Below are 117,691 nucleotides of genomic sequence, written 5' to 3'. Positions count from 1 at the left end.
ACCTCCACTCAGGAGGCGGAGAAGCCCCTTTCCTCACGGGCACTAGAGACAAAGCTCCTGAGTCGCACTTGGCAATGAGCAGGTCCTTCCAAGCTCCCAGATGTTTCTCCCGGGACTGAAGGCCTCGGACCTGAAGGCGGGTGCGCCCTGCAGTCAGACAGGCCTGGTTGGCCGTCTTGGCAGCACCGTTTGCCAGCTGTGGGGCCTGGGGCAAGGCAGTGAGCCCCGCTAGACTCCGTTCCTCACCTGAAATAGGAAGAGTTACCGTGAAGACGAAAGGAGGTGCGTCGGTAAGGCACTGGGCATGGTGCTCAGTAGGTGCGGCTCTTACTGTTTTGAGCCACTTCCTCTCCTCGGTCTTCCTACTTTCACCAAACCTGGACACAGGCTTCCGTTAGTGCAGAGGCTGTCCGCAGGGAGCCTTGCAGAGGCATTTTGTCTCGTCAGACCCGTTTTAAACTATGTTGTTGCCAGCATTTAATAGATGGGAGGTTTCCAGCCGCTCCTGTGACGCCTGCTCTGCGCCAGTGTGTCAGAGCCTGGGCAGAATACCGAACTCTGAGTTATTTCCATCAGGAAAAGCGAATCACCTCACAGACTGGGCAGTAAATACTGACAGCAGCCAACCAGCTGGCCAGGCCTGTAAAGGCCCGGATCCCACCCGTCAGTCTGCTCAGGCTGCTGGAGCCAAGGGCCACACTGAGCAGCTGGAACCACGGAGACTGATGGTCTCGGCTCTGGAAGCTGGAAGGCCACAGTGCAGGGCTTCCCCGAGCAGGTGCTGGGGAGGGTGTGTCGCCCGGGCCTTTCTCCAGCTTCGGGTAGCTCCTTGGCTTGTGGCAGCATCACTCCAGTCTTCACAGGGAGTTCTCCCCGTGTGTCTGGGTCAAATTTCACCCTTTTATGTGGACACCACTCATAATGGGCCAGGGGCCCCCCTACTGCAGTCCGGATCCCACCCCGTGTCAGTGTGCTCCAGTGCGCCTCACCTCACCAGTAATCACATCTGCAACAGCCCTGTTTCCAAATCAGGGCTGTGGTACTGGGCATCAGGACTTCAACACGTGAATGTGGGGGACACAGTTCAACCCTAACACATGTCTGCCTCACACCCCAGCCCCCTCAGGCCCTGCACTTCCTGAGGGGACGAGCCCTCTTGCTCATTATCATTTCATCTTCAGTGACTTGGCCAGAAACGGTGCTTCTCCAAAAACAAAAATGGACTCAGTTGGGCTCTTTATCAATACTCACTGTTCAGTGACACACAAGGGTTTCCTGATGGGTATCCTCATCAGTGAATGCCCCAAGGCGCATGGAGTCTCGTCCAGTGCCTACAGAAATTACTAACAAATTCAGTAATAATTACACTATGTAATAGGTATGCACTGGGCGCCTACCCTGTGCCAAAGGTCCAAAGAGAACAGGTTGTCTGCCCTCGGGGATTACAGAGTGGGGATCAGACACAAGCAACAGCAAAAGGATGAAAGTATTGCTTTGTGAAGGAGCACAGTGGAAGCAAAGGGGTCACCTGGGGAGGCAGGAGGGGTCGCAGGAAGCCTCTCTGAGCCAGGGCTGAGGAAGGACCAGGAGCGGGTGGGGCGCGCTGGGAGTCCCCAGGAGTGGCAAGCGTTCATGCAGAGACAGTGAGCATGTAGGGCAGACAAAAGGCACCGGATAGGGAGACTGTTGGAGAGTATCTTCTAGCTGCACAACCCCCCAGCCCCGTGGTCGGCAAACTGCAGCTCGCCAGCCACATGCGGCTTTTTGGCCCCTTGAGTGTGGCTCTTCCAAACACTACCACGTGCAGGCGCACACGTACAGTGTGATTGAAACTTCATGGTCCATGCGCAGAAGTCGGTTTTCGGCCTGGGCGAGTCTATTTTGAAGAAGTACTGTTGATATTTGGCTCTGTTGACTAATGAGTTTGCTGACCACTGTCCTAGCCCCTTCCTTTATGGGGAAAACACTCTTCTGAGTATTTATTTGTGGGCAGCCATGCCCTGCTTGCCAGGAAGAAACTAAAAAGGTCGTATCAGTCAGGGGCCAGTGAGGACCCAGTAATTCCAGCAGGGAAAATGTAACAAAGGCTAGCACGCTAATACTAAAAGGGACCTGAAAGAGAACTCTAGAAGCCCAAGAACAGCAAATGAAAGGCACAGTGTTCTCCCTCCCTCCCTCTCTCCCCATCTCCTCTCTTTAGAACGCACCCAAGAAGGGAACTAAGAACTTACAGGGAGGATGTGACTGCAGCCCTGGCTGGTGGGGAGGTTCGGGGCCAGGGAGCTGGAGCTGGTGTATAGGGTGCGGCCCCCAGGTTGCGGAAGCTGCTTCACAAAAAGCTTTCTGCCGGGTGCCAGAAAAGCTGGCGGGAGAGTGGGTGTGCCAGGCCTCCCATGCAGTGCTGACAGCCCAAACAGAAGGGAACAAACAGAGCCCCGCCCAGGCCTCGTGTGCACCTCCAGCACCAGCAAAGCCTAATATTGCACCAGCTGGCAGTGGAGGCATGTTCTCAGGGCCCGGCTCAGAATCTCAAAGCCGGCAAAAAGGGTGGATTTGGAGCTGACAGGAATAAACCAGTAACTAGCACAGAGGTCGTCTTCTCTATGCTCCAACACTGTATTGAAGTATGGACTAACACACACACACACACACGCACACGCACACGCACACGCACACGCACACACACACGGGTGCCTCACGGGGAGTGAGTGATCTTGGCCAAGATGAAAGCAGTTGAGTGATGCCCACCCAATCCAGGACTCACACGGAAGTGGAGACCTGACCAACTCTTTCTGCTTTGAAAAAAAATGCATCTGTGATGCTCCCTGTTCTTATCCCTTTGCTCCTCCAGCACCAGTCTGTCCCCAAGCCCCAGCTTCCTTCCAGTAAAGCCATTCCTGCTCATTAGACTAAGATGTCCTCTGTTGCTTGCACTCAAGAACCCTGACAGACACAGAGGACGAATAGTGAGGGCATGAGGCTGGGTAGATGGGCAGGGGCTGATTGAGACAGCCGCGTGTGCCGTAGGAGATAAAGTTTTACATTCTGGAGCAAGGGGAGGGAAGATGTTAATAAGACTGGGCTCTTGTAGTAAAGATATTTCAATATTCCCAACAAGGATATTGAAAACGAGGGCCTTGACGTGGGCAACAGCATTAGAAATACAGAGAAGGGGAAGAGATAAAGAGCTACATAAGATAGGAAATAGGCAGGATTAGGTAGCAATGGGAAGGGGAGGGGAGGCTACGTGATTTTGGCAACAGAGTGGATTCTTTCATTCATTCACCTACTGCAGGCACTGTCCTAGGGGCCAGGTATACAGCAATAAACAAAACCACGCTCCCTTCCATGCAGTTTACAATCTGGGTTGGGGAAGACAGAAAAAAACACACACAAATAAGCAAAATATCTCATGTGCCATATTAAGACAAGTAAGCCAGGTGAGGGAAATAAAGTCTAGGGATTGGGGGTCCCTACAGTAAGTGTACAGCAGGGTTTGTACTGGCAAAGTCTTTGTTGTGAGAGACTGTCCTGTGCATCGTAGGATATTTAGCAGTTCCAGTTGACTTCTACCAACTAGGAAACAGTAATATCCCCGGACACACACCAGTCATGACAACCAAAAACGTCTTCAATCATTGCCAAGTGTCCCAGGGCAGGGGCGAGGGAAGGTGGTCACCCCTTGTTGAGAAGCACTGCTGTAGATCAGCTTGGGGTTTGTTTTATGGTGCAGCATATGTCTCTCTTGGCAAATGTTTCACGTACTTGAAAAGAATGTGTTCTGCTATGTTAGGTATTCTGAATTTCATGAGGAAACACAGGCACATCATTCTATAACTAGGCTACACTTTTTTAAAAATGCCATGAAAACAAGCAAAACCTACAGAGGCGTTGTATAAATTAAAAAGGACTAAAGAGACACAACCACCAAATAAAATCTAAGAGCATGGATAAAAAGCTATGACACATTTGGGGGGACAATTGAAACTAAAATATGGACTCTTACATATTACTGAATACTTTTTGGGAAAGTGATGGTATTAAAGTTATGTAGGAGAATGTCCTTAGTGTTTGGAGATGCTGATGTATTTTAGGATAAAATGTCTTGTCTTCAACCTACTTTCAGATCATTTCCACGTGCATGTGTATACACTGATAACTAAAACCCACTTGGTTAAAATGTGTCAAAGAATTCAATCTTGTAAGAAAATTTTTTTAGAATATACACAGACAAACCCAGATGCTATATGTCAAACATTTCATAGCAATTTGCCTCTCAGGGTTCATTTATTAAAGACTTTCACAGTTTATGTTAAAATTCAAACACTATAGAAGTGTCTAATACTGAACATTTTTAAAATCAGAAATACTTTTAAAAACTATTTCAAAAAAGAAAAAAATATTCATCGGGTCACTATTTAACGGGAGCCACTGTTTCAAGTTCCCAGCAGCTGCCAGGGCTGGCTGCTGAGGGCGAGCAGACAGATGAGCTGGTTAGTGGAAGGAGCGCCGAGAAGAGCTCCCAGGAAGGAGGCAATGAAGCTAGTGCCTGAGTAACGTCTCTCACCAGCATCCCAGCTGCCTTTAATGAACAGACTCTGTGACAAACTAAGGTGACACTATTCTTTCTCACTTATAAGGTAGTAAAAGAGGAGAACTTAAAGATATGGAGTTGTTAAACCAGGGGAAAATACAAATTTGTTTTTATTGCTATTTCAATAATGCTAAATTTCAACACAACCATTTGTGCTGACAGTATTCAGGAAATTGGCAGCTTTGTAAACAAACAAAAATTTAAAATCCTTCAACTAATGAAGCATTAAGATGCTTCAGAAATGTCTTTCCACAATATTCATCTTGCCAAAAGAATCCACACAATGCAAGTAAAACTGGGGAAGTCGGAGTAAGATTGGCGGAGCGCACTAATGTCAATATCCTACTTGTGATATAATGTGTTATAGTTTTGCAAGATGTTACCATTGGGGTCTGTCTGTATTATTTCTTACAATTGCACATGAATCCACAAATTAGTGCAATAAAAACTTCAATTTAAAAAAATTTTAAAGAATCCACACACAACAGAAATGTTAGGAAGCAAAAATCTTTATTTTTTTAAAAATTTACATTTCTTAAAAACAGCAATTTCTAGCCAAATAATATAAAGCCTTTTAAATTAATTATTTGAAAGTATGTACACCCTTTGTATAAGTAAATACTTGAAACTGTACAGATTTAAACAAATATTCATTTAGCAAACAAGTTGGACCACTATCACCTACTCAGCACTTTATAAGGTGTTTGTCTCAGAATAAAAGATTCAACGCAAGAACAAGTGCTGTGAAATATTTTGATCCTTAAGAACACACACTGCTCTGTACATCAAATTACATCAATCATAGTATAGTACATTAATTATGCCCTTATTTCTTTGGAAAGGCTTTTTAAAAATCAAATATACAACATAATACACAAAACTGGGTTTTTACAGTTTATTTCATTAAACATGTATTTTAAATAGTAAATGGAAGTAAATTCAACCTTCCTATTTCATTCATGTCAAAGAATGAATATGGATCTTCTTTACCTTCCCAAAATACAGCCCTATCAAGCAACATCCATCACTAACTTAAACTGAGTTGAAAAACAAGTGGCCTGTTTAAAATGACAGGCATGTAGCCTACCTACACACTGTGGGCGCCTGCTTTAAGGGGATGAGAAAGTCTGCTAGTCACACAGAATGAGGTCTGCAGGCCACATTCCAGAACACCCATCAGTGCTCCATCTCTAGGCTAGTGTGTGAATGCTCAAAATTCCTTCCAATCCAAAAAGCAGGCTGCATTGACTGTCAGAGGCAAAACCAACCCACTCAGGAAATAGGTATTCGTAGGAAAATTCATAGACGTGCATAATGTATTTGATGATCCCTGATATAGTGTGGTAGATGCTAAGGGTGGGCCATCTTCATCCTCCTTGTCTTTGTTAGTAAAGTGTATTTGCTACAGGTACAACCACTGAATATAAAGAACTACTAAACCTGAAGGCAGTGTACAGAAGGCTAGTAACCCTGACCTGCATGTATGAGATACACTATTCATCAGGTTTCCTTCTCTCCTGTGTGTACAGAGTTCACACACCTATGGTACTTCCCAGGCACAAACACTGGCTGTTGTGCCATGAAAATTCTCACTAGATACTGCACATGAGCAGGCTGCAACCCCTGCAGTTCAAGAATACAGACACTGGGACCTTCCCTGAGGTCCCTGACTCTTGAAACTAACACATCAAAAACACAGGAAAAAGGGTGGGAGGAGGTAGAAGAGGGCAAAGGGAGGGCAAAGGGTGGCAGAAAGAGACGTGATTTGGGGTGGTGAGCACGCGATGCAGTGTGCAGATGTAATAGAGGTGTACACTTGAAACCTGTATGATTTTGTTAATCAATGTCAACCCAATAAATTCAATAATAATAATAATAATAATAATGATATTTTACCTTCCCAAAATATAGCCCTACTGGTGTGGCTCAGTAGCAGAGCATCGGCTGCACACCAAAGGGTCATGCATTCAATTCCTGGTCAAAGGCATGTACCTGGGTTGCAGATTTGTTTCCCAGCCCCATTTCAGGAGCATGCAGGAGGCAAACCAATAATGTATCTTTCTCATACCAATGTCTGTCTGTCTGTCTGTCTTTCTCTCTCTCTCTCTTTCTCTCTTCCCCCCCTCCCTTCCACCCTCTCTAAAAAAAAAAAAAAAAAAAATCAATGGAAAAAATATCCTCTGGTGAGGATTAACAAAACAACAATATATTTTTTTAGACACAGGAGATAACACCCTGAATTCCCAGAAAAGCAGCATGTGTTCTCAGGAGCATCCAACTGACTCCAAACTAAATTTCAAAGTGACCGGAGAAACATTATATTGAATGTAGAAACAACTTTTCTAGAAGTAAAAAAATAATAATCACTGTGGAATGCTCAATGGTTAAAAGTGTTGCAGTGTTTCATGCTTTAAAAATCTTACTCTTAGAAGCTTCCTAATTAGCAGTATTTCCATAAAGTTCTTCTCTGCACTATCTATTGCAACCTATTTTCATTGCACATCTTTTGCTAAGAACCATTTCACTGCGTGCCCACCATGGTTACCTCTTAAAAACTTACATTTCTTGAGACCATTTAAATGAGGCAGGTACTGCTGCTCATAGATTAGTCTTTGGCATTTGATGTTTTTACAAGGGAACACCAATTTTTTAACCCTCTGCTTGTATTTCATCCTGCAGTCAGCGACAAGTAGCACGCTGTGTGGTTCTCAGAGACATTCCCACGTACGGTTCCTCAAGTGTCCTGCAGCCACATGACTCTCAGCCGCTCCTGGACAGACCATTTACAAGCACATCCGGACTCATCTGGTTATTTAGAAACTGATAGTAAGAGGTTCAGCTGAAAAGCAAAGTGAAAGGCAGCATTAGCTCTGCTGTGGAATACCACAGAAAAGTTGCTTAGAGCCTCAAAAACAGAACGAGAGGAAAAGTCTAAGATTTTTAAGAGACCAGGAGACATGGCTGTAAAGTATGAACTGGACTTGCGATGCTGGTCTGACTGCTGAAGCTGCCACTGGGCACTGAGTTTGTTGGAAGCCTGTGGGGAGTTACACAACGTCACCTAATCCAGACCCTCAACTCATTCAGAATCCAACGAGGACGACAGAAAAAACTACAGACCAACACTGACAAGGGACAGAAATACATCTAAATAACCAACTCCACCTTTTTCTATGCAGAGTGTGCTTTCAGAGGAGTTGTATATCAGATAAAGTCTTTAAATGACTCTCAAAAGCATAAGAACAGGCATGACAAGTGAATTTCAGCTCAAACTCTCATTCTTACTGAACCCAGGAGCGCCCTGACCACTCTGTACGGGAGGTTGTGACACAGAGCCTGCCAGAAAGCCAAAGAAATCTACGTGGCGACCAAGGGGAAATGACAACCTGCACACTGCAAGTTGTCACCCAGGCCCTAGGCAAGATTTGCAGTTAAATGAACAGAGCAATGAACCCTTCTATAAAGTATAAACTATTTTGATAATCAAAATAATCATGCATACCTGGCCAGTATGGCTCAATTGGTTGGAGTGTTGTCCGGTGCACTGAAGGTCACAGGTTGGATTCCTGGTCAGAACACATACCTAGGTTGCCGGTTTAATCCCCAGTCGGGTGCGTACAGGAGGCAACCAATCCATGTTTCTCTCACATTGATGTTTCTCTCTCTCCCTCTTCCTTCCTTTCTCTAAAATCAATATTTTTTTTAAAAAAAATAACCCCATAACCTCTTTATCAATTTGTACTTCCAGTGCAAGGAACACAACATCACCTCTGTGTTTTTCCTGACCAACATATAAAACCTGGATCTAATCATAAGAAAAAAGACAACTTCAAATGGAGGAACATTCTACAAAACAACTGGCCTATCAAGGCAAAGAAAGCCAAAAAGGCTGCAGAACTGCTCTAGGTTAAGAGAAACTAAAGAGCTGTGACAAGCAGCAGCACCTGGGCTGGATCCCTGACTATGGACTTTGGATTAGATAATAGCATCGATGTTACATTTCCTGTTTTGAGCATTGTGGGAGGGCAGAGTAAGAGAATTCCTCATTCTTAGGAAATACACTGAAATATTTCCAAATAAAGGAGCACAGTGTCTCCCAACTTCCTCTCAAGTGTCTTAAAAAGAGGGGCAAGGAGGGAGAGGGAAGGAGAAAGCAACAATGATAAAGCAAACGGGGCAAACTAAACAGCTGAGTAAAGTTCCTTATTACCATTCTTGCATTTTTCTGTAGGTTTGAAATTATAAAATAAAGTTGCAAAAAATATTTGTACAGATGCTCCTCGACTTACAATGGGGTATGTCCTGATAAACCCACTGTAAGTTGAAAATGCATTTGATTGGCCTAATCTACCAAACATCATAGCTTAGCCTCGCCTAAATTCAACGTGCTCAGAACACTTACATTAGCCCACGGCTGGGCAAACGCATTTAATACAATGCCCACAGTAGAATATCTGTTATTTACACTCGTGATTGGGAGCTGTGGCTCTCTGCCCCTGACCAGCAGCATGAGAAAGTATTGTGGCACATATCACTAGCCCAGGAAAAGATGAAATTCAAAATTCCAAGTACAGTTTTTACTGAATGGATATCACTTTCACACCATCGTAAAGTCAAAAAATATTAAGTTGAACTATCATAAGTCAATGCACTGCCATACATTGGGTCTTAAGAAATGGGTCATAAATGAAATACTCCAAAAAAAAAAAAAAAGAAAAAAAGAAATAGGTCATCTGAAGGAGACTTGTCTTGGGGTGGTGAACACACAGTACAATATACAGTTGATGTATTATAGAATTGCATCCCTGAAACCTATAGAATTTTATTAACCAATGTCATCCCAATAAATTCAATTATTTTTAAAAAGGAAATGGGCCCTAACTGGTTTGGCTCAGTGGATAGAGCATCGGCCTGTGGACTGAAAGGTCCCAGGTTCGATTCCAGCCAAGGGCATATACCTTGGTTGCGGGCACATCCCCAATAGGAGGTGTTGCAGGAGGCAGCTGATCGATGTTTCTCTCTAATTGATGCTTCTAACTCTCTATCCCTCTCCCTTCCTCTCTGTAAAAAATCAATAAAATATATTTTAAAAAAATAAAATAAAATAAAAAGGAAATGGGTCACAAAAATTCAATTTCCAGGGAAATTTAAAATGAGCGAGAAAGTGAGAGTAAACCAGATGGTTCCCTCCAGGAACAATGCAGAGCATGGAAATACATGGTTCCAGTTTCCACCAGGCAGCTCTTGGCCAAGTGACTTAACCTCTCAAGGCCACAGCTTCTTCATAAGTAAAATGGGGTAAATATAGGATGGTCAAGTGAAGATTAAATAAGATGATACATGTCAAATGCTTAGAACAGCACTTGGCAGCAGGCAATAATACTAGCTATTATCTAGAAAATGTTAACAGTTCTGAAAGAGAATCAAGGCACAGAAAAAATGAGGGTCTCTATTAATGTTTTTCAAACTGTGGGTTTCAACCCACTGGGAAATCATGAAAATAATTTAGTGACTCAAAAGAATAAGGAACAGAAAGACGCAAAGCAAAGCAACTGAGTTGCAGATACTGTAAACCTTTTTAATTTACAGATATACACACATACACTAAAGCATGCATCTCGCTGGCAGGAGTCACGTGGAAGCTCAGGAACTTTGTTCTAATAAGTCCTGCCCTGCTACTCCCCATTCACAATCACGCAACTGGCTATGACTGGAGGAAAAAAATTAGACAACTATGTTGAACGGTTTCTCTTGGATTTGCAACCACTGAACTCAACTGAGCCTTCCTCCTCACAGCTTTAGCACCTCCTCACTCTCAGTGGTGACCTTCCTTCCTGTTTCACTCATACACGTGAAGCAGAGGACAGCTTCCGTGAGCTCCCAACACCTCCACTACTCCCGCACATGTGCCCCACTCAGCCTTCTCTCCTTTTCCACAGACGGAACTCCAATGCACCTAACAAAGGCTCCACCTTCCAACAGCTCCTGAGATTCCATCCCCCTTCTCTACTCAAGGACATTTTCCAGCATAACTTTTTCCCTCTCTTTGGACCTTCCTCATGAACATATAAACATGCATTTCCCCCATTTTTTCAAAATAAAAAAGGTTAATAACAATAACAAATAAAAAGTTACCTATAGTTCAATAACAAAAATAGTTATCTACAGGGGGGAAAGGAAAAGGCTGTAGGGTTCTGGAATGGGAAACAAGACATCTCCAGATTTACCTTGTCTATAATTCTGACTTGGAAACCATGTAAATATTTTATCTAATTAAAAAACAAAATTAAATCAAAATGGGGGGAAATATATCTAAATATTAAAAACAAGTCTAACTAAATTATAGTTAACTAGAGGCCCAGTGCACAAAAATTTGTCCCTCAGCCCGGCCTGTGCCCTCTCGCAGTCTGGAACCCCTCAGTGGATAGCCACCTGCTGGCTTAGGCCTGTCCCCAGGGGTTTGGGCCTAAGCTGGCAGTCAGACATCCCTCTGGCAGCCCAGGAGCCCTCAGGGGATGCCCACTTGCCAGCAGGGAGCAGGCCTAAGCTGCAGTCGGACATCATTAGCACTGCTGAGGAGGCAAGAGAGGCTCCCACCACCAAAGCTTTACTGGCAGCCATCAGCCTGGCCTGTGACTGAGCAGAGCTCCCCCTGTGGGAGTGCACTGACCACCAGGGGCAGCTTCTGCATTGAGCGTTGCCCCCTGGTGGTCAGTGTGTGTCATAGTGACCAGTCATTCTGCTGTTAGGGTCAATTTGCATATTACCCTTTTATTATATAGGATAGAGGCCTGGTGCAAGGGTGGGGACCAGTTGGTTTGCCCTGAAGGGTGTCCCAGATCAGGGTGGGGGTCCCGCTGGGGTACCTGGCCAGCCTGGGTGAGTGGCTGATGGCTGTTTGCAGGCTGGCCACAGCCCCTTCAGGGTGGAGGTCCCCGCTGGGGCGCCTAGCCATCCCAGTGGAGGCTGGCTGGAATCAGGTATATGGGATTTAAATATTTATCTTCTATAACTGAAACTTTGTTGCCTTCAGCGGATGCCAGAGCCAGCCAGCACAGGTGGGAAACTTGGCTTCCTCCATCGCTGGGGCAACCAAGTCTCCTGCTTGCTCCAGCTCCGTGGCTGCTGGCCGCCATCTTGGTTGGGTTAATTTGCATATAGTCGCTCTGATTGGCTGGAGGCCGTGGCTTGGGGCGTAGCAAAGGTATGGTCAATTTGCACGTTTCTCTTTTATTAGATTAGATAGTATAATCACAGAATATAATTACTTCAAATAACTTATAAAAAGTCTATTAATGTACAACCCTAGAATTACAGAGATAGCATATACAGCCATGAAAAAGAATGAAGTTCTGATGTATGCTACAACATGGATAAGCTTTGGAAACATGCTAAGAGAAAAAGACCAGTCATAAAAGGCCAGAGTAGACAAGTCCACAGAGACAAAAAGATTAGTAGAAGAGTAGAGAATGGGGACTCTGCTAATGGGTATGGGATTTCTTGGGGGGGGTTGGAGGGGTTGGGGAGGGCATGAAAATGTTCTGCAATTAGCCCTAGCTGGTTTTGCTCAGTAGATAGAGTGTAGACCTCCAGACGGAAGGGTCCTGGGTTTGATTCCAGTCAAGGGCACATACCCAGATTGTGGGCTCGATCTCCAGTTAGGGGGCATATAGGAGGCAGCCAATCAAAGATTCTCATATTGATGTTTCTCTCTCACTTTCTCCCCCTCTCTTCCTCTCTGAAATCAATAAAAATACATTTTAAAAAAAAGGAAAGGAAGGGGGGATTGAGGGAGGGAGGGAGGGAGGGAGGGAGGGAGGGAGGGAATGTTCTGAAATTAGATAGTAGTAAAGGTTGTATAATTTAATGACTACATGAAAAACCAATAAACTGTCCATATTAACAGATGAATTTTATGGTATATGATTTATATCTCAATAAAAAATGACCCATTTCTCCTCCAACTACCACCCCATCTTTTCTCTCTCCATATAAAAAAATCCCTCAAAAGATTTACCCACACTCTCTACCTCGAGTCTCCCTCCTCTCAGTCTCCATCCACTCCAATTAGGTTCTCACCAACCTTACCGCTTTCTCCCAAATTCTCTAGTTCTTACTATACTAAAATATTAAACTATACTAAACTTAAAATACCTATAGAATCAGCCTACTCCTAATACATAATAGGTTAAAAAGTTGCTGACTGGCCCTAACCGGTTTGGCTCAGTGGATAGAGTGTCAGCCTGTGGACTGAAGGGTCCCAGGTTTGATTCTGGTTAAGGGCATGTACCTTGGTTGCAGGTACATCCCCAGTAGGGGGTGTGCAGGAGGTAGCTGATCGATGTTTCTCTCTCATCGATGTTTCTAACTCTCTTTCCCTCTCCCTTCCTCTCTGTAAAAAATCCATAAAATATTTAAAAAAAAAAAAAGTTGCTGACTGAACCAAATGAATCACAAATTAAGTTCTATATTCAGTTTTCTAAAAAGAAATGCTTCTAACATCTTATCTCTCAAATAATTTTCTTTTTCATTTGAAATGTGGGCCTCTTTTCATGACATTGCAAACAAAATTATTCAGCAACCTAAATACCATTTGAATCTTTCACAAACAGTTCATCTTAAACACAGCAACTTTCAATATTAGAAAGAATTAAAAAGCCATTGAAAATTCTAAAGCTAAAAGGGGGCAGAAATAGAATGTTGGGGAACCAGGTAGTATTGTAATAAATATTAATCATGCTCTGTTAACTGTGGCTGTTTTGTTCTGATTAAAGACAGCACATTCTAACTTCGCTGGCAGCTGCACACAGGACCTGGGAGCTCACCTGGAAATGCAGCCCCCCCCCCCCCCTTTGAAGCTGCCCATTATCATGGAAAGATTAACAACTTTGTTGCAGAAACCAGAATCACCAGCCCTTTGAAGATCCCCAGATCTTTTTGCATACCTGCAGGCCTTTGGAAATCTCCAGCCTAACTGCCCATTTGGCCCACCCTTTGGCTATTTCCCCATGTAACCCCAGCCCTTGCATATCACTAAGCCCTTTGAAGAGGCCCAGTCCTTTTGCATATCTGTAAACTGCCCATATACCCTTTTGCCTACTTTCCTTTATACTTCTACCAATATAAGCAGCTGGCTTATGGTGGGCTGAAGAGCTGATTTTTGTGGATGGCCTGTTACTCTCCCATGCTGCCGGCAATACTGGAATAAACGCTATATATGACTCAACCCTGTCTCTGCTTAATTGGCTCGAGTAGTGAACAGGCAGCACGGACCCATTGTTTGTCCAGTTACAAGACCATCATCAAAAATTTGACAAAGTTTGAACCTCTTGCTCATCAGAATAAAATATTGTACAGTATTTACTCAAACAATTAAATAACAAGAATCTTCGGACTATGGATTACCTGTTCCATAGTAGGACAAGCAATGATGTGGATATCTTCAGGACTGAACTCTTCCTTTAACAAAACATGGAGCTTCTGGAAGACTTGTTGAACATTATTCTTAGAAAGAGAAAAGGCAATCATATTAAGTGAGTCTCTAAAAACATCTACAGCCATTTAAACATGAAGCACTAAGAATATTAAATTGTAATTAATTGCCAAAATGAGTGGAGAAAATGTATCTTTCATGGGATTACCAAAGACATAGTCTGCACTTAATATTTCACATGCTAGCACAACCCAAGTAAGACTTATCATAGAATGCTTCCTGGAAAAACCAAACCATAGCAAGTCCTGTCCCCCAGAGAACCTTCAGCAGCAATTTCTTAACAAAAGGCAATCAGGTTCCCAGACACAAACTGTACTTTAAAAACCAACCAACGCCTTGGGTAAGGATGTGAGCCCAAAGCAGAGCTGGAGTTATGAGTTCTAAATTTGCTGACATTTAATCCCTTAGTGGCTGCTACAGCCATTTATTTCCATTACTCACCAGTAACACAGGCATAATCCCTTAAAGGCTGCTCTTTCCAGTGTTGGGCCACACATCCAATGCGAAGTTCTAATTATTTATTTATGTATTTATTTACTAATTTCTACTTTCAGGGAGAAAGTACTTCAGTGACAAAGTGAGGATGGGGGAACGGGGAGACGTATAATCAGAAAAATGCTGCTTGTAAACCTTTCAAGAATCACAGTGATTATTAGTTAACTTTACCAGAATAGTATGCTAACAGGAAGAGTTATACTATTTTTAAGTATCTACAGGAATAGGAAAATGGTAGACAGGGCCAGAACACTTGAAGAGACTGGCCAACATTCAAATAAATTATGATACTCACCCTAACAGGTTTAAACAAGATGAACTCGGTATCTTTATTGGATAGGTACAATGACATACTTCTCAAGGTCAGAGGCAGCTTTGCTTTTATGGTCTTGTAGACGCTTGCCACAAGGTCACTAACCTTTGCTGGAAAGAAATTAACCTCATTTGTGTCACAAAGAAAAAGAGAAGAAACATTTCCATTTTAATTCAAAGGGGAATAAAGGGAGAGAAAAATAACAAAACAAAAAAAGACTATTTCTCCAAAGAATTCTTTCCCTTTTCTTGTTTATTTATCAAATTTAATCACAAACTCCATAAACATTAATAATCTTCTAAATACAAAATCCTAATCCCCAGAGCTAAGGTAGCAAAAAGAATTCCTTGGCATGCTTCAGTACATTTACTGGGGCTGTAATGTGGTTGGTGCCTTTGGAAGATTAAGTGCTTAGGAAAATGAGTTTATTCATTTGCAGAACTGACTCGCAGTAAGATATGCTCTCTGCCTTACAAGATCATTCAGAAAATATCTACATACATTGAATGGGAACTAAAAATTCATTTGTTACATTCTTATACTGTATTATCAAAAAGGGAATAGAATTCCAGAAAATTCTAACTGAAATAATTATGTAGCCAAAGTGTAGTGTCTGAAAAAAAGTTAAAATGGAAGAGTAGCAATCTGTACAAAAGTATTTAAAAGAGGAAATTAACCTAGAAAGCTACAAAGGAAAAGACTGATTAATAATTTCAAAGATGCTCAACTTCACTCATAACTAAAGAAATGCATATTAAGATATTTTCAGATTAGAAAAAATTAAGATTGTGAATATCCACATTTGACAGGGGTATGGGGAAACAGACACCCTCATCCACTGATGATGGGGAGTACAAATTGGTTCGACCTCTTTGGAGGGATATTGAGCAATGTCTAGCAAAATAAACAATACACATACTCTCTCACTTAACCTTTCTACTGCTAGAAATTTACCTTGGAGGTACTCACAAAATAAAATATGTGTGTACAGGGACATTTCTTAAAGACTGTATGGAAAAACAAAAATACTAAAGATAACTTAAGTACCATTAATAAAAGTATTAAAAATAATTGTGCTACAGGGATATATTCTGTGCATCCATTAATCTGAATGGATGGAGCTGGATAGGTTGGTACAGAAAGGCCCCAAGCTACAGAGTAAGTTAAATATGCAAAGAATAAATATAATCTTATTTATGCAACATGTTTTAAGTCCATATAAGTTAGTATATACATAAATAATATGGGGAGGTCCAGCTGGCATGGCTCAGTGGTTGAGCGTCAACCTATGAACCAGGAGGTCATGGTTCGATACCCGATCAGGGCACATGCCCAGGTTGCAGGCTCAATCCCCAGTATGAGGCCTGCAGGAGGCAGCCAATCAATGATTCTCTTATCATTGACTAGAGGCCCAGTGCACAAAATTTGTATACAGATAGGGTCCTTAGGCCTGGCAGCAATCAGGGCTGATCTGTGGGCAACCAGCAGGGCGATTGGGGCAACCTTGGCCGGCCTGGCTCTGCCTGCTTGTCAGCCCCACTCCCCACTGGCACCTATCTTGGCTGGCCTGGGCCTGCGGGCTGGGGGCAGATCCTGCGTTGAGTGCCTGCCCCCTGGTGGTCAGTGCGTGTCAGAGCAACCGGTTGGTTGTTCCACTGGTTGTTCTGCCATTCAGTCAATTTGCATATTAGGCTTTTATTATATAGGATGTTTCTATCTCTCCCTCTCCCTTCCTCTCTGAAATCAATAAATATATTTAAATAATAATAAAAATAATAATAATTGGAGGAAATCATTACTCTTGGTTACCTGTGAAAGGATTAGTTTGGAGGTGGAGAACAGAATTATTTTTCATTTTATACTTTCTCACAATTCAAATTTTATATCATGCTAAAAAAACTTTTTTTTAAATTGAGGACACGGTTGTGGTAGAGCAGGATAGGAAAGTGCCAATCCTCTCAAGGAGAACAAATAATCCAGAAAGTGGTTATTTTTCATAAAATACATGAAAGCTCCTTTAAGACCATTAATTCCACAGGCTCTGGTTCTGTCATTACTAACACACTTCAAGGTTCATTAAGATAGTTTCAGAGCCCTTGATCACCAAAAGGTGTGTTTGGAGCCTAGTAAATAAAGTACAGTAATCCTCCCTTATCTGAGGTTTTACTTTCCACATTTCAGTTACTCTCAGTCCACCATGGTCCAAAAATATTAAATGAAAAATTCCAGAAATAAATAATTCATAAGTCTTAAATTGCACATCGTTTTGAGTAGGGTGATGAACTCTCGCCATCCTAGCCAGGACATGAATCATCCCTTTGTCCAATGTAAAGGGTGTCCCAAAATTCACACAAGAAGTAATTTTGATAGAAAACACAGGTTTATAATTAAAAATTGTAAATTTTTTACTGATTCATAAAGTATACAGTATAGGGTTATGTATGAAATAGCATACATAAAAACTGGATTATCATGTCGCGATAGTGAGCACCATTAACTGTTATTGCCTGAGCAACCACATTTTCGAAGAAGAATGGTCCGATGATGCCTCCAGCCCAAAATCTGCACCAAACAGTGACACGTTGTGGATGCATTTGTTTCTCAACAATCACTCGTGGATTTTCTGAATCCCAAATGCGACAATTTTGTCGATTAACCAAGCCATCAAGATGAAAATGAGCTTCATCAAAATTCAGCCACATTTATGCAAAACGGTCATGGAAAATTTCAACAAAAGAGTGCATATGTGCCAGCAAAGCCGTGGAGGCCATTTACCCGATATGCTATTCCATACATAACCCTATACTGTATACTTTATGAACCAATAAAAAATTTACAATTTTTAATTATAAACCTGTGTTTTCTATCAAAATTACTTCTTGCGTGATTTTGAGACACCCTTTATCTATGCTGTATTTGCTTGTTAGTCACTCAGTAGCTGTCTCCGTTATCAGACTGCCTTTTGCAGTATGGCAATGCTTGTGTTCAAGTAACCCTTATTCTACCTGCAGTGATGCTGCCAATTTGGACATGCCAAAAAGAAGCCATAAAGTGCATGTATGTGTAGGAAAAAGCATAGAATTTACAGGATTCTCTACTATCCTTGGTTTCAGGTATCTACTGGGGGGTCTTGGACTGTATCATCAGTGGATAAAGGAGACTACTGTATCCTCCAATTACAAAAAGATATATTTCCCAGAGTAAATTAACAAAATGACATCCTAACTTATAACTGGATCTCCTGTGAGTTTATCATGAAATGAACCCTGTAACCTGATCAAATCTGCATGAACCAGTAATGCTAGGTTTCTAGAGGCCTAAGACAACTCCCTCAATTGTTTTTGATGCTCCCATCTCAAAAGCTACAAAACCTGTCTTTGACATTTAAGTCTGGGCTTCTTGTATTACAGAGCAAGAAAAAGCAACTCCACAGCCAGCCCCAGTGGCTAGACCAGTGGTGGCGAACCTTTTGAGCTCAGCGTGTCAGCATTTTGAAAAACGCTAACTTAACTCTGGTGCCGTGTCACATATAGAAATTTTTTGATACTTGCAACCACAGTAAAACAAAGATTTATATTTTTGATATTTATTTTATATATTTAAATGCCATTTAACAAAGAAAAATCAACCAAAAAAATGAGTTCACGTTTCAGAGGTTCGCCATCACTGGGCTAGACAGAAGATACAAGTAGGTAAACTCAAGTCCTATCATTTTATTTGCCAAGATCTCCTCACTTAGAAAAAAACAAAATGGGTTAAATAACAAAGCAGCAAGCCCTATTTTAATGTTTTTCTGTCAGCTCCCTTTCATCTTTACTAGTGACAACTCTAGTGATGCTTAAGAGCACAACACACCAACACTGGGGGTTCTATACAGATTCCACTTGAGGAAAGGACCTTTCCAAAGGACACTATGCATCAAGCCCCTGGGCGTGGCTGCACTAAATATAAATATGCCTGGGCCTATTTGTTGGTTTCTATCTGTCTGAAGAAAGATTACACCCAAGAGTTTCATTTACTTAAACACTCAAAATAAAATCAGCTCCTATTTCGAGATAAGCTCTGTAAGTGACTGAACCTTGAGACCAAGGCCCAATTAATCCAAAGATGATTAGAATTCGTTCTAGAATCATGCTGAATAATGCACTAATGAGTCTGCTCCCGACTGTGAGGGGTCAAACAGGTGGTCGCCACCAGGTCAACCATGGTTAGAATTTCCAGTACTGTCAGTAAGACAATCTGGCTTTGTGTCTTCTGACAGAATGTACTGTAGCCTTGAGTACACTCTCTGTCCTTCAGTAAGGTGGCAAAGACCCCAAGCTCATACAATGAATGGAAGGCCTAACGCATGTCACAAAGTTCACTTGCAATAAAGCAAATCAATGCAAACTTATGTTGACAACAACAAAGTTCACATGGCAAATTTTTTAAATAATACCCTGTCTTCCTTTCAGTGCAATTGATAATTCTCTGCATTTACAAATCTTCCTAAGAGATACAGAGCTACTCTTTCAACTTCTTAGTTCTAATTCAACTTTAAATTAACATGAGGCAGCGCAACTGGCATAGCTCAGTGGTTGAGCATAGACCTATGAACCAGAAGGTCATGGTTCGATTCCCAAACGGGACACATGCCCCACGGTTATGGGCTAGATCCCCAGTGTGGGGGCATGCAGGAGGCAACTGATCAATGACTCTCGCTCTTCATTGATGTTTCTATCTCTCTCTCCCTCTTCCTTCCTGAAATTAATAAAAATATATTTTAACTACTGGCCGAGTGCATGAAATTTGTGCGGGGGGGGGGGCGGGGGGGCAGTGTCCCTCAACCCAGCCTGCACCCTCTCCAATCAGGGACCCCTTGGGGGATGTCTGGCTGCCGGCAGTCAGACATCCCTCTCACAATCTGGGACCACTGGCTCCTAACCACTCGCCTGCCTGCTTGATCGTCCCTAACTGCCTCTGCCTCGGCCCCCACCACCATGGCTTTGTCCGGAAGGAAGTCAGACATCCGGAATATGGCCAGTCAACTGGTCTAATTAGCATATTTCCCTTTTATTAGTATAGATAGATTATATAGGATAGGATTGCTTAAATGGGGGGGGGGTCTTTTTCAGCAGGAGGAGATGCTCTTGGCAGACAAAAATACATAATCCCTATATCTGGACTGATAGCCAGCCATATGCACTACACTGCCAAACTGGTCATTAAAAAATTGAACCACTTTCTTACACCTTACACTAAACAGCTGTTGCCCTTAAAACTCCTCCTCAGTCCCCACCTTAGGTTCTGCCTTCGCAGTTCACTCAGGTTAGGTTCTGACTGGTCGATTTCTATGCCAGTCAGTCAATAGCTCCGCCTCCTAGGCAGCCATTGGCTCCTCGCAGTTCACCCAGATTTGGTTCTGATTGGTCGGTTTCTATGCCAGTCAGCATCTCCAGACCTATCTCTGGGCCTGATCAGCAGCTGCCCCAGGCTGCTGACAAGCGGGCTGAACTGCTGACCTCTCAGAGAGAGAGAGGGAGGGAGGGAGGGAGGCATGGCTACTGGTGAGGCCCAGAGAGAGAGAGGCAAGGGCTGATCAACAGCTGCCACAGAGGCTGGGGATCAGACCCTGCTCTCTCCGGGCCTTGCCAGCAGCTGCGACAGCTGCTGATTAGCCCCACCTCTCTCTCTCTCTCCCCGAGAGGTCAGCAGTTCAGCCCACTCACCAGTGCCCGCCCACCTGAGCCTGCTGCGCATGCAGCCTGGCATTCAGTTGTCCCTTCAGTCATTTTGGACGTTACAGACCCTGGCTCTCTATATATAAATTAGTTAATTAACATGAGGCATCCATATATATAAAAGTCTAAGCAACCAAAAGACCAAACGACTGGTCAACCAGTCGCTATGACACACACTGACCACCAGGGAGCAGACGCTTAATGCAGGAGCTGCTCCCTGGTGGTCAGTGCACTCCCACAGTGGGAGCGCCGCTCAGCTGACCAATGCACGCCAGATGCCGGGCTCAGGACTGGCAAGCACAGCTGTGGCGGCGCAAGCCTCTCCCGCCTTCGCAGCAGCACTACCGAGTGGCACTGGTGGCAGGTGCAGTGGGGCCAGGATGAGCAGGAGCGGTGTGGGGCCTGGCCCGGACTCAGGCTCCTCCCTGGATGCCTGCAGCTTCACGCATTACTACATCTCTCGAAGGGTGTCGGACTGCCGGTTTCAGCCCGATTCCCACAGGCCAGGCCCTAGATCGGGCCAAAACCACCAGTCCCACATCCCCCAAGGGGTCCTGTATTGCGAGAGGGCACAGGCCAGGCTGAGGGACCACACTGGTGACAAATCCATGCACCAGGCCTCTAGTTAAATAACAATAACTGAAAATTTTAAAATGGCCTCAATTCTTTTTCCCAAAAGAAAGACCTGACAGGCATAACATTCATTTATGTGGAAAACCAATAATACTAAAAACCTAATTCTAGATTATATGCTTATCAACAGTCAATTCTTTGTAGATGCTAAACCAGAATCATTCTTTGGATCTCCCTCACAATGAGCAAAAAGCTTCCCTACCAACTTGGACACAGATTATCCCAAATTAAAACACTGCTTTTTTCACCATTTTGCCCTTTTTAGTTTCAGAGAATCACTATCACGGTAAGGGCCAGGAGAAGGACGGCCAAATATACCATCTAACAAAATTATTTATTCTGGTTTAATGGCAACTTAAAATATCACAAAATGTACCTAAAATAATGCACAAAGTTAGTCATGATTTTAAATGAGTAATGTCTAATGCTAAAGATAAAAAACAACAACAAAAATAATCTTCTAAAAAATGTACATTTAAGAAAGAGTAAGATTAGGAACATTTCAAGCATATCTGCCCACTCCCAACTGACACTACAATTTTTATTATTTTTCTCAAACACTCTAAAACTCTGAACAGAGGGTGTAGCTTGTATAAAATGATGAACAAAATAATGTACCACATTCCTTTATAATACTTGAAAATAGTAGCATTCATGCTATAATTTCATACTATCACCTATAGTATTTTCATCAAAGCTGTATAACACAATGAAAAATGGTTGTACAGAAACCAGCAGCCTCAGTGTCTCCATGTAAGCCACATTTTATTTTTAGCTGTGTGTGTGTGTGTGTGTGTGTGTGTGTGTGTATGTGTGTAACATTCTTCCTTCCTTGAAATGCAGGTAGTAGTGACCAATAAAAAAAGACCTGTCAGCTCAAAACTGCATCTTGTATTAAGCTAAACCACAGTAAGAGTAGGAAACCTACTCCAAGCTGTCAGAGCAAGGACTATCTAAATGGAAATTAATCAATATCCTAAAAAAAAAGAAATCCCAGATAGCAAAATGTGAATACCTGGTTGTGCCCATGGCTGCTGTGAGAGAGTGTACTTGGGTCCTCCCTGACTGGCCATTGTTTTTAATGCTGAAACCTAGTAAAAGAGACAAAAAAAAGTTTCATTTCATTGATGACAAATTAAACTAGTACTTCTCTCAAAAGATATTTACCACTATTTAAACCTACCTATATATAGTCTATATATATAAAAGCCTAAGAGACCATTATGACAGAACGACCGGAATGACCAGACAACCAGCCGGTAGCTATGACGCACACTGACCCAGACCTTGCTGCTGGGGCCCTGACAGCCTCAAATCTGGTTCACCTACTCCCTGGATGCAGACAGGAGGAAGGAGGAAGCCCGATTCCTCATGGAATCAGCCGTTGGCTAGCTTGCTGCTGGGGGCCTGATAGCCCCAAATCCGGTTTACCCACAACCTGGACTCAGACAGGAGGGAGCGAGGAGCCCAATTCCTCACAGAATCAGCCGTTGGACAGCATGCTGCTGGGCCCCTGACAGCCCTGAATCTGGTTCACCCGCACCCCAGACCCAGACAGGGCGAGATGGCCCCGTTCAGCCCTGATCACTGGTCAGGCCTAGGAACTCCACCCATGCATGAATTCGTGCACCGGGCCTCTAGTTAAAACATAATGAGTCTGGCCGATGTTACTCATGGTTGAGTGTTGACCTATGAACCAGGAGGCCATAGTTTGATTCCAGGTCAGGGCACATGCTTAGGTGGCAGGCTTCATCCCCAGTGGAGGCAAGTGCAGGAGGCAGTCAATCAATGATTCTCTCTCATCATTGATGTTTGTATCCCTCTCTCCCTCTCCCTTCCTCTCTGAAATCAATAAAAATATTTAACAAATAAAAATTAAAAAATAAGTCTTCTAACAACCTAAGAATGTTCTCTACACACTCACACATTTTATTTTACTATGCAAGCCCATATCCTATGTAATAAAAGCCTAATATGCTAAGTGTCCGGTCGTCCAGTCATCAGTTCAACCAATCAAAGCGTAATATGCTAATGATATGCTAAGGCCACTCAACCACTAACTATGATGTACACTGACCACCAGGGGGCAGACAGTCACCATGACATACACTGACCACCAGGGGGCAGACACTCCAACCGGTAGGTTAGCTTGCTGCTGGGGTCCAGCTAATCAGGACAGAGCAAGATAGGCCAGACACACCTTGGAGCCCTCCCGCAATCCCTCTTCAGCTGGCCAACCTCTCACATCTCTCCCCAGCCCTGATCATGCACCGGTGAGGTCCCTTGGCCTGGCCTGCGCCCTCTCGCAATCCGGGACACCTTGGGGGATATCGAAGAGCCAGTTTCAACCTGATCCTGCAGGCCAGGCCGAGGGACCCCACTAGTGCATGAATTCATGCACCAGGCCTCTAGTATATTTATAAAATCAGTCCAAGCTTAAAACAAGCTGAGGACATTTTGTTGATGAGACTTACATCCAAATGGTAAGTACTGACACCTAAAAGCATACATCCAAATGAAAGATCAAATACTGTTTCCTTTCTGTACCTATGGATGCTGTTTTTCTTACAATCATTTATCAAGGTGCAAGCAGTGGTTGCCTTATAAAATGCCAACTATAATAAAAGAGGCACAAAAAACTTCACTTACAGATTTGCTTTTAAAAAATCATTTTAGCCCAGCCAGCGTGGCTGGAGTGGTTGAGCATCGACCTACAAACCAGGAGGGCACGGTTCAATTCCCAGTCAGTGCACATGCCTGGGTTGTGGGCTCAATCCCCAATGTGGGTGTACAGGAAGAAGCCAATCAATGATTCTTTAACCACTGATATTTCTATCTCTCTCTCCCTCTCCCTTCCTCTCTGAAATCAATAAAAATATATTTATTATAAAAAATTAAAAATCATTTTAAAGTTTTTCAATACAATACTCACTAGGGAAAAGGGAAAATTTGCTCCACAAATTCTAGGAAGCCATGTCTTAAATGATCACATATATCTGTGAACTCTAGTGCTTACATTTCATGCTTGTGTGTGTGTATGCATGTTTGGGATATATACCATATGCACATATGTATATGGTATATATCTTTACCTCTGACTCACTCTATGCCAACAGGGCAGGGGAAGGCCTAAATTTGGAATAAGATAACATAAAAGGGATGCTCGGTCCTCTACTAAATATGCTGACTGGAAACTCAATGAGCAGTGAAGGGCCAGAGTTGGAAAAGGAAAAATGAGGCACCATAGAATGAGAAGAGGGGATGGAATTGTCTTCTCAATGACGATTAGAGGGTCTTTTCTTCACAAATCCCACAGTGAGGAGAGTATGAAAGAGATGCATGAAAAAAAAAGAGAGAGAGAGAGAGAGAGATGCATGAGCCCTTACTGGTCTGGCTCAGTTGGTTGTGTGTCTGGTCAGGGCACATGCCAGGGTTTAGGACTTGATCCCCAATAGGGGGCGTGCAGGAGGCAGTTGGTCAATGTTTCGCTCTCATATCAATGTTTCTCTCTCCCCCTCTTCCTTCCTCTCTCTCTTAAAATCAATAAAAAAAAATTTTTAAAAAGATGCATGACTGCCCTACCCGGTTTGGCTCAGTGGATAGAGAGTCGGCCTGCGAACTGAAAGGTCCCAGGTTCGATTCCGGTCAAGGGCACATGCCTGGGTTGTGGGCTTGATCCCTAGTGGGGGACTTGCAGGAGGCAGCCTATCCATGATTCTCTCTCATCGTGGATGTTTCTATCTCTTTCTCTCCCTCTTCCTTCCTCTCTGAAATCAATAAAAATATATATTTTTTTAAAAAGATGCATGACCAGCTTAGCTATATTTAGGTCCCCACTATAGACACGCAGTATGTTTATGGAGAACCATTATATAATTCAGACTTGGAATACATATTTCTACATAAGCCTCTAATTTTTAAAAAATGTTCATCATGTCCAGAGTCTTTTAAAATACACAACTGTATAGTACTACCAGATTTATCAAACTTATACTAATGTCAGCTTGGAGAATCACATCAGTCAATTTTCATTCTCTTGATTTCAAGGAAACTGTACTTTTCTAGAAAAACCCTTTAATCCTAGATTTCATCATAATCAACTTGTTTCTATGGGAAGTTTCACTCTGCTGATGTTATTACAAAATATTCATCTACAATATTTCCCACCAGTATTAATGCAGAATCTTCTCCCAAAAATACAGGGTAGGGCGAAAGTAGGTTTATAGCTCTGAGTACACAAAACAGGTTATTTTTGTATTATTATTTGTTAATTATTGTATTATTTTCCATACAAACAACTATAAACCTACTTTCGCCCCACCTTGTACAAACTATAATCTACAAGCTGGTTTTACATTAATAAAAACTATGATGACTTATGAATAAATTACAAAGTATCAATATCTGTACCATTTTTTAAAAGTTGAAACCTAGGAGGAAAACATTTCCACCATCTCTTTGTAAATTTACATGGTAGAGAACGATCTCTCTCTCTCTCTCTCTCTCTCTCTCTCTCTCTCTCCCCAAATACTTGATATGAGTAGACTAAAAGCCACTAAACAGTAACATGCCCCAACAATAAATAAATAAAGAGTAGTTTGACTGGTTTAACATTTCTATATTTGCTTTTTTGGTAATTATTGTTTTTTAAAACTAATCTATTCTGTTTTCATCTCAGGCTCAGGTATTAGTGTTGATGCCTGCAACAAGTCACTAATGAACAATTTGCTTAGCTATCTCCTGGTCATTTCATAGATACATCTTGTCTCCCAGTTAAGACTTAGTTAAGTAAATTTGAGAGAAAAGTCTGTGATACTTCTATTCTTTTTATGATGTTTTCTAATACAAGTCTGGACAAGCAGTAAAGGCTCAATAAAGTAAAGTTAATTTCAAGACTTTTTAAACATCTTTATGAGGAAAGTCCTCAGTAAAAACACTTAAATTTTTTTTAATGATTAGATTGTAACAGGAAAGTCAAAATAGTCATGATCTGAATTTTTCAGTGGCTGGCATTAGATAGTTAATGGATTTTAGCTAGGAGACAGAGAAAAACAGATGATTATAAACTCATATATCTGGTGATTAACAATTCAATGAGCCCTGACCAATGTTGCTAAATGGTTAGAGCATCTGCCTGCACACTGTAGGGTCTTTGGTTCGATTTCTGATCAAGGGCACGTCCCTGGGTTGCAGATATGATCCCCAACCCTCAACCCGTCAGGACTCACGAGGGAGGCAACCAATCAATGTGTCTCCTTCACACTGATCTTTCTCTCTTCCTCTCTCTCTCTCTCCCTCCCACTTTCCTTCCACTCTCTAAAAATCAATGGGAAAAATATCCTCCAGTGAGGATTAACAAAAAAACACAATGCAATGATACAAAATCAATTTTCAATTATCCGTGCAAAGGGAAGGGAGAAATAGCCTGTAAAACAAAGAGGAAAATAGTTAACCCACTTAACAGGAAGCCCTGATAAGCAGGACTGCCATGCAGGTGCTAATCTAGGAAAAGTGAGAGTCCCAGACCACATGCAGATACTCTCAATGTAACACAGGTAACCAGAGGTCTGCTATAAGCAGTTTTTATCTAAAAATTCAAAACAAAAAGCTTCTACAAAAAGAAACAAGGTGATGTCCTAGACGAAACCATTAAGACTTAGGCTCACTATCTCTTTCTGCCAGAGTTTCACAAGAGAGTAATTAGTTGAAAAAGAAATCTAGGGAAGAATTCAAAATTGCTTTACCAAATATGCACCAAGGTCTATACCTTTGTCATGAACTCCTCCAGCTGCTCTACAAACTGCTTGGTCTGCTGTTGAATGAACTGTTCACAGGCCGATTTCAGATGACGGTCTACATCTTTTTTAGAGTCAAGATAATGTTCTCTTATCTCAGGAGTGCCCTAAAAAAGACAATTTCCTCCTGCTTTTGCGTGCTTAAAAATTACCAGATATGTAAAGAATGCCACTTATCTCCCACCACAAATGAAACAGATTCCTTCTTACCTCCAACAAGAACTCTATTAAGGCGTTGTTGCTATTCAGCCTAAAAAATCTTGGAACAGTCATAGGGTTCAAGATTTTAAATGCTGCATCTGTGAAACAAAATTACTCATCCAGTGAATATGTACAATTTCAAAAGAAAAACTGAGTTACTGTTTCAGAGTATTAATAACATACACTAGTTCTCTATTACCACAGAGCAAGAACAGTTCGGTTTCACCAACTCATCTCCACAATGACATTGAGATTAGTGCCAAGATGGCCACGGTACCCACATATCGTTATTTTCTAGAAGTCAGAAATGCAAAATGACTATTAAACTTAACTATTCACTTATAGAAAAAAGGAAAAATGATAAATGGTAACCGATACCTGAAAATTTCACTGCTTTACTCTTATAATGCTTAATAGTTTGTTTTTTGAAATATTCATATACTTACCCAGCTTCTTTTGCTAAGATCCTGGCTGGCACAGAAATTTATTCATTTGAAGTAGAGTGAATAAACTAATGTGTCAGCCAGAAAGAAAACACCAAAAGGACATATTTACCCCTTAACCTCCAGACCAACTAGATCTATATGAAGTATTAATCGAGGTCTCATTGATGTTCAAATGCAATAAGATATAACATTAGTCATGAAAGGTTAGAGGCTTAAAAGTAAAGATAGCAAGTATTATTAAGGGATAATCAGAAAAGGCCTTTTTTTTTTTGCTTTGCTTTGCCAGAGAGACTGGAGAAAGCAAAGCATGCAATGCTTCCAACTGTAGTTTTACCACAATTGCACTTACTGCCCTGAACCTGATCTTACTGAAAAAGAACTTGCTATCAGATCCAGTGTTCAGAGTAAGGCTTTAGTAAATGCCTCTTTGTGTCTGCTCTCTTTCCTACAAGATAACTGACAATGTGTCTGCAATAAACAGAATCAAATCAGCATATGGTAGAATTACATATACTTTCGAGAAAACATACTTTAAACCAATATTTGCCAAAATTTTAGGATATTTCATTTTCTCACACCTCAGTGGATCTATACTAGAACCCGGCAGCAACAAATTATGAACTTTAAAAAGTGAAAGAAAGTAGATCAGCCCACCACTACAATAAAGTAAGGACTCTCAGTGCCTGGCATTCTTCAAGGTTAAGAGCACTATTCCCACATCTCACATTGAAAAGAAAGAAGAAAATCCACTAGAATGGTTGAGAGACAGAAGCTTCTGATGAGAATAAGCTCTAGAAAAACTATGCATTCTCTGAGGATAAAAGCCAGAAAATTGGGCTGCTGTTTAAAAAAAAAAAAAATCACCAAGTATATGAATAACACACAAGTTTACTATCCAAATTCCAACAGAACCAAAGAGCATTCTTTGTGGTGGAAAGACAAGAGCATTAAGAAAAAAAAAAGAACAAACTGTTTTAATATGACTCATGATGAGACCACGTTGGTTCTCAGGTGAGTTAAATAAAGTCTACTAATTTATAGACACAGTCATTAGGGAACGACCTACTACTACCCTTAGAAATCCTATATTTGGAGTTCCACTGAACCACAGAATACAGAAAATAATTTGAGTGACTGAATTTTCTCAATTCCCCCAAGACATAAGAGAGAAGTTCATTCATCACATAAATGAATGGCTTAAGTTATTAGAGCTGAATTCTCTTGAAAATGAATAAGAAAAGATAACGTTTAGATAATTTTGTAAGTAATTAAGAAAAATGAAGGATATGTGTGGTATACTCTTCACTGCTTAAAGTCAACATCTTAAAAAATAACTACTTTGATCTTTTAGAAATCATCACTTATTAATTCAGAGACAAATGATTAGGATAGATGAGGCATCTTTCCCAAAATGATCCTATATTACCAACTCAAGATCCTATCTACATTACTTAACAACCAACTGATTTAACAATAACACCACTTACATTAAACACCTTAAGTTTACATATATTTTCATTCTTAATGATCTTAATTGATTTGATAACCTGGTAAAGGTATCATGATATGTTGATTATGCTCATTTTACCTGGCATAGGAAAGCTAAGACACCTATTCAAGATCACGCAAGAGCCAGGAAATATTGAGCCAGAAACAGAACCCGACTTTTTCAGACCCAGATAAATATTCTTCCCTTTACCCAGGGAATGTTAATGGACTGACAAACTCAATGTTTAAAGCCATCCCAATTAGCTGACACTGTAGGTAGCTGTTATACTGATCTTTCATTTTTTAACTGGTTATGGTAGTACGTGGCAGAGTCTAAGAGAGGTAATGATATATTACAAACTGAAATGCTCAGATATAGTTCCCTTCATAAAGGAAATACAGCAAGTTAGATGTAATTAGGATGCTCAGTTTAGTATAAACAAGTGACATGCTTAGCAAGCACAGCATGCAAAAAAATTGCAGATGAACATAAAATAAACCTATACCCTGTGCTGATACATTTGGACAGGTCGAACACACCCAACTGTGCCAGCCAGGACAATAAAGTACCTCTAGTTTTCTTGAGGTCCAGGGAAATTTCCTTAATGGTGAATTCAGTGTGAAATGGAGCAATTTGTTCACGAAGAATCAACAGATGCTTTATTAAAAAAAGTTGTCCATCAATCTGAGTCTAAATAAGACAGAAAATGTATGTTATCAGATTAAATAAAAATATGAACATATAAAAAACATATGTTATTAATCAATATTAACCTAAGTTTATGAGCCCTAACCTAACTTTTTTACCCTTAGCATAACTTTATGGCACCAACACTCCTTTGTTGTGCAACGAATTCTCCCCATATTATACAGATTAGAATTATCTGGAAAAATCTTGCTGCAAACTGTTACTAACACTGTTACCAGCTCTACTTAGCATATTCTAGAAAGTAAATCTGACAGAAGGTTGTAAAGCAACACAGAAAGAGAAGTCAAACGTATTTTAACTTGGTGCAAAAGCAGAAGAGAACACCAGCACAGAGCAGGAAGTAAAATAAAAGTTCAAAGTGTGAGCACAATTCTGTCCTCCCATGCCTTTCTAGCTTCTCTTCAGTAATGCAGCGTTCACTATTTGATCAAAGTGGTTTCAAAATCCAGAACATCAGAAATACTTATATTTATACAAAAGTACAAAAGGAGCCTCCAAATGTACAATGATTTGGGCTTGCCATTGTGGATTATCCTGCCACCAACAGAGCACTGGCTACCTATACCCTGAAAGTCTCTGCATCTCCTTTTGTCCTCTCAGGACCCATCCACAAGAGTCTGTGATTCAGCCTTAGTTCTCAAAGCCCTGACCCAAAGAGTGAATAATCATAGCTCTCACTTCAGAAAAGAGCCTCTACAAAACAAGAGCAAGGCTGGTTGCTCCTCCTCAAAATAGAATCCTACCTTGAAAATATTTCAATGAAATTATACTACACTAGAGGCCTGGTGCACAAAATTCACGCACTTGGGGCGGGGGAGAACCCCTCAGCCTGGCCTGCACCCTCTCACAGTCTGGAGCCCTCAGGGATGTCCAACACGCGGCATAGGCCCACTCCCCCCAACCTCTGCAGGAAGCAGGCCTAAGCCATCAGTCAGACATCCTTAGCGAGGTCATGGAGACAGGAGAGGCTCCAACCACCACTGCTGCACTCGCCAGCCGTGAGCACAGATTCTAGTTGAGCGGTGCTCCCCCTATGGGAGCGCACTGACCACCAGGGGGCAGCTCCTGGGTTGAGCGTCTGCCCCCTGGTGGTCAGTGCACATCATAGCGACCGGTCGTTCTGCCGTTTGGTCAATTTGCATATTAGCCTTTTATTATATAGGATATTATATATTATATAGGGAAAGAATAAAGGGGCTGTGAAACAAAGTGACTCCTTTATGGCCTCTTCCCACCTTCTAAGTATACACATAAGTATGACTGATGGAAACTACCTTTGCACTTGGAACAGAGCATTAGCTAAGTGGGGAATGTGGCACATTTTGAATACTTGCTCTCCTTTCAAAAGAACTAGCAACTCCAGCCCTGGCCAGGTGGCTCAGTTGGTTGGAGCGTCGTCCTGTACACCAAAAAAAGGTTGCAGGTTCAATTCCAGTCAGGGCTCATACCTAGGTTGTGGGTTCAATCCCCAGTGGGAGTGAGTTTGGGAAGGCAAGCAATTGATATTTCTCTCTCAAACTGAAGTTGCTCTTTCTCTCTCCCTCCCTCCCTCCTTCTGAAATCAATAAACATATCCTTGGGTGAAGTTTAAAAAAGAATAATAAAAATAAAATAAAAAAGAACTAACAACTTCAATGGACAAAATAATACAGTATAGATTCAATTTACTTTACTGATCCAGAACAGTATCATTTTAGTTTAATGATATAGTAGATGCTCAATTTAAGTATACAAGAACAATTTCTTGTCTTAAAAAACTCTCTTAGACATTAAGTGATCATTTTCACTGATGACTTTTTAAAAAGTTGAGGAGGAATTGGGATCTGGTTCTCCAGCATATTTGTCAGTTCGGTTCAAATGAACTCTTATAAAAATTCTCTGCAGATTTAGATGTTTTCTTTTCATCAACATTTACTTGACATAGTCAGCAGGATTCCAAAGAAGCCCACCCAGGAGCACCCTGCAGATTTGGACCTGGTGCAAAGCAAGGTACAAGCAAGGGCCCATTGTGCCCCACCAGCTCTCCACTTGGCATCGGATGAACTTGGGTGAGTTTCTCTCAGAATTCTGGGCCTCCTTGCTTCAAGTAGCAGGCCATGACTTTATTTGAACTGTTCTTAGAAAACCCTCAATGTGGTAAGGGTTGAGATAACTAAAGCAAAAGGGGAAAATGGGGTGCTGCTTTTACTCTCAGCTTTTATTGCTTACTGAGGATGTGAACAAAATCTTCCCTGGTTAAATGAGAGACTGAACTCTCTTTAGCTCCAACAGAGAAAGGACACTTGCGTCCCCAACCCAAATAGCCATTGGGGTGATGATAGTTGTTCAGACCCTGAAACCAGCGTGGCGGAGATGGGCGCCAGGAGTCGCCCAGTGCAGTAGTGTAGTTGACCCCAGAGAAGCCTGGGATGAAGGGCAGGGTGTCCTGCAATTTCACCTCGAGAAAAGGGATAGAGAAGGGCCTGTGCCTTGGAAAGCATCTGTTAACCTCTCTCTGGGTCTTGCTTGGGTATTCTTAGGCAACTAATAAACTTTGTAGGGTTGCCTGAGAAAAATTTCCTCTAGGGTGTAAAGTAGTCCCTATAGGGATATTCCCTGCATTTGACTCATGCACATAAGGGCTAGTTTTTCCTAGAATATTGTTCAGACTTTACAGATCTCAAAATTAACAGGGGAGCCCTGGCTGGGTGGGTCAGTTGGTTGGAGCATCATCCTGTACACCAAAAGGTTACAGGTTCGATTCCCAGTCAGGGGACATACCTGGGTTGCAGGTTCGATCCCCAGTAAGAACGTATACAGGATGCAACTGATTGGTGTTTCTCTCTCACACTGATGTCTGTCTCTCTCTCTCTCTCTCTCTCTCTCTCTCTCTCTCTCTCTCTCTCTCTCTCTCTCTCTCTCTCTCTCTCTCCTCTCCCCCCCCCCCACCCCTTCCTACCTCCATCCCTTCTTATAGTTCTAAAAATCTCTAAAAATCAATAAAAACATATCCTCAGGTGAAGATAAAAAAAAAAATTTTAAAGTCCAGTTGGTGTGGCTCAGTGGTTGAGGGTCAACCAATGAACCAAGAGGTCACTGGTTCAATTCCCACTCAGGGCATATGCCTGTGTTGCAGGCTCGATCCCTAGTAGGAAGCATGCAAGATGCAGCCAACTGATGTTTTTCTCCCATCAATGTTTCTATCTCTAGCCTTTGCCCTTCCTCTCTCTCTAAAAATCAATAAAAACATATTTTTGAAAAAAGAAAAAAACAAAACAGCCCTGGGGGTGTTTCTAAGTGGTTAGAGCATCAGCCCACATGTCATCGGTTCCATTCCCAGTCAAGCTGGGTGCAGGCTCAATCTGTTTAGGAGGCAACCAATCCATGTGGCAATACATGAATGTCTCTCTCTCCCCACCTCCCTCCCTCCCTCTCTAAGAATCAATGGAAAAATATCCTCAGGTGAAGATTAACAAAAACAAAACAAACAAACCACAAAACACAACAAAAAATTAACAGGGGAAATCATGCCTCTGAGACCAACAAGTCCTACAACAGTCAGCCTCCTGTTAATACTAAGATAGCCAAGATGAGGATCCTCTGATACTTCTAATCTTTTGCACTCACAATTAGAAAAAGCGGGCTATAAAATTAGGCAGAAAGAATAGAAAGCATACTTAATCGGTCTCTCAAAGCTTCAAAAAGAGGATTTACATAAATGGATCAACCTATGATGTCATTTAGGTGTCCACCCATTCCTTTGAGGTATTAAAATGCCTGTCCTATTTTAAAAGGGGAGCCAGCCAGTGTAGCTCAGTGGTTGAGCATCGACCCATGAACCAAGAGGTCCCTGGTTCAATTTCCTGTCAAGGCACATGCCAGTTGCAGGCTCAATTCCCATGGGGGCCATGCAGGAGGCAGCTAATAGATGTTGATATTTCTTTCTCATCAATGTTTCTATCTCTCTCTCCCTCTCCCTTTCTCTCTAAGTCAATAAAAACATATTTTTTAAAAGGGGGGAAAGGTCATTTGGAACTTGACTTGTCAAGGACAGATAGAAATTATAAGTTTCTCCAAAACAAAACTTGGATCCAACTGTTCTCTGTCTGTGTCCATCTATGTATGTCTATATATATAGTAAATGTGAAATAATTTTCTACCTCTGGATGGTATTGTTAAAATTGACTTAAAAGCAAGTGCTTGTAGGGATTGGGTATTCTAAAATTCTCAGACATATAGAAAATAACTCAAATGCTTTTCATGTTCACATATCTAAAATTAATCCTTAGTAAATAAAAGGTAGTTTAAGTTTGTTGGTTTAAGTAAAACAGACATGTCTTTATTTTACCTGGGCTTTACAAAACTATGAAATATGTTTCTAGAGGTTATAAAATGTCCTCATAAATCTGCTAAGCTAAAGAATGCAAATTGTTTACTTCTTAATTTTCATTCAAAATTGAGGTTTTAAGGGTTAAAGTCTCAATATACATAGGAATAACTTTGCAGTGTACCAGAAGGGCCCCTGGAACACCTCAAAGGATTTGTTTTTTATGTTAAATTGCATGAGAAACATTGTAAAATAATTGATGAAAAGCTTCTAGGGTATAATATATGGGTAAACAATGATCATAAATTATATACTAGTAGTCGAGGCTACAGGAAACCCACAATGGCTGGTTGATTCTTTTCCTAGCTCCCTGGCAAACCCCATTTTTTGTTTTTTATAATCCTTTATGCATCATTGTGCATTTAAGCTGAACTCAGATGAAGGAACCTATGAGCTGACATTATTGAGAGACATCTTACGCTATTGCCAAGGTTTGATAGAGTCACTTAAAGAAAATACCAAGTTGATAACGGCTTCCTTTCACAGTGAGCTTCCAGGAGACAAAGATTTAGATATTGTTTTTTAGAAAGAACATCAAATAAAGACGCTCCCCAATCTCGCTGGAAGAGAATTTATCAGGAACATAACCACAAATGGACAGCTACCAACCTCCGACACTCGCCTCCACCTACAATGGACATCAAAGACTCCTCAAGGATGAGAAGCTGCTAACATCAGAGATAGACAGCTATTCCAAAACATCAACAAGACCTGTACACCTACTGATTGATGTTGAATTCAGGATCCATTTTGCTTGATTGTCTCTACTTGTATGCCAATGATATTAGTCATAATAATAGTTACTGGTATATTTGCCCTAGCCGGTTTGGCTCAGTGGATAGAGTGTCGGCCTGTGGACCAAAGGGTCCCGGGTTTGATTCCAGTCAAGGGCACGTACCTCAGTTTCAGGTTCCTCCTCAGCCTGGTGCCCTGGTCAGGGCTTGTGCAGGAGGCAACCAATCAATGAGCTTCTCTCACCTCAATACTTCTATCTTTCCCTCTCTCTTCTACTCTCTCTAAAATTCAATGGAAAAATATCCTTGGGTGAGAACTTTAAAAAGTAATAATAATAATAATAGTTATACTTGTTCTTTATGTTTTTGTATATAGTTCAACTGTTATGATGACTAAACATGTATAAGCACACTGTTAAGCCCAGCCAGTATGGCTCAGTGGTTGAGCATCAACCTATGAACCAGGAGGTCACAGTTCAATTCCCAGTCAGGGCATATGCCTGGGTTGCAGGCTCAATCTCCAGTAAAGGGCGTGTAGGAGGTAGCCAATTGATGATTCTCTCTTATCATTAATGCTTCTATCTCTCTCTCCCTCTCCCTTCCTCTCTCTGAAATCAACTAAAAATATATAGAGATATTAAAGTACTTTTTAAAAAATCGAATGCATATACTCTTTTCATGGCTTATGTAAATGTTATACTAGATGCCAAATACAGAAAAATAGACAGAACTTGGCAATTAGGCAAAACTCAAACATGAGAGTTCACAGAATAGAAATGATCCAGTGTTTCATTCACAATGAAGCCCATATACCTAACTACCTTCCATTTAACTGTTCTTTCCTTTTTTGCGAAAAATTCAGCCTCAACTCAGATCCCATGATTATGGTATTGCCTCATCCCCAATAGTCAATAAGAGAACATCGACACTGAGCCTTCTTAGGAATGAGCCTTCTTGCGCTGTGAGACTACACTGTCCAACCAAAAGGTTGGTCATCAATGCATCCTTTGGATTGATTTATAACCAAAAGGGGGAACTGTGGACAAAAAAAGGGGGTTCAATGGAAAGTAACCTCAGGATCCTCTGATCATAAAATCCTAACCAGGAAGGTCATAATGGGTAGTTATGCCCCAGGAATACAACTTCTTTACTAAAAGGCTTATTTTTGTCTTAAAGTCCTGTCCCTTGTTTCTGTGAATCTAGGTGAACATACTTTAAAATGCCTCTTTCTAGACTCCTCTTTCTAAGATGTAACCACCCTCAAGAGAGCAAATAATCTTCTGTCCAATACCCAATCCTCATCTTGCTTTCTCCCACCTCCATGTAATCTTCCCTTACATACCTTTCTTAATTTCGAATGCATAAAAGAAACTGCAAAACTGTTCTTTTTCAGAGCATCTGAGAACTTACTCCCTGACACATGTCATCAGTTTGGCTCAAATAAACTCAGCCATGAAAATAAATTTGCTAATGCTTACCAAACTGAGGGCTCCCTCATACATACTTACACCCCTTATAATATGTAGAAAACAGAATGAGATAAAAGAGGCAATGAGGGCAAAGACTGACTAATCAAAAGGCTCTTAGCTCCTCCCTTAAAAAAAGAGGTACAAGAGAACATAAGCATATGAACTTTTTCTAAATTAGGATTTTTTTCCTTCTGATCCAATAAATGCATGCTTATTGTAGAAAATTTGAAAAATTAAATAAAAGTGTAGGGGAAAGGAGGAAAAATCCACAGTCACTCAAAAGCTTGCAATGCTATATTTTTCTAATGTATGTTTTCATTACATACTTATGTATATTTCACCTATTATAAAAAATATGGCCCTGGCCAGTGCTGCTAAGTGTTTAGAGCGTTGGCCAGCATACCAAAGGGTTGCAGGTTCAATTCCCGGGGAAGGGCACATCCCTGGGTTGCAGGTTTAATCCCTGGCCGTGGTTGGGTTATGTGCAGGAGGCAACCAAAGGTATCTCTCACATCAGTGTTCCTCTCTTTCTATCTCTCTCTCTCCCCCTCTCCCCCTGTCCCTTCCACTCTCTCTAAAATCAATGGAAAAAATATCCTCTGGTGAGGATTATCAAAATCAGACTTGGAAATACTTTTAAAAACTTAATCCTGCCTGTCTATAACTTAACTTTCCATCCTCTTGTAGTGCCCGTACCAACATGTCATTTCCTTCCCCATTCCATAAATGGGAGAACAATAGTGGTCACAAACAAAGGGAGAACTTTCCTAGCAACTGGGTCCCAATCTCTTTTGTAAGAAGATATTTTTTTAAATTTGTCTAAAGCCTTGAAGTTAGAAATCAAGTTTATAAATCTGGAAGACCAGAAAAGTTAACAAGGTTTGAATACTCCAAGCAGCAAAGAAATCTTAGCTGGAAGCAGCCCCACAGCTCCCTCCCTGTAGACAGCGGTATTTTAAGTGAAGAGTTAGCAGAGCAACACTTTCAACCATGCTGTACTTCTGGGAAAAATCTCAGGGGCCATGGAAGAAGCACATGGCAGCTATTTTCAGCCCCGGATCCCTTACTGATTAAAAACTGTAAGTCACAAAGTCATGGCAACGAATTCTATCATATAGCCCATGAGCCACAATTGCCTGTCTTCCAAACTAACTGGCTGATTTCCTCCAAGTGAGGCCATTTAAACTATTTAAAACACCAATGTAAAATAAAACATCATTGTATGTATGATTATAATTTGCTATGTTTCCTTGAAAACCCTGTTTTGGTATTCTAAAGAAAACAGCAATCTAGCACCTCTCCACTTGCTAAGGCTATAACAAGAAACTTTTATCCTATAGAATTTATAACCTAATTATTATTTTTGGTGCTTTAGCAAACTTAGAGTTCTCTTACACAGTATCATCTTTATTTAGCACTACAATGAAATTCTAGCTTCTCTCAAAATTAAGTCATTAATCAAAGAAATCCTCCTGCCAAAATGCCTTTATATGTATGTGCCTATACATAAATGCTGTATTCCCCAATGTTATTATAGGTAACAAGGTTTCACCTAACGCTTCATCAAACCTTGTTTTTGCTGATAGATTCTGATGCTCCAAGTAACGACTGAATGCAGGCAGACAAGGCTTCCTGTGATAATCCTTGGAACACTGCCCTCTGGTGAAATAAAAGAGAAACATCACCCTGTAGCACTTGACAAACAAAAAAAGATCGTTGAGTACAGGGAGGGATTGGAATCATTTATATTACTGGCAACATTCCTCCTGCAATTTCCTATTCTAGATCAACCTTTCTAGACCAACACAAAGTTTCGTAATTTGCATTTCTCGAAACACTCATGCAGCCCTTTACTGATATTTCCAGAGCACCTATTTCATGCCAAACTTTGTGCAGGTGCTAGAAGCACAACCAGTGGTGGGGAGACAAGGCTGACGTAGTTCTGACCTTATAGAGCTCTCACTCCAATATGATCTCATGTTGCAGGTTGTTTTTTAAAAATTATAAAGCCAAGCCAGCCAGAGTGGTTCAGTGGTTGAGCATCAACCTGTGAACCAGGAGGTCAAGGTTCGATTTCCGGACAGGGCACATGCCTGGGCTGCAAGCTTGATCCCCAGTGAGGGGCATGCAGGAGGCAGCCAATCAATGATTCTCTCTCATCATTGATGTTTCTAATCTCTCTCTCTCCCTCTCCCTTCCTCTCTGAAATCAATAAAATAAAAATTTAAAAAAATACATATATATAAAGCCAATTTTAAAACAAACCCTCAATAAATTTACTTCTAAAAATTTATCCCAAGTAATTAATGGGTAGTGTATTGTAAGAGTCATGTATGTAGCTCTTCATCACAGTATTATTTAAAAGAACAAAAAACTGAAATAACTTAAATGTTCAATAATGAAGGGGCTGACAAATAAAATACTAGTAAATCTAAATTATAGAACACTGTGCATGAAATCAAAAAAATGCTAAAGGAGGTCATGTAATCTTATAAAATATAATTAAGTTTTAAAAATCAGGTTACAAAATAGAATGTTAAACATGATTCCTTTTTTTTAATCTTTATTGTTGAAAGTATTACATGTCCCCTTCTTTCCCTCACTGACCCCCTCCAGCCTGCCCTCCCCCCACCCCAGGCCCTCACTGCCCTGTTGTCTGTGTCCTTGGGCCATGCATATATGCACCCACCCACCACCATTAACTTATGATTCTTAAATTAATTCTGTCATTTCTCTATCTTCCCAGAGGTGTGGCATGCTGGTCTGGGCAGGGACTCCTGTCAGTACCTTCGCTTCCCTCCCTGTATCCATTCCACCCAAGATGGGCTTGAGATAGGTGAGTATGAGAAAAATATTTATTAGGCCACAGTCCTGGGCCCTGGTCTCATTCTTTATGCTATGGTCTTTTTGGTCCCTCTCTTCTGTATCCATGTTGCTGTAGTAAGAAGAGATTAGGGCTCCCTTTGCTAGGTAACTGACCCTACTTTAAGGAAGACTGAAGAACCTCTCTTTCCCCTGCTCAGCCTTCATGAGGTTTTCCCTGGATTTTTTTTCCTCGCCTTTGATGGGTAAGATAGAGAGGGATAAGATTGAATGTAGCCAGGTGAAAAAATAATAGGCAGGCCTAGGGCATAAAGTAAATGCAGGCACGGTGGCGTCCCCGGGCCTACCTGCTGTTTGACTAAAATCCCTGTTAAGGACTTAAGAGGCTTCACTAGGGCCTGTGATGACAATGGGTTCTATGTGGAATATACCCCCTGCACATTTCCCTTGGGAGCCTGGCTCCACTGTAGAAAGTTTCAGAATCCCAGCATAATACCATCATTCAATACACCTACTGGGGAACCTGGGGAAAAGTAATGCCAGTGTCCAAGCCTCCCTCTGGAAGAGACCTCATCAGCTGTGCAAAAAGGCTGAAACATCTAACTCTGTACTCTGTATAGGAGGCCTGGCCTCACCTCTGAAAGTCCCAAAACTGGGCAAAAGGCACTTCATGGTTGAATTTCAAAATCTCCAAGCAAAAAATCAAGTAACTGTGCAGTTTACAATAGATATTGAGTAGCGTGCACTATACTGAGCCAATGAAACAGCTGTGCAACTTTGTCAGGCCTACACTGAGATGGAGCATCTTCATAGTGAGAGGAAGGCACATATGCCTTTGACCCATACGCTTAAGAAACAGAGACATCTGGACAACAATTACATGACTTGTATTTAGTAACTTCTCTATATATATGCTATTTGGGTTATAACAATCAAATTAATTTTTTTTAATGAATTAAAACCACTGAATTTTGACCTAGTTGGTATGGCTCAGTTGGTCCTATCCACCAAAAGGTGGTGGGTTCAATTCCCGGTCAGGGCACATACCCAGATTGCGGGTTCAATCCCTAATCTGGATACGTGTAGGAGGCAACCAATGTTTCTCTCTCACATATCTCTCTCTCTCTCTCTCTCTCTCTCTCTCTCTCTCTCTCTCTCTCCCCTCCCCCCCTCCCTGGCCTTCTCCCACTCTCTAAAATCAATAAAAATTAAAAACACTGAATTTTACAAACTATTTCGGTTCAGCAACAAACACTAGCCATAAATAACTGTAGACAAATCTGATCTTTCAGGGACTGATAATCAGAAACTGAAATGCTTAAAATAACTGTTACCTGAAATGAATGCGCAGTATAAGTTGGTGCTGAAAAAAAAAAAGTAGGGGGGAGAGGGTACTGCTAATTTCAGCAAATAACTAAAATCAGTCCATGATTAGAAAAATATGTAGTCTTAATACTACTTGTTAAGGAAAGTGATTTAAACTGAGTGCAAAACTAAATTAAAGTAGTTGCATTTAATACTTAGTCTAAATACTAAATGTATATTATACCTATGTAACATTGGACATATCACTTGACTTTCTACATCTCTTTTTCTTCATCTACAAACTAAGACAAATGAATTAAGTTGTAGTTCTGAATTTGTGATTATAGACTCCTATGAGAATCAATACAAGCTATAGCCCTTCTCCTCAGAAAGACACAAATACAAGCACACATACACAATTTTACCCACAACATCAAGGTGTTCACAGACTGCCCAGAGCCCAATAGTGGAGTCTTAGGGACTACAGAATGCTCAGGTTAAGAATTCTTAAATTAGATTGATCTTAAATTTTACCTAAAAAAAACCCCATATGATTCTAATACCAAACAAAATACTGTATCAAGATCTTAAAATAAACTTTAAAAATATTTCTAATGAGCCCAGCTGGCATAGCTCAGTGGTTGAGTGATGACCTATAAAACCACAAGGTTCAATTCCCGGTCAGGGCACATGCCTGCATCCTCAGTGTGGGGTGTGTGGGAGGCAGCTGATCCATGATTCTCTCTCATCATTGATGTTTCTGTCTCTCTCTCCCTCTCCCTTCCTGTCTGAAATCAATAAAAATAGATTTTTAAAAAATATTTCTAGCCCTAGCCAGTTTGGCTCAGTGGATAGAGTATTAGCCTGCGGAGCAAAGTGTCCCAGATTTTATTCCAGTCAAGGGCATGTACCTTGGTTGCAGGCTCCTCCCTGGCCTGGGCTCTGGTCAGGGCTTGTGCAGGAGGCAACCAATCGATGTGTTTCTCTCACATCGATGTTTTTTTCTGTCTTTCCCTCTCTCTTCCACTCTCCCTAAAAATCAATGAAAAAATATCCTCGGGTGAGGATTAACCAAAAAATAATAATATATACATATATATGTGAAAGCAATTTATAGTACAGATAAGGATAAAGCAATTTACACGTACATCTATGCATCTGTACAATTTAGAGAGACAGACAAGAGTTCGTCGAACTGTAGGATACCACATTCCATGAAGATCTGCTGGAGAAATTGTGGTCTGTGGTCTAGGAGTGAGAGATTCTGTTGAACCTAAAAACCCAAATGGAAAAGAAATCACATTACACTCACATGTAGATTTGTCTTATTTACACAGCAACTATTAACTGTTCTCATTAGCTACCATTAGCTGGAGGCATCCACTTTCTCTAACCTCATCTTCAATTAAGAATGCCATAAGAAACCTAAAACAGTGACAGATAAGATTTACACAGTATGTACATACTAGAGGACTGGTACATGGATTTGTGCACCAGTGAGGTCCCTCAGCCTGGCCAAAACCAGCCGGGTGCACAGATTCGTCCAGGGTGTGTCCGGCCCATCTCGCCCAGTCCTGATTGGGGCCAATCAGGGCCGGGGAGGGACCACAGGAGGGCTCCAGGCTTGTCTAGCCTGTCTCACCCAGTCCTGACTGGCTGGACCCCAGCAGCAAGCTAACCTACCAGTCAGAGCATCTGCCCCCTGGTGGTCAGTGTGCATCATAGCAACTGGTCGAACAGTTGAACAAATGGTCGGACACTTAGCATATTAGGCTTTTATTATATAGGATGTATGTATTCATGTGTGCTCTCACATACTCAACCTAACTGCTTTTCCCAAACTGTGATTAATAATCTTTATGGAGTAGGTGAACAGTATACACATTACAGAATACCGTGCAGTCATTAAAAAGGAGGCAGATCTTTATATAGTCACATGGGAGCAAGTGGGAATTCATGGAGGTCAGGGAGTGACAAACAAACAAAGCAATGTTAAACAGGAATATTAGTCAAAGCTAGTTTGTCTGACAGCTTGCCTTCCATGCTTTAAGCGGTATCATTTATAGACCTTCCCAACTCCAAAGATCTTCACTTCCATCCCTCATGACCTACCGCGCAGATTTTCTTGACTTTGTTTCAAAATTACTTTCTACAGACTTTATTATATTCCAAACTACCTCACCTCTTAATTGTTAAATCTTAGAATCCTACTCTCTGACCACAACATCTTCGTGATTTTCTATTTTTCACCTGTTTACTCAAAATACACTGTCGACTCCTCCTCCTTTGGCTTCAATCACACCCTAGACCAGTGATGGCGAACCTTTGACACGCATGTCAGAGGTGACACGCGAACTCATTTTTTTGGTTGATTTTTCTTTGTTAAATGGCATTTAAATATTTAAAATAAATATCAAAAATATAAGTCTTTGTTTTACTATGGTTGCAAATATCAAAAAATTTCTATATGTGACACAGCACCAGAGTTAAGTTAGGGTTTTTCAAAATGCTGACACGCGGAGCTCAAAAGGTTCACCATCACTGCCCTAGACCTTTGCCTGCTTCTGACCTCTCTGGCTACTCTTTCTCAGTGAGCCCATTATATTCCTCTACCTCCATTTGCTCCTTAATGTCAGCATCTGCTGAGACACCCTCCCCAGACCTGCTATTATTACTCTACTCTCTGTCCTGGGGTGATCAACTACCTCAATCTTTATCTCTAAACCAGTCACCCTCTTTATAGCTCTAGAGTAGCCTTTCCAACAGAAATATAATGTGAGCCATAAATGTGGCATTAAAATGCTAGGGGGAAAAAAGTAAAAAGAAACAAGAGCAATTAATTTTAATACATTTTACTTAATCCAACACATCTAAAATATAATCACTGTAACATGTAATCATTGTAGAAATTACTAATAAGATATTTTCCATTCTTCATTTTATATTAAGTCTTTGAAATCTGGTGTGTATTTTATGTACTTGTCTACATTCAGACTAGCCATATTTCACATATTCCATGCCAGGTGGCTACCATACTGGACAACACAGTCCTAGATCCATATAGCACAGATGCTCTGTGTTGTTCCATATGGACCTTACTCAATCTTCCTCAGCCCCACACCTGGAGTGTCGTCAAATTCTACTGATTCAAACCTCAACCATATCTTTTATCTATACACTTACTTCTCTTCATCCCCATCACACTCTGGTTCAAACCACCTTTCTTTCAAAAGAAACAACCTCCTAACCAGTCTCTACAGTTCTACCAACAATACCTTATTATAAGCCAGGTATCAGTTAAAGAATAGGCTTTTGGCGGGAAGGGAAAATGTACAAGGCCAGCGTTGGTAAGACAAAAATGTATTCTAGTCTCTCCAATAACTCTTGAGGAGATTTACTAGGATTAAGGTGTATACTAGGACTAAGATACACACTAGCACCAAGATATATACTGGCACCAAGAGGTACACTAGGACGTGGCATAGATTCTATTTCAGAGGACAAAATTCGAACCTCCCGTGGGTCTCTCTTCCTAGCAAGCATAATAAAATAGTTTGGGGACCACCTCGCCGGTGGTCCGTGAGGTCCGAAAGGTTGGCGACCGTGGTTTGGGGAATACCCAAGCTGCTCAGCAATCTGGATTTGGGGTGCCAACTGTTTATAGAGTTGACTCAGAATACTGAACACATTGCGGACCAGTACTTTTATTGATAGCTTTACCCAGTGGCCAGATAAGTTTCTATTGAACGAGTACAAAAAAACATTTTACATAAATGTTAAAGGCACGCTTTAAAATTAAATGCCCATTGCATTTTGAAGTTATTTATTACATGTTCTTACAAGCTAATATCTTTTTAAAGTATGATACTTTGTAAAACACTGTGTAATATGAAGCAAGAATTCTCATGATCCGTCCAAAATGTGTTCATAATGCCCTAAACCTGGGGATTTGGGAGCAGCTGGGGGTCTTTAAAGCCCATGAAGTTTCAGTGTCCCCCACTCACAGCCAGTACTATGGAGAGCTGAGCTTTAGTGTTACCTTTACATCTAGGGGTGGGGAGAAAGGATGCCTTACTTCCCGTCTAGCTTGTTGTCTAGGTAACTCATGAGTACCCAGGATTATTACTGGACAAGTTTGCTCCTTGCATAACCCAAGTCCGAGTTATCCCCTACATTTCCGTTACTTTTTTCTACCCCAGTCCCAGGCACTGACTTTCCAGAGCAGCCACAGTCTTCCAATCCCACATGCCACCCTCCATCCCATTCTATCTTAACCTTACTTCACCTGGCTTTCTCACACTCATCTTTATAAACACTACAGCTTTCAGACACCACACCTCTCACTGAACCAACCTTCCTGCACTCAAATTTCATCTCCCCTCATAATTTTTTCCCCTTCATAATTTTGATGGTCCTCTTCCATGGTCCAAGAGTGCCCTGTGCATACCTTTAGCCTGTCACCACTGAATTACTAGTATGTCTGTGGGTTGTCCATCTCTCCCCACTAAAGAGTGGGCTCCACAAAAGCACAAGCTGTTTTTCATGCCTGGGATGTGACAAGTCCTCAATCAAAGTTTTTCAAATGAATACATAAAAGCTGGAAGTTAAAATGTTATAACATACCAGATTTTTTCAGATTATTAGACTCTGTTTCTTCTAACCGAACATCTGAGAATGAAGCTTCTGAAGGTACCTTCTTCTGTTCATCTTTTAAACTCTGTGCAATTTCCTACATAGAGAAATCGGAAGAAACATTAAAGTGTAGTTTTCAGCTGCTTGGCAATATGAACATAACTATTTCTAAAAAGTAAGAAATACTAACAAATAAATGGACTAGTTAAGAGAACTATACCAAAACAAAACATGGAAAAAATTAAATTAGTATATAGAGTGTCTCTGTTCTCAAAAGCACATACATAGCCTTTTCTGAACCACTAATTTCAGAACTCTGCAAGATACCCAGTAAGAGCTCGAATAGACAAGATTCATATAAGAACCATAATTTTCAACTTTAAGTTCAGAAACAAAGTATTCAAATTTAAAATATCATAAAGAAAACAAGGGAGGGAGGAATGGGAGAGAGCACAGATCAGGCTGAGAAACATGCATAGTCAGTCCTCACCATATCCACTTTATGGCCTTAAGAATCAAGGTAACTCCTGCAAATGGACTATCCATCTGCTCCCTGGAGTTACTATCAGCAATCCCCAGACACCAAAAGGTAATTTCTACTACAAGCCTGCAGAATAATAAAAGCTGGAAAAAAACAAACAATCCCAATACCATATGCCCTAACCTACCATATACCTGATCCCTATAGGGCTGATTTTACATACTATTTTTTAAAGTAGTGTATAAATAATTAATATAACTACCCAAAATATTATAAATTTAAATAGAAGTCAGGAGAAAGAAAGTTTAGGAAACCATTATTAAACAATAAGTAACGGCATTAAACTAAATAGGCTGGCATGTTTCAAGCCTATTAGCTTTAAGACAAACATAACTATCACCACACACTTGTCAGGCTAAGCACTAAAACAATTTAAGTTAAAATGCTGGTGAAAATTTGGAGCAACAAGAATGGGCTGGTATATACATACATATATTTCTTTGCTATGTCAGCTGAGAAGTCCCAGAACCACCAACACCCTATAGCACAGTGATGGTGAACCTTTTGAGCTCGGCGTGTCAGCATTTTGAAAAACCCAAACTTAACTCTGGTGCCGTGTCACATATAGAAATTTTTTGATATTTGCAACCATAGTAAAACAAAGACTTATATTTTTGATATTTATTTTAAATATTTAAATGCCATTTAACAAAGAAAAATCAACCAAAAAAATGAGTTCGCATGTCACTTCTGACACGCGTGTCATAGGTTCGCCATCACTGCTATAGCAACTACTACACTAAGCACCCAGATCATAGTTTCCAATGCCATTCTCCAATAAAGGAAGTCGGGACTTTTTGAAGAAATGGCTGATTCTAGGGCTGAAGCAGGAAACAGTAAAGATGATCCTGGATCACCTTGTAAAGGGTGTCCCAAAACTCAACGCAATAAGTAATTTTGATAGAAACCACAGGTTTATAATTAAAAATTGTAAATGTTTTATTGATTCATAAAGTATACAGTATAGGGTTATGTATGAAATAGCAAACTGGATTATCATGTCGCGACAGCGAGCACCATTAACTGTTATTGCCTGAGCAGTCGCGTCGAAGCAGTTCGTGAGAGTGTTGCTGAGAGTCCAGGGACATCATTTCGGCACTGTGGTCAAGAATTGGACATTTCGCCCTGACCGGTTTGGCTCAGTGGATAGCGCATCAGCCTGCATACTGAAGGTTCCCGGGTTCGATTCCAGTCAAGGGCATGTACCTTGGTTGCAGGCACATCCCCAGTAGGGGGTGTGCAGGAGGCAGCTGATCGAGGTTTCTCTCTCATCGATGTTTCTAACTCTCTATCCCTCTCCCTTCCTCTCTGTAAAAAAATCAATAAAATATATTTTTTTTAAAAAAAGAATTGGACATTTCAAGAAGCTCTCTACAGCGTATTCTAACGAAAGATTTGCATCTTCATGCTTACAAAGTTCAATTGACTCAAGAACTGAAGCCTACTGACCACGCACAGCGAATAGAGTTCGTTGAATGGATTATGGAACAACAACAAGTGGATGCTGATTTTTCAAACAAAATCATCTTCAGCAATGAGGCTCATTTTCATCTTGATGGCTTGGTTAATCGACAAAATTATCGCATTTGGGGTTCAGAAAATCCACGAGTGATTGTTGAGAAACAAATGCATCCACAACATGTCACTGTTTGGTGCAGATTTTGGGCTGGAGGCATCATCGGACCATTCTGCTTCGAAAATGTGGCTGCTCAGGCAATAACAGTTAATGGTGCTCGCTATTGCAACATGATATTCCAGTTTGCTATTCTATACATAACCCTATACTGTATACTTTATAAATCAATAAAAAATTTACAATTTTTAATTATAAACCTGTGTTTTCTATCAAAATTACTTCTTGTGTGAATTTTGGGACATCCTTTAGTACGAGGAAATAAGAAAGTGCTCAAAAAAAAAAAAAAAAAAGAAAGAAAAAAGAAACACTATATTGAAGGGATATGTCAAAGCAACATAGGAACCAACTAAAAGGGCTCCTGCTATAGCGATCAGACAAGACAACGAAATAAAAGGCATCCAAATTGAAAAAGAAGTAAAACTGCCCTTATTCGCAGATGACATGATACTATACATACAAAACCCCAAAGACTCCATCAAAAAACTACTAGACCTAATGAATTCGGCAATGTAGCAGGATACAAAATTAACACCCAGAAAACTATGGCCTTTTTGTACACCAATAATGAACTCACAGAAAGCGAAACGAAAAAAACAATCCCATTTACCACTGCACCAAAAAAATTAAGATACCATGGAATAAACTTAACTGAGGAGGTAAAAGACCTATACTCAAAAAACTACAGAACATTAATAAAAAGATATAGAGGAAGACATAAACAAATGGAAGAACATACCATGTTCATGGATTGGTAGAATCAACATCATTAAAATGTCCATACTACCCAAAGCAATCTACAGATTCAATGCAATCTCCATTAAAATGCCAATGGCATATTTCAAAGATCTAGAACAAACTCTCCAAAAATTCATTGGGAATAAAAAAAGGCCCCGAATAGCCACGCAATCCTGAGACAGAAGAACAAAGTTGGAGGGATCACAATACCAGATATCAAGTAATATTACCAAGCCACGGTTCTCAAAACTGCCTGATACTGGCACAAGAACAGACATATAGACCAATGGAACAGAGCAGAGAACCCAGAAATTGACCCAAGCCATTATTCTCAATTAATATTTGACAAAGGAGGCAAGAGCATACAATGGAATCTAGATAGTCTTTTCAATAAATGGTGCTGGGAAATTTGGTCAGATACATGCAAAAAATGAAACTAGATCACCAACTTACACCATACACAAAAACAAACTCAAAATGGCTAAAGGACTTAAACGTAAGACAGGAAACCATAAAAATCCTACAAGAGTCCATAGGCAGCAAAATAGAAGACATATATTAATGCAATATCTTTAAAGACACAGTTCCTAGGCCCCGGCCATGGTCAGCAAACTACGGCTCGCGAGCCACATGCGGCTCTTTGGCCCCTTGAGTGTGGCTCTTCCTAAGCCTCAGGAGTACCCTAATTAAGTTAATAACAATGTACCTACACCTATATAGTTTAAGTTTAAAAAATTTGGCTCTCAAAAGAAATTTCAATCGTCATACTGTTGCCGACCACTGTTAGGGTAATGGAGACTAAGGTGAAAATAAACAAATGGGACTACATAAAAATAAAAAGCTTCTGCACAGCAAAAGAAACCATCAACAAAACAACAAGAAAGCCCATTGCATGGGAGAACATATTTGCCAATGATATTTCCCCATAAGGGTTTACTCTCCAAAATTTACAGAGAACTCATACAACTTAACAAAAGGAAGATAAATGATCCAATCAAAAATGGGCAAAGGATCTAAATAGACACTTTTCAAAAGAGGACAAACAGAAGGTCAGGAGACATATGAAAGCATGCTCAAAGTCACTAATCATCTGAGAGATGCAAATCAAAACAACAATGAGATACCATCTCACACCTGTCAGAATGGCTATCATCAACAAATCAACAAGCAATAAGTGCTGGTGAGGATGTGGAGAAAAAGGAACCCTCCTGCACTGCTGGTGGGAATGCAGACTGATGCAGCCACTGTGGAAGACAGTATGGAGTTTCCTCAAAAAGTTAAAAATGGAACTCCCATTTGACCCAGTGATCCCACTTCTAGGACTATATCCCAAGAAAACAAACACCAATCAGAAAGGATATATGCACCCCTTGTTCATAACAGCACAATTTACTATAGCTAAGATTTGGAAACAGCCTAAGTGCCCATCAGCAGATGAGTGGATTAAAAAACTGTGGTACATCTACACAATGGAATACTATGCCGCTATAAAAAAAAAGGAACTTCTACCATTTGCAACATCATAGATGGAACTGGAGAGCATTATGCTAAGCGAAATAAACAAGTTGGAGAAAGATAAATATCACATGATCTCACTCATATGTGGGATATAATGATCAACATAATTTGATGAACAAGAATAGATCCAGAGACAAAGAGCGGGGGCGGGGGGGGGGGGGGGGGGGGAGGGGTTAGAAAGCAACCGAAGGACTTGTATGCATGCATATTAGCATAACCAATGGACACAGACAATGGGGCGGTCAATTGGGGAAAAAGGAGACTTATGTAAAACTTTAGTCAATAAAAAAAAGAGGGAGGGGGGCTCCCAATGACCAAAAATGGAACTATTTAAGCAACAAAATAAAGTAGCAGTGGACTATAATATAAAAATAAAATGCATACCCATGAGTCCATACTGATATCACGTGATTGAATAAATACATACATATCCCTTGCAGAAAAATTCCAAATAATTTTTATATAGATACTTTGCCCTCCAGAGCATAACGCCCCACTCCTTAAGTAGGCCTGCACAGAAAGCTCCCTTCCAAAGAGCAGCGGTTGCCAAACTTTCAGACCGACTACCGGTTGGCGACCGTTGCCAAAGAGAACAGTATGACAAAGGAGGAAAAAGAGTAACTTTCCAGTGGAACCTGACAACACTATCTCAGCCAGGTGGTCATGGTCAATGTCTACAGTTGATAAGTCATGTTGATAGTATTTACCCTTGATAGGATGTGTTGAAAATGGAACTTCACCTCTATGATTTTCCTCTGAAAAACCTGTAATCAGTCTAATCATGAGGAAAACATCAGATAAATTCCAATAGAGGAGCACCTACAAAATACTCAAGTTCTCCCCAAAACTGTGAAAAAGTCATCAAAAACAAAGAAAGTCTGAGAAACTGTCGCAGCCAAGAGTAGCCTAAGAAGATATGAAAAATAAATGTAACATGGTATTATAACTGGGATACTGGAACAGAAAAAGACATTAGATAAAAACTAAGGAAATCTGAATAACTATGGATTTTAGTTAATACCAATGTATTATTTATTACTGGTTCATTAACTGTCGAATGTACCACACTAATGTAAAATGTTAATTAACAGAGTAAAATGGGTGTAGGTATACTGAAACTCTATGTAGTATCTTCTCAATTTTTATATAAATCTAAAACTGTTCTAGCCCTAGATGGTTTGGCTCATATAGAGCATCAGCCTGAGGACTGAAGGGTCCCGGGTTCAATTCTGGTCAAGGGCACATGTACGGGTTGCACACTCGATCCCCAGAAGAGGGTGTGCAGGAGACAGCCAAGCAATGAGTCTCTCTCATCATTGCTGTTTCTATCCTCTCCCTCTCCTTTCCTCTCTAAAATCAATAAAAATAAAATTTTAAAAAGATAAAATTGTTAAAAAAAATAAAACTGTTCTAAAAAAATAAAATATATTTTAAAAAAGAAGAGAAAATCAGGATGTGTGACATCCAGGAGAAGCCGTCTAAAGAGAAAAAGGATAATAACATTTGACAACATAACAACAGAGGCTACTACCACTTGGTAACAAAAGGTATGCTGATAAATATGGGATACACTTAGGAAGAAAGAGACTTTAATGTACTTCTCATAGACAAATCCATTTCAGGCTATCAACACTCCTGATATAAACCAATGATAATTAAGAAAGGGTAGTTTATAAATGTAGCAAACTTAGATTACATTTTTTAAAATATGTTAAAAACATGTGATGACTTAGCAAAATTATTTCAAGGGACATTTTCAAACTCACTAGCACCAAAATTTCCTTCGGAAGCTTTCAAATAAAGTAACCAAGCTACTGATAACCTTAATTCTACTGCTTTTTAAAATGTATTTTACTTTAAATATTTTTTCAAACAAACTAGACCAAATAATTTGTTTTAATAAGTTATGAAATAGTTACCTTCTTATAGATTAAGGGAACCTATGAGGACAACTCCCTTCAAATAAATTTTAATCCCAAAAAGCAGACAATCAAATCTCACCTTTACCAAAAAGCCAAATGTCTTTTTTTTCTTTATTTTTAAAAATTTATCTTTCTTGTTGAGAGTATTACAGATGTCCCCTTTTTATTCCCCACAAACCCCCTTCCACCCCACCCTCACCCCTCGCCAGGCCTTCACTGTACTATTGTCTGTGTCCATGGGTTATGTATATAAATTATTTGGTTAATCTCTCCCTACCCACCCACCCACCCACCCCCACCTACCCTCTGAGATTTGTCAGTGTGTTCCATGTTTCTATGTCTCTGGATCTATTTTGCTCATCAGTTTATTTTGTTCATTAGATTCCACGTAAATAACTCAAACTCATAGAAACAGAGAATAGATAGGCTGCCAGGGTGGGGGGGCAGGTGATGGGAAAAATGAGGGAAGATAATCAAAGGGTAAAAAATTCCAGTGGTAAGATAAGTAAATTCTGGGGATCTAATGTATAGCATGGTAACTATTAATCAATTATACTGTATTTTATATCTAGAAGCTGCTAAGATAAATCTTAAAAGTTCTCTCCACACACACAAAAAAAATATTTGTTACTATGTGAGGTGATGGATGTGTTAACTAACCTTATTATGGTAAACAGTTCACACTGCATACATATATCAAATAATTATGTTGTACACTTTAAATTTATACAATGTTATATGTCAACTAGAGGCCCGGTGCACAAAAATTTGTGCACTCGTGGGGGGAGAGAGGGGTCCCTCAGCCCGGCCTGTGCCCTCTCGCAGTCTGGGACCCCTCGGGAGATAACGACCTGCTGGCTTAGGCCTGCTCCTGGGTGGCAGAGGGCAGGCCAAATCCCTAGGTGCAGCCCCTGGTCGGGCTCAGAGCAGGGCCGATTGGGGAGTTGGGGCGCCGCCCCATCATGCACAGAGCAGGGCGATCGGGAGGTTGTGATGCCACCCTCAGTCACGCTCAGGGTAGGGCTGATTGGGGGGTTGGGGCACCGCCCCGTCATACTCAAGGCAGGGTCAATGGGGAGGTTGCAGCGCCACCCCGTCACGCACAGAACAGGGCCAATCAGGGGGTTGGGGCACTGCCCCGTCACTCACAGAGCAGGGCCCATGAGGGGGGTTGGGGCTCTGTACCCTGTCACGCACAGAGCAGGGCCAATCAGGGGGTTGGGGTGCTGCCCCCTGTCACGCATAGAGCAGGGCCAATCAGGGGGTTGGGGCGCCGCCACTCTCACACTCAGGGCAGGGCCGATGGGGAGGTTATGGCTCTACCCCATCACACACAGAGCAGGGAACGTGGGGTGGGGGGGTTGGGGCACCGCACCGTCACACACAGAGCAGGGCCAATCAGGGGGTTGGGACGCCGCACCCTGTCACACACAGAGCCTCAGGGCGATCAGGGGGTTGGGGAGCTCCCCGCTATCAGGCACAGAGCAGGGCTGACCAGTGGGTTGGGGCGCCTTCCCCTGTCACGAACAGAGCAGGGTGGATAGGGCGGTTGTGGCCCCGCCCCCTGTCACACACAGAGCCCCAGGGCAATCAGGGGGTTTGGGCGCTGCCCCCTGTCATGCTGATCCCAGTGCTGGGAGGCTTCGTGGCTCCGCTGATCCTGGTGCCGGGAGGCCTCGCGGCTCCGCTGATCCCGGTGCTGGGAGACATATTACCCTTTTACTATATAGGGTAGAGGCCTGGTGCATGGGTGGGGGCTGGCTGGTTTGCCCTGAAGGGTGTCCTGGATCAGGGTGGGGGTCCCCACTGGGGTGCCTGGCCAGTCTGGGTGAGGGGCTGAGGGCTGTTTTCAGGCTGGGGGTGACTGAAGCTCCCAACCGCTTTTTTTCTTTATTTCATTTTTATTCTGGGCCAGCTTTAGCTTTGAGGCTTGGCTCCAGCTCTTAGGCCTCCGCTGCTGAAAGTAGGTTTCTGGCCTTTGCTTACAATGTTGCGATCCTGCTGGCTGAAGCCCGGCAGACTAAAGCAGGTTTCTGGGGTTTTGTTTAGCTTCTATATTTGTTACATAGTTGCTTAGAGTTGCAGCTCAGAGGCCTGCAGCGGCAGGCGGGGAACGTTGGTTTCCTCCGTCACTGAAGCAAGCAAGCCTCATGTTAGTTTCAAGCTGCCTGGCTGCCGGCCGCCATCTTGGCTGGCAGTTAATTTGCATATTGCCCTGATTAGCCAATGGGAAGGGTAGCAGTCGTCCAATTACCATGTTTCTCTTTTATTAGATAGGATTATCCTATCTAATAATAGACAAACATGGTAATTAACCGTACCTCTGACACACTTCCCATTGGCTAATCAGGGCGATATGCAAATTAACTGCCAACCAAGATGGTGGCCAGCAGCCAGGCAGCTGAAGCGAACAGGAGGCTTGCTTACTCCAGTGATGGAGGAAGCCAAGGTTCCCCGCCTGCCTGCCAGCCTCTGAGCTTGCACTCTAAGAAACAATGTTGCAATTATAGAAGCTAAACAAACCCCATGCTTTCAGCCAGTCGGCCGAGCTGGAGTTGCAACAGTGTTTCAATTATAAAAGCCAAACAAACCAGATACCTGCTTTCAGCAGCCGAGGTCTCAGAGTTGGAGCAGAGCCTCAGACTAAAGCCGGCTCTCAGCTCCAGTGACAGCCATAGAAGGTAAATAAATCCCAAAATAAAAAAAATTAAAATTAAAAAAGGAGAGGCTGGGAGCTTGTAACCCGCCAGCCTGAAAACAGCCCTCAGCCCCTCACCCAGACTGGCCAGGGACCCCAGTGGGGACCCCCACCCTGAAGGGGTGTGACCAGCTGCAAACAGCCATTATCCCCTCATCCAGGCTGGCCAGGCACCCAAGCGGGACCCCCCACCCTGATCCGGGACACCCTTCAGGGCAAACCAGCTGGCCCCCACCCATGCAACAGGCCTCTATCCTATATAGTAAAAGGGTATTCTGCCTCCCAGCACTGGGATCAGCGGAGCCGCGAGGCCTCCCGAACCCAGGATCAGCAGAGCCGCGAGGCCTCCCGGCATTGGGATCAGCGGAGCCAGGAGGCCTCCTGGCACTGGGATCAGTGGAGTAGCAAGGCCTCACTGCCCCTCTGTCAAGCGGGGCCGCGAGGCCTCTAGGCACCGGGATCAGCGGAGCAGTGAGGCCTCACTGCCCCGGTGTCAAGCGGAGCCGCGAGGCCTCCCAGCACTGGGATCGGCGGAGCCGCGAGGCCTGCTGGCCCCTGGAGCAGCGTGACAGGGGCCAGTGCCCCAACCTCCCCATGAGCCCTGCACTGTGTGTGACAGGGTGGAGCCGCAACCTCCCCATCAGCCCTACCCTGAGCGTGACTGGGGGTGGCATCACAACCTCCCAATCCGCCCTGCTCTGTGCATGACGGGGCGACGCCCCAACTCCCCAATCGGCCCTGCTCTGAGCCCGACCAGGGGCTGCACCTAGGGATTGGGCCTGCCCTCTACCACCCGGGAGCAGGCCTAAGCCAGCAGGTCGTTATCTCCCAAGGGGTCCCAGACTGTGATAGGGCACAAGTGGGGCTGAGGGACACACACACCCCCCCAGTGCACAAATTTTTGTGCACCGGGCCTCTAGTCCTATATAAAAGCCTAATATGCAAATTGTCCCCTTGGGTGGTCATCTGGCAGGGAGTTCGACCACTCACTATGACGTGCGCTGACCACCAGGAGGGCAGCGCGGAACATGGCGGGCGTCAGCGACGTGGTACTGGCAGCAGGTGACAGTGGCGGCACTGCTGGCCCCAATGGGCCCTGACGAGAGCACAGCGGGATGGTGGAGCAGGCGAGTGGGTGGCACAAGGTCAAGGCAGGTGTAAGCATGGGGCCTAATGGCCCCACCGATCACCTGGCAGACAGCGACCAGTGGCAGGGGGCAGGCAAAAGGGGTAGGGCCACTGCCTGGCTCCTAGGCACTTAGGGAGCCAGGTGGGCGGGGAGACCCTGGCCCCAACTGATCGTCCCACAGGCGGGATGGTGGAGTAGGTGAGGGGGCGGTGCCAGGCCAAGGCGGGGTACCAGGTGGGCTACAAGGCTGCGAGGCTGGGGGCACGAGCTGGGGCCCAATCTCCGCAGGCCACCCTGAGGGACCCCACTTGTGCATTAATTCGTGCACCAGGCCTCTAATATCTCAATAAAGCTGGAAAACATTAAAATTTAACTTTAACTGATGAGTTGAATACTTTACTCATGGACTTTCAATCAAATGTTGTTTTTAAATATTTCAAAGGTTAAACAATAACAGCTACTGTCTACTATATGACTACTAAGTTAAGGGCTTTCCAGACATTATCTCTACTCTCACAACCCTCCATGGTCAGTACTATTACGCCTATTTTACAAATAATGAAACATATACATTGAAGCTAAGTAACAAATACTGATAGAGCTAGAATTTGAACCTAGATCTCTCTGAGTCTACAGTTCCCCCATGCCAGGCAAATGGCAACATTAATGGGCAAAATCTCTAGTCTAAGGAGATTGGCTCATAAGTAAAATCTTCAAATCTATAGCTGACAGTATCTGATTGTATAGAGTGGGGCAAAAGTAGGTTTACAGTTAGTTATTCATTTGGCCAATAAGTAATAATACAATAAATAAGAATATAAGAATAAACCCTATTTCGCATACTCACAACTGTAAACCTACTTTTGCCCCATCCTGCATATCTTAGTAGGATATATTTTAAGGACAAAAAGAAGTACAAAAATCTTGAATTCAGTAAGTTTGTTGTTAGTTATGGTATTGGTGGTATAATACTGAAACTGTTTTTTGTGTATGTTGTAACTGCCCTCCCCTGCAGGCCTGATTGCCCACAACTGCCCTCCCCTGCTGGCCATCTTGTGGCAGCCATCTTGTGATGACGTGAGGGCGGCCATCCTGTGATGGCCATCTTCTGTAGCCATCTTGTGATGATGTCACGCGAGGGCATTGCGCCACCTAGGCTTTTATTATATAGGATGATTTTGTGGCAGGTTTATCTTGATTTTACATTTTGAGAACTTAAAAGAAAAATCCTGGAAATAGTGAAGAGGTAGGGATGAGATCAGTAAGGAGAACCCACCTCCATCATTACTAACTTATCAGGATATGCCAGATCTCCAGGAGCCGGCTTGTAGCCAATGATGTCTGTCTGAATGTAGATGTGCGTTCTGTAGACGAGCCGCTCTTGTACATCTTCCAACATCTGCTTTACTCCAGCTGCAAATGCCCCTAGTTGTTCAGCTGATTTAAAAAAAAGTACAATCACCCATTCTTTCAGATTTAGAAAAATACTTTCTTTAAATGAGTAAATATATTACTAAATTGTCTAGTAACAGTATGAACCACTTTTGCTTCATGGCCTGAGGTTATATATATCTACTCTATTTCGGTGTGACTCAATGACCTTAAAAATTTAATAAATGTCTTTCAATTTCCTTAAATTTACAATTGGGAAATAACTTTGCCCTTGCATCTTCTTCCTGGGACTCTGTGAAATTATTTCTATTATTAATATGTATGAATAATAAAATCTGACTTTTAAAGTGTTTTGTACTTTTTAAGTTATCTCATACAGCTTCAGACCAATCCTAAGAGATAGCTAAGCCAACTTATTAATTGGGTTATCATCCCCATTTTACAAATAAATTGGGTCCCACAGATATTAAATGACTTGTTAATATTTTCACAAAGAAAAATGATTTAAAAATAAAATTAGATATGATTTTATATAGAATTTCTTCATTTCTAAGATGCCATCAATGTTAAGACACACCAGTAATTCAGTAACAGCTTCCCAATGCTGGGGAGTTGAAGACACTGCACAATCATATAAATATTCACATTAATTTTAAAAATCATCTTTAATTCAGAAGCATTAAAATGTAAGAAAATGCCCTCCTTAATTTCAAATGCATAAAAGAAACTGCAAAACTGTTATTCTCTGGAGCATTTGATCTTGCTTGCCAGCATATGTTATGTTTGGCTCAAATAAACTAATAAAAAAAGTTCAAAAAAATGAGAACATGTATGTCTTTGAATGAAGTAAATACAGTAGAATAAGAAACTTTGGAAGAGTGACAAACCTCCAGTGTCTCCTAAGGAAAGTCAAATAATTTCTGCCAGTAAAATGATTACTTGAAGGGTATTTTTTTAAAGGTACCTATGTATCATTAGGAAAATCGTTTGACAAATCAAATAAATATTGAGGAGTGTATCACATGTATAAAACAAATCTGTTTTAGAGAATAGCTTTATATATATATATATAATTTCAAAAAGATGAATCATTATTATGTATATGCTGAAATAATTCCTGTTTTTTAATCAAGAATATACAATATAGCCCTGACCGTTGCTGCGCAGTGGTTAGAGCATCAGCCCTCGCACCAAAAGGTCGAGGGTTTGATTCCCGGTCAGGGGCACATTCCTGGGTGAGTGCAAAAGGCAGCAAATCAATGTCTCTCTCTCACATCTCTCTTTCTCACCTCTCTCTCTCTCTCTCTCTCTCTCTCACTCTCTCTCTCTCTCTCTCCTTCTCCTCCTCCTCCTCCTCCTCCTCCTCCTCCTCCTCTCTCTCCTTTCCCCCCTCCCTCCCACTCTCTAGAAAATCGATGATGGGGGGGGGGGGGACAGTATACAATATAGTCAATTTATGTATTCTGGTAACTGTGTACTAAAAATGCATAAACCAAAGCTGAGGTCCGTTCTCTCTGGATTTCAGTTGCCAGAAAGTAACGTAACTATAATTATTTTATGACTAATTTTGTTCAGATTTTAAAATGCTCTCCCCATTCAATTTGTACATTTAGTCACAGAATAAGGTATATCTTAATTCAGAAAGAGATAAGGCATCAGCCCAGGCTTCAAAAATATTAAGTTTATATAGGTAGAAAGGTACAGGGAGAAAGAACTAATCTTTCTCAAATTCACTGAGCCACAGATATAAAAGGCCTTTGAAATTATCACTCTTACTTATCATTTACCATTGTTCTGTACATGATCTTCCAGCACCTCATTTTTAAGAATCCCACAAAGTTCTGAGAGCGTCTCTAAGTGAATAACATGAATGATCAATGGCCTGAAGACATCATACAATGACACACACAGTTTCTCCAAAAGTTCACTAAAATAAAGAAAACATGGTTTAGTAGCAATCTTTCCAGTTTAAAAGACATTTTTTATTATTTCCATTCCATAAACTTAGTAAAAAATCTACTAGGAAATAATATGGGGAACATTATATAATGAAGATGAAAGGCTGAAAATAATTCTGTAAAGTGCTATTTTAAAAGCCAAGAATCAGCCCTAACCGGTTTGGCTCAGTGGATAGAGCGTCGGCCTGAGGACTGAAGGGTCCCAGGTTCAATTCCGGTCAAGGGCATGTACCTTGGTTGCGGGCACATACCCAGTAGGGAGTGTGCAGGAGACAACTGATTGATGTTTCTCTCTTATCGATATTTCTAACTATCCCTCTCCCTTCCTCTCTGTAAAAAATCAATAAAATATATTTTAAAAATAAAAAATAAATAAAAGCCAAGAATCAATAAACAATGAGCAATCAATTCAAATTAGCTGCCTCCAGCCAAATGTCAATTTATTACAACTTTTACTTATTTCAGTAATAACTTTGTATATGTCCCTTCAAACACAATAAAAAGTAATCAGTAGACTTAATCCTTTTATATTCTACATCACTGTGAATCAAATGATAACATTTTCCCCAGGAAAGATACATGCAGAATTCTTGAATAACTTGCAGATTCAGATTAACAAAACTCAAAGTACTCTGGACATGCAAGTATTTTGACAAAAACATTTGAAAAGAAAAAACTATGTTGTCTACATTATTCATATTGTCAACAGTATTCTTCTACATGCAGTATTTCATCAAAAGTGATCAACCCAGACTAACTGGTTTGGCTCAATGGATAGAGCGCCAGCCTGCAGACTGAAGGGTCCCAGGTTCGAGTCCAGTCAAGGACATATACCTTGGTTGCGGACACATCCCCAGTAGGGAGTGTGCAGGAGGCAGCTAAATTAATGTTTCTCTCTTATCAATGTTTCTAACTCTCTATGCCCCTCTCCCTTTCTCTCTGTTAAAAAAAAAAAAAAAAAAAAAAGTGATCAACCCAATCAAAACGGTACAATACACTTGTCTCTTCACCATTATAAGGATCACAGTCTTGGACTCTTTATAGCAGTCCAAACTGCCAATAAGAAGAAACCGAAAGTTAGTAACAGTGGATCGGAAAGACACTTTGGGAAAACTTTTTAAAAAGGATATTAAGTAGTGTCTGTATTTTTAAGTGTCTTTCATTAGTTAGAAACACAGAATTTTTTAACTGGAAGGATTTATTTACTTGGTGGAGATAAAGGGATCCCAAGACTTAGTTCTCTATATAGGATTCTTACTATCATAACATACTATCTCCATAATTATAACAATATGAAAGCATGTTGGCCTTTAAATTACATATTCATCTTAAAATAAATAAACACTGTCCCACTCGACAGTATTCTGTTCACACACCCACAAAAGTTAAACACTCTGCAGTTAATTTAAGAATACTCCCATGTAATAATAAGCCATTATGATCATTAGCAAATTAAATCTTAAAAACAAGAGTTAAACTCTGTGTACTACCTACTCTAATTTTGATGTTGGTTTTGTGAAAAATTCATTGTAAAGTTGGTGCTCATCCTGGCACACATGGACCATAAAGGCACAGCCACTGCGAATCTGTAGGAAACAAATACACACCACCTACAGTTAAAGACACATAACAATTCTAGCATTCATGAAGTAAAGCAAGTATTTTATTGAAAAAGAGATTATGCATATATATTCATATAACAAGTTACTTAAGCACAGAAAATTAATGGTTTTCAATAGCTGACTGCATAATGTAAATATGGATGATTTTTATTTTCTTCATTATGCATTTTCTAAACTTTTGACAATGAAAATAAATTACTTTTCTAGTTGAATAGGGGGTACTTAAAAAGAATCTTTATGTACTTTTTTAATAGTATAAATTAAAATCACACTCAAGAGAAAAGCACTTGTGCAGCAAAAGCTAAGATAAATCCACAAACTTGAAACTTCATCTTTCTAGGAACAATACTTGTTTGTGAATCTTCATAGGTCAAAAAATACATCAAAATGAGAATATTTTGCCAAGTTGAATGCTAATTACAACCTAGATTTGTCATAACTGAAAGAAAAATTCTCTAAGTTTGTATCTATGGAAAACAAAACTTATTTAGCCAAATATAGCTTCTAAGGTATCAAAATATTTCAGAGGAAGGGTTAATATTAAACCAAAACAAGCAGAAACTTACCAAGGCACAATGATCTCTGTTATTCTGGCTGGTTAACTCTGTTACAGTACAAGTAATACTAGGCCCCAAAAGGAGCTCCCGCTGATCAAGGTAACACTGGTGGATGTCATTTAGCAATTGTTGGTATCTGATGAAAAACAAATGAGATGGGTATAAATTTTTGATTTCAGATATATAAATTAAATCTGACCTTAAGTCCCAGATTAGGTTGCCAAACCTCTAATGCTATAAGGTCACCTCTCATTTGCCCACATTAAATACTAGAAATATTTATCTATACTAATAATCTATACTAATAAAAGGGTAATACGCTAATTAGACTGGACATCCTTCCGGACAAAGTCACGGTGGCAAGGGCCAAGGCAGAGGTGGTAGAGGTGATCAGGCCAGCAAGGGGGAGCAGTTAGGGGGCGATCAGGCCGGCAGGGGGGAGCAGTTAGGGGGCAATCAGGCCGGCAGGGTAGGGCAGTTAGGGGGCAATCAGGCCAGCATGGGAACAGTTAGGGGGTAATCAGGCCAGCAAAGGAGCAGTTAAGAGGAGATCAGGCTGGCAGGGGAGCAGTTAGGTGGCAATCAGGCCGGCAGGGGAGGGCAGTTAGGGGCGATCAGACTGGCAGGCAGAGGTGGTGAGTGGCCATCAGGCAGGCAGGCCGGCAAGTGGTTAGAACAAGTGTTCCCAGATGGTGAGAGAGATGTCTGACTGTGGGATCAGGCCTAAACCAGCAGTCAGACATCCCCAAGGGGTCCCAGATTGAAGAGGGTGCAGGCTGGGCTGAGGGACACCACCACCACCCCACCACCCCTGCCATGCATGAATTTCGTGCACCAGACCTCTGGTGTGTGTATATATATAAAAAGATACACAAAATAAACTGTGGTGTCATGACCTTTATCATTTTGTTTTTTAAACAAAATATGAGCGTGTATTCAATTTGTAAATTAAATTCTCTAACCTTGGAGTTTAAACCTTTATTTTTTAATGAAAGATATATCTTCCAAAAGGAAACATCTTAAATCTACCCAAATGAAAAGAAAATCCTACTATGTGGAAAAAGAGATGTCTTGATGAAATGTACAGCATAGCAATAATACTTAATGATATTACACTGCATATTTAAAAGTTGCTAAGAGAGTAAATCTTAAAAGTTTTCATCACAAGAAAAACATTAATTTTGTAACTATGCATGGTAATGGATGTTATCTAGACTTATAGTGATGACATATTGAATCATTGCGTTGTATTAGTATACCTAAAGCTAGTAAGTTGTATATCATTATTCCTCAATAAAAATAAGTAAATAAATAAATAAATAAACAGGGAGTGTGCCTTGAACACTCACTATATCAGGCCTCCAACCCTGCTCCCCACAATAAGGGATGTGCTACAAGAAGAAGCTTGTGTAGTACGCAAGGTAATTGTTCAGAAAATTACATAATAGACTGGGGGAAATAGAAGAAGGTAATTTGGAAACTGAAGAACATCTAGGTACTCACTCAGGTATTTTTTCAGATCGCTGTTCTATTTGTTCAATAAGAGTCTGCAGAATTAAAAAAAAACACATTAAAAATCTATCTGTTTTAGTTATGGACTACTAACTACTTTCTGATTATAACACATGCTATTAGAAAATCTGTAAATTCAAAAAAGTTGAAACATAAATATCACCTGTAATACCATAAAATAATCAGTTAATATTTTAGAATATTCTTTCCGTTTTTTTGTATACACATACTATAGTTACTATGTTTTTCTTTTTTTTAATCCTCACTGAGGATATTTTTCCCATTGATTTTTAGACAGAGTAGAAGGGAGGGAGCAGGTAAAGGGGCAGAGAGAGAAACATCATTTGGTTGCCTCCTGCACGGGATCAAACCTACAACCCAGGACCCAGGTACATGCCTTTGACAGGGAATCAAACCCGGGACCCTTTGGTTGACACTCCAACCACTGACCCACAATGGCCACGACTATATTTTTCTTTTTAAACAAAACTGGAATTATACTACATATCCAGCTTTATACACTGCTTTTAAAAAAATTAACTGTATTTCAAAACATTTTCCTATGATTAAATAATTTTCATTATCAGATGAAAATGTAAAAAGAAAGCCTTAGCATAATGCCTAGGTATCTAGCAAACACTCAGTGAATCATCATTATAAATATTATTTAAAACATTTGTTTAGCCCTATCCGGTTTGGCTCAGTCAGTGAATAGAGCGTCGGCCTGCGGACTGAAGGGTCCTGGGTTCAATTACGGTCAAGGGCAATTATCTGGGTTACGGGCTCGATCCCCAGGTTATGGGGCGTGCAGGAGGCAGCTGATCAATGACTCTCTCTCATCATTGATATTTCTCTCTCTCTCTCTCTTCCTCTCTGAAATCAATAAAAAAATATTTTAATGAAAAACAAAAAAAAATTTGTTTAATGACTACATAATATCCCCTTGGGTAGATGTAATGGATGTTATCTAGACTTACAGTGATGACATATTGAATGGTTGACATAAATCAACCATTCTTCTACTGTCAGACATCTTGGCCAGTGGTTAAGAGCTCTGGGTCTAGAGAAAAACTGAAGGGTCTGAGTGCCACCTCCGCAGTTGCTGTTTTGAGCCCAGGAGAGCTGGTTCACTTCTCTGAGATTCCACTTTCTACCACATAAAGCTGATATACTAATAGTTACCTACTATGCAGTGGGGAACCCCCAACACTGGGTCATAAGAGATAAATATTTTTTATAGGCCCAAAATATTTTTGAGAAACTGCTTTACATCCCTATTAGCAGTATTGCCTATCTCATTAAATCCTCAAAACCACTATTATACCTTAACCTCCCAGTTTCTAACAGACAAAAAAAAAAAAAAATGCCACCTAACCTTAAATTGGATGTATTCTCCACTGAAGCTAAACACGAGCTTATTTATTAACCATTTGTATTTTCTATAAGTAATCAATCCCCTCCAATCCACTATAAATCTGAATAGTTTAAGCTCAAATATCTCCTTCATCTAGAAACATTCCCTAAGCATCTCAGGAGGTGTTTCCTGCTCTGTGGTCTAAAGGCACTCTAAGATAATGCAATGTAATGTGGAAAGACAATACCTACCTTTCTTTCATTTATGTTCATTTTCCTGGTTATAAGCAAAGGGCCTAACATACAGTAGTACTTCAAAAGGGCAGGCTAAATAAATTTCCTACCACTATCCCATTTATAACAACAGACTTACTCTGACTTTGGGAGCAGCAGTTCGAAATTTCACATAAAATAGTGTGAAAGCATTGTCTGCATTAGGTACAGATGAAGGATCCTACAGAAACATGGGGAAGGATAGAGAAGGAAGATAATTAGCAAACAAATAAGTATTCAGAAAATGTGATGCACATCATTTCAAATAGCTACTTCTTGGCCTATACACCAACCGAAAGTTTAAAGAGAAAAATCTCAGAGAGAGATTAGTATTATTATTACTACAAATGAGAAATAATTATGAGGAACCATCATCTCTCTTTTATAAAACTTACCCATGTTACATGAATTTTTGGCAGTAAAGAGACCTGAATTCAGCTTCATACTCAGTTATTTACTGAGGTAGGACATTAGCCAAATTACTTAACCTCTCTGAGATTCAAAGCATCCATTAAATGGTAATAACCTATACTCATAAAGTCGTAATGCAGCTCAATAGTAAGCACTATGCATAGCAGGTAATAATACTTATTAGGTATTAGTTTCCAAAACTTATTAAAAATTTTACAAAATAGGACAACATAAATTGATGAACAAAATTAGATCCAAAGACATGGAAGCATGAACAGACTGTCAAACCTCAGAGGGAAGGCAAGGGAGGGTGGGCATGGGTAGGAAGAGCTCAACCAATGAACTTGTATGCATATATGCATAACCCAGGAACACACACAGGCAATAGGGTGGTGAAGGCCTGGGGTCGGGGGTGGGGGTGGGCTGGGAGAGGTCATTGGGGGAAAAGGGAAACATATGTAATACTTTCAACAATAAAGATTTAAAAATTTGTAATTTAATTAAAATTTTAAAAAATAAAAAAATAAATTTACAAAATAGAAAAATTATATAGTCTGGCTGTTATCTTAGCTAAGGTCAATATGAAGAATAAAAATGCAACCCAAAAATCAGTGGCTTTTAAACTCAAAGGTCAGAAGATATTCAATGTTCTTTAAAAAAAACTTAAAAAATAAAATGCATAATCTTTCAGGTTTTCTTTTCTTAGTAAACAAATGACCATTCTAGCTAGCTCCACTCTTATTTTCTAACTCAACACTCTAATTTCCCACCTAGCATCTACTACAATCTGCAAATGAATTAATTTGTTTGTTTCCTTCTTTACTGATTTATCTCCTGAAATAAGCTCCATGAGTGCAGGGACCTTGTTAGCTCCTTTTTCACTACTGTATAATTCCTAGAACAATGCAAAGCATTTAGGGCAGTGGTTCTCAACCTGTGGGTCGCGACCCCTTTGGGGGTCAAACGACCCTTTCACAGGGGTCGCCTAAGACCATCGGAAAACACACATATAATTACATATTGTTTTTGTGATTAATCACTATGCTTTAATTATGTTCAATTTGTAACAATGAAATTGGGGGTCACCACAACATGAGGAACTGTATTAAAGGGTCGCTGCGTTAGGAAGGTTGAGAACCACTGATTTAAGAGGTACTCAATAAAAATACATTTGCTAAACATAGAAAATTTAATTATCTACCAGATGTAAAGAAAAAAATTTCAAATTATCCATCATATGTAATCCCACCACTCAAATAGAACCACTTTTATTATTTTGGCATATTTCCTTCCAATATTTTCATAAAAAGATAAAATATTTTAAGTGACAAATAGTTTGAACACTTATTATTTATCATTAGTACTGAATAGCTCCCAGGCTGTTATATATTCTTTGAAAATAAGACTCTGCAGAACAGATACAATACAACCACTTTTCCCATTATAAATAAAACTGCAATGCTGCCCTAGCTGGTTGGCTCAGTGGGTAGGCCTGTGGACTGAAGGGTCCCAGGTTCAATTCTGGTCAAGAACACATGCCCAACACAAATGTAATACCTTAATAAACAAAGAAAGAAAAATAAATAAAAATTTAAAAAAGAACACATGCCCAGGTTGCAGGCTCGATCCCCAGTAGAGGGCATGCAGGAGGCGGGCGGATCAATCATCAGTGATGTTTCTCTCTCTCTTTCCCTCTCCTTTCCTCTCTGGAATCAGTAAAAATGTATACTTAAAAAAAAAAAAAACTTCAATGCATATTCTTATTTAACAAACAGTAAACAATGTTTTGGATTTACTAAGTACTACTCTCAGACTAAGATTATAGAAGATAAATTAATCAAAAACAAACCAAAAACCTCACCAGTTAACTCACCCTTTTTAATAACTGACTTGTGAGGTTCTGTAGTGTGTTCACAGTGTATGTCTTCATGAGGTGCAAAGCTTTAGAAAGACATTGCCTAAACTTCAGTAAATATACAGGATAATCTTTAAAATTTGGCTGTAAATAAAAAGAAAAGATTTACAAAGAGGAAACAAATGTTGACAAAGCAAACTTTCAATGAAAACCAAAACGTCCTTTATGTAAAGCTATATATGAAACTCTAAAAAAGGACTTATGCAAATTAAAAGTTTCATGAAGACAAATATTGTGACTGTCTTGGTCACAGCCAAGTCCCCTGTGCCTGGCACAAATAGGGGCTCAATAAATATTAGTAGTTTTTAGCAAAATATATTTTCAGTACTCCATAGACTTCAAGGCTAATATGTCAGACTCAACTAGAAAAAGAATATGAGTTGGGAGAAATAAATACAGCTATAAATAAATCCTTGGGTAATAATATCTAGCACAACAGAAATTCATGAGCCTGAAAATTGCTCATTCTTTCAGATGGGATAAAGCTGTGTCAGTCAGAACCTCATTCTATCCAGTGATGGCAAACCTATGACACGCGAACTCATCTTTTTGGTTGATTTTTCTTTGTTAAATGGCATTTAAATATATAAAATAAATATCAAAAATATAAATCTTTGTTTTACTATGGTTGCAAATATCAAAAAATTTCTATGTGTGACATGGCACCAGAGTTAAGCAAGGGTTTTTCAAAATGCTGGCATGCCGAGCTCAAAAGGTTCGCCATCACTCCAAGGGCTGCCTCAGCAGCTGAATGTACTTCTTACATCACTCTCAATAATGACTAAGAATTTACCACAGTTTTTCTTCAAGAACATTAGAGATATTTTTTCCCTTCAGAAGAAATAATTACTTTATAGCCTAAGAAGCAAATTAATAGGGTTGCTAAGGTTTCTTAAAAAAACACAGAAATAACATAACTTACATGACATGAGATATATGTTATACAGTCATCTAACTTGGCCAGCATAGGTATAAATCCTTCACTATTCACAGACAATGTAGGAGAATTCAATTTCTTTAAGGAAAAAGAAAAGACCTTAATTAATAAAAATATATGTAGGCAAAAATTAATTTAAAAATTATGTATTAGAATTAGCATATCTCCCTTTAGTATATAACACAGTTATACTAATGTCTTTACTTTTTTTTTTTTAGTATAATTTTATTGACTTAAGAGAGGAAGGGAGAGGGAGGGAGGGAGGGAGGGAGAGAGAGAGAGAGAGAGAGAGAGAAACATCAATGATGATAGAGAATCATTGATCAGCTCCCTCCTGTATGCCCACACCAGGGATCAAGCCTAAGTTGAAACACTGGCTATTTTCCCAAGGTTAAAGGATTAAGTAGCAGTCAGTCATACTATCTTTAGTAGTCATACTATGAAAGTAAAATATAATACATATAACTAAAATATAAGTAAGCATATAAGTAATAATATTAACAATATAAGTGTAAGTATAGGTAATATATATGTGTGAAATTTAACACTTAACATAATATATAAGATTATAAGAGATCAACCAAAGGACTTGTATGCATGCATATAAGCATAACCAATGGACATAAGACTCTGGGGGATAAGGGAAGCCAGGGGATTGTCAAGGGCAGGGGAAAAAAAGGAGACATATGTAATACTCTTTGTAATACTTTAAGCAATTAAAAAAAAAGATTATATATTAAAACATAAAGCAATCCTATCTAATAATAGACAAACATGGTAATTGACTGTACCTTTGCTATGCCTCCCATTGGCTAATCAGTGCAATATGCAAATTAGCCGCCAACAAAGATGGTGGCTAATTTGCATACTGCGGGCAGGGCAGGGCAGCGCGAGCCATCAGCACGCCACCATCCAGGGCAGGCCCGCCCCCAGGAGCCGTCCCGGCTTGCTGCCAGGGACCCCATCGGCGGTTCCCGGGAGGCAAGGCAGCCCCACCCCAGAGGCCTCCAGGAGCCGGCCCCGCCTTGCCGCCGGGGACCCAATCATTGGCGGGTCCTGAGCGGCAAGGCAGCCCTGACCCAGAAGCCGCCTAATATGGTAGTAACTCTATCAGTAAGCACTCTAAAAGTCAGTGGCATAAATGCACCAATTAAAAGACAGATTATGAGGGTGAATCAAAAACAAAACCCACTTTAAATATAAAGACACATATAGATTAAAAGTAAATGAATTAAGCTGCAGCCTGTTTTGCTCAGTGGATAGAGCATTAGCCCATGGACTGAAGGGTCCCAGGTTCGATTCCAGTCAAGGGCATGTACCTCAGTTGCTGGCTTGATCCCCAGTCCCTATCAGAGCATGTGCAGGAGGCAACCAATCAATGTGTCTCTCCCTTTCCCTTCACTCTCTCTAAAATTCAATGGAAAAATATCCTTAGGTGAAGATTAACAAAAACAAAGTAAATGGATTAAGTCACATTAAAGAGATTATAAGAAAAATATATTCCAAATTTTGTTAGTTATATAATGGTTATGTTTAAATTACTAACACCTAAGAAATTGGGTGAAGGGTACATATAATATGCTGTAGTATTTTATAGGTTTTTTTTTACATGTATGAGATTATTTCAAATTAAAATATTAAAAAATTAAAAGTTAATAAAATATTAATTGAAATGTGTATGCATTACATGAAAAATCTCCTAATTGCTTCTAGCATAATTTATTAAATTGTGCTAAAATTTACAAGGGTTCAATTAAAAAATACCTTAATTCTAAATGATATAATAGAAAATATATAATAGTGCAGTTATAAGCACTTATCTGAAAATAAAAATTTAAAGAAGTGAATTTAAAGAAGGGATTAGCCAAAGAAAATATATGCACAACCCATGGACACAGACAACAGTATGGTGATGGCCAGAGAGAAGTGGGGGGCAAGAGCTGGGTAGAAGGGGCAGAAGGGAGGAAGAGGAAATAGGGACAACCTATATAATAATAATAAAAGGCTAATATGCACATTGACTGAACGGCAGAATGACTGGTTGCTATGATGTGCACTGGCCACCAGGGGGCAGACACTCAATGCAGGAGCTGCCCCCTGGTGGTCAGTGCACTTCCATATGGGGAGTGCCACTCAGCCAGAAGCTGGCTCATGGCTGGCCAGCACAGTGGTGGTGGCAGGAGCCTCTCCCACCTCCATGGCAGCACTAAGAATGTCCAACTAATGGTTTAGACCTGATCCCTTGGGGGCCTAAGCCTTTACTCGGACATCCCCTGAGGGCTCCCTGGCTGCCAGAAGGATGTCTGACTGCAAGCTTAGGCCTGATCCCCTGGGGAGTGGGCCTAAGTCGACAGGTGGACATCCCCCAAGGGGTCCTGAACTGTGAATGGGCGCAGGCCGTGCTGAGGGACACTCCCTGAGTGCACAAATTTTTGTGCACCAGGCCTCTAGTATATATATAATATACAATATGTAATAATATAAATATATAATCTATACCAGCCATGGGCAAACTATGGCCCGCAGGCCGGATCCGGCCCGTTTGAAATGAATAAAACTAAAAAAAAAAAGAGACCGTACCCTTTTATGTAATGATGTTTACTTTGAATTTATATTAGTTCACACAAACACTCCATCCATGCTTTTGTTCCGGCCCTCCGGTCCAGTTTAAGAGCCCATTGTGGCCCTCGAGTCAAAAAGTTTGCCCACCCCTGATCTATACAATAAAAGCCTAAATGACCATTATGACAGAACGACCAGAACGACCAGTCACTATGATGTGCACTGACCAGGGGGCAGATGTTCAACACAGGAGCTGCCCCTTGGTGGTCAGTGCACTCCCACAGGAGAGTGCCACTCAGCCAGAAACCGGGCTCACAGCTGGCGAGTACAGCGGTGGTGGTGGGAGCCTCTCCCACCTCCACAGCAGCACTAAGGAGCAGGGAGCTGAGTGGTAAGGAGCAGCGAGCAGGCGGGTGGTAAGGAGCAAGGTGTCCCAGACTGCGAGAGGGATGTCTGCTTGCAAGAGGGTGTAGGCCAGGCTGAGGGAACCCCCCATCCCCGCCATGAGTACACAAATTTCATGCACCAGGCCTCTAGTATAAATATACTAGTGGCGCAGTGCACAAAATTCATGCACATTAAAAGGGAATTAGAGGAAATATTTTAATATTGCTATTTGCCCTTTTTCTATAATAGAAGTGTCAGAGATGAAAGAAAATTACTAAAATGTATAAGAAAATCTCCCTCCTGTCAGACTCTGGGGCACACCACAGGACCCAGAGTCAAGTCCCCACCCACCCGTATGTGCCTTAAAATCACGTGAGACCCAGACCTGGCCAGCCCCACCCCCGTCAAGCCCTATAGGGGGGAAGCATAGCCTCAGGTCCTCCGGCACTGGGCAGAGGGCGGAGCCTCAGGTCCCCCAGCCCAGCCTCAGGTACCCTGGCCCCAACCATTTGCATATTAGCTCTTTATTATATAGGATATAAAATGTAAGTAAAACCAGCCAATTATTTCTTATCTCGATATACAAATAGCTTGGCAATGAACCATTTCCCATTCTATTCCATTGTTAACTGACTACTAGTTTTACTTCTATCTTTTAGTAAATTATCATTATGATTAATTTAATATTTAAATAACATACTGTGATTATAGTTATGATTATTTTATGAACCAGAAATATCATTTACACAGCAGTCTTTATTGAGACTATTACTTTGGGATTAAAAAAAAAATAGATTATGAGGACTATACTTTTCCTCACACTACATATGAGATTAGTTTAAAACATGTTTTTATTATTATTACTAGTGCCCCGGTGCACAGATTCATGCACATTGAAAGGAAATTAATTAGAAGGTAGCCAGCAGGACGGGACTGGGCAAGACAGGCCAGATACGCCCTGGAACCAACCTCCCATGGTCCCTTCCCAGCAGGCTGCACCAGAGGTGGCACTGCAACTCAACGGGTGTCTGCAGAGTGAGCGGGGTTTCTCCAGCAGGTGGGGTCCCTCGGCCTGGCCTGCGGGGATAGGCCGAAACCGGCTCTCCAATATCCCCTGAGGGGTGCCGGATTGCGAGAGGGCAGTTCTCAGGTGATGCATCCCAGAATCAGGCTCCCTCCTCTCTGGTTCCGGGGTACATCACCCAAGAACCGCTGCTGCCAAGTTACCGCAGCTCGGCAGCTCCTGCATTGAGTGTCTGGCCCCTGGTGGTCAGTGCACATCATCGCTACCGGTCGGATGGTCAGAAGGTCACTTAGCCTTTTATATATATAGATAGTAGTTCGACCACAACAAGATTTAAAATTTAATATTTCTTCTTATAATCTTTCTCACAGCTTATAAATAAGATACTATAAGAGGTAACCAACAAAGTTTTTTAAATATTTTTTTAAGTATATGTTTATTGATTTCAGAGAGGGAGAGAGAGATAGAAACAATGAGAGAATCATTAATTGGCTGCCTCCTGCACATCCCCTGGGATCAAGCACACAACCCAGGCATGTGCCCTGACCAGGAATAGAACCATGACCTCCTGGTTCATAGGTCGACACTCAACCACTGAGTCACACCGGTCGAGCAACAAAAAGATTTTTTTATAACAGTAATACAATTCAAACAGAACTATTACTTAAATCATATTTGAAAAAAATCTGAAGTGGTAATGGTATGTCCATCAGTCACAAAGAGGAATACTTTCATCAAGCAAACTATTAAGTTAAAATATCACTCAAGCCAATTTACAGGTTTCAAGATTATTTTCAGAAAGGGAAATATAAAATAAAGTCACTAACTTTACAAAAAGTAAAAAACATGCTTACTGTGTTAATAGTTTCCAATTCATTGAAATAGGAAAGCTTTTGTTGAATGTTTTCAGCCAGATCAACAAGTTCCGACTTGCATTTTTTAAAAGAGAAAAATCAGTTATTACGAGAACATAAAAATCAACACTCCAGTCTCAAAAATTATCTGAATTGATATACATAAGACATAAGATTTCAGAATAATGCTCAAAGATTTTTGCAATCATGGACTAAAATCAGCAATGATTATCACAGTAAATTACATTATTTTGTAACCTTACAAAATAATAAATTATTAATTGCCTTTTAAGAAACAGAACGCACATAAAGAAAACTCTGAAATAAACAAAGTAATGAAAATAGTCTATCTTTAAGTCACAATTTAAACACTACCTACATCACTTCATCTTTTCTTAAACCCCATCATTACCCATAAACACTATGCCTGTTTCAAAAGTATCAATGATAAAGAGCAGACAGAGCAAATTAATATATAGTCTTCACTCTGAAAGTGTACTGAGACCTAATAGCTCAAAACATAGGAAAGCTTATCCTTGCCCCTGTTCACATAAGCTTACTTAGAATGAAAAGAAGGCTGTCAATGTAATATTTTGCACTCTTATTAGCACAGGGCCTTATATAGAGCAGTGTTCAATATCTAAATTGGAGAAATTAAGGAAACTAGAATTAAAAAGTATTCATCTATTTTAAAATAAAATAGTAAGCATAATCACTGACCCTCTCTCCTACTCCAAATTACCTGTTCTTTTAGGAGTTGTTCACAGGCTTCGTGTAGGGTTCCTGTCTTATTGGACACAAAAAGATACTGTTTCTGCAATGATTCCAGATGCTGAAGAGCACTGTTTACATCATTCAATATAGCATCACACTGCTCCTGAAACCCAGACAAGTAATCCCTCATCTGTCTAGAAAACAGAACCAAAAGGGGATTGGCAATAATATTTTCCCCCAATAAACATAGCAAATAAACAACAAAGTCTCATTTTTCCCCCCCAAACACTTGAATTTCAGGAGGAAAAGTCAGGCCTATTCACTACAGTTCATTATATACAGAAATCTACCAAAAGCTATGTTACAGACTGTTTCAATACTTAAGAAGGAAAATTACCGAAACTAAAAGGAACAACAATAACAATTAAAAAAAAAAAAAAAGCCCAGCCAGTGTTGCTCAGTGGTTGAGTGTCGAGCTAAGAACCAGGAGGTCATGGTTTGATTCCCAGTCAGGACACATGCCTGGATTGCAGGTTCCACCCTCAGTGTGGGGCATGCAGGAGGCAGACGATCAATGATTCTCTCTCATCACTGATGTTTCTATCAGTCTCTATCAGTCTCTCTCTCCCTTTTCCTTCCTCTCAGAAATAATAAATACATATTTATTTTTTTAATTTTTTTAAAAAAAATTTTAGAAGGAGCAACAAAAGGAATCAGCCTTGAAGCCAAAGACTGGCTTTTCACATGTAAGGCAATAAATCACCAGCTCAACTTTTAAAGTCTGAGACACAAGGGCCATCCATCCCAAGGCATCAAGGTCAATCCTTCAGGTCACTTCCACCTTTGAGAGATAGTGTGATGTCATGGGAAGAATTCTGGACTCAAAATTAGAAGACCTAAGTCTAAATCCCAGCTCTGCCCAAGTCTCCATGACATTAGGCAAGCTACTTTAATATCTCCAAGCCTCAGTTTGCTCATTTGTAAAATGGGAATAATATTACCTTTTCTCACAGAGCTGCTATAAAGATTAATTGGAATCATACATCACAGGGCCTAACACAATGCTTAGCAATTACAGTCACTTAATAAATGTTCACTGAATGCAAGCCATAGTCCCCAAATCTGCCAGAAACAGTATACCACCATTTCTCCCTTGCTATCAATATACACAAACAGAACAACATGGTTACACCTGGAAGCTAGGTGGCCATGCATAAAGTCTCTTGGGTCTCCCCTTTTAAAGAAAGGCAACAAACACCTCTTAGAGTTCCTGTACAATTACCACGTGAACCCAAACTTTCTAGACTTATCTAAAAACCAATGTCTGCCACCCCCTCCATCCCCCTAACCCCTGCTAACTTATTAATTACAATGTAATTTTCTTTTCAATTACACAGCTTTTAATACCAGTTAACCCAAATCCTCTCCCTGGTTACTTTTAAAGAAAATATTGCTGTTGGAGTTTTCTTTGTATGTTAATTTTATTTAGAGACACAGGTTACAAAATGTTTTAGATGACTGTGATCTAAAAATTAGGATAGCCAACAAATGCAAGAGCCACATACCTATATTTAGTTTCTTCATCCTGATCCATCTGAGTTTGTAGCTTTGCAAACCACGAGAAAAACTGGAAAAATAAATATTATATTGTCAACAAAACTAAAACAGACAAAATGAAAAGTGGCTGCATGCTAAACAGCAAGTCAAAAGAGTAACACTAATTCTTATTGTTTGGGGATCAGATATTAATAATTGGTTTTAAACCCAGAGACAATTTAATTGTATAGTCAATATCTACATGCTAGGAAAAGCAAAGGATATTAAAAACAATGGCCCACGGACAACAATGTGGTGATTGATGGGGAGAGGAAGGAGTGGAGAAAGTGGAGGAGGGTATGGGGGGGGCGGAATAAATGGTGAGGGACAGAGACTTCACTGGGGGTGGTGAACACAGAGTATAGTGTACAGATAATGTGTTGTGGAATTGTGCACCTGAAGCCTATATAATTTTGTTAACCAGTATCGCCCCAGTAAATTCAATAAAAAAGAAAAAAAATGGGTCATTTTCAGAGTTACTTAAAAAAGAGTATTAAAAATATAATACATAAGAAATATTTCTGCTCTTCCCCAAAGTGGCCAGAGGTGACCTTTGAAAATGATTCACTATTCACTTGACCCAGAAAACCCTACAAAATCATGCAAATCAAGAAGCTCAAATCTCCGTGTTCACTTTAAGAACACTCATGAAACTGCCCAGGCCACCAAGGTATGCATATTCTAAAAGCCACCAAGTATCTGAAGGATGTCACTTTACAGAAGCGATGTGTGCCATTCCATTGTTACAATGGTGGAGTTGGTAGATATGCCCAGGCAAAACAGTAGGGCTGGACACAGGGTCAGTGGCCCAAAAAGAGTGCTAAATTTTTGCTGCATGTGTTTAAAAATGCAGAGAGCACTGCTGAACTTAAACTTTAGATGTAGGTTCTCTGGTCACTGAGCACATCCAGGTGAACAAAGCTCCCAAAATGCAGCATAGAACCTACAGAGCCCAGAGGTGGATTACCCCATACATGAGTTCTCCCTGCTACAGTGAAAGGACTCTTACTGAAAAGAGCAGATTGTTTCTAAACCAGAAGAGGAGTTTGCACAGAAGAAAAAGATGTCCTAGAAGAAACTGAAGAAACAAAAACTTATGGCCTGGGAGTAAATTCAGCATAAAATAAATACTAATAAAAGAAAGGCAAAAAAATAAATATTTCTTCTTGAGAGGCTAAAGCCTATTTGCTAGTTTGCCAATTCTGAGTATGTAACATTGGGCTTTGAGTAAATAAAATATTAATATTATCTAGTAGGAATTGTGAGAATATAAACTCAAAAATAATATAACAGACTGGTTTAAGAACATGGACTTTTGTATTAGCTAACCCTGGGTCTGAATTCTGGCCCTATATTATGAAAATATCTATTACTAAAAAGAGATGGGAGAGGTTGACCATGACCATGACAAGCATGAGGGAACTTTTGGACCAAGAAAATGTTTTGTATCTTGTCTATATCTTACACAGGTATAGATACTTGTCAAAACTCGCCAAGGTGTACACTTAGAATGATTACATTTTACTGTACATAAATTATAACTCAATATATTAGATTTTTCTAAATTTAAAAAGAGATATACAAGTGCAAATTTAATCCAGAAGAGTATTTTAATAGTCCAAGTAAGTTATTATTTAATAGTCCAAGTAAGTTCACAGACTGGTGCAAGTGGGATTTGAAGTCAAAGTATGCTTTATTCTCTCAAGAGACTAAGCTTGACAAGTACCTTGGCTATCATTTACTGAACCCTGATTGTGTGCCTGCCACATACTGCATTTACATGCATTATCTTATTTAATTCTCGCAAAAATCCTATGATGTAGGTATATAATTATTGTTTACTCATAAGGAAACTAAAGACTAAAAATAAAAAGAAATGTTCCTAAGCTCACAAGGGTGGTAAGCGACACAGGTGACTTTCAGATCCAGGACCCGACTCGAGAGCTAGAGCTTTTTTTTTAAAATATATTTTATTGATTTTTTTACAGAGAGGAAGGGAGAAGGATAGAGAGTTAGAAACACCGATGAGAGAGGAACATCGATCAGCTGCCTCCTACACAACCCTCACCAGGGATGTGGCCGCAACCAAGGTACATGCCCTTGACCAGAATCGAACCCGGGACCCTTCAGTCGGAAGGCCGACGGTCTATCCACTGAGCCAAACAGGTCAGGGCGAGAGCAAGAGTTCTTAATCACTTTACTGCACGTCTTCCCTCAACTTACTATACATGCAGGTCAGCATATTTGTTTTATGTTTTACTCAGTAAATGCCTCAGCTTTGATTCTTCACAGAACAGAAAGAGAAGCAGAGGAAGTGGCAGAAGAAACTACTGAACATTTAGATTTTTAATCAGGAATAAGCAAAAAACAAGAGAAGATTACACAGGCTACATTACTAAAAGTAGCTATAAGCATTCATCTAAAAAGATTATTTAGTTGTTGTTTTTAAATTACCTAGCCATAACCCATGGACACAGACAATAGTGTATGAAGGCCTGGGGAGCCGGCAGGAGTAGGGTAGAGGGGTGGGTCAATGGAAGGGGGGAGAGTGCGGGGGGGGGGGGGGGGGGCGGGGCGGTGGACATCTGTAATACTTTCAACAATAAAGATAAATTATAAAATAAATTTACCTAAAAATAGAATGGTATGTGTATGTGTCTGTGTGTGTATGTACACGCACACTGCATGCTGGAGGGGGACATAACATAGACATACACTGGGGGAAGTCAAAAGTACATAAAATACCAAAACCTTAATAAATATAATCAATCAACATCTAAACTTGAAATATATTTTTCTCTGTATTGCAAATATGATTGGGCAAAACATTCATTTAAAATACTTAACAGCCACAACTAACAGAAAATAAAGAATGTTCTAAAAAAATTTTGTTAACTTCAGAGTGGGGCAAAAGTAGGTTTACAATTGTGAGTACACAAAACAGTTTATTCTTGTATTATTATTAATTATTTTCCATACAAACAACTCTAAACCTACTTTTGTACCACCCTGTATAGTTTAAAATGTTCAGAACTTTTAATTAGGATCTTTTTTATTAGCCCTGTATCAAGACATTTAATTTAAAATGATCAAACAGCCGTAACTGGTTTGGCTCAGTGGACAGAGCGTCGACCTGCAGACTGAAAGGTCCAAGGTTCGATTCCAGTCAAGGGCATGTACCTTGGTTGCAGGCACATCCCCAGTAGGAGGTGTGCAGGAGGCAGCTGATAGATGTTTCTCTCTCATCAATGTTTCTAACTCTCTATCCCTCTCCCTTCCTCTCTGTAAAAAATAAATAAATAAAATGATAAAACATCCTTAGAAACAATATTGCCACTTACCTGCTGTGCCGTTTCTATTTTTTCTTCTTCCATTTCTAATGAAATGAAACCATTCAAGAGAATGTCTTCTGTAGATTCAGGTACTATTGAAGTCTGTGCAATGGGCAGCGACTGGGACGTTAAATTGCATAAGTCTTCAATTGGGAGCTTGAAAAAGAAGAGCCACAAAGATATTTAAATAACCTGAAATTTCACTTAACTCAATATTGGTATTACAACTCAGTTGTTTTGAAAGATAAATGAAAGTTTTCTATTAAATCATTTAAAGTTAATGCCATGTAATGCTAACATTTATAACTAGGCTCTCTCTATATTAATTCTAGTCTCAAAATGTCAACATGACACTGATACCCCACCATTAGTAAAATATGGTTTTTTAGTTACCTTTCTAATACAGTGGGGCCTTGACTTACGAGTTTAATTCCTTCTGAGACCGAGCTCGTTAAGGAGCATGTTAAGGAGCTCGTTAACTCAAATTACTCTATCAACTCAATGCAAAAAATCAGCCGAGAGACAGCTGGTATCTCAAAAAACTCGTCAGTCGGGACACTCGTAAGTCAAGGCCCCACTGTACTGGTGGTGAATCTATGCAAATGCACACACATTTTCTTACTTGAACAGCTTGTCAACTAGCACCAAAGGCAAAACCTGTGTGCTATTGAAAGTAGTTTGCCTTCCCCATCATCTATAGCAGTGGTTCTCAACCTTGGCTGCACATTAGAATCACCTGGGAATCTTTTTAAAATCCTGATTTCTGGGCCTCATCCTCCGGAAATTCTGTTTCTTTGTTATGGGGTGGGGCCACAACATTAGCAACAAAGAAACAGAATTTCCGGAGGATGAGGCCCAGAAGTCAGGATTTTAAAAAGATTCCCAGATGATCCTAATGTGCAGGCAAGGTTGAGAACCACTGCTCTAAAGCCTGATCTCATTAACATCAACCAACAGAAAACAAATCCCACCCAAGAATTAAGTACCAATAAACATTAACTCCTACCATTTCCACCTCTGGCACACTTTACCCACACCTTCTTGCTGACAAATTTTGAAATTACAACTACATAGAATTTCAGTTTCCCAACTGTTTCACAAGAGCCCCACATACAAGGCCTCATTTTGATGCCATCAGACCTATAATACTTTCTAGTTCTCCACTACTACTAAAGGTAGTCCAGTGCTAACTTACCTGTACTGGTACAGACACACTATTTTTAGACCTAAAAGAAAGGCAGTGTAGATGCTGGGGAAGTTGTATAAGGGCCTGTTTTGTTTCAATTCCAGTTTTTAGCTCTTAGGGCATGACATTTAAGGTCCATCAATATAAAATTTTGATCCATAATCTTAAAAAACTGCCCTCCTGTCTATTCTTCTAGATATAAAAGTTTCATCTGAAGACAGTATTTTCTCTTTAAAACTGAAATAAACTAGATGCAAAATACACCATCACTAATTTAAAAATACAATCCTTTAGCCCTAGCTGGTAAGGCTCAGTTGGTTGGAGCATTGTCCCATACACAAAAAAGCAGTGAGTTTGATTCCCGGTCAGGACGCATATCCTGGTTGTGGGTTCAATTCACAGTCGGGCACATTCAGGAGGAAACCAATTGCTGTTTCGCTTTCACATTGATGTTTCTCTCTTTCTCTCTCTCTCTCTCTCTCTCTCTCTCTCTCTCTGTCTCTCTCTCTCCATTCTCTCTCTCTCTCTCTCAAAAAATCATAAAAGCATGTCCTTGGGTGAGAATAACAAAAAATACAACTCTTTAAATACAGGGGGTATTGCACCTGGGTCCAAGGGGGGTTATACCTTCTTGCACAGTAAATAACATTATAGTGCAGCCTGTTTGAGCCTTGCTCCTGCTCATTTATAAGCTACGTGATAATGGGCAAATTACTTTCTGCTTCTAATGCTCAAATTCTTCGCTGTAAAATAGGATCTACATTATCTGTATCAAAAAGCCATTGTGAAAAGAAGTAAACAGAGGTGTGGAAAAGCAGGCTCCTAAGACTGCTGGGAAGCTGCAGACCAAAATTAAGGGGGGGGGGGGGGGGCGCCGCGGTGCCAGGGAAGGTTCTGGTTCTGCTTTCTGACTCAAGAGCCAAGAGATCAGCAGTCTCCAACCAGTGGTGCGCAGAACACTGGTGGGCTGTGAGGTCCGAAAGGTTGGCAACCACTGGTTTAAGGAAACATTTGGAGCAGCAATCACCAAAAGATTGGCGACCGCTGGGTTAGATGTATGTCAGATTAAGGGCATCACTTGTTCATATAAATTCTTCCTGAATGATGACATAACCTTTCAGTATAAAAGGACTATGGCACAGTAAGAATTAAGTTTCTCAAATCCAGTGAGACTCTATCTTGAGTTTAAAGCAGGGGTGGGCAAACTTTTTGATTCGAGGGCCACAATGGGTTCTTAAACTGGACTCAGAAGAAGGAGCTGTGGCCGTGTTTCCCGACGTTGCCATGTTAACACTGCTGCTGGTGAAGGAGCAGAGGGGAGAGCAAGAGAACCCTCCGCTCTTTCGGCTCCGCGGGCCGGATAGAACAGCCGAACAGGCCGGATCCGGCCCACTGGCCGTAGTTTGCCCACGGCTGGTTTAAAGTGTCACTAGCAAGAGTTGTGAAGGACAAATGAAGCTGAGTTGAGATGAGTCACACCTGCTCATACTCTGTACAATCACCCCAATTACCAACAACAAGCTGCCTCCTTGGAGTGGGGGAGGTAAACACATCAGAGACAATGCTACATGTACTTAACATAATGCCTGTCACATAGTGAACACAATAAATTTGAGCTACTGCTATTTATCATATTGCTAGAGGCCCAGTGCACAAATTTTTGTGCACTCGGGGGGGAAGGGGGGTCCCTCAGCCCGGCCTGTGCCCTCTCGCAGTCTGGGACCCCTCAGGGGATGACCACCTGCTGGCTTAGGCCCGCTCCCCGGGGGATTGGGCCTAAGATGGCAATCAGACATCCCTCTGGCAGCTGGGCAGCCCTCGGGGGATGTCCACTTGCCAGCAGGGAGCAGGCCTAAACTGCAGTTGGACATCCTTAACGCTGCTGAGGAGGCAGGAGAGGCTCCCACCACCACCGCTGTACTGGCAGCCATCAGCCAGGCTTGTGGCTGAGCAGAGCTCCTCCCATGTGAGAGCACCATGACCACCAGAGGGCAGCTCCTGCATTAAGCATCTGCCCCCTGGTGGTCAGTGTGTGTCATAGCGGCCAGTCATTCCCAGTCCTGCTGTTAGGGTCAGTTTGCATATTACTCTTTTACTATATAGGATAGAGGCCTGGTGCACGGATAGGGGCCGGCTGGTTTGCACTGAAGGCTGTCCCGGATCAGGGTGGGGGTCCCGCTTGGGTGCCTGGCCAGCCTGGATGAGGGGGTGATGGCTGTTTGCAGCTGGTCACACCCCTTCAGGGTGGGGGTCCCCACTGGGGTGCCTGGCCAGTCTGGGTGAGAGGCTGAGGGCTGTTTTCAGGCTGGCGGGTGACTGAAGCTCCCAACCTCTCCTTTATTTCTTTTTTTCTTTTTATTCTGGGATTTATTTACCTTCTATGGCTGTCACTGGAACTGAGAGCCGGCTTTAGCTCTGAGGCTCGGCTCCAGCTCTGAGACGGCTGCTGAAAGCAGGTATCTGGGTTTGTTTGGCTTCTATAATTGCAACATTGTTTCTTAGAGTGCAGCTCAAAGGCCGGCAGCGGCAGGCAGGGAACCTTCGCTTCCTCCATCACTGGAGCAAGCAAGCCTCCTGTTCGCTTCAGCTGCATGGCTGCCGGCCACCATCTTGGTTGGCAGTTAATTTGCATATCGCCCTGATTAGCCAATGGGAAGCGTGTCGGAGCTACAGTTAATTACCATGTTTGTCTATTGTTAGATAGGATTAGTATTCCTATTTATTAGCAGCAACAAAGTAATTTTATAAAACAGAATTTATACTGCTTTTTGAGCGTAGAATAGTCCATAAGCTATCTTTACAAAATTATTTTTTGCTAATTGTAAAATTTATCTCTGAACAGATCGTGACAAAATTCTATCAGCACTGTTTACACAATACTATGGGGCAACAATGAAGAGACATTGATTAGGCTCAGATTTGAAAAACATACCAGAAAGCACATGGAGACTAACCTAAGATCAAGAAAGCTGGACAGAGTGTTGCTTGCACCCTAATAAGAAAAAGACAAATAATATACAAAAGCATAACTATTCTTGAATCCATCAGAGGGCTGAGATTACAGAGTATCCAAGGAGCTTAAAATCCATGTGAGATGGGCACCTCCAGAGAGAGACAGAATGTGAGCACTGGCTCACCTGTGGCAGATCATGGAAAAAGAAATACAAGCAACATATAAGTAGGTAAGAATTCAGCTAAAATTTCTTACAAATTGTAAAAGGCTAGGGTGTAAGTACAAAATGCCTGGAAGGCACAAACACAAAAGGATTTAGCACCCACACACATGGTTTTCTTCACAGACCTCCATGCTCCCAAGAAAGAATGAGAACAGGTGGTGCAGGCCTCAAAAAGGAGATGGCTGTGGGAAAGCAGAGCACAATCCTCCTATATAGTCCTATATAATAAATGGCTAATATGCAAATTGTCCCCTCGACCAGGAGTTCAACTGGGAGTTCGACAAGGGGCGGGCTGGCCAGCCAACGGCCCACAACCCCTCCCCTGGGCCGACCTCGCCTCCGATCGTGCTCCCACCCCGATCAGGGGCAGAGCCGGCCAGCCAGCCTCCAGCAGCCCTTCCCCCAGCTGGCCCAGCCTGATTGGCCCCAATCGGGGCAGGCTGGCTAGACCCCACCCATGCACAAATTTGTGCACCGGGCCTCTAGTATTCTATCATAGTTCATGAGACCTTACAGCACATAATTCTGGTATTACCACATAATATATAACAAAGTCCAGCTCTAGCCAGTTTGGCTTAGTGGATAGAGCATCAGCCTGTGGACTGAAAGGTGCTGGGTTCAATTCCAGTCAAGGACATGTACCTCAGTAGCAGGCTCCTCCCCGGCCCAGATCAGGGTGCATGCAGGAGGCAACCAATCGATGTGTTTCTCTCACATTGATATTTCTCTCTGTCTTTCCCTCTCTCTAAAAAAAAAAGAAAAAAAAATCAATGGAAAAATATTCTCAGGTGAGGATTAAAAATAATAAAATAAAATAAAATAAATGGAGATTTAACCTCTCTTAAAAGTAAATAATAATAATATATAACAAATTCCAGATAAAGTAAAGTTTCTCATTTCAAATTAATTTTTAATATACAGAGCAGTCATTTTAAAATTATTTCTTTAGCCCAGCCTGTGTGGCTCAGTGGTTGAGCCTCAACCTATGAACTAAAGAGGTCCCCAGTTCAATTTCTGGTCAGGGCACATGCCCAGGTTGAGGGCTTGATCCCTGGTAGGGGACATGCAGTTGATCAATGTTTCTCTCTCATTGATGTTTCTAACTTTCTCTCCCTCTCCCTCTCTAAAAAAATCAATAAAAACATATTTTTAAAAAAAAACATATTTATTTAAATAGGTAATAAATTCACATGGCAAAAAATTCAAAGATTATTCAGTGAAAAGTCTCCTTTGGGTTGATCCTATTTCCTAACCATGCAGTTTCCTCCTCAGAGGCTATCAATGTTACTAGTTTCTCATGAATCTTTCCTAAGATAGTCTATGCATATATAAAGTATAACTTTTTATAAACCAAATAACAGTACACTATACACACCTTACCTTTTGTATTTAATATGTAGCATTTTCCATTGTCTTTCAACAAGGTATAAGGGAAAAGTGGAATTTACTTACTTTAAATTCATAACTCTTTGTCATCTATATATATAAAAGCCTAAGCGACCATTATGACCAAACGACCGGAACTATGACACACACTGACCACCAGGGGACAGATGCTCAACGCAGGAGCTGCCCCCGGTGGTCAGTGTGCTCCCACAGGGGGAGCGCCACTCAGCCAGAAGCTGGGCTCACGGCTCCGCAGCAGCGCTACCTAGCAGAAGCAGCTGGCACAGCAGGCTGGAATGAGCACCAGTGGCACAGCGCTCACCCTGGTTCGGGCTCCTCCCTAGGCACCTGCCACTTGGCACACTGCTACATCCCTCGGGGGATGTCTGACTGCCAATGTCCTGTGGGGATTGGGCCTAAACCGGCAGTCTGACATCCCCTGAGGGGTCCCAGATTGCGAGAGGGTGAAGGCAGTCTGAGGGACACCCCCCTCATGCATGAATCCGTGCACCGGGTCTCTAGTTAAACTATAATAGGCCCATTATTTTAAAAGCCCAGGAAAACAAAATAATTAAGTGAAAAAGCAAATCTCCCTTCTTACCCATCTTCTCTGTCCTTCCAATTCTTCTCTGAGGCAATACCAATGTTTACAACTTAAGAAATATTTCTAAGGAATTTGGGGGTAGAATGAAGAACTTTAAAAGTAGAATGAAGTAAAGAGATAACTTGCAAATGTTATCAATCTTCTTTTATAGAAATTTCCAAAACACACAAGCATAGTATTTTTTATTCTGAATCATCAGAAAAGCTCACATGAAAAGTAAAATCCTTCCCCGCCCCCACCCGATTTTTAATCAATTTAACTATTAATGTTTTTTATACCATCTTTGTTTTTGGTGTGCCACAGATTTATTTACTATCATGTCAAAAAGATCCAGGGGTGTCATACACATGTGCTCAGTCTGTCATTTAAACCAAAAAATATTTATCCTTTAATTTACTTTAAAAATAAGATGACATGAAAACTCTGGACACTTGAGAAGGTACTATACAAGTTCCTAATATAATCTGTAACCTAGATGCTGTAAGTATATATAATAAATTAAATGTATGAAAGAGCATTCTATTTTATTACTTGATGCACAAATACTAACCATTATTCAATCATAAGGACTTTTAAATACCAGAAGCAGAAGAAAGCTTCCTGTCCAGTTCCCTTGTTCTCACTAACACAAAACATTTTCTCTCAGATCAAGCACGAGAGAATCCACAATGCAACCACTTCTAATAACACTTTTTTCAAATATTTGACTATAAATTTTCTCTCAGATCAAGCACGAGAGAATCCACAATGCAACCACTTCTAATTTTTTAAAGTAACAAAACAAGTTGTTTTTAAGAGCATACGAAAAACTAGCACCCATTTATGATTTTTAAAAAACTCTCAGCAAGTGGAAACAAAGGAAACATACCTCAACATAATAAAGGCCAGGTATGATAAAATCACAGCCAACATCATACTCAATAGGCAAAAATCCCTTAAGATTAGGAACAAAACAGGATGACCACTCTTAGTCAACATAGTACTGGAAGTCCTAGCCAATCAGACAAAAAGAAGAAATAAAAGGCATCAAATTGGAAAGGAAGAAATAAATCTGTTATTATTTGCAGATGACATGATATTGTATATAGGGAGAACTCTAAAGATTCCACCAAAACGCTACTAGATCTGATAAATGAATTTAGTAAAGTAGCAGGATACAAAATAAATATCCAGAAATCAGTGCAGTTTTATTCACTAATAAAGAACTTTTGGAAAGGAAAACTAAAAAAAAACAATCCAAATCACAATTGCTTCAAAAAGAATAAAATACTTAGAAATAAATTTAATCTAGGATGTAAAAGACCTGTACTTGAAAATTATAAGACACTGAAGAAGACACAAATATGTGCAAGAATATACCATGTTCATGGATAGGAAAACTTAACATCATTAAAATGTCTATACCTCCCCCCAAACAATCTATATTCCAAAAATTTATACGGAACCTCAAAAGACCCCAAATAGCCACAGAAGTCTTTAGAAAGAACAACAAAGTGGAAGGAATCATGCTATCTGACATCAAACTATGCTACAGGCCATAGTAATAAAAACAACATGGTACTGGCATAAAAACCGACATATAGATCAATGGAACAGAATAGGGAGTCCAGAAATAAACTCACACCTTTATAGTCAAATATTTGAAAAAAGAGGCAAAAACATACAATGAGGTGAAGACAGTCTAGTCCAGTGGTCGGCAAACTGCGGCTCAGCAAACTGCGGCTCATGAGCCACATGCAGCTCTTTGGCCCCTTGAGTGTGGCTCTTCCACAAAATACCGACTACTGCACATGGGCCACAAAGTTTCAATCGCACTGTATGTGCGCGCCCGCACGTGGTATTTTGTGGAAGAGCCACGCTCAAGGGGCCAAAGAGCCGCATGTGGTTCGCGAGCCGCAGTTTGCCAACCACAAGTCTCGTCTATAAATGGTGTTGGGGAAAATGCAAAAACACAAATGAAACTAGACCACCTTCTTACACCATACACAAGAATAAACTCAGAATGGATTGAAGACCGCCCTAGCTGTTTTGGCTCAGTGTACAGAGCCTGGGAACTGAAGGGTCCCAGGTTCGATTCTGGTCAAGGGCACATGCCCAGGTTGCAGGCTCAATCCCCAGTGGGGGGTGTGCAGGAGACAGCCAATCAATGATTCTCTCTCATCATTGATGATTCTATCTCTCACCCTCTCTCTTCCTCTCTAAAATCAATGAAAAATATTTTTTTAAAAGACTTCTTTGTGAAAGAAAAATGGATTGAAGATTTAGTTAGACTTGAAACCATAAATATCTTGAAGAAAACATAGGCAGTAAAATCTCAGGCATTTCTCATAGCAATATTTTTCCTGGCAAACCTCCTCAAGCAAGGGAAACAAAAGAAAAAATAAAGAAATGAGATTGCTTCAAACTAAACATTTCTTGCACAGTGAAAGAAAGCATCAACAAAATGAAAAGACAAACCACTGAATGGAAGAACATATTCACCAGCGATATATCTGATAAGGAGTTAATATGCAAAATTTATAAAGAATTTATAAAACTCAATACCAAAAGAGCAAACAATACAATTAAGAAGTGGGCAAAGAACCTGAAGAGACACTTCTCCAAAGAGGACATTCAGATGGCCAATATACATATGAAAAGAGGCTCAATGTGACTAATCATCAGAGAAATGCAAATTAAACCACACTGAGATATCACCTCACACCTGTAAGAATGGCTCATTAATAAATCAACAAACAACAAGTGTTGGCAAGAATGTGGAGAAAAGGGAACACCTTGTGCACTATTGGTGGAATGCAGACTGGTACAGCCACTGTGGAAAGCAGTATGGGGTTACATCAAAAAATTTAAATTTGGGGGGGAGGGTGTCAATGGGAGGGGAAGGAGACATATGTAAAACTTTAGACAATAAATAAAATAAAAAGTAACAAGTTTAAATTGGAACTGCCTTTTAACCTGCAATTCCACTTATAGGAATAAAATCCAAAGAAACCCCAAACCCTAATTCCAAAGAACATATGTACCCCCTATGTTCATTGCAGCATTATTTATAATAGCCAAGATTTGGAAGCAGCCCAAGTGTCCATCAGTAGATGAGCGGATAAAAAAGCTGTGGTAGGTTTACACAATGGAGTATTACTAGGTCATAAAAAGAAGGAAATCTTACCCTTTGTGACAGCATGGTGTGACCTGGAGAGCATTACGCTAAGTGAAATGAACCATCAGAGAAAGACAAGTACCATATGATTTCACTCATATTTGGAATCTAATGAACAAACTGAACTACCAAGCAAAATAGAGACAGACTCATAGATAGAGAGCAGGCTGACAGCTGTTGGGGGGTGAGGGGTGGAGGCTGGAGATTTGAGCAATAAAGAAAAAAGAAAAAACTCATGTATATAAACAACAGTGTGGTGACTGCTAGGGTAAAGGGGGTGTGGGGGGAAGCAGAGGAGAGCATAGGGAGGATTAATGGTGATGGAAGGAGACTTGTCTTGGGGTGGTGAACACACAATACAGTGTACAGATGATGTGTTGTGGAATTGTGTACCTGAAAACTGCATAATTTTTTTAACCAGTGTCACTCCAATAAATTCAATAAAAAGGGGAAAATAGCATATGAGAAAGTCTCCTATTAGGCACTTTTACCAAACTATCTTCTTTTCTCAAAGCACCTGGAACAGAATAGCAAATCAGGAAGTAGGGTGGTGGTGTCACAAACTTTCCTGTCTGACCTCTCACTCACTCCTGAAGTGGAGATGACTGAACGTCACTGACTCACCTGCCCTGGCTTCCAAAAGGAGCAGACATTTACCACCAGAGAGAGAAGAGCACAGATCTAGCTTCCTGATGGGTAGTCATAGAATATTATTGTCTAGTTTATGCAAATAGAGACACTAACATATTAAATATTAATTACAATAAACCATCAAGCCTTGCCTGACCAACTGAACAGGTCTAGGAAAGAGCAAGCAAATACACCTTACTCTCCCAAACTTTACTTCTTGCACAGTTCTGAGTTAGAGAATGTCACTTTTATAAACACTCTAATCAATTTATTCCCTAAATGAAACCTGATGTTACTGTCTTTGTTCGCAACAAATCATTGAAAAGATAAAGATTGAGTCTTAGAGCCTTCTTTGAGGTACTAATCTCTTCTTTTCTTACCTTTGGTCTGAGTGGCATTTGTACTAGTTCAGGATCATAAGATTCTAATCTATTTTTTTAGGTATTAAACATTTGGAGGGGAAAAGCACATGAAAAATATTAGCAGGTAGCTTGCCATGTACACTTTACTTACATGATTTCATTTCCTTATTACAACTTACAAGAGCTATCATAAAGAATAAAACAGCCCGGCCGGCATGGCTCAGTGGCTGAGCGTTGACCTATGAACCAGGAGGTAACGGTTTGATTCCGTCAGGGCACATACCCGGGTTATGGGCTCAATCCCCAGTGTGGGGTGTGCAGGAGGCAGCCAATCGGTGATTCTTGCTATTGATGTTTCTATCTCTCTCCCTCTCCCTTCTTCTCTGAAATCAATTTAAAAATATATATTTTTTAAAAGGGCTCAGAAAAGTTAAACATCATGTCTAAGGTTCCACAGGCTTTAGGAAAACAACTGTAACACTAAATTAGAAGTAAATTTCAGGGCAAATTATTTTAGTCTTTTATCAAGAATTACTAAGTCTGGTCTGGCCAGTATGGCTCAGTGGCTGAGCTTCAACTCATGAACAAGAGGTCACAGTTCCATTCCCCGTCTGGACACAGGCCTGGGTTGCGGGCCCAATCCCCAGTGTATGGTGTGCAGGAGGCAACCAATCAATGATTCTCTCTTATCAATGATGTTTATATCTCTCTCTCCCTCTCCCTTCTTCTCTCTGAAATCAATAAAAATATACTTAAAAAAGAAAAAGAATTACTAAGTCCAGCAGAAAAGAAAATGGCCCTCCCTACTGAAAGAAAAAAAATGCCCTGGCTACAAGAAACCAGTCCACCTACTGTAATATTCTCCTGAAAATTTTCCACCACAAATTCCCTTATCTAACACTAAATAAAAAGGTATAACTCCTTTCCAAGATAAGACTAGTTCTCCTTCATAAAAGAGAAAGCTATTTTCTAAAGAAGTTAATGGCTTTATGATATTTGCTAAGAGTTAGCTGGACTCTTGCTATTCAACTAACTTGCCTAGTTCCAGCTGTTCAGGATGTAATTTATCTCATGAAAATTGTGAAACACTATGGAAAATCCTTTAGAGATATACTGTTTGGACAGAATAAAAATTGAGGCATTCTTTTTCTTTTTCTTTTTTTCTTTTTTTTTTATAATTGTAGTTTTTTTGTTTTGTTTTTATATATATTATTGATTTTTTTACAGAGAGGAAGGGAGAGGGATAGAGAGTTAGAAACATAGATCAGCTGCCTCCTGCATACTCCCTACTGGGGATGTGCCCGCAACCAAGGTACATGCCCTTGACCGGAATCGAACCCGGGACCCTTCAGTCCGCAGGCCGACGCTCTATCCACTGAGCCAAACCGGTTAGGGCGAGGCATTCTTTTTCAGCACCACTGTTAAAAGAGTGGTAATGGCGTAAAAGGGAGAAAAAACTCAACTCCAAGTCTTCCCACCAGACATATAAACACTTTAGTAAAGGGAAATGAGGCTATAGAGGGCTGAAGAGCAATAAGAACTTCCCCCTTAAAGATTCCAGGTTGGGTAAATAGCAGGTTATTTCATTCTGCACATACCAGAAGACCCTCACTGAATGCTGGAACTTGTCAAGCTCATCCCCTACCCATGACTGCATTACTTTTTCCTCCAGCTTAAATATTACACTTAATACTTATCTTTGCAAGACTAGCTTCTTGTTTTCCATCATGAGTTCTCATCTTAGACTGTTACTCTCTTAGAAAGGCCTTCCTTCCTTGCCTAAGGCACACCTCATCCCTAGTGTCATACCAGCCTGGTTTTTTCCTTATGTCATGGATCATCATCTGAAATTACCCTTCTTGTTCTTTTATAAATGCTCATGATCATCACAATTATGTCAGCAACATGAAGCTAGCTAGGGATCTTGACTTATCTTTCTATCCTCAATTCTTAGCCCAGAGTATATATGTTCAATGACTACATAAGGCTAATGATAGGTATTATATTACATAAATGTGAAAGAATGGGGTGAAAATGAAGATTCCATTTACTTCGCTCAAAACCCTTTCCTTTAACACATTGTATGCAGGAAACGTATTTATACGTTTTACGTTGACTGGTAGTAGAGTGCGAAACACGTATTAATACGTTTTTTATAGACTAGCAGTAGAACGCGGGTAACGTATAAATACGTTTATTTTTATACTTTTTTATTGCTCTAAAGGGATGCTAACATGCAGATATACGAATTCCAAAGGACAAAATTTGGGTCTCTAACACATACAATGGTGAATTATGTATGTACTTCCAGGTATAACGGTAATCAATCTATTCAACTGCAAAAATGGCCCGCGCCACCTGTTAGCGCGCGATAAAAACTACCCGCAAACAATGTGTTAAATTCAATGAGAATAAGAAATAAAAGTTTATGACCCATGACAATAAAAACAAATTGGGTTATATTTCTTATGAAATACCCCCACTCCTGCTGTGATGTCCATCTTGCTTCAGTATCAGGCCAAATCAGACCAACTAGAATATTTACAAAGCATAAAAGACTTTGATCTTCAACCCAAAGAAACTTCCACCTACTTCCTCATTTATTTCAAATCCACTTCCAGCATAGCATCCTAGAGGTGGACAGAGAAACCCAAGAAAGAACATCTCTATTTTATGGCAAAGCATGAAATAATAAAAGTGAAGCAACGTTCAAATCAGAGTTCTTAACCTCTAAAGTTTGAGGGCAGAAAAAAAAGTTTAAGTCTCTAGAGATTTAATCTGCCTTTGGACACAATTCCAAATCATCTACACTAATAAAAGAGAAAGATGCAAATTGGCCGTACCTTCGTGCCACCCACCAGCCAATCAGGAGTGGGTATGCAAACTAATAAAACAAAGATGGCGCGTTAATTTGCATACACAGGCTCCAAGCAGCAGGGGGCAGGGCGGGACACAGGTGGGACACCCCGCTCTGGGCCTCTGAGCAGTGTGGGAAGGCGGAAAGGCGGATCTGGCCAGAGTGAAGGCCCATTCTTGCACAAATCTTGGTGCATCAGGCCTCTAGTATAAAAATAATGCTTTCATCCTCACTTGCCACAGCCTGCCTCACTGCTCACATGCCCTGTTGCTAACCCCACAGAAATGCTTCAATTACATGAAGTCCTTTGTCAGATTAGGGCACTGGCTCCTTATCGTACTTGGGCTTATGCCAAAGACATAAATTTTGATACAGATACTTTAGCCTTAATGCTTTAAGGCAGGGGTGGGAAATGTCCAGTCCGTGGGCCGAAATCATTAGGTCTGGCCCTGCCAAGGCATTAGGGGTGAGTTAATCAAGTGTTTAACCAAATATAGCATGTTAATTTTTAAACTGATAATTTTGTATGGCCCTCAAGTGATGTTATAAGTATACAAATGGTCCTTTGCAGAAAAAAGGTTCCCCACCCCTGCTGTAAGGTGTAGACCTTTTAACTGATGCTGTAGCTGTTACTATGGGACCAAAGGGAAGAACAGTGATTACTGACTGGACAGAGTTAGGGAAGTCCCAAAGTAACAAAAGATGGTGTGATCATTGCAAAGTCCATTGACTTAAAAGATAAATACAAAAATATTGGCACTAAATTTGTTCAAGATGTTGCCAATAATAAAAATGAAGAGGCACCAATACTGCTACTGTATTGGCACACTCTGCTGCCAAGGAAAGCTTTGAGAAAATTAGCAAAGGTGCTAATCCAGTGGGAATCAGGTGTGATGTTAGCTGTTGATGCTGTAATTGCTGAACTTAGGAAACAGTCTAAACCTGTGACAACCCTTGAAGAAATTGCTCAGGTTGCTATGATTTCTGCAAATGGAAACAAAGAAATTGGCAACATCATTTCTGATGCAATGAAAAAGGTTGAAAGAAACAGCATCATCACAGTAAAGGATGGAAAAACACTGAATGATGAATTAGAAATTACTGAAGGCATGGAAATTTGATCGAGGTTATATTTCTCCTATTTCTCCATACTTCATTAATACATCAAAAGGTCAGTAATGTGAATTCCGCCAGAACCGGTTTGGCTCAGTGGATAGAGCGTCGGCCTGCGGACTCAAGGGTCCCAGGTTCGATTCCAGTCAAGGGCATGTACCTTGGTTGCGGGCATATCCCCAGTGGGGGGCGTGCAGGAGGCAGCTCATCGAAGTTTCTCTCTCATCGATGTTTCTGGCTCTCTATCCCTCTCCCTTCCTCTCTGTAAAAAATCAATAAAATATATTAAAAAAAAAAAAAAGAAAGAAATGTGAATTCAAAGATGCCTATGTTCAATTGAGTGGAAAGAAAATTTGCAGAGTTCAGTCCATTGTACCTGCTCTTGAAACTGCCAATGCTCACCGTAAGCCCTGGTCATAATTGCCGAAGATGTTGATGGAGAAGCTCTAAGTACACTCATTTTGACTAGGCTAAAAGTTCATCTTCTGGTTGTAGCAGTCAAAGATCCAGGTTTTGGTGACAATAGAAAGAACCAGCTTAAAGACATGGCTATTGCTACTGGTGGTGCAGTGTTTGGAGAAGAAGAATTAATCCTAAATTTTGAAAATGTTCAGCCTCATGTTAGGAAAGATTGGAGAGGTCACTGTGACCAAAGATGATGCCATGCTCTTGAAAGGAAAAGGTGACATGGCTCAAATTTTAAAACATATTCAAGAAATCATCCAACAGTTAGATATCCGAAAAGGAATATGAAAAGGAAAAACTAAATGAATGTCTGGCAAAACTCACAGATGGAGTAGCTGTGCTGAAGTCTGCTGGCACAAGTGATGTGGAAATGAATGAAAAGAAAGAGAGTAACATGCCCTCAATGCTGCACAAGCTGCTGTTGAAGAAGACATTACTCTGGGAAGGGGTTGTGCCCTGCTTCAGTGCATTCCAGCCTTGGACTCATTAAATCCATGAAAATAAAAACATTGGTATAGAAATTATTTTTTAAAAAAGCACTCAAAATTCCTGCAATAAACATTGCTAAGAATGCAGGTGTTGAGGGATTGTGGATAGTTGAAAAAGATTATGCAAAGTTCCTCAGAAGGTGGTTATGACACTATGCTTGGAGATTCTGCGAATATGGTATAAAAAGGAAGCACTGATCAAATGAAGATTGTAAGAACTGCTTTATTGGATGGTACCAGAATGGCCTCTCTGTTAACCACAGCAGAAGTTGTGGTCACAGAAATTCCTAAAGAAGAGAAAGAGGCTGCAGTGGGTGAAATGGGTGGAATAGGAGGTGTGTGGGCGGTGGCGTGTTCTAAGCCTAGAACAGTGCTTTACCATTATCAGTGAGAACTGGGAGAGGAAGCTCAAGGTAGTGCTTCAGAGAAGTCCCTTGAAGAAGATGACTGAAGAAAAGGATGGCTAATGTTTAAGAACATCACTCTAACCATCAGTTACTGGTTTTAGTTGACAACATATATAAAGACTTACTGCTGTCATTCATTATCCATGCCTACACATATAAAATATCTTTTATAAAAAGATATTTGTACTTTCCAGATAACCAAGTGTAAGAGCCATGTACCAATATACATCTTTCGACTTAAATCAGAGGCATTTTTACTACTACTCTGTTAAAATGAGGGTTTTCATGCTTGCCACCATCCAGTGAAAAGTTAAGCAGCCTTACACATATGTAATAACTTAATCAATAAAAAAATTTTAAAAAAGTTAAGCAGCCTTTCTGTGGTGAGTAATAATTGTGTACAAAGCAGAGAAATATCCAATTATGTGACAACCTTTGTGTAACAACAATTTTCTTAAAATGAAAAAGAATGCTTCCAACATCAAAAGTAACTATCATCCCTAATAAAATAACCCTCCGAAACCTGGCCTCGCAACTAGAAAGGAGTTGTCAAACATCTGACAATTCATAAAACGCCATTATAACTAACTGAACTGAATCGCCCTATCAGTCAGAAGCATACTATCCCAAAGGCAATTACGATTAAAAACGTTGACACCGAAACCAAACTCCAGCCTTATGGAATAATGTACTGGCCCAGCTTTGCAAGAAAATTGGTTTTCACTGCTTTCTACTAGGTACAATACACGGACCTCCCCTACCCTGCACTCCTCGCTGTGCGCGAAGGCACTGTCGCTCAGGGCCGAGTTTGGGTCGGCCCGGTGGGAAAGGACGCGGCGCTCTTCACGAAGGCGGTAAACGAGTACCAACAGGGGGCTGTTGTGAAGCAAAGCATTTCGAGTTCGGTGCCCCCTCCTCCTGCGGGATGGTGGGCAGCAGAATGATGCCTCGCTGACATCAGGGACGCCGGGGCAGTAAGCCCAGGGCAAGGCTCCTGGCCAACCGCCCCCGGCCGCAAGGGGCCCTGGCAGCCGTCCCCGCGCGGGAAGGGAGAGTGTGAGGCCCGACAGCCCGGGGCTGTGAGGGGCCTCGCCCACCCGAGCCGCCACCGAGACCAGGGAGGAGCGAAGAGAGACCCTGGGCAGGGGTCTGCAAAGCCAAGGGCCACCCGCGCGCCGGAGGAACCCCTCAGCCCAGTCCCCGCCCGGCACCTCACCTCGGCCGGCACGGGCAGGTTCTCCGCCGCCGCCTTCAGCTCCAGCACCGAGTCCGTCTGCCTGTCGGTCAGCGGCGCCGTGGTGTCGGGTCTCCGATCCCAGAGGGCCAGCCTCTCCCGAGCGTCCGATTCAGCCGCTGCCTCTGGCAGCAGCAGCAGCGCCGCCTCCGCCATCGCCGCCGCCCCCGGGGCCCTCAGCAGCAGCGGGGCAATGGGGACCCCGAAGGACTGGCCCGGGCCACTTCCGGGAAAGACGGGCTTCCAACTAAGCACCGGCAGCAGGGCTGGGCATACCGAGAGGAACAACCTGAACCCGGAAGCACTTCCACAGTGTGTGGGCGGGACTGAGGTCAGGACAGACGTGGCTTTAAACCGGTACAAATATTTCCGGTTGCGATGTAGACGTGGAGGGAGAAGGCTGAAAAGACCCTGACGGAAATAGAAATGCCCCTACCGGAAGTCTTTTCCTCAACATCTATAACTTTATTGTTACGTATTGCTCACGACAGTTGTAGTAAGTTACTCTGCCGGCAGGGGCTTTCTGTGAGCTCCTGAATGTACTACTGCCTCCGCTCACAGCTGGGTAGTCTGGGTGGAGTGTGTGTACTGTGATTGCCTTGTTGACCTGTTGATAGTTTCGGCTACCTGGAACAAAACCACGAATACAAACATTTCCAACATCCAATAACTCAGCTGTTAGAAAACTAATTTATGAAAACATAAACATTCAAAGATTTGTGTGCATCGGATATCGTTACTACTACTATCAAATAATCGGAAACAATCAAAATGTCCAACATTGAAGAATTCGATCAATAATTCATGGCACAGACATGTAATTGGAATATTATCCTGCCATTTAAATCATGTTGTAGAAGGCTTGGAGCAAGAGGGACAGGGGGTAGGCTGGAGGGGGTCAGTGAGGGAAAAGGGACACATGCAATATTTTCAGGAATAAAAAATTATTTTTTTAAATCATGTTGTAGACTTGAACAACAAAAATACAATAGTACTGGATCATAGTTTATAACAATATAAATACTCGTGAGTCCATACTAATATAAATGATTGCATTAGTAAGTTGGGGAGAAGAGACGATCTACCTTAGAAAAATTCCAAAACAATACATATGGAAAGAATGAGGAAAATAGCAACAATTGTAGCAGGCAATATGTAAGAATGGATGCTAAAACTAGTGGGTGAAAGGGTGAGGAGAAACAGAAATTTGCATTGGACAAATGATCTCCCCAAGATATGTATTAATAGCAAGGGGAGCTATTAGCTTTACAGTGGAAACATCTGGCAGACATCACCTTAACCAAGTAATCAAAGTATACAGCATCATCATAAAACTCCTAACATGACAGATCGAGGACACAATATCGCTTCGGTGATATTCTTGCCAAAAATGAAAAACCACATTCTAAATATGAGAAAACATCAGGCAAATTCAAATTGAGGGATGTCCTACAAAATTCACCAGTATTCTTCAAAAGTGTCAAGGTCATAAAAAATTAGGAAAGATTGAGGAACTATTATATACTGGAGATGAGATATGACAATTAGATGCAATGTCGGAACCTGGATTGGATCCTCGAATAGAAAAAGGGAAAACTATAGAATAAAATACAGATATTCCAACAAGGTCTGTAGCTAGGTAATAGTATTATGCCAATGTTAATTTCCAGTTTTGATTATTGCACACAGTTATCTAAGCACACCTGGACTCTGTGCTACTTTTGCAACTTTGCTGAAGTCAAAAATTACCTCTCAAAGTCAAGAGTTAAAACTCTAATGTTGTAGAAAATATTTATGTTTGGAAAAATTATTGTGATATAATTAAGAAGAATGATAGTGTATGATCCTATTGCCCAAAAAAACACTCCCAAAACATTGACAGATGGTTAGGTAATTTTCTTCTTTTCCTCTTCCTCTGTCTCCTCCTCCTCCTTATTTTGCAATGAATTCTGCACTAAAGAGTAAGGTTTTTGTTTTAATTATTCAGCCCAGCCTCAGAGTATTGTTGCTCCATCACATCAATCCACCACTATTTGCTAAAGAAAGTCATCTGTAGATATGTACAGATATGTACATCTATCTGTTTAAGTACCTAAAACATACTTTCTCTTCTTCAGATCAGACTGACCTCTAGTTCCCCAAATCTCAGAAATGAAGTTAATCCTCCTGAGTTTTGTGATGACAAACATCATCCTTCAACAGCCAAATATAAACACACTCTCTCCCAAATGCATTTCCATTGCAGATTTTTCCAAATCCATGATCAATCTACTCTCTTCTAAAATTGTCTAATTCCTTAAAATATTTTTTACCAACTGGTGATTCGTGATGCTAAAAGTTTGCAATGCAGGTCATGGTATCCCTGGAAAAGATTTGTGCCAACGCTGAATGTTTAATCAGCTACTGGTACTGTGAGGTGAAATTGTTACCAGGGAACCCCCGGGGTGGGGGACTTGGGCTGCCTGTCGAAATGTCCAATAATGAAGGCAGGGTTGAATCATATAACGAGATTATTGAGAAGGCCAGCCAACCAAGAAGACAGGGAGCTTACAAGCATCCAAAACCTGTCTTATAGCAAGGTGCAGGGGACAGGATTATATTGGGGAAATGGACTAGGGTGAGGTTGGGAAAGGAATGCAATTGCATTGGTCCTGGGGGCCAGCAGAATTCAACTATTGCTCTTGGTTTTTAAGTGATGAGATGATGTCTTGGCTCCTGGTAGGGTCGGCCTGACCATGCTTAACGGCTCTGCTTGCTTGCTGGGTATAATGTACATTGTCCACAGCTGAATCACATCCTCAATCACTTTGCTTGGGATCAAAGGGAGTATGCAGGTGCACCAGCCTAAGAAATGAAACTCGGAAAAACTTAACCCTCTATTCCCATAAGTATATGTACTCTAGAATTTCAAATTGATATGATTATCTTTCAGATTAATTGAGGCCCTCTATATACCAGCTTATAAAAAACCCCATCCCATCAAATGAGAGAAGAGGGAGGTAGATAATGCAACACAATAGTGCCTGGATTATTCTTGAAGAATTGAGGGAGCTAAGGAAGAACAGCTGTGCCTAGTCACCTGCTGGCTCTGTAGGGGTGGGGACACGACAGGAGTAGTGAAACAGAGTAATAGCAGTTTTCATGGGGTGTTTTAATTTTGCAGAATACTAGCATAGAAGTTATATACATTTAATATATATCTATTTTAATTGATTTCAGAGAGGAAGGGAGCAGGAGAGAAAGATGGAAACATCAATGATGAGAGAGAATTATTGATCAGCTGCCTCCTGCACACCCCACACTGGGGATCGAGTCCATAACCGGGAATCGAACTGTGACCTCCTGGTTCATTGGTCAATGCTCAACCACTGAGCCACTCAGGCTGGGCATAAGTTATATACATTTAAACAATGTAGTCGTTGCTCAAAATATAGTAGAAACTGAATTTTCTGCTTCAGACTCTAGTGCTCTTTTCTGTATGGACAAATATCCTCTCTAATAAAAGAGAAACATGATAATTAACCGTAACTTCGCTACCCTTCCCATTGGCTAATCAGGGCGATCTGCAAATTAACTGCCAACCAAGATGGCATCCAGCAGCCAGGCAGCTGAAGCGAACAGGGAGGCTTATTTGCTCCAGTGACAGAGGAAGCCAGGTTCCCCGCCTGCCGCTGTGGCCTCTCAGCTGCTCTCTAAGAAACTATGTTGTAAATATAAAAGCTAAAGAAAACCCAGAAACCTGCTTTCAGCAGCCGAGGTCTCAGAGCTGGAGCTGAACCTCAGAGCTAAAGATGGCTCTCAGCTCCAGTGACAGCCATAGAAGGTAAATAAATCCCAGAATAAAAAAGAAAAAAGAAATAAAAGAGAGGTTGGGAGCTTCAGTCACCCACCAGCCTGAAAACGGCCCTCAGCCCCTCACCCAGACTGGCCAGGCACCCCAGTGGGGACCCCCACCCTGAAGGGGGTATGACCAGCTGCAAACAGCCATCATCCCCTCATCCAGGTTGGCCAGGCACCCCAGTGGGGACCCCCACCCCGAAGGGGGTGTGATCAGCTGCAAACAGCCATCATCCCCTCATCCAGGCTGGCGAGGCACCCAAGCGGGATCCCCACCCTGATCCAGGGCACCCTTCAGGGCAAACCAGCAGGGCCCCAACCGTGCACCAGGCCTCTATCCTATATAGTAAAAGGGTAATATGCCTCCCAGCACCGGGATCAGCAGAGCCGCGAGGCCCCCCGGCACCAGGATCAGCAGAGCCATGAGGCCTCCTGGCCCCTGGAATAGCGTGACAGGGGGCAGTGCCCAAACCCCATGATCGCCCTGCGGCTCTGTGTGTGACAGAGGGCAGGGTCACAACCTCCCTATCCGCCCTGCTCTGTTAGTGACAGGGGAAGGCGCCCCAACCCTCTGATCGGCCCTGCTCTGTGCCTGATAGGGGGGAGCTCCCCAACCCCCTGATTGGCCCTGCTCTGTGTGTGACAGGGTGTGGCGCCCCAACCCCCCCATGGGGCCTGCTCTGTGGGTGACAGGGGGTGGCGCCCCAACCCCCCAATCGGCCCTACCCTGAGCGTGACTGAGGGTGGCATCACAACTTCCTGATCCACCTTGCTCTGTGCATGGCAGGGGGGATCTCCCCAACCCCCTGATCAGCCCTGCTCTGTGGGTGACAGGGGGGAGCTCCCCAACCCCTTGATCGGCCCTGCTCTGTGTGTGACAGGGTATGGAGCACCAACCCCCCTGATGGGCCCTGCTCTGTGCGTGACAGGGGGCAGCACCCCAACCCCCTGATCGGCCGGCTCTGTATGTGACAGGGGGGAGTGCACCAAAGCCCTGATCAGCCCTGCTCTGTGCGTGACAGGGGGTGGCACCGCAACCTCCCCATCGACCCTGCCTTGTGTGACAGGGGGCAGCGTCCCAACCCCCCAATCGGCCCTACCCAGAGCGTGACTGGGGGTGGCATCGCAACCTCCCAATCCGCCCTGCTCTGTGCATGACAGGGGGCAGCGCCCCAACTCCCCAATCGACCCTGCTCTGAGCCCAACCAGGGGCTGCGGGGCAGGCACCTAGGGATTGGGCCTGCCCTCTGCCACCCGGGAGCAGGCCTAAGCCAGCAGGTTGTTATCTCCTGAGGGGTCCCAGACTGTGAGAGGGCACAAGTGGGGCTGAGGGATAACCCCCTCCCCACCGCCAGTGCACAAATTTTTGTGCACCGGGCCTCTAGTTATCTATATTAACAAATATTAACCCCCCCCCCACCACCACCACCACCACCACCAAAGAAGTACAAATTTCCTACAATGGACCCATGTTTATACTCTGTATTACAAGTCAAATCTCTTCATGTTACCAGCTGGTAATTAGCTTATTCCCAGAAGCACTAGAGGACATGACAAATACAGTTGTAGTTTTAATTTTCTGCTATAATTCTTTTTTTAATAAATCTTTATTGTTCAGATTATTACAGATGTTCCTCTTTTTCCCCCCATAGCTCCCCTCCATCCAGTTCCCACCCCACCTGATGCCCTTACCCTCACCATTGTCCTCGTCCATAAGTGTAAGATTTTTGTCCAATCTCTTCCCACACCCTCCACGCTCTCTTCCTCCCGCCCCGAGAATTGTCAGTCCACTCCCTTTCTATGCCCCTGATTCTATTATAATCACCAGTTTATTCTGTTTTTCAGATTTTTTATTCACTTCATTTTTAGATTCACTTGTTGATAGATATGTATTTGTTGTCACTTTGTTGCTCATAATTTTTATCTTTACCTTTTTCTTCCTCTTCTTAGAGAATACCCGTCAGCATTTCATATAATACTTGTTTGGTGATGATGAACTCCTTTAGTTTTTCCTTTATCTGACTTTCAATTCTGAATGATAGCTTTGCTGGGTAGAGTAATCTTGGTTGTAGATTCTTGCAATTCATCATTTTGAATATTTCTTGACATTCCCTTCTGGCCTGCATAGTTTCTGTTGAGAAATCAGCTGACAGTCGTATGGGTACTCCCTTGTAGGTAACTGTTTTTCTCTTGCTGCTTTAAAAATTCTCCCTTTGTCTTTTGCCCTTGGCATTTTAATTATGATGTGTCTTGTTGTGGTCTGCTTTGGATTCCTCTTGTTTGGGGTTCTCTGCGCTTCCTGTACTTGTAAGTCTATTTCTTTCACCAGGTTTGGGAAGTTTTCTGTCATTATTTCTTCAAATAGGTTTCAATATCTTGCTCTCTCTCTTCTTCTGTCACCCCCATAATTCGGATGTTGATACACTTGAAGTTGTCCCAGAGGCTCCTTACACTATCTTGATATTTTTGGATTCTTTTTTCTTTTTGCTTTTCCGGTTGGGTGTTTTTTGTTTCTTCGTATTTCAAATCGTTGACTTGATTCTTGCGATCCTCTAGTCTGTTGTTGGAGCTCTATATATTATTACTTATTTCAGTCAGTGTATGCTTAATTTCTGATTGGTCCTTTTTCATATCCTTGAGGATCTCACTAAATTTCTCAGAGGTTTCTCGAAGACTCTTGAGTAGCCTTATAACCACGGTTTTGAACTCTATATCCAGTATTTTGCTTTCATCCATTTCTTTCATTTGTGACATGTTTCTTTGTTTCCACATTTGGCTACTTCCCTGTGTTTGTTTCTATGTACAGTGGGGCCTTGACTTACGAGTTTAATTTGTTCCTAGACAGAGCTTGTTAAGGAGCTCATTAAGGAACTCATTAACTCAAATTACTCTATCAACTCAATGCAAAAAATTGGCTGAGAGACAGCTGGTATCTCAAAAAACTCGTTAGTCGGGACACTCGTAAGTCAAGGCCCCACTGTACTGGGTAGCTGCTAAGTCTCCTTGAGTTGATAGAATGGCCTTGTGTGGTTGGTGTCCTATAGGGCCCAGTGTCTCAGCCTCTCTACTCACCGCAGGTGGATGCTCTTGGTGCACCCCTTTGTGGGCTATGTGCATAGTCTTGTTGTAGTTAAGCCTTGATTGTTGTAGGTATCACGGGAGGAATTGACCTCCAGGCCAGTTGGCTGTGATGACCAGCTGTGTCTGCACTGGAAGATCTGTTGCACAGGAGGCACCCTTATGGGGCAGGACTTGCTTCAGTAGGGCTTTGGTGCTCATTGCGTCTGCTGCTTGATTGTGTCTCTTATGGATGTGAAAAGTTGTAATCCAGCCCTAGCTTGTTTGGCTCAGTGGATAGAGCGTTGGCCTTTGGACTGATGGGTCCCTGGTTCGATTCCAGCCAAGCACAGGTGCCTGGGTTTGGGGCTTGATCCCCAGTAGGGGGCGTGCAGGAGGCAGCCAATCAATGATTCTCTCTCATTGATGTTTCTCTCTCTCATTCTCCTTTCCTCTCTGAAATCAATAAATATATTTTTTAAAGAGTTGTAATCCATTATGGTCTCACTCTGACCACTCCCTGGGTACACTGGCTCTTGGATCTCCAAGGAGGTGCAAGGTCAGCCACTGTCTGGGGCCGCCCAGCAAGAGCTACAGAGACATCTGAAGATTCCTCCTCTTTGTATGGGGTTTGGAAGTGCCCAGACGTGTCCCAGATGTGAAGCAAAGCTGCTGCTGCTGCCAGGTAGTGGGCCTTCTTTTGGAATCTCTGGGGCTCTCTGACCCAGCTACAGTTTGTTTTAGGCGAAAGGACAGGCCATTCATATGCAAAAGCTGATGCACACAGCTTGGATGGGGTTGTAAATTGTGTGGGGCGGGGTCTCTGATAATCACCAGGGTGGAGCAAACAGCAATGGCTGCCTTGAACCAGAAAAGTCCCTGGTTCTCCACGTCCCATGCACTCATGCAGGAACAATGGTCGCTACAAGCACCTCTAAGATTAAGCCACCCTCGTGTTCCTGTCCCGATGCCAGACAGTCCACTTTCTCCCCGTATGTGTCTGGGTCCCCCAGAGTCTTGCCAGGACCTGGAGTTCAGAGCAAGCAGGAGCTTGTATCTCCCTCCTGGTTTAAAGAATAGCACATCAAGGTGCCAGCACCTTCCGCACCTACACACCTCTTACCGGTCTCAATGAGCTTTCTTCACCTCTCTAGTTGTGGAATTTCCCACGGTTCTGGGTGGTAGTTGTTCTGCCGTTTAGTTGTAATTTTGATGTGGTTGTGAGAGGCAGCATGTGTAGGTGATTACCTATGCCGCCATCTTGGTTTCTCTGCTATAATTCCTACAATATATTTATTTAATTCAAGTTTTGGTAATTGTTCCCACAAATTAATTCAAATTGGTATGCTAAATACTCATATTGCATCTATCTTTGTATATGTACATATAAGACATACATACATATTCATATCATGTGTATGCAGGTGGGGGTGGGAGGACAATGAGAAGACACAGGCTATCTTGTGAAAAGGACAAAAATGAGGTCAAAGTTGTCTCACCCATAAATGATCAAGGTCCCCATATTACAGTAGATAACATTTTGTTTGTAAGGTGTTATTCTGATTTCACTTTTAATCACTAAATCACAGTCCTGTAGGTAGGGTAGAAGTTGTTCTCTTTCATTTAGACATAAGTGAACAAAACACAGAAGATAAAGTGAGTCATCAAAGATATTTGGGAGAATGAAGGAAAAAGGTCACCTTTATATGCTCTTTGTAGAGGGAAATTTGCCAACACTTATCAAAACAGAGGATGGAGAAACAAAGAGAAAAGATAGCCCTATTATCCAACAATTATGTTTCTGAGAATTTATCCTAGAGAAATTCTTGAATATTCAAAAAGTACATGTAAAATATAGTTCGTAATGAAGAAAAAATGGACACAACCTAAATATTTTTTAATAGGGGAATAGTTTGGTTCCTGTTATCTATTGCTTCCTAACAAATTGACCCAAAAATTGTGCCCTAAAAGAACCACCATTTTGTTGTTATCTTTCATAATTCTGTGGGTCAGGAATTTCTTCAGGGCACATAAGAAAAGAATCGTCATCCTAGCTGGTTTGGCTCAGTGGATAGACTGTCAGCCTGTGGACTGAAGGGTTCTGGGTTCCATTCTGGTCAAAAACACATGCCCAGGTTGCAGGCTCAATCCTCAGTGTGGGGTATGCAGGAGGCAGCTGATCAATGATTCTCTCTCATTATTGATGTTTCTATCTCTCTCACCCTTGCTCTTCCTCTCTGAAATCAATTTAAAAATATATTTTAAAGAAGGAACTTTGCCGAAACCGGTTTGGCTCAGTGGATAGAGCGTCGGCCTGAGGACTGAAAGGTCCCAGGTTCGATTCCAGTCAAGGGCATGTACCTGGGTTGTGGGCACATCCCCAGTGGGAGATGTGTAGGAGGCAGCTGATCGATGTTTCTCTCTCATCGATGTTTCTGACTCTCTATCTCTCTCCCTTCCTCTCTGTGAAAAATCAATAAAATATATTTTTTTTAAAAAAAGGAACTTTAACAACAACAAAAAAGATTCGTCTCTGTTCGTCATATCTGATTCATAGCTGGGGTGACATGAATGCCCATAGGCTGGACAGCTGGAGACTGACTGCACATCTCTACGTCCTCATGTAGTCTCATGCTTCTCCATTGGTCATTCCACATGGTCTTTCAGGGGCTTAGGGCTTAGAGATAGTTCCCAAAGGCTAATGTAGAACTAGCCTCAGAAGTCACAGGAGGTCAATTCTGTTGCATTCTCTGCAAAGCAAGTCACTATGGGCAGGCCAGACACAAAGGGAGGGAAATTGATTCCAATTCTTAGTGGAAGGAGGAGCAAAGAGCAAAATTATGAATTAGCAAGCATAATTCAGCAGCATATTAAAAGAATTATACATTATGACCAACTTGGATTTATTTCTGGAATGCAAGGATGATTCAACAAATGAAAATTAATCAATGTAATACACCATATCAACAGAAGGAAGGAAAAAAGCCCACAATGAACATCATACTCAATGGTGAAATATTGAAAGCCTTTCCTCTAAGATCAGGGACAAAGCAAGGATGTCCACTTTCGCCACTTCTATTTTACATAGTATTGGAAGTTCTAAATGGAATAATTAGGCAAGAAAAAGAAATAAAAAGCATCCAAATTGGAAAAAAAGGTAAAAGTAGTATCTCTGCTTACAGATGATATGATCTTGCATGTAGACATCCTAAATCAGTGATGGCGAACGTATGACACGCGTGTCAGAGGTGACACGTGAACTCATTTTTTTGGTTGATTTTTCTTTGTTAAATGGCATTTAAATATATAAAATAAATATCAAAAATATAAATCTTTGTTTTACTATGGTTGCAAATATCAAAAAATTTCTATATGTGACACGGTACCAGAGTTAAGTTAGGGTTTTACAAAATGCTGACACGCCAAGCTCAAAAGGTTCGCCATCACTGCCCGAAATATTCCACCAAAAATACTATTAAAACTAATAATTCAGCAAAGTAGCAGGATACTAAGTCAACACACAAAAATAGGTTGGATTCCTCTGCATGAACAACGAACAATCTGAAAAGGAAATTACAAAACCAAATTCTATTTACAATAGCATCAAAAAGCATAGAATACTTAGGAATTAACTTAGCCAAGAAAGTGAAACACATGTACAATGAAAACTATAAAACATTGCTAAAAGAAATTGAGACATAAATGGAAACACACCTCATGTTCATGAATTGAAAAATGTAATATTCTTAAAATATCAATGCTACCCAAAGCAATCTACAGATTCAGTGTAATTCCTTTCCAAATCCCAATGACAGTTTGTGAAGAAATAGAAAAACCCATCTTAAAATTCATATGGAATCTCAAGGGATCCCAAATAGCCAAAATAATCTTTAAAAAAAACAAAATTGGAGGATTCACACTTCCCAATTTCAAATTCATTGTTAGTGAGATTGTAAAATGGTACAGTCACTGTGGAACAGTATGCAGTTTCACAAAAATTTAAAAATAAAATTATCATATGATCCAGCAATTCTTTCTGGGAATATACACAAAAGAGTAAAAGCAGGGTCTCAAAGAGATATTTGTACACCCATGTTCATAACAGCATTATTCACAGTAGCTAAAATGTACAAGTAACCAAGTATCCATCAACAATGGATTGATAAGCAAAATGTGGTCTATACATATAATGGAATATTATTCAGCCTTAAAAAGGCAGGAAACTCTGTAATATATTACAATATGGATGAATCTTGAGGGCATTATGCCAAGTCAAATAAGCTAGTAACAAAAGGACGAATACTGAATGAGTCTACATATATGAGGTACCTAAATTAGTCAAAAATCATAAAAACAGGAAGTGTAATGGTAGTTGCCAGGAGCTATTGGGAGGAGAGAATGAAGAGTTGTTTACTGGATATGGAGTGTCAGTTCTACAAGATGAAGTTATACGGATGGATGGTGGTGATATTTGCACAACAATGTAAATGTATTTAAGACCACTAAACTGTACACTTAAAAATGGTTAAGATAGTAAATTTTGTTATGTGTATTACACTACCAAAAAAAAAAAAAAAAAACAACCAGTATGCAGTTGTAAGTTCTGGGATCTTATTTTCTAGCTTGGGCCTATAACGGGGCCATAAACATAAACACTGCTAATGAATTAAAGGACCCAGATCCACTCAAAACAATTTATCTCAAAAGTTCTGGAGATGGATGGTAGTGGTAGCTGTACTACAGTGTGAATGTATTTAATGTCACAGAAATGTACACTTAAATATGGCTTAAACGGTAAATTTATTTTATGTATATTTTACCACAATTTTAAAAAATCTTAGCCTGAACTGAACACAGGCTTGCCGGGAGCCGGTCCATGCTTGCTGTTTCAAGGGACCTGGCATATATGGCATACTGTTCTTAATATGTTTGCTCACCTTCTTGGCACTATGTGTTTTAACCAAGGTCTCTGAGAAAGGTTGTTTCCCCAGGTAGGGATTTTCCCCTGAAGTTAGGGAGGGAATAAAACTTCTTAACTAAGTGCCAGGCAGGTAATTAATCACTTTAACTACGAACAATCATGCTTAAGCTACATAATCTTTACTCCCTGGAATGGAGATAAGAAACGCCCTAACCTTTGTAATAGAGATTGATAGGATTGAATCAACTGATATAAATACAGATGTAACAAGACAGAAAGACACAGAACTTGGAACACAGAACTTAGAAGACAGAACCTACACAGAACCTACAGACAGAAGAACTTCGCTGGAGAGAACATGGCAAAAGATCCTGGACTGAACCTGACTACAGAAATTGGCAAGAGAACCTGACTAGAACCTGGTGACTGAACCTGGCTGGAGAACCTAGCCAGAACCTGGCTGAAGAACCTGCCTACAGAATCTGGTGACCGAACCTGGCTGGGGAACCTGGGGAACCTGGCTGGAGAACCTAGCAAGAGAACATGGACACAGAACCTGGCTGGAGATCCTAACCAGAACTTCGCTGGAGATCCTGAACAGAACTTGGCTGGAGATCCTGGCTAGAGAGCCTGGCTAGGCTGCTGATCAACTGAACGCTGTCTCCGTGTCATTCCTTCTTCTCTGACTCCGTCCACACCTTTGGGGACCCCTGGACCTGCTGGGGTTGGACCCCGACACAGGCTGACAGAGGTTTTGATTTCTCTGCAACTTGATTAATAAAGCAATCAGTAGGAAATGCTACCTGTAGCACTCTCACCCCAATTCTCACTGACTCCTTGTGGTCTTGAGATAACACAGCATATTAAAAACCCCAGAAGAGCAAATCTTAGTAGGTTGCTTCCATTTAATGCAAGAAGTATTTATTGCACTATTTACTATGTGCAAATTATTATTTTTTTTAAAAAAGTACAAAATAGAGTAGTGATGCAATTCAAGATGAAGTCTGCCAGTGGCCTTAAGCAGTTCTTGGATGTTTGTAAACCTGGCTCTAAGATATGGATTCCTGTTAAGTCTAGAATCATCAAAACTCTCACACATACATTCAGTGAAAATCTGTAATAGCTTATATCTAGTCAGCTTCTCTTTTCATAAAGTACTATGGAGTGTTTCTGAAATATATATGCAAAATTACAATTAATGAAGTAAAACCTCGTAAGATAAAATGCAGCTCTTGCCACCACATAATGCAATGAAACAGTACAATTTGAAAACAGTATGGTCAGAAGGAGACTAAGAATTATGTAAAACACCCCCGGGAGTTTACAGAATAGGTACATAGTCCACATGATGCACTCTATCTGGAGGTTTCCCTCTACTGTCAAAAAAAATAGTTAAAAAATTTAAATTATTGCCCAGCCAGTGTTGCTCAGTGGTTGAGCATCAATCTCTGAACAGAAGGTCATAGTTTAATTCCCGGTTGGTGTGCATGCCCAGGTTGCAGGCTCAATCCCCAGTGGGAGGTGTGCGTAAGGCAGCCGATCAATGATTCTCTCTTCCTCTCTGATATCAATAAAAATATATTAAAAATTTTTTGAATAAAATATTAAGTTCATTGAATAAAAAGAAAATAGTTAAAACTGAAAAAGCAAACGTTTCCCATTTATTCTTTCAGCTCAATTTCAAGTTTGACAGATATTTAATATAATTTTAGAAATATTATATCATTAAACTATAAATAGTATATTTAATGCAGCTCCAATTTTCCACCATGCTGGGAGCCGGTCCATCTTTGCTGTTTCAAGGGATCTGGCATATATGGCATACTGTTCTTAATATGTTTGCTTACCTTCTTGGCACTATGTGTTTTAACCAAGGTCACCTCTCTGAGAAAGGTTGTTTCCCCAGGTAGGGATTTTCCCCTGAAGTTAGGGAGGGAATAAAACCCCTTAACTAAGTGCCAGGCAGGTAATTAATCACTTTAACTACGAACAATCATGCTTAAGCTACATAATCTTTACTCCCTGGAATTGAGATAAGAAACGCCCTAACCTTTGGAATAGAGATTGATAGGATAGGAATCAACTGGTATAAATACAGATGTAACAAGACAACAGGACACAGAACCTAGACACAGAACCTAGACACAGAACCTAGAGACAGAAGAACTTCGCTGGAGAGAACATGGCAAAAGATCCTGGACAGAAACTGGCCACAGAACCTAGAGACAGAACCTAGCAAGAGAACCTGGCTGAAGAACCTAGAGACAGAACCTGGCTACAGAATCTGGATAGAACATGGCAAGAGAACCTGACTAGAACCTGGTGACTGAACCTGGCTGGAGAACCTGGACAGAACCTGGCTGGAGAACCTAGCGAGGGAACATGGCTACAGAACCTGGCTGGAGAACCTGGAGAACCTGGCTGGAGAACCTAGCGAGAGAACATGGACACAGAACCTGGATGGAGATCCTAACCAGAACTTCGCTGGAGATCCTGAACAGAACTTGGCTGGAGATCCTGGCTAGAGAGCCTGGCTAGGCTGCTGATCAACTGAACGCTGTCTCCGTGTCATTCCTTCTCTGACTCCGTCCACACCTTTGGGGACCCCTGGACCTGCTGGGGTTGGACTCCAGCACCACCACTTACCATAACTTGCACATCTTAATTCCAAGCCAGTCCATTTTGCTCTAAAAATTTTGTTTTAAATTATAAAACATAAACTTTTAGAACCAATATAATACAATTCTGCATAAAAAAAATATTAGTAATTGCTTCCACCCTGTGATGGTTAAATTCTGTGTCAAGTTAGACAGGCTTTGGTGCCCAGTTTTACAGCAAATACTAGATGTTACTATGAAGGTATTCTATAGATGTTGAATAACATCTGCAATCAGTTGACTTTAAGATTATACTCCAGCCCGGCTGGCATGGCTCAGTGATTGAGCATCGACCTATGAACCAGGAGGTCATGGTTCGATTCCTGGTCAGGGCACATGCCCGGATTGAGGACTTGATCTCTGGTAGGGAGCATGCAGGAGGCAGTCAATCAATTATTCTCTCTCATCATTAATGTTTCTATCTCTCTCTCCCCCTCCCTTCCTCTCTGAAATCAAGATATATATTTTTTTGAAGATTATACTCCATTACACAAGTGGGCCTCATTCAATCAGTTAAAGAACTTAAGGGGAAATAAAAACAAGGTTTCCAAGAGAAGGACTTCTGACTCAAGACTGTAACATAGAAATCCTGTCTGAGTTTCCAGTCTGCTAACCTGATAACGTGCAGGTTTCATACTTAACAGTCCTCCACAATCACATGAGCCTAATCCTTAAAGTAAATCTCCCTCTCTCCCTCTCTCTCTCTCTCTCTCTCTCTCTCTCACACACACACACACACACACACACACACACACACACACACACACACACACCTATTGGGTCTATTTCTCTGGAGAACCCTAATGCACACCCTTTAAATACATTCCCTACTTACATAAGTTTTAAGCTTTCTTCCTAAGAAATGAGATCATGATATACATAGGAGTCTGAATCTCAACTTTTTCCTACTTAATAACATATCATGAACATCTTTCCAGGTGAGCAGGCTGAGATTTAACTCCTTCTCATGTGCCACACAGTAAGCCATTACATGGGTGGACCAGTTTATTTAACCTGGCCCATCCATATCAATAAAGAGATTGTTTCCAGTATTTTGCTCTTGGTGTTTCTGGTTCCATTATTTGCATCAAGCTTTTAAGAAACAGATTTATATACTACCCTTGTCTTATACTCCCATGCCTTGCTTCCAAATGATTTACTTATCATCTACTGATAATTTACCCTGTAGATTTTTCCAGCTAACACTTTAACAACAAATAGCCTGGATTTAAAGTCAATTGTGTCTAACAGATGCAATGGTCAAAGTGGAAGTTCTACTGTTCAGGCATTTGGGACACGCCAGCTGCCAGCTGTTCTCACTGGCCCTCATACAAAGTCAATTGTGCATGGGTATGTCTTTTAATCTCTTAGGTAGGAAAACCGAAACGAAACATCTCCCTCTTTTTTCCAATTCTATTTTTTCAATAAACTACTGTTTGATTTAAATGTTAAGAAAACAGGCACCTAGAAAATACTTTTAAGTAAAAAAATTAATGAACCATGTTTGTATTTCACCCCACTGGCTATTTTATGCCAACCAGAGGTATCTCTGCCTGGGACACAGTTAACCAAGGACCCCAGCTCCTGCCCTGAGCCAGCATCAACTACTAGGAGGACAGAGGGGAGTTGAAAGTTCAGGGTACTGATGTAATCATATTGGTGTCCTTTTTTTCTTTTAATTTTTTTTTTTAATTCTCACCAGAGGATTTTTTTCCCCATCTTTTTAAAAAATATATTTTACTGATTTCAGAGAGGAAGGGAGAGGGAGGGATAGAAACATCAATGATGAGAGAGAATCAATTATTGGCTGCCTCCTGCATGTCCCACACTGGGGATTGAGCCCACAACCTGGACATGTGCCCTGACCGGAAATGGAACCATGATCTACTGGCTCATAGGTCCACACTAAAATAACTGAGCCACACCGGCTGGGCCCCACTGATCTTTAAAGATTGAATGGAAGGGAAGGAAGGAGGGAGGGAGGGAGGGACGGAGGGAGGGAAACATGGATGTGAGAGTGACACATTAATTGGTTGCTTCTTGAAAGCGCTCTGACCAGGGCTGGGGATCAAACCTGCAACCAAGGTATGTGCCCTTGACCTGGAATTGAACCTGAGACCCTTCTGTCCACAGGCCAATGCTCTAACCACTGAGCAACTGGCTAGGGCACATTGATGTTCTTACTCTCCACAGTACCTTGCCAACCCAATCAATCCATGCAGCAAATTCACTGGCTCTACTGAGCTACAGAATATTTCAGATAACGGGTATCCAGGCAGTAAGACGACCCCAATAGCTTCTCTAGGCAGAGAGAAACGTCTGCAACCAGTTTCCCAAATGCTATTTCTACTCCAGCCTGCTGGACTCTTTGGAGCATGTCTTAGTTCAAATGTTTCTATTTATGTGAAATAATCATAAGTCATTTTTATAATTATATATTACTCTAGTTTATTAAATAATGAAACAAGGTTTATGTCACATAATCCAACAATGTTTAAATAAAGAGCTTGAATTACAAAGGCTTATGAAACTTCATAGTCTTTATATGATATATACTATTTCTAGCCCAAGAATAAATAAGGAAAACAGGAGGCATTTTTTTTAAAATATATTTTATTGATTTTTCACAGAGAGGAAGGGAGAGAGAGAGAGTTAGAAATATCGATGAGAGAGAAACATCGATCAGCTGCCTCTTGCACATCCCCCACCGGGGATGTGCCCGCAACCCAGGTACATGCCCTTGACCAGAATCGAACCTGGGACCTCTCAGTCCGCAGGCTGACGCTCTATCCACTGAGCCAAACCGGTTTCGGCAGGAGGCATTTTTTATATCACAGATCAGCAACATTTAGCTTCAATGATTACACAAATCCACGAGCAAACAAAAAAATGCTTTGTTTTCTTTTAGGTTATAAAAGCTAAAAACCCTTTTGCCATATATAAGCAATAGCCACGGGGTAGGAGACGTCGGCCAATCACTGCAAACAAGGGGAGTGAGTGTCCCAGGATCTCAGGTTCTCTCTTGGTTAGAAGCGTCAGTAGGTACATTAACTCTCTCAGAAAGCAGAAACACAAACAGGTTAAGATCTTGTTCTACAAAGTGTTTAATAAACCTACACTGAAGAAATACTGTGTTTTTCTCTTTAAAACATAAGTTTTACAGTGAGGCTCGAATTTCTTTTCAATCTGATAGGAACATATACGTAATTTTAATAAATTGATATAATGAATGTTGCATGACATTTACTTAGATATATGTATACTTAAAAGATAAAGTGTTTTCTACATTTAAAAAAGAGTGTTTCATAAGAAGTAATTCTTTTTTTTTTTTCTTGAACATATCAAGATTTTATTTTCATATAATAAAACAAAATATGAAGCTTAGAACTGGACCACTTGACCCTTTCTCTTCTTATCTCTTCCCAGGTCAAAATGCTTGCATCTCTTCATAACCAGCATTCTCTTAGATCTGCAGTTAGGCTCAACCCATTCAAGGCTCAGCACAATTTTCTTTGTACTTTTAGCCTTTGTTCAGAAAATCGGCTTAGTCTGCCCACCATAGCCACTCTGCTTCCTATCATAACGCCGCTTTCCCTGCGCATACAGCGAATCCTTATCCTTCTTGTACTGTGTTACTTTGTGGGGTTGATGCTTGCCACACTTCTTACAGAAAGTTTGGCAGGTTTTAGGAACGTTTGCCATGTTTGCAAGCACTATCGGCAGGGAAAGGAAGATCAAGAAGTAATTCTTTTATTTCTTTCTTTCTGTCTTTTTTTTTTTTTTTTTTAAGGTTTACAGAGAGGAAGGGAGAGGGATAGAGAGTTAGAAACATCGACGAGACAGAAACATCAATCAGCTGCCTCCTGCACACCTCCTACTGGGGATGTGACCACAACCAAGGTACATGCCCTTGATCAGAATCAAACCTGGGACGCTTCAGTCCACAGGCTGACGCTCTATCCACTGAGCCAAACCAGTTAGGGTAAGAAGTAATTCTTTAAACTCAAGGAACTCAAAACTGAAAGCCTTTCTATAGAAAGCCATTACCACATCATGGAATGTTTGGTATGGAGAAAAACATGTCCTCATTATGAAGATATTAGAGGCCCAGTGCACGAAATTTGTGCATGGGGGCGGGGGGACCCTCAGCCAAGCCTGCGCCCTTTCACAGTCCGGGAGCACTCAGGGGATGTCCAAGTACATTTTTAAAAAAATCACCCTGTACTTAATTTTCTTACTAACTTCTCCTTTTAAACTCCCCTCACTCTTATATTCTGTTTCTTCTTTTTATTTAACTACTAGGGGCCCGGTGCACGAAATTTGTGCACGGGGAAGGGGGGTCCCCTCAGCCCGATGTGCACCCTCTGTCACCTTCTTGGACCCCGGTCGCTCCAGGCCTAGGCGCGGGCCTACAGGCTCGGGGTGGCCTGGCTCCCGAGGACACCTGTCCCGGGGACACAGGCCTTTTGGTGCCGGCATGCGTGCAAGTGGCTGTGGAGCGAGAACCTCCACCGGTGTTCGCACATGCACTCCAGTGGGGTGCAGCCATGGCGACCTGAGGGAAACTCCAAGCCCCGCCTCCGGCTTCCACACACGCAGCCCTGACCCCGCTCTCCGGCATACGTGCACGCTGCCCCGACCCAAGCTCCCCGGCATCTGCACACGCCGCCCTGACCCCAGCTCCCTGGCACCTGCGTGCGCACGCCAGCCAGGCGGGAGCTTCCCTGGCATCCGCGCACGCCGCCCTGACCCCGGCTCCCCAGCGCCCCGGTGCACCGCCCCGCCCCGCCCCCAGCTACCATGCGCACTCAAGCTTCTGCTCCGACCCTGTCTCCCCCGGACCTGCGCACACATGCCAGCCAGGTGGGAGTTTCCTCTGTGTCGACATGGCGACACGGGGGAAGCTCCTGCCCCGCTCCTGGCTCCCCAGTGTCCACATGCACCGCCCCGCCCCCAGCTCCCCGGTGCCTGTGTATGCAAATTAACCCATCTTTGTCAGGTTAATTTGCATAGTCACTCCTCATTGGCTTGTGGGCGTCAAGAAGGGACAGTTAATTTGCATGTTTCTCTTTTATATAGACTACAGGCCCAGTGCATGAAATTCGTGTATGGGGGCGGGTCCCTCAGCCCAGCCTGCACCCTCTCCAATCTGGGATCCCTCTTGCAATCTCCTAAACTGCTCGTCTACCTGCCGGCCTGATCCCCCTAACTGCCCTCCCCTGCCAGCCTGATCCCCCTAACTGCTCTCCCCTGCCGGCCTGATCCCACTAACTGCTCTCCCCTGCCGGCCTGATCCCACTAACTGCTCTCCCCTGCCAACCTGATCCCACTAACTGCTCTCCCCTGCCAGCCTGATCACCCCTAACCACCTCTGCCTCAGCCCCATCACCATGGCTTTGTCTGGAAGGACGTCCGGTCTAATTAGCAGATTACCTTTTTATTAGTATAGAGGCCTGGTGCACAGGTGGGGGCTGGCTGGTTTGCCCTGAAGGGGGTCCCAGATTGGGGTGGGGGTCCCCTTGGGGGTAGGGCCAGCCTGGACAAGGGGCCTGGGATGGTTTGCAGGCCGGCCACGCCCCTGATCAGGGTGGGGGTCCCCGCTGGGGGATGGTGCCAGCCTGGGTGAGGGGCCTGGGGCAGTTTACAAGCCAGCTGCCCCAATCGGGGTGGGGGTCCCCACTGGGGAACAGGGCCAGCTTAGACGAGGGGCCTCTCAAGGTTAGCAGGCCGGCCACAGCTCCACTGGGGTGGGGGTCCCTGCTGGGGGTGGTGCCAGCATGGGCGAGGGGCCTGGGGCAGTTTACAGGTTGGCCACGCCCCCATCAGGGTGGGGGTCTCCACTAGGGGGCGCGGCCGGCTTGGGTGAGGGGCTGAGGGCTGTTTGCAGGCCAGCCACGCCCCTGGTCAGGGTGAGGGTCCCCGCTGGAGAGTGTGGCCTGCCTGGGTGAGGGGCTGAGGGCTGTTTGCAGGCTGGCCATGCCATCAGGGTCGGGGGGTCTCTGCTGGTGGCAGGGCCTGGCTGGGCGAGGGGCCTGGGGGTGATTTGCACAGGTTGGCCAAGCCTCTAGCTTTGTCAGGAAGGACGTCTGGAAGATATCCAGTCTAATTAGCATATTACCCTTTTATTAGTATAGACTAGAGGCCCGGTGCATGAAAATTCATGCACTAGAAGGGGGGTCCCTCAGCCCAGCCTGCCCCCTCTCACAGTCTGGGAGCCCTCAGGGGCGAGAGGTGACCTGGCGATCAAGGGAAGGCAATGCCCCCATCACATCTCTGCTGCCATTGCCGGCAGTGCAAGCCTCGGCTGGCCCTGGTTACCTGAGCCTTGGGCGGCCCTAGCGGCTGGGCAGCCGCCATCTGAGGCTTGCCTGTGCCTTGGGCCCACCCTGGGCGGTTGGGCAGCTGACATCTGAGGCTTGCCTGCACCTCAGGCCGGCCCCAGGAAGCTGGGCAGCAGACATCCAAGTTTTGCCTGTGCCTCGGGCCGGCCTTGGGAGGCTGGGGGGCTGAAGGTGGGTCCAGCCGCACCACCCCCAGATGGGGAAAGGACTGGGGGGCTCCAGTGGGGCTGAGGGGACTGGGCACCTCCATCTTTGTGACTGTCAATTTGTATATTCCCTCTTTACTAGATAGGATTTTCCTGGCCTCACCCCATTTTAGCATCCTTCTCTTTCCTGCTTTCTTTCCCTCCCTCCCTTTGAACTCCCACGGCCCCTCTCCCTCCCTCCCTCCTCCCTTCTCTCCCTTCATTCCCCGTGCCTGTCTCCTTCTTACTCCTCCCACCCTGCCCCCCATTCTCCTTTCCCTTGTGAGCCTGAACCCTGCCTCCCTCCCTCTTATTAACACCACACCATCCCCTGCCATGTTCACTGGTTTCTCTTTTAAACCTTCCCCTTTCCTCTCTTGGACCTGCTTTCAGCCCCGCCTAAGCGCACTTTGATATTAAAGCTTCTGTTCAGGGGGCGTTAACTCCAGCACAGGGCCCAGCCCCGGCCAGGCCTTCGCCGCCCCCCCTTCCTCAGCCTCCCTGCTGCCGTCCTCCTCCCATTCCCTGCCCGGGACGCCCCAACTTCTAGTCAAAGTACACTTAATGCGCCAGAAACCTAACCCTGGCCAGTGTCTTTGGGGTCCAGCCCTCAGGGATGAACGGGGTACCCTCCTTAGTGTCTGACTCTGTCCCAGCTAAGCTGCACCTCCCCTCCCAGCGTGGGGCGCCCAGCCCAGCAAGGGTGGCCGAGGCCCATGTGGCCCAGGTGCTGCTGGCGTGAAGCAGGAGCGCCTCCGCCCAGAAGGCCTCGGACCATCCACCCATCCATCCCAGGACCCACGGGCACCTCCCTGCCAACAGCCCGTGCTGGGGGCCACTGGCCTCCTCCCACGTCTGGGCGGGGTTCCGCGCCACCCCCTCCCACATGCAGCCCTGCGTTTCCTTCCCTTTTCCATTCCTGAGTCTTTTTCTTGTTCCCTTTCTGTATTTCTGTTTCTCCTCTCAGCCTGTCTGCATGCAGGCCTGCCTTCCTCTCCTTCTCCTTTCTCATCCCCTCCTATCGTATCCTATCCTAACTACCCCGGGCCTCACAGCTGCCTGAGCAGGGAGCGGGGATGCAGCCTGCTGACTGGTCGTTACGTGAAGGCGTCCTGACCAATTTGCATATTATCCTAGCATTAGATAGACTAGAGGCCCGTTGCAGGAAGATTCCTGCAAGAATAGGGCTTCCTGAGACCAGAGCAAAGCAGAGAAGGGAGGGAAGCCCACCGAGGCAGGCTTCGCTCTCTTCTCCGCTGCCTCGCTCCCTCCCTTCACCGCTTCGCCCTTCCTTGGCTCCCACCCTTTTCCGCCACCTGGGCTCTCTCCCTTCTCCGCCGCTTTGCTCCCTCGCCAGGTCACGGATCCAAGATCCGGATGCCCCGGGCAGCATCGGGCGCTGCTGGCTCCGCCTCGCCGGGTCAGGGATCCAGGGCCCGGGTCCCGTGGGCAGCGTCGCGTGCTGCCAGCCCCGCCTCGCCCGTCTGTAGTGCCCGCCCCACCGGCAGTATACAAATTTAATGGCCATCTTTGTTGGGTTAATTTGCATACTTTTCTGATTGGCTAATGGGTGTAGCGAAGGTATGGTCAATTAGCATCTTTGTCTTTTATTAGTGTAGACTAGAGGCCCGGTGCACAAAAATTTGTCCACTCGGTGGGGGAGGGGGGTCCCTCAGCCCGGCCTGTGCCCTCTCGCAGTCTGGGACCCCTCGGGAGATAACGACCTTTGAGTGCACAACTTGATCCCTAATTATATTGTCCAATCCGTGAGTGCAGGCGGATGCCGCAGCCGCCCCACCGGCCCGCGTCCGGGTCTGCCGGTGGGATCGGCTCT

At 41.8% G+C, this 117,691-nt stretch overlaps 1 protein-coding gene and 3 pseudogenes across 9 annotated transcripts; 2 read left to right on the top strand and 2 right to left on the bottom strand.

Annotated features, from left to right (window-relative positions):
* Positions 1–5,087: 5,087 nt before the first annotated feature.
* COG3 (component of oligomeric golgi complex 3) lies at positions 5,088–95,153 on the bottom strand. 9 transcript variants are annotated; one of them, XM_036297159.1, is made up of 24 exons: positions 94,842–95,149; positions 77,804–77,950; positions 74,432–74,493; positions 72,895–73,060; positions 72,153–72,227; positions 67,311–67,403; positions 66,347–66,472; positions 64,163–64,243; positions 62,428–62,471; positions 60,934–61,060; positions 60,240–60,331; positions 58,575–58,714; positions 56,672–56,832; positions 45,208–45,313; positions 41,733–41,857; positions 38,026–38,115; positions 29,749–29,869; positions 27,254–27,342; positions 27,016–27,150; positions 22,264–22,339; positions 14,878–15,005; positions 14,000–14,098; positions 8,097–8,160; positions 5,088–7,433 (listed from the first exon to the last, which is right to left on the bottom strand). In XM_036297159.1, the coding sequence occupies exons 1-23, from the start codon at positions 95,013–95,015 to the stop codon at positions 8,146–8,148; spliced, it is 2,472 nt and encodes an 823-aa protein (XP_036153052.1). In that variant the 5' UTR covers positions 95,016–95,149; the 3' UTR covers positions 5,088–7,433; positions 8,097–8,145. The 9 variants fall into 9 exon arrangements, 7 of the variants coding, with proteins under 7 accessions (XP_036153052.1, XP_036153051.1, XP_036153049.1 ...); XM_036297158.1 differs by lacking the exon at positions 8,097–8,160 and having other exon boundaries at positions 94,842–95,015; XM_036297156.1 differs by lacking the exons at positions 5,088–7,433; positions 8,097–8,160 and adding an exon at positions 11,521–11,781 and having other exon boundaries at positions 94,842–95,151.
* On the top strand, positions 75,022–75,573 carry LOC118649790 (annotated as a pseudogene).
* Positions 92,046–93,609, top strand: LOC118649656 (annotated as a pseudogene).
* A 16,878-nt stretch (positions 95,154–112,031) lies between the features above and the next one.
* LOC118651824 lies at positions 112,032–114,398 on the bottom strand (annotated as a pseudogene).
* Between the last annotated feature and the right edge of the window lie 3,293 nt (positions 114,399–117,691).

The sequence above is a fragment of the Myotis myotis genome, unplaced genomic scaffold (genome assembly GCF_014108235.1).
Source record: "Myotis myotis isolate mMyoMyo1 unplaced genomic scaffold, mMyoMyo1.p scaffold_m19_p_3, whole genome shotgun sequence".
Classification (NCBI taxonomy): Eukaryota; Metazoa; Chordata; class Mammalia; order Chiroptera; family Vespertilionidae; genus Myotis; species Myotis myotis.
This window is presented reverse-complemented; position numbering and strand designations above follow the sequence as displayed.

What these genes read in the sequence shown, in the direction of transcription:
- COG3 (XM_036297156.1), bottom strand. Translation starts at nt 95,015, where the DNA reads ATGGCGGAGGCGGCGCTGCTGCTGCTGCCAGAGGCAGCGGCTGAATCG. An exon ending in CAAGTCAGTTATTAAAAAGG is followed by an intron (nt 64,244 to 66,346) that starts GTGAGTTAACTG and finishes ATGTTTCTGTAG; the next exon opens with GATCCTTCATCTGTACCTAA. An exon ending in GCAGCCATGGGCACAACCAG is followed by an intron (nt 15,006 to 22,263) that starts GTATTCACATTT and finishes ATTTCTTTCCAG; the next exon opens with CAAAGGTTAGTGACCTTGTG.